Raw genomic sequence first — 121,047 nt, forward strand, 5'->3', positions numbered from 1 at the left:
CAGGCTCCCGGCATGGAGCCTGCTTCTCCCTCCTCCTGTGTCTCTGCCTCTCTCTCTCTCTCTCTCTATGTCTATCATAAATAAATAAATCTTTAAAAAAAAATACACTAAGCTGGAAGATCTATTACTGTGGAAAGCGTGTGAAAGGGTAGAAAGGGCAGCCTAAGACAGGATATAAAAATTGGGCCGTGTCCCTATAACATAGGGGGGCAGTTCACAACTCTGGTCATGATGTTCAAAACTGTAAATCAAAGAGGTACATTATTATATATTATATATCCATTTGTTGATACTGCTTTTCTGATTAGAAGATACAGAGTCACTTTAGGTAACTTCCATTTAATTTAACATTTATTTTCATTTTATATCCAGATGTCACATTTTCTACATTAAAATATAATCATGCTGACTCCCCCCACCCCCTACACCCTCAGAGAAAAAAGTGAAGAACTTTACACAACTGGAAAGATGGAATGCACAAAGAAGTTGCTATTGCACCAAGTAACAAGGAACACAAAGAGACCAAACAGTAGACATAGCCGAAGTGCATAGAAGACAGCTCAGGGCTCACAGCAAGGAGCGAGAATTAAAAGGCTAAAGCTTTTAAATGCTATCACTTGTGCCACAAAGATTACCCTGAAAAGGTAGAGATGGGTCAGAAAACAGGACCAAATAGGGGATCTTCCAAAGACTGCTAACAGAGTTTAAAATATCCATTCACAGAAGAGCTTTCTCCTCCCCACCTTGCCCTCAGCATCTGGTAAACACTTTAGAAACTTAAACCACTCTTAACATGTCAGAATGTAGAATGCATATGGGTTTTTCTTTCTTCTTTTATTGTACCCCAACTCTTTCGAAGCAAGTTCTATTAGTTATTTTAATTATGATTCCTCTGCAGGGAAACACAGTACGGATCATTAAGACAAGGCATCTCACTACTATCAGATCAATGCCAGCTGTGCAAAAGCTGCAGGATTCTGTGTTACTCAGAAGGAGGGAGAACAGTAAGACACAGGAGTCCCAACTCATAAGGACTAAAGAGAAAAAGGAAACTCCTTTTCTCATCTAGTCATTAAATAGGAAAGAGCAGGTGGACAGTAAAAACCATCTGCTTAGAGCAGCAGCACAGACCTATGGGCACAGCAACAATCCAAAACTCAAATGCTCAGGGAAGAGGTCTTGGCTCTACAGAGAGGAGGCTTCTTTCAGACCTGATCCTAGCTCTAACTTGGAGATCAAAGCATTATAACTTCAGACAATGATAACTCTTGAGGGGGCTGAGAGGTAAGGTCGAGGAGACCATATAATGAAGACATTATTAGGCAACTAACTACAACACTATGTACAAACACACACATCCATAGGAAAATTGTACCTCCATCCCTGCAGCTACTTTTAAAAAAGCACTGATGATCCAGGTTTTCTGAACAGGGGATATTTTAAAGTCTGTTAGAAGTTTAAAACATTGCAACACTGGCACAATATGTTACCTATTCTTTGTTTTTAATTACAGGGTAACAAGGTAAACTCCAACACAAAGATGGGGGGATGGGGAGTGCAAAAGGAATAAAGAAAACAGAACCAGTATTTCACAAGTGTATCGAGCCAGCGATGAAGTAGCAGCTAATGCTTTGCAGAGTCTCGAGGGTAAAATTCACTCAGCGTGCTCTGAGGGATCCTCTTCAGCATTTCTTTGGGGAAGATTCGGAGTAGTTGCCAGCCAATGTCCAAAGTCTCATAGACAGTGCGGTTTTCATAAGGACCTTAGAAAAAAATTGAAATTGAATGAATAAAGGCAAACTACTTGCAACTTATCAGTGTTATTATTTATTCCACTGTATGACTACTATAGGCATAAAAAGCAGTTAGGTCTCCTAACACTGGATGCAACCAAATGCGTAGGCGAGGGTTCAAAGAGTTAAGTACCATTAGAAATCAGAGTAAAGGGCGAGGCCTGCAAGCTAGAGGCAGCAGGCCATCTAGTGTGTATGGGACAACTCTGTGGACACCTGGGTAGGATTCTAAATACCTGGAGTAATGAAAACTAGACCCAGCGTTTTGTCTATGGATTGAAAAAGGCAGTTTTCCAGGAACAGAGGATGACTGCCACCTGAACACTTTGAATAGGTCAGCTGTTTTCAAAGTTGTTACTAGCTACTCTTAATAGCAGAGTCATCATTATTCTGCAAATAAATTTAATTTCTTAACCAAGGAATCAGTGCCTGAAATTCTGGGTTTTTTCTCTACCAGAAGAATTTCAATTTTTATCTTTTTAAGGTATTATAGTTTTCCATTAAAAAATTATACATATTTTGTGGGGTTTGGTGTTAATAAAACATGCATCAAATAAATATAAGAGTGTAGTGTGATGCATTATTCCAAAGTTAACACAACTACTGGTACTAGTTGAGTACCAGTAAGGTCAGAACTAGTGGGAAGGGAGAGACCAGTCAAAATAGCTTGAAAACTATACATGTGCTATGTAATGAAAATCATTACAGTCTTTTCACTAGAGGGACTAGCAATAGAATTAATAATAAATTCAATCAGGAAAAACGATGAAAAGGCTGGCACTAACAACAGGATGATGGGACAAGGGTTTGGAGTAGGTCTTAAGACTCAAAGTGTGGTCAGAGATCAGCAGCTTTCCGCATCACATGAGAAACTTGTCTAGAAACAGGATCTCTGGCCCTATCCAGATCTACTGAATCAGAATCTGCAACTTAACAAGCTCCCCAGTTGATTCAAAAGCATATTAAAATTTGAGAAACACTGGACTAAGGTTCAGTAATGGAAGTGAAACCAGAACAGGATATTTTAAATAAGAAAAGCAGAAATCAGTAAATATTTGGTCACTGGGAATTAAAGGAATAAAGTTATGAATAGGGATCCCTGGGTGGCGCAGCAGTTTGGCGCCTGCCTTTGGCCCAGGGCGCGATCCTGGAGACCCGGGATCGAATCCCACGTCAGGCTCCCGGCATGGAGCCTGCTTCTCCCTCTGCCTATGTCTCTGCCTCTCTCTCTCTCTCTCTCTCTGTGACTATCACAAATAAATAAAAATTAAAAAAAAAAAAAAGTTATGAATAATGCCCAATTATTGAGCTTGGGCTAGGTAGGATAATGTTCATGCAGGAGGTAGACAAAATGAAAAGGGAATCACTAGCCAGGTGGCCAGCTTAAAAAACAAAAACAAAAAACTTTGGGTTCTGACCACTCTGAGCCTGAAGAGATGGCAGCATGAACAAAGGTATCCTAGTTGGCCATGTGGGATTAGAACTTCAGAAAGAGGGTATCACACACAGCAATTCAGTCACCAGCATAGAGAAAAACTCAATGCTGGAGAGGAGGAGGAGAAAGCACAGAAAGAACAGGGAGTTAGGCCTTTGAGAACACAAACAATGAAGGAGCAGGAAGATACAAAATCAGAAAAGGAGATGAAAATAAGCTGATCTGAAAAGCCCCAAATTCCCAAAGCAAGAGGAGGTCATTGCAGAGAGGTAAGGAGGAAAGAAAACCAGCAACGGAGGTGGAAGAGAAGGCAGCCAAGTATAAGGAAGGGAAAAATTCAGTTGGAAGCTAAACAGACTATGAAGTTGGAGGCAGAGAGGAGGGCGCCAGAGAGCTAAGTGCAAAAAGACATGAGTTGAAGAACGCTCTTCTCTAATCAGAAAGAAAATCATGTAGAAACCAATGCAAATGTGGGAAAGAAGTCTTCAAAACTATACATGATCTTGTTTGTGTTTGTAAGAAAATAGTCATCTTACCCTGAGCAATGAAGTTCCGCTCAAACTTCTGCAAAAATTCCAAGTAAAGAAGATCATCTGAGGTAAGGGCTTCTTCTCCAACTACGGCTTTCATGGCTTGTACATCCTTACCAATAGCATAACAAGCATACTAAAGAGAAAAAAATATTTATATGAATGCAGATAAGATTTTATAAATGTTAGCAATAATCCGGGCTATATATTAAGAGTATCTGTAGCTATCTTCTTCACAAGAGACCACAAACGGAATTTCACATTTACAAACACAATTCACATAAAGTTCATATGAAAGTATCAGAAAGATTTTATTATTAAGTAGTCTCATTGAGAAAGGAATCTTCAGGCATGTAGTCCATGGGCATTACTAACACTCTCTAAAAAATATACTTCCTCAATATGTCAATCAGCTTCCATTTTATAGAGCACTTGAAAGTCAGAACTCATACCACAGAGAAATCTACTTGAAGGTCAAGAAAAATATCCATGGTACGAGTAAAGTTTACCATTTCAAAAGTATCCTTTTTTATTTATGCTTGGTGTACACTCTCATACAATCAGAGAAACCAAGGATTTCATAGAATATATAAAGCTGTATGTATCCCTTAGTGTTCTAGTCACTGCTTCATTTCTAAAGTACAAAATTAGAGAAGATTTTCAGGACTATTCTAATTATTATGGTTAAAATGGCCTTATGGCTTGTTTTTGTTTGTTTTTTTTATTTTTTATTTTACAAATTACTTGTACAGCATTAGATGTGGGTTTCAAGCATATTTTAATCTTGCTTATCAGCATCTATCCTTATTAAAAAAAGGACTGCTTGCTTGATTCTAATGAATGATTATATATTCTACATGTAACCTATACTAAAATTCTACTTGGATGGGGAATAAGTACAGTGATATGGGAGAAAGATAAGAGATATAAGACAGCAGAAAGAATGGACTACTGAAAGGTATTCTTTTCTTTAAGCACCATCCTTAAAAGGATATACCTACCAGCTGGTTAGATACATCGGCATGATCCTTTCTGGTCATACCTTCTCCAATAGCAGATTTCATTAACCGTGATAACGAGGGCAGCACATTAATAGGTGGGTAAATCTTGCATAGAACATACGGGAAAAAATACATTTAAGAACAAACTCAAGAATTACCAGTAGTAAAGAAACATTTTGAAACTCATTATTATCCCTTAAATTATAAAAAAACTGATGTTTCCTAGAGGGGTTCTAATATCTTTTGCTAGTAAGAAAATGAAGTGAGACTTTATGGCATAGTATTTCTTTAAGAATCAAACTCAAAAAATGAAGTCTACAAAAAGCAATATAAGATGATATTTTTTTCAGTAGATTTTCACTAGATTTTTAACATTTGCCTATAGCATCAAATCTAAACAGCCTTCTGAGCTCTAACTCATATGATGACATACCAAATAAAAAGATTAGCAGTAATTCCACCTAAAAGCTAATAGAAGTCGGCATCTGTTACAGAACCATCAATCTTTTTTTGATTATTCAGTCATTAAAAAAAAAGAAATCTTGTCATTTAACGACACGGATAGGCCTTGAGGGGATTATGCTAAATGATATCAGTCAGACAGAAAAAGATAAATAGTATTATGATCTCACTTATATGTGGAACCTAAAAAAACCCGTGACCTTATGGATAGAGAGAGCAGACAAGTAGCTGCCTGAGACAAGGGCTGGGCAAAATGGGTGAAGGGGGTCAAAATGTACAAATTTCCAATTACAAAATGAAATGTCATAAAGATGTAATCCAGAGCATAGGGACTATAAGTATGCATAATACTGTATTATGTATCTGAGAGTGCTAGGTAAAGTTCTTTTTTTTTTTTTTAAGACTTTATTTATTTATTCATAGACACAGAAAGAGAGAGAGAGAGAGGCAGAGACACAGGCAGAGGGAGAAGCAAGCTCCACGCAGGGAGCCCGACGTGGAACTCGATCCTGGGTCTGCAGGATCACACCCCAGGCTGCAGGCGGCGCCAAACCGCTGCGCCACCGGGGCTGCCCTAAAGTTCTCATTGTAAGGAAAATGCACTTTGTAATTATGTGTACTGATGGATGTTAACTGGACTTACAGTGATCATTTTGCAATATATATCAATATCAAGTCATTACTTTGTACAGCTAAAGCTAATATAATGTTAATTATATATCAGTAAAAAAAATAAAAATGTATTTTTTTATATTAATAAGGTTGGTAGATATTACTATGGAAGAGAAGACCCATAAAAATTCTTTGAGACCACTAACTCCATTTTAAGGCACAGTACAGAAAAGTGGAAACTTAATTCTTAATACTGCTACTCTTAATCACAAAAGGATTTTGGTATATAGAGATGGCAATTACATGAGAAATGAGTTATTATTTTCTAAAAAAATCATTCCTAGGAGTGAAGTCAAAGTCACTAATCCCTAAGGATGACTGGAGAGCCAATGTTTAAGCTTCATAGTACTGCTGAAATGTCACACACCTGTCTGTTGTGTAGTTGCCTGTCCACGTAGATCTGCCCCTCGGTAATATATCCAGTCAGGTCAGGGATGGGGTGAGTGATATCTACCAGAGAAGACATCTGACATTAGTCACAGTGTCCACAGCATACAAACAAATCCACAGGAAGTGAGTGTGCATTACCTACAGCATTGCATAAAATGGTGCTCTTTAAAATAATTTTCTGTGATAAAAGAAAAGTGCTGTATCTGTGCTAATATGTTAAGCCACCAGACAAATGTGGCTACTGAGCACTTGAAATGTGGTTAACGTAAGCAAAAAACTTTATTTCAAATTTCCTCTAATTTTAGTGAACTTTAGAATTTAAACAGCCAAATGTAGCTAGCGGTTATCATATTGGATGGTATTACTTACAGAGTTGCAGCACAAGTTAGATACGTATTAGCACATAAGGTAATTCAGCTTTCAGAAAAAGTACCATTTCTCCTAGTTATTTCTCCCCAAAATATAAATAGAACTCAATTTTAAACACAAAGTTCCCTAGCAGAGGATTGCCAATTTAATATATATTGAAAAAACATTCTTAGTTCATAAGCTATTTCAGATGGATACACACCATTTCAATATGGAAAATATAGGAATGTTAGATGAACAAAATTCCACTATGCGGTCAGCACTAAAAAAGTTCTATAAAGCAAGATGTTCCTAAGTTGGTTAAATTACATAAAGTAATTTCTTAGGTACTTTCTTGGAACAAATAATGTTCATGTCAGAGACAGTGTAGTGTGAATTACCAAATCAGACTGCCTGGGTTCTAAAGCTATCACTTCTTAACCTCAATAGATTACTTTAACCTCCATGTGCCTCAGAGTACAGCATTTACCTGAAAGTTGCTACGAGGATCAAATGAGGTTAATACTTGCAATGTAAACAGTGTTCAATTATAATGAGTTATTATTGTTTCTGAAAATGCCTTGTAAAAGTGCTTTCTAAACGTTGAGATAAGGACAAAAAAGGAGAATAGAAGAGGAATACTGACTGGTTTCATCTCCAAGCATACACTCAAATAGGCACTGCACCGTGTGCTTTCACATACAAAATAAAACAGAGTCATTTTCAATCAGCCTCTGGTGATCACTCTGTCCCTAAAGTCTTGGTGGCATTTACTATTTGTGCTCTTCATCTGATACTTAAGCTACCTTAATTTATTGGTGCATGTACATAAAAATATCCAACTAGATTAACTTATGTTAAATAAGAGACTGAATTAAAAAAAAAAATTTCCTCATATCTAGATCAGTGTCCCACAAATAGCAGACATTCAACAGTAACCTAATAAATGAAAACTGAAAATTCTAATTACAAAGAAAATTGTTTTTCTTCTTCCATAAAAGGAAGATTATTATTATTTTTTAAGATTTTATTTATTTATTCATGAGACACACAAAGAAAGAGAGGCAGAGACATAGGCAGAGGGAGAAGCAGGCCCCATGCAGGAAGCGCCATGTGGGACTCAATCCCGGGACTCCAGGATCGTGCCCTGAGCCGAAGGCAGACGCTTACCCACTGAACCACCCAGGCATCCATAAAAGGAAGATTATTATGGGCAGTTTACAAATGAAAATTTTCATTTAGAAACAAATCACTAGTTAAGAAATTCTCAAAGGATAAGCCCTCCAAAGAATTTCAACTCCAAAACAAATGAACATAGGGGGAAAATGCAAACGAAGAAACAGACTCTTAACTACAGAGAAGAAACTGAGGGTTACTGGAGGGGTGGTGGGTAGGGGGATGGGTAAAATAGGTGATGGGGATTAAGAAGGGCACTAGGGATGAGCACCAGGTATTGTATGTTAGTGATGAATCACTAAATTCTATACCTGAAACTAATATCGCACTGGATGTTAATTAACCAGCTGGAATTTAAGTAAACACTTGGAAAGAAATTTAAAAATTTCAACTCAAAAACATAGATATTCTTAGAATCAAGTCTTTACAATGATTAGGTCTGCTCTAATCCAAAGACCAAAAACTTACCATCATTTGGCATGGTGAGAATAGGGATTTGAGTAATGGAACCATTTCTACCTTCTACTCGACCAGCGCGTTCATATATTGTAGATAAATCTGTATACATGTAACCTGGGAAACCTCGTCGACCAGGAACCTCTTCCCTGGCTGCTGAAACCTGACAGTAACACAAGAAGGAGAAAGTCACATACTAGAATATGAAAAGAAAAGCTTAGAACACGTTTGCCTGAACATGCTCAATCACAAAGTTGGAAGCATCATCTTTTAATTTTAAATACTGTCTCTAGAAGAAAATTTAAAAATTTACCAATACAAGTTCAGATTATTCTGCAACAAAAACGTTGACAACTGGGGACCAAAAGTTTTTTGCTACAGTCATATCACCATAATGAAAATCTTCAATAACTTGCTAGAAAAAAATCTGCTTGCAATTTTATAAATCAAAGGAAGTTATTTTAGAACCAGAAGAACATTCTTAGTTCAAAGATCTATTTCATGCCATGGATCTTGCCATATTAATGTAAGCTAATAATAAAAAGGTCAAAAGGGAAGGAAATATATACCAGGAATCGTTTGATGCAGTTTACATATTTAATTTAATCCTCACAATCCTTCCAAAATGAGGAAGGAAATGTTGTTAACCCCAATTTACAGTTGGAACCAAGGGTCAGTTAAATAATTTCCCAAAATTACAGAGCCAGGAAGTCCATTCATTGCACAACATAATAGTTATGAACAGTCTTTCTCCTGGAGACATGAACATTACATTACAGCCAAACCCTAAAAGCATTAAGCCCAACTTTTAGGTGCTACTCAAAGTGTGGTCTGCAGGCCAGCTTTTATTAATGTGCAATGAGATAACACAGAAAGTAGGGTAAGCATTTGAAAAACTCTAATGGCAATCTAAGAATAATTTTGTCTGTTGAAATTAGTTAAAAAAAAAAAAATCCAGGCTTATAAGTTGTATATCTTCTTTAAAACATGCCCTTTTCTACTAACTCATTTTAATCGTACTTTAGAAAATTACTGGTCTGTGATGGATGGAAAAAAAGTCCTTTACAGGAAAAGGACTGCAACAGAGTAAGATATGGTGATAGATCTCAGGGACTTTTAAGAAGCTACATATTTATGTAGCAGGTCTCTTCAAAGTCTTTTTTCCCCTTTTCACATGTTTAAAAGAGTAACTTAACCAAAATTTCAATAACTTGTATTATAATGAACACTCCAAACTTCTGGGTGTAACTGCTAGAATCTTAACACCTAAATAAACACCAAGTTTTCTAAAGGAAAAAAGTTCTAAACAGGGTGCTGTTAGAGTATGCTCTTCATTTATTCAAATACTAACATTATTAAAAATGAAATTCTGAAGAGGGTTAAAAATTGACAATCTGGACAAAGAACATCCTGGGAGAGTAACTGAACAAATAGCTTGCATCATTCATTCCCTTTTAGAATAAATTCTTAAATGCATAGAGATGTGACAGTATGACTAGGCTAATGATTTATTTATTTATTTTTTTTATAGGCTAATGATTTAAATCTCATAATCATTTCAACTAAGTTGACAGTTTTCCTTCTCAATTAATTAAGGTATTCTACTAATATATGAGTGAATTTAAAAAAAACATGATTAAAGAAAAATGAAAACTAAAGAGACACGATAACTAAAGAGACACGATAACTCTGAAAAGTAATCCATTTTGAGAAAAAAGTTACCTCTCGAAGTGCTTCTGCATAAGAACTCATATCTGTTAGGATAACCAATACATGTTTCTCACATTGATAGGCCAGAAATTCAGCTGTAGTTAGAGCCAAGCGAGGAGTGATAATTCGCTCAATACTGAAATGGAACATTAAGTCCTTTGTTATTCCAATAAAAAGGCCAAAGACAAAATAACATGATTCTGGAAATTACAGTCTCCCTTCAAAGTTTATCTTATTTTATTTTACTTTATTTTATTTATTTATAAGATTTTATTTATTTATTCATTAGAGACACAGAGAGAGAGAGAGAGAGAGAGAGAGAGGCAGAGACACAAGCAGAGGGAGAAGCAGACTCCATGCAGGGAGCCCAATGTGGGACTCAATCCCGGGTCTCCAGGATCACACCCTGGGCTGAAGGCGGCGCTAAACCGCTGAGTCACCTGGGCTGCCCTCTCTTCAAAGTTTTAAATAAATTCTGGGAAACTTAAATATGTTTAAGTTTTAAGTAAATAAATTTATTTTAATAAATAAGAAAGCAATTATTACTTTAGAAGTAAGCAATCATATATTATATATTTTCATAAGAATTACTTAATGCTACAAAGTTAGAATATTTTAGAAATGGGTCCATAATTATTCAAATTATATCCCTCTCAGGATCCCTGGGTGGCTCAGCGGTTTAGCGCCTGCCCTTTGGCCCAGGGAGTGATCCTGGAGACCCGGGATCTAGTCTCACATTGGGCTCCCTGCATGGAGCCTGCTTCTCCCTCTGCCTGTGTCTCTGCCTCTCTCTCTCTCTCTCTCTCTGCATGTCTCTCATGAATAAATAAAATCTTTTTAAAAAAAAAATTATATCCCTCTCAAAACTGAGAGAGAAACAGGGAGGGGGGGAAAAACAAGAGTGGCTAGTTCTCAGCCAAGAACTAGAGAGAAGGAAAAGAATCATTAATCATTTATTGAATATGGTCTGGGTACTAGATAACTTACAAGTATTCTCTCATTTAAGAAGTACAATAACTATATGAGACAAGTATTATTCGTCATACTTTCTGAAAGAGAAAACTGAACTTCAGAGCCTACATGATTCATCAAAAGCCAAGTAACCAGCAAGAAATAGAGCTGTATTTAATTAAACACAGCTCTCCCACTCCTAGCCCCATGTTGCTTTCACTGTAACATTTTACTTTCCTTGCCTTAAGTACCATTTTTTATCTGAAGCCTGAGTGAACAGAAAGAAATAGCTCTATTTACTTACGTTGGGTCATTAGCCAAGTTCAAAAAGAGGCAGACATTGTCCATTGAGCCATTTTCTTCAAAGTCAGATTTGAAGAACCGGGCAGTTTCCATGTTTACCTAAATAGCAATGAGTTCATCAGTGCTGGGAGAAGAAAAATTCTCAGTATTTCTGAGGAAGGCTCATCTATGGATCTACACTATTCCTTCTTTTGAAATTTCAAGTACCTCCAAAATTTCAAAATTTCAAAAACAAAAGCCAACAGAGTAAACAGCCTGCTTTGGGCATAAAGAAAATTATTCTTAAATTTTATAGTCAATGTTAAATTTTAATCCTGAGTTTACCCAAAATGCCAAGTTGTAACTCCTCTGCCTAGAGATAAATCCAAGTATGTGTGTTTTGTTTTCTACACTGTTCTAATAAAATAAACAATCTTATTTGTTACACTAAAACAAAAAAATACTTACACCCATAGCAGCAAATACAATTGCAAAATTTTCCTCACTGTAGTCCACCACATCTTTGGATTTCTTTACCAAACCAGCCTGGCGACAGATCTGAGCTGCAATCTGATGAGAAAGTACAAAAGAACTGAGTTGAGCTCTAAAATAACATTTCTACATCAAAATAACTTTTATCCCAAACTTTTTGGAATTGCAATTACATATATGAAATAATGTTCTAAAGGACTTTACCCAAAAAAAGCTATTTTGTATTTTTGTAAAGATTTGTAAGAGTAAGCAAGAATATAGATATCAGGCATGGATAAAGATTCAATTTAATTTGATTATATAAACAGTAACATTGAGTATTATTGAAATGGGTATTAGGTACAAGTGAGTATTGCTGAAAACCTCTTATTTGGCTTCTTACTAATAAATGAAGCATTTAGAAATTCTCCCTTGTTAAATTTCACACCAAACAGAGCCTACCTAGCTCTCACCTCATTGTGTGGTAAGCCAGCAGCAGAGAAGATTGGAATTTTCTGCCCCCGAGCAATACTGTTCATGCCATCTATGGCTGAAATGCCAGTCTGAATCATCTCCTCTGGGTAGATTCGACACTGAGGATTGATTGGCTGGCCTAATGCATTTCCAAAAGAGAAAATTAAGACATTAAGATTTTCTTTCTTCTCTTAGAAAATCAGTTATTTTTTAAAATCTGAAACTGTTTAAGAAATTTTCCAATAGTCTTTTGTAGACTCACAAAACACATGGTAGCAGAATAAATTCCTAAAATTAAATAAAAGTATGCAAATAAGAGAAAAATCCTAATTTAGAAGCCATTTACATTTGAAAACTATCTACATTTCAGATACACAATACTTTATAATATCTTAAAATATTTTATATAAAATTTTAAGATGATTTCTAGAAAACAAATTTATTAAACATTAGAGCAATTAATATGGACCATATTGGTCATCTATTTAAAATATCACAAAAATCACTATTTGACAAAGATATAAAACAGAAGCTATTTTCTTCAAAAAACAGAAACCCATTTATCATCCTACCCATGATGTCAAGGAAGTCTTCAGCCAGTACAACAGGACCTCTATCGATGGGTTTTCCTGATCCATTGAAGACCCGACCTGTGAAACAGTAACAAGACAGGACAGAATGGACTATGACTCAAATAGGTGTAATTTTTAAGAAACATCCCATGGAATTATGTTTAAAAGAAAACAGATCTCTGCTCAGAATGCATAATAACATCCATTTACCAAGCATATCCTCAGACACTGGTGTTCGAAGAATATCCCCAGTAAACTCACAGGACGTTTTCTTGGCATCTATACCTGATGTTCCCTCAAATACCTATTGAGAAAGACAAGTAATCAGAAGAGCAAAAGGAATTTAGACTGTAAGTACTTAAATATTATTTGTCTGTTCAACAGCCCATATAAAAATACATAAGGGGATACTATTTTCAATATAATGAACAAAGAGATGTCCATGGTGATGAACCAAATTGCCAACCTATCTATAGACCAAGGATCATGACTCTAGTCCACCTCCATCAAGCTAAGAATGTTTTCACATTTTTAAAGGGTTTAAAAAAACAAAAAAGGAAAAGGAAGAAGAATATGCATCAGAGACCTTAAGTGGCCTCACAAAGCCTAAAATATTTATTATCTAGCCTTTTACAAAAATCTTGCTGACCCTTGCTCTAGATCACTTTTTAGGGGAATACGTATTTGAGAAAACTGGCATTTCCTATAATTCGTAACATTAAAAACTAGGTATTATAAGAGACAACTTAAAGAAACAGACTCAGATCTTGTTTTGTTTTCATCCCATAACCTATAAATTCTGCCTTTCATCTCTCTCCTTCCATGTAATTATCTGCTTTGTTTTATCCATTTAAAAAAAAAAAAAGGTTATTCGCCAGTGGCAGTGGAGCTGTTGGGCTAGAATGGATACAGGTAGCCAACATTAGGCAAGACAACGAGAAAAAATATTTTCTCCCCACAGCCAGTAATCAGTCTCTAAAGACAGACTTACGTTACAATCTCTAAAAAAGGCAAGAGGTGTTCCTTATATTTTTGTTCAACTGGCCAGGTTTTGAAAGTGATACTTACCTGAACCACTGCTTTGGAACCACTAACTTCTAGAACTTGCCCACTTCTCTTTGTGCCATCTGGTAATGTCAAGTGGACAATCTCAGCATATCTGGGAAACTATACAGGAAAATATAAAAGATCAATAACCAATATTTTAAAACTCCCCATATTACTCTATATGCTCCCCCACCCCCCCCTAAACCACACAGATATATACTAAGAGTCTATAACATCCTCAGGTAACATCTTTAAAATACTTAAACACTGGCACATAAAATGGTAAACACAGCATAAGGTCCAGAGAAAGCTCCATAAAAATAGAGCAATTAAATTTTTCTCCCATGTATATGTTTTAAACTCTGAGACTAGGGATCCCTAGGTGGCGCAGCGGTTTGGCGCCTGCCTTCGGCCTAGGGCGCGATCCTGGAGACCCAGGATCGAATCCCACATCGGGCTCCCGGTGCATGGAGCCTGCTTCTCCCTCTGCCTGTGTCTCTGCCTCTCTCTCTCTCTCCCTCTGTGACTATCATAAATAAATAAAAATTAAAAAAAATAAAAATAAAAAAATAAACTCTGAGACTAAAGAAAAGGCATAAAACTTAACAATAACCATGTTCCCACTACTCAGAACTGATGTTTGCTTCTGGGCCGTTTGTATACTCACCTGTATACTTTGTGGGGAGGCAATAAAATTGCAATTAAAAATACAATAATTGCTATCATAAGATAAATGCTCACCCCTCAAATTCTCCTAGCCAAATATATATTCCTCTTCCACTTTTAGTATTTTAAAATACTAAAAGGTTTTCAAAAATAGATTTTAGTGTTCTATTTACATAAATGGCAACATACTAAATATATCATCCTGCAACTTTTCATTTTCTTCACTTGGCATTTTATAGATTCTGTTATGTATGGTAATATTTACCTCATTTTTTTCAACATAATCTGTTGAAAAGTGCATCACTACTTTGAGTGATATGAAGGTAAATACCTGTCAATTAAAATATGGTGCACCACTGTGAAACTTTTGATTGTGGAGATGCTAAGGTGAATAAATGGGTATCTTAGAATTAATGTTAAAACAAAACAAATGTAGTTGAAATCAAATGACACATTTTATTTAATTGTTCTCTACCAATGGAGTTCAAGGTTGTTCCAAATTTACACTATACAAATGTGCTACGAGAGCATTCTAACATGTGGCTCCTCATGCCATATGTTTTCCCTAAGGTATCTGGTTACCAAGTGGTGGGCTACATAAAGGCTATGCCCGTTCTTTAAATTTTCAAATTACTCCGCAAAGGAACTGTATTTACAGTTTCCTGAGCAGTATACGAAAATCATCTTTTCCTTACATTGATGCCAATCTTGTATTATTAAACTTTAATTTCTGCCACTTTGATAAAATAAAAAAAAATAGCATCTATTCAACTTGCACTTTCCTATTTTTCCTAATACTGAACAGCTTTTCATGCTCACTGACAATTCAAACTTCATTACCTACGACTGGCTGGTATCTCTTATTCACTTTTCAAGTGGATCTGCTTTTTCTTTAATGTGTAGGAGTTTTATAGATTCTGGATATTAATCCTTTTTGTAAAACATGTGCTTCCACCGTTTCTTGTCTTTTAATTTTGTTTATGGTATCTCATCATACAAAAGTTTCAAAACCTTTTATGTAATAAAATGACTTGTCTTCCTTTATGATTTGTGCCTTTTGTGCCTTGTTTAGGAAAACCTTCTAATCTAAATTCATACAAATGGTCTTCAGTTTTGTCTTCTAATAGGTTCTTCAGGTTTAGGCTTTTAATCCAATCGGCTTTGTTTGTGGTATGCAATTTTATTTTTCTCATTTTCATTCTTTCTCACATAGAAAGCCAATCACCCCAATACTATTTGCTAAGCAGCACAACATGTCCCCCCATTGACTTGTAATGCTGCTTTTACCATTTACCAAGTCAAATATCCAGAGTGACAAGACCCGGTTTCAGGGTGCTTAATTTTGCTCCAGTGATACAACTGCTTATACCTGCACCACATCTTTAATCTTAATTACTTTATCCCTGATTCTGTTGCCTAGTGGAATCAATATATTTACCACTCAGTCTTTTCATTCATGAAGGAATCTCCAATTATTTTAAGTCTTCCTTTATGCCTTTCAACAAAGTTTTATGGTTTTCTATAAATAATGAGCTACGGTATACACAACACTCCTGATTTCTGTAGACTGACTGTGTCCAGCAACTCTGTGTTATACCATTGTTTCTAATAGTTTGCCCACTGAATGCCTTGGGTTTTCATTAATTTTAAGACCAAGATATGATGACAGCTGGCCCTTTTCCCTCCTAACACCTTTATTTGGTTCCAAATACAAAGATGGACAGTGGTGGTGACAACCAGACATCCTCATCTTATTGCTGATTTAAAGGAGAACGTTAACCAGAGTCTCTCCTTAAGTATGTTGTTTGCTATAGGTTATGGCTGGATATCTTGTAAGAGGTTAAGTATATTCTACTCCATATTTCCAAAAGATCTTTTTTTTTTTAAAGAAATGAGTAACTTTATCAGACACTATTTTTATCAAGAAGACTACAAGCTCTTAATGAACTGAGTATTAAGCTAAGTTACTGATATATTTCCTAACATCAAATCATTTTTGTATTACTAATTCTATTTGTCATAATTCCAGTGATTTTTTTTTACATAGTTATTTTTGCTTAACTCCAATATATGGCTGTACTTTTATTAAGAATTTTGGAATCTGTGTCTCTAAGTGAGGATAATTGTCCTTCTTTTCTAGTACACCCTTTGCTTTGGAAAGCAAAGATACGCCAACTTTATAACATGAATTCAGTAGCAGACTCGGTCTTCTACTCTGACATAATTTGTGAAAGATTATCTACTCCTTGATCTTTTAAGTCAAAAACAAAGCCACTCTAAATCTGGTGTTATAAAGCCATTCCTACAACTATCTGTAATTTATTCGTGAGTTTTCCTCAGCTGGAGCTGTACTCCAAGCAAAAATTCATTGAAACTTTTTAAGCACTCTTAAAATTATTTCCTCAAAATGTTTTCTAAAGTCCTTCTCACTACTCTCACAGCATCCCACACTTAGACTTCATAGCACTTGCTTATTAGACGTGTTTATCTGCATTATATTTGCTTCTCCACTACATGATGTTCCACTGGGGGAGAGTCCATTGTTCACCATTATCTTCTATTCTAAGTGTTTAACATAATTGAAACATGAATATCTGGGGGGCACGTGTGAGGCTCAGTTTGACTTCAGCTAAGATCCAGATCTCAGGATCCAGGAATTTAGCCTGTGTCAGACTAAGCAGGGAGTCTGCTTGTCCTTCTCTCTCTGCCCATCCCCCTGCTCGTGCTCTTTCTCTTCTCTCTCAAATAAATAAAATCTTTAAGATTTCTGCCCGGTGCTGTGAAGAAGCAGGGCTGTACTTCCTCACATCCAGGAAAGTGCCAGAGCTGAGGTCTCCGAAATATGGTTTAGACGTCATTTGAAGTCAACCTTTAATCAGTAACACTGACTGGGTACCTGCCATTCAGGCGTCTGATGCCCAGTGATGGGCGGTCGTCCCAGTGAGGTTTTTGTTCTGTTTTGTTTTGTTTTTTTAGTAGAATCTTTTTTATTCAGAAAAAAAAAAAAAATCCAAAAAACAAAAAACACACACACAGGAGGGGTTTGGGTAGGGGGAGGTGTCTGTCCATCCAGCCCCAGCCCCCAGCCCATGTGGTTTTGGCAGCAATAAGGGGTGTGGGGTAATGGCCCAAAAATAAAAATGGTGTACGTGTGTGTCTGGGGAGGAGAGGGGTGCAAAAGTAGTGGGGAGTGGTAGGGGGCGGGGACGGACAAGGTCAGTACTGGGAACGCCGCAGGTGGGAAGCCATTTCGTAACATTTCTTGTTGATCATACCACCGTGGACACCTTCTTTGCCCATCAGCAGGACTAGCATCTTGGCAGTCATGGTGACAGTGATGTTGAAAGTGGGGAATATTTTTGTTTTCAATAACATACTAACAAAAAAGTTTCATGTTTTTAAAATATGAACCAAAAATGTTATCTAATAAAGATTATAGGAAAAAAAGGAGAAGGATTAAAAAAACAAAGAAAGCTTCCTATTTTTCCCTCAAAATTAAAAGTGTAGGATCTTCTCTTTCACAAAACATTAATGAACACCTGCCTAAATCTTGCACAAATTGCACTATATTAAGACTGAATCAAATTGTAGACTAGTTGGAGACTGTGGTCAGGAGGTACATTTGTTCTGTTTAATCCTGAGGTTAATTTGCATAGGTACCTCGTGGGGGTTTTTTGTTTTGTTTTGTTTTAAAGATTTTATTTATTCACGAGAGGCACAGAGAGGAAGGCAGAAACATAGGCAGAGGGAAAGGTGGGTTCCCTATGGGGAGCCTGATGGGGGACTCGATCCTGGGACCCCAGGATCACAACCTGAGTCAAAGGCAGATGCTCAACCACTGAGCCACACAGGTGCCCCTGTATAGGTACCTTGTGATACACAGAAATATAATCTTAAGTGATAAAACTGAAGAGACAATGCACTTTGCCCTTTCTTTTTAGAAATGTTTTTCAATTTATTTTCTGCTTCCAGAGGAGTCACATCTCAAACATACTTCCATCATTACTTTTCTCAACAAACTAATAATTGTGTGCCTTTCCCCCTAACGCACCCCAACACTAATCAGTATAGAATTACCGTTCTAGAGAGCATACTATATAAACTATTTTTTCCTGAAGATATTTTGATCATAGAGCTCAGGTAGGAGGCTTTTCCTAGGGTATTCAATTATGGTCTGTAATCTATGATAACAGCAATAGTGTTTATAATTCTTATGTATAGGTGAGGCTAAAAAGCCAACATATAACTAAAGATCCTTACAACAAACTAAGTAAAAACTGTTCTTTGCGTTAGGTTTTTAGTTACTGTTGAGATAATTTCTTCTTGTTTATTTGTTATTTAAATACCAGTGTCACGCCCTCAAAGATAAAAGTAACTGTTCATTCAAAGACCTTAAAATTTAGTAAAAAGGACAAATACTATTAACAAATAATTAAAACTCATGGCAGTCTGTGACAAGAGCCATAAGATGCCACATAGCTATATAATAACCTAAAAGTTATAAAACACACTCACAGATTATTATTGTTTTTCCTCAATAAATCTATGAAGTACAACTGACATCCCCCTCAAATTTTTTTAAATTTGCATATCCACTACTGGAATACAGTCTTCTGACTTTTAAAACTCATCTCCTATTTAGCACTGACATTCAGACTCAAGAGTGGGTTAAAAATCATTAACATAAAATTTAAAGGACTTAGTGCCATGTTTTGTTTTTTGTTTTTGTTTTTTTTTTTTATTTTTATTTATTTATGATAGTCACACACAGAGAGAGAGAGGCAGAGACACAGGCAGAGGGAGAAGCAGGCTCCATGCACCGGGAGCCCGACGTGGGATTCGATCCCGGATCTCCAGGATCATGCCCTGGGCCAAAGGCAGACGCCAAACCGCTGCGCCACCCAGGGATCCCAGTGCCATGTTTTTAACTAGATAAATGGTGAAATGATAATCATCGTGGTATTACCTTAACATGATCTAAGATCACTAGTGGACCATTGACTCCTGATACTGTCTTGTATGCTGGAAAGAAACAGAAGAATCAGCTTTAGTCAAACAGGACAACAACCTCCAATTATCTCTGCAGTATTACCAAAAAGCTCCTCTCTCTACCGCACCTATTATAAAACAGAGAAAACAGATACAAAATTTTTTTATTGAATTTATAAAGCATGCCTGTACCTGTACACCTTTTCACCGTCTACCCTCATCCAACCAAAGCATTATGCATTCTTACCATACGTCAGTCAGTCTTAAGGACCCAGGATACAAAAAAAAGGAGGCACAGAGGGGCAGAGTTATTTTAAGAGTTCCCAGTTTTATACGGAGAAGGGGGATAGAGTTAAGGTCTGCTTAACAGTGGTATAGAGGGTTTGTGGAGCAGAGCAAAATCCTAGCAGTAGTTCTTACCTAGAAGAGAAAAGGAGATGCTTTAGAGGTGACACTTAGCAAAGTAGCTAAGGGAAAGGAAAGCCTCAAAAACCTAAAGCGTAAGTGACAGAACTCACAAAGGAAATCTGAGAAAATGTCATCTGTGAGATAAAAAGTCTTCATTAAATGAGGTCATAAAAACCACAGGGAACAGAGCTTTAGGAGAGGGGAGTGACAACAGAATGAAACACCAGAGGTCAAACAAGATCCTTTAAAAAAAAAAAAAAAAGTGTTACCGTCAGTTCAGAGGCTTCTATTTTCGTTGCAAATTACTCTCTAGCAATAACTTATCTATTAGTCTATAAGGAACTACCCAAATCCTTCATTTTAGAAAGGAGGTAGCTATCCTGCAATTCTACACCTACAAACGTCAAATATAATGGTGATCAGGTATAAAACAGAACAGTCAGGAGACAATCTAACAACATCAGAATTAACCACACTTCATAATCAGAACCGCTAAAAAAAGTAAATGTCTAAAGAAAACTTACTAGAAGGCTTTGAATAGGTGATGAAAATCTGTCAACTAATTGAGAATTTTTCACTTGTTTGATTTCTTATGAGGTCTTGGGATAGAGATTTCTGGCACAAATGTAGACTCCCGAGAATGAGGAAACCATTTACTATAGCCCACTCAGGGAGCTTACGAACTTAAAAACAATTTCTCCATCCAGGAAGCAAGTGCCCTGGTACGAATGCGGGGAGTAAGAAAGCAGTATAGGGGCACGCACTTGTTATTCACACTCATAGGACATTTAAACTTAATACCAAATATTTGCTTGAATATCTGTAATTGTAAATATCTCAACAGAGGCTCCCAAATTATTTTTTAACCTAGATAATAAAAGGCAAGTCACAAATTTAAAAAGTACTCGAATGTATGGTACTGTAAAAGAATTAGTCATTTGTTCCCTTTAAATTATAGAAAAATCTAAGCTATTACATTTACTTTTATGAAAATCCTTCCCATTGCATGAAAATAATCTAATACTCTTGAAAATAATTCCCACCGCTAAAAAAATTTATTTGTTGTTCTCATTTTTAGTGTGTTCAAGCATTCAGTTTTTAAATGACTTTCTAAAATTGCTATATAGAAATGCAAAGGGAGCTACATTTGAAACATACTTTCTTAGAACCTAGTTTTTAAAAATACAGAAACAAGATCTCAAAACCTTCACTTAAACAGTCAGGGATAAGAGTAGGGTGTGGGCTGGTGGGGTTGGGGAGAGGATCTACCTTTGAGATTTAGAGGCAATTGTCTTGAATAAAATCTAACCAACAAAATCCTTCAGGTTCTGAGAATTCTCTCTACTTTTTCCACCATGATTTGCACCTCCTTTGAGCTTTAACCTCTACAACAAAGATGCTTCAGAATCTCATGTTTAAATTCAAGCTCATTTAAATTATGAAGTTTTGCCAGTCACAAGCAAAAGCATGACCAAGAGAAAGAAACTAGTCATTGTCTTTGCTGGAAACACTGAATCAACCTGACTCCTATTACAGAAGATTCTACTTCAATCAAAAGCAGTTTGATTTGCAACAATGTATACAGCCCTTAAAAAGCCTATAAATAATCATCCAAATTAACTGATTAATACCTACACCACTAATATATATTTAATAAGTATTTGTCAGGAATTCTCACTTAATCTCCATAACAGATCTATGAGTTAACTAATATTCCAAGTTTTAGAAGAGAAAAATGACTCCCAGAAATCAAGTAACTTGCCCAAGGACCTAAACTTACATAGTCTGGCTCCAAAGTCACTTGTTCTTTTAACTCTGTACTACAGCTCAAATTCCAAAACTGAACTGGTTGTTTTTTGTAGCCTGGTACACTCTTGTAATTATTTGCAAGAGTTACGTAGCTATACCACTCAAGATTAATTTCATGAGTCTGCAACTTTAGCTATGAAAAAAAAAAAAACTAATGCACTGGACAGTATTTCTCTTGTGTCTACATTTTGTCACTACTGCTAAACAATGTTTCTTTAATGGTAATATAGTCGCTGGAAGTTTTTAAGCAGAAAAGGGAGAACCTAATGGAGATGCTTACTTCAGCAGCTTCCCCTCACTGCAAAGCATGGAAAATGCAAGGAGACTACTTCAGATACAAATCAGAGCTTAAGCAACACACTTGATTTAAATTAAACTGACAAAACACAAACTGAGCCAATGTTATAATTCAAACTAAATAAAAAATAATCACCAAACTTTACATCTGAAGAGTGCTTTACACTTAACACAGAATATCTTCAGACAGATTACCTCATTTCAGCTTCACAAACTGCTGAGAGGTAGGCAAGGCTGATACACCACTCTACACTAAGGCTCTGAGAAATCTGTTACTAAATAGGAGAACCAGACTTAAAACTGGTTGTTTGTTTGGCTTCTCCCCCCCGCCCCCCTCCAATTCTAAGGTTGCTAATCTATGACCTTATAATATTTCTGAACTTAGTTTACAATATAATTAAAAATATAGATGACACAGTTCCTAACATTTGTATTACAAACAGGTACTAGATGACAGTTTATATAGCAACTATAGCTCTTTTTCATGATAATAAAACTATTTAAAAAAATACGAGAAAATGATATCAAACATTACTTTTTAACTCTCGACAATATTGATAAGGACTTTCTCACCATTACCATTAACAGCCCAAAGCAGAGAGAACAGTTTCAAGTAAGGCAGCCAAAGACATTAAGCTGCTCTTCTAAAAAGTCAAAACCCATTCACATATTATACAAACATTTCTATTTACCAAAATAATGACCATTCTTCATTATGAAAATTTCCAAATGAGTACGAAGTTAGGTCTGCAAGGAATATTCAGAACTTCTGACAACAATGATACGTATTTACTTTACATGTGAACACATTTTACAACCAAAAAGTTACATCTTTTTGGTTACATCTTGATTCTGATCAAGAAGGCAATAAATATTTATGGACTAATATTTCAAAACCAAAATCTACAAAGGTTTTAAGAAGCACATGTTTTATCAGATGACATCCTCTTCCTCCTGCAGGATATGAGATTGTTCAACACTAGAAACCCCACTTAATGATTGTGAAATTTTCAAAGAGAAAATGAGGCAGTCATTGCACAAGAAGAGATCCAGTGCTCTAGCCTCCACCTTATTAGCAAAACAAAAACCCCAAGCAATCATCTTCTATTGCACAAGAACAGCACAGACCCACACCCTGACAGGTGGGCAATGAGGGAGAGGTTCTAGAAAAAGTAGGCCTTATGATTTACTTGACTTTTTACTAAGGCTATCTCTGCTTCATGAAATAAAAAACCTAAGGTTAGTTCTGATCTAAGGTCTCAAGATTATCTAATTCAAACTGTTCAGTGTCTAAAAGTTCTATATATTACTGAATTTTGCTCAAAGTTTAAACCACAATTAAGTTTTCTTTCCTTGTAAATTTAGAAATTCAACTAAAGTGCTCAAGATTATTTTAAGCCTGTGGATCTCATTTTCCATTTCTTGTTAACAGACTATAATCATGAAGTTGTTTTAAAACAGGATCCAATTTGTACAGCGGTACTGCCAATATTATTAGTCCCATTCCTTCATTCAAAAGTTCACATTAAATAACTACAATAACGTACCACCTAAGATGGTATAATCAATCTTTAGAAAAATTGAGGTTAAACAATATTTACTCAGAAACAATGAAAACTGTGGAACTAGAATCAAGAATGTGACAAATTAGAATGATATTCAAATGTAGTTAGCTGTTAGTCTAAGTATGGTATCATTTATGCTTTTTAGAATAACCAGGATACAGAAAGGCAACTCAACCAAGTGTCCCAACTCCCTATTCTGATTCCATCCCACATTAAGAATAGACTAAATTATTAGAACAAGGGGTTTAAAGGCAAGTGATAAAACAATTAATTACAAGACACCTTCTATGCGTCAAGCGCTGTACTAGGCACTGAGGATACAAAAAGGATTCCTGACTTTCAGTATGAAACATTGTATTGCAACAACTCTGTCAGGAGCAATCTCATCTGGAATTCTTTAGCCACCGGCTAAACACGCAAAGAATGCTGAAAAACCAAACTCACTTCTCTTAAGGGTTAACAATCATAGAGTACTACTTATAAACAATTGTATTATTTCAGCTGATACTCTCTGAATTGACACAGAATGAATAATTATACATAAAGTGGCTACTGCACCCTTATCATCATCTCCTAGAAGCACCACTAACGTCTATCTATTCAACCCAAAGAAAGGCAAAGCATGCAAATGCAATTCATAAAAGCAAATACGAATTGTTAGTTATAAATTTATTGTCAAAATCTATGTAAGAATGCAACATCTGTTCATTTTCCTGAAACATTCACTTCAGCTTATATAAGCCTCCAGGAGGCATTCTCTTAGATAATTCTCAGTGTAAAAATCACATCTCAGCAAACCATGGAATCAACTGTGTTTCCCTTCTTCCTCAGCTGCAGTGCTGTCATATGACCCAGTGACAGATCAGGATGGGATTAGTCAGACAGGAGAGCGCGCCGGGACTGAAACCCTTCATCTGAAATTCTTTTTAACCAGTTTGCCACCCACAAACCGGCATTCTGGCAACTAACCAGAGCAAACATAGTCTCACCACCTGGGGAAACACCAGCTTTCCCAAGTTTTGAAAAGAGTCTATTTCCAGGGCTCATCCCCAATTCCTTAAGGAAGCTGCAAAGAGAACCGTATGGTTTAGTAATAAAAATCCATTTCTTTCAGAACGGCTGGGGAGCCCACTAAAAAGGCTTATTTATTAAGGTAGGGTTTTTTTGGATTTATTTATTAAGGTAATTTTTTTTGGATTTATTTATTAAGGTAGGTTTTTTTTTTTTCTTTAAATAATCACAACATTTAAACATGCATATGATAAGTCTTGCATATAATAATACCGGCAAAGCTGCTTGGCTTTCCCAAGACAGCCTTGCATTTAACTGTGATAGGTTGAACTCCTCTGTAAATGAAGAGTCGACGGTAAAAAAAATAAAATAAAATAAATAAAAAAAGGTGAGAATTAAATGGAATTTTAGGGGCCCCTGCTGGCTCAGTCCATCGAGCATGTGACCCTTGATCTCAGGGTCGTGGGCTGAAGCCCCGGGTTGGGCTCAACGCCCAGCGTGGAGTCTAGATTAAAAAAAAAAAAAAAAAAAAAACCGATTTTTAGTTTCTGCTCTGTCAATAATTAAGTGTTTAAAGTCTGGCAAGTCCCCGTCCCTCCCAGAACCTTAAGCTTCCCAGTTGTAAAATGAGAGGGTTAGACTAGATAACCTGCGGGGTACTTTTCAGCTGTAGCTTCTCTCTATCAAGGTGTGCTCGGGCGCAGCGGCCCCTCCACGGAACATCTCCCTCGGGCTGCGGGCCTGGCCTCCATCCCCGTCAGCGATCAGACATCGCACGACGCCGGCTCCCCCCGCAGGGGCTCCTGCCCATCCCTGGAGGCCCACACCGGGGGAGGGAGACGGGAAGGGGCGCTCCCTCGACCCCACAGACCCAAATGAGGTCAGGGGAAGACCGAGACTGAAGGGGCCAGCCGCGGCCTTCCCTCGGGGACGAGGAGCCGGGGCCCAACTCTAGGCTCCAGCGCAGGGAAGTTGGGGAGGGCGGGGCACGGGCCGGGAGCCCACCAACCCCGGGAAAAAGTTCTCGCCGCGGCTCCTGCCCTCGACCCTCCTAGGTTTACGAAAACACTAGGTACACTCAGATCTCCTCCTAGAGACAGACTAAGGGGGCGGGGTGGGCGGGGGGGGGGGAGAAGCAGACCCCCTCCCCCGCTAAGCAAGTGAATGGGGAGCAAGAGGCTGAGCCAAGTAAGGAGCAAGGCAGGATTCGTCTCGTTCTCTGATACTCACTGAGGCGAGGCTGGGAAAGGTAGTTCCGGCTAACCGCCAGCGCTTGCTCCCGAGATCCCGCAACCGGCCCACTGGTGGGCACGGGCAGCTCGGGTGCGGCCCCGTTCACGATCCCCCGCATCGCCCGCAGCGCCATCTTGTCTCCTCCGTCCCGACTGGCCCCGCAGCCGCGCCGCGCAGGCGCAGATATAGCCGGGGTGGCCTAGGCTCCCGGCTCCGCCCATGCGCGCTGCGGAGCCTCGGCCTTGCCCCGCCCATTGCCCCGCCCATTGCCCCGCCCCCTCGCGGCTCCCCTCCTGCAGCCTCGTGACTCCGGCTCCGGGTGGGCGGGGCTGAGTCCGCGCACTGGCGAGGGGAGCTGACCAGCGTGCTGCGAGGGAGGGCGCGGGGCCAGGGCGGCGGGGAGAAGCGTTGAGAGGGTCCCGGGAAGGCAAGACTTAAGAGAGGAAGAGAAGGAAAAAAGGGAGGCGCATGAAGGCACGGAGGGGGAAGAAAGGCGAGCGCAGAGAAGAAAAGGTCAACTGGTGTCCATTTCCATGACCTTGAATAACGAAACCTCGAAATCTGAAAAAGCACTTTGTAAAAGAGAAAGATGCTCTAGGGGCACCTGGGTGGCTCAGTGGTTGAGCATCTATCTGCCTTTGGCGCAGGGGGTGATCCCTGGGTCCTGGAATCAGAGTCCCGCATGGGGCTCCCTGCATGGAGCCTGCTTTTCCCTCTACCTGTGTCTCTGCCTCTCTCTTTCTCTCTCTCTCTCTCTCTGTGTCTCTCATCAATCAATAAAGAAAATATTTTAAAAGAGAGAGAGAGAAAAACAATGAGTAAATTTGTTCTAGTGATTAACATAGGGCACTTTGTGCCATCATTTCCTGCACTTTACTGATCCAATGAATTCATTTATGCATCTATCCAAAAAACAGGGTGAAATATGTAGGGTACTGTTAGCAGTGTGAAACAAAGTGTGACATATGTCGATACTATTTAAGAGATAGAACTCATATAAGAATGACTAGGTGGTTGTGGAGGTTGACAGGCCAGGCTTAGGTAGGGTCTGAGTGATTGAATTGATTGTGGTGCTTTTTTTAGGTGGGGAATAGAGAAGGAAGTGAAGAACTTTGCAGGTGGTGGTGGAGGAAAAGTGAAAAGCTAATTGGGGATCTGTTAAGTTTCCAGTGGAATATTCTGAATGAGATTTCTATTTGATTATATAGGTAAATGCCTCAGGAGAAGATACCTAGGCTGAATGAGATCAAAATTCGTGACTTATCACCATGTAGGTAATATAGAAATAAAATAAATAAGTCAGAGAATGGGTGTACTGTGGGGAAGTGCTAAAGACCACTTATATGGGATCACTAAGATTAGGGGATGAACAAGTGTAGAGTATCCTGCAATCAAATTTGGGATGATATTAGAGTTGGAGAAAACCTAGAACACATGTCCTAGAAGCAAAAGGAAGAGAAAAGCTTTAGGACAGATTATTGTATAATGCCAAAAACCAAAGAGAAGGCAAGTCATAAAAGTATTACAAATATTCATTGTATTTGGCCATTAGAAAACCACTGTGATGTGATGGGACCATGGATGCTTAAGAGAGTAATAAACTTTTTCACATATGCGAAAATTTTAGGATTTGAACCATATGTCATGATGGTATATTACAAATTAAGTGAATATTACTTGGTTATTTAAAGTCTATTTTAAGTGAATCTCATTTTCATGCCCTTTGGTATAAATGCCCACAGCTCTTTTTGAACCATACCACTGAAGCAAGTGTTCCTTAATTTTGAGTGATATTGAGCATCATTTAGTATGTCTTAATAACTAAAGAAAAGAAAGAGAAAACAGTATGAGACATAATGTTGCTTTAATTTCTGAGAATGACAACAATTAGGTTGGCAAAAACATAAGGAAACAAGAATTTTCATATTTATTGCTAAAAGTATAATTGGTATGATATCTAGAAAAGCAATTTGGTGGTGTCAGACTCACCTATTTATCTGTATCAGTATATATGATGAATATTTTCAATTATATATGATAAACATCACATAGTATTATATATGTGATCTATATTGATATACATATACATGGATATATACACACATATTCATTGAAATATTTTAAAATTACAAAAATCTAGAAATAATCTAGATGTCCATTCCTATCGAGTCAAAGGTACTCCTTAACCTTTGAAGAATTCAGCATAGACTTAAGTGTTGAAATTAAAAAAAATATATATATATATATCAAATTAAATTAGTAAGTTTTTTAAAAAGCAACTGCAAAGTAGATAAATTTGTAGACGTTTTAGGTAGTATATAAATATGTAGTATTATAAGTATATACATGTTTATATAAGCACAAATGTAGAAAAGTACATATATCTACATATAAGTATGTATGTATATATGTACATATATAAGTATATATGTAGATATATGTGAGAGAATTCTACCTCTTAATTTTTTTTATTTTATAAAATATTTTCTTTCTTTATTTAAGAGAGAGAGCATGAGAAGGGAGGAGAGGGAGAAGCAGGCTCCCCAGGAGCAGGAAGACTGATGCAGGGCCCTGAGATTATAACCTGAGCCAAAGGCAGGAGCTTAGCTGACTGAGCCATGCAGGGGCCCCTCTACTTTTTTTTTTCAGGATTTTATTTCTTTATTTGATAAATAGAAAGCACAAATGGAGGGGGTGAGGGGGAGCAAAGGGTGAGGGAGAAGCAGACTCCCTGCTGAATGGAAAGCTTAACATGGGGTTCAATCCTAGGACCCTGAGATCATGACCTGGCCTAAAGTATTTACCTCAACATTTATTTAAAATTTTTTTAATTTAAATTCAATTTCATTAACATTAACATTATATTACATAACATTAACATTCATTAATATATAATATATATATTAGTTTCAGAGGTAGAATTCATTAATTCATCAGTTGCATATAACACCCAGTGATCATTACTTCAAGTGCCCTCCTTAATACTCATCAACTATTTACTCCATTCCCCCACCCATCTACCCTCCAGAAACCCTCAGTTTGTTCCCTATAGCTAAGAGTCTCTTATGGTTTGTCTCCCTCTCTGTTTCCTTTTATTTTATTTTTCTTTCCCTTCCCCTATGTTCATCTGTTTTGTTTCTTAAATTGCACATATGAGTGAAATCATATGTACTTGTCTTTCTCTGACTGGCTTACTTTGCTTAGCATAATACCCTCTAGCTCCACCCACATTGTTGCAAATGGTAAGAGTTCATTCTTTTTGATGGCTGAGTAATATTCCATTCGATATATATATATATATATATATATATATATATACCCTTTCTTTATCCATTCTTCTGCGGTGAACATCTGGGTTCTTTCCATGTTTTGACTATTGTGGGTATTGCTGCTAGAAACATTGGGGTACATGTGCCCCTTCAAATCACTGTTTGTATGCCTTGGATAAATGCCTCATAGTGCAATTGCTAAGTCACAGGATAGTTCTATCTTTAACTTTTTGAGGAAACTCCACACTGTTTTCCAGAGTTTGCATTCCCACTAACAGTATAAGAGAGTTCCCCTTTCCCTGCATCCTTGCCAACATCTGTTGTTTCCTGAGTTGTTAATTTTAGCCATTCTGACCAGTGTAAGGTGATATCTCATTATGGTTTTGATTTGTATTTTCCTGAAGCTGAGTGATGTTGTGTGTTTTTTCATGTGTCTGTTGGCTATCTGGAGGTCTCCTTTGGTGAAATGTGTGTTTGTGTATTCTGCCCATTTCTTGACTGAATTTTTTGCTTGTTTTTTGGGTGTTGAGTTTGATAAGTTCTTTATAGATCTTAGATATTAGTCCTTTATCTGACAAAACATTTGTAAATATCTTCTCCCATTCTGTAGGTTGTCTTTTAGTTTTGTTGACTGTTTCCTTTGCTATGCAAAAGCTTTTTATCTTGATGCAGTCTCCATAATTCATTTTTGCTTTTGTTTCTCTTATCTCCAAAGACTTGTCTAGCAAGAAGTGCTGTGGCCAAGGTCACAGAGGTTGTTGCCTTGTTCTCCTCTAGGATTTTGATGGATTCCTGTCTCATATTTAAGTCTTCCATTCATTTCAAGTTAATCTTTGTATATGGTGTATGACAGTGGTCCAGTTTCATTCTTCTGCATGTAGCTGTCCAATTTCCTCAACATCATTTGTTGAAGAGACTTTTTTCTTTTTTTCCCATTGGATATTCTTTCCTACTTTGTCAAAGATTAGTTGGCCATAGAGTTAAGGGTCCACTTCTGGGCTCTCTATTCTGTTCCATTGATCTCTGTGTCTGTTTTTGTGCCAGTGCAATATTGTCTTGATGATTACAGCTTTGTAATATAGCTTAAGGTCTGGAATTATGATGCCCCCGGCTTTGATTTTCTTTTTTAACATACCTTTGTCTATTTGGGTTCTTTTTTGGTTCCATACAAATTTTAGGATTGTTTGTTTTAGTTCTGTAAAAAATATAACCTCAAAATCTATTTAACAAATATTCGGACAATTGACTTATATTTACATTTAACAAATATTTGAACAAATATGTCCTGGGTACTGTTCTAAGCCCTAGACATATACCAGTAAATAAACAAAGTCTCTGTCCTCATGGCACTTATAAGAGTGGGAAAGTCGGGACGCCTGGGTGGCTCAGCGGTTGAGCTTCTGCCTTTGGCTCAGGACGTGATCCCAGATCCTGGGATCGAGTCCCACATTGGGCTCTCTCTCTCTCTGTGTGTCTCTCATGAATAAATAAATAAAATCTTTAAAAAAATAAAAGAGTGGGAAAATTAGAAAACAAGCAACAGATTAATAAAGTGCCTAGTGACAAGTATGATGAAAAATAACAAAACAAGGTGAAGGATAGAAGATTTTAAGTGGTATAGTCAAGGTCTCAGCCATCTGAGACCCAAATTAAAAGAGAAAGGATGTCATGGAAGCCCAGAAGATGTGTGAACCACGTAGAGACAACAGTAAGTAGAAAGTCCTGAGGTAGAATTAAAGTGCAGCCAGAAAGAATTTAGCTAAACAGAGAGTAGTAGGAGAGAAGGCTGGGCCAGGTCAGATAAAGCCTTGGAAGATATGGATGGGGGTTTGAATTTTATTAGGGTTAGCAGAAAGTTGTTTTAAGGAATAACGTTATCCAATTAGACTTTAAAACATCTTGTTCTACTGGGTGAAGAACTGAGACAAAAGACGAGAAAGAAACTGAGAGATCAGTTAGGGTGCTATTGAAATGGTCTGGGTGATCAGGAATGATTCAAACTAGACTGATGGCTCTCCTGCAGCACTTCCACAGCACTCTGGCTTTATCTCTGTCACAGAACTCAGACCTCTAATGACAGCACTGATAAGTGTCCATTTATATTTTTCTCCTCTGCTATACCTTTCTGTAATCTCAGATACAGAGCAAGGGGATTGGCAATGGGGTTGAGAAGAGTACACTTAGGGGAAACATTATGAAAGGAAAAATAATAGAGATAAGTTTAAGATTGCTGTAAAACAGGTGTCATTATCTAGGAATAGAATCCTTATACAAAATAAACATTATGCCTATGAGTATTTTTCATGGAAATGACTCATAAATTTTTATCAGATTCTCAAAGGAACCTGAAACTCTTAAAAAAAATAATTAAGCATCACTGAGTAATTGGATAAACGAGATATCCATTTATAGATTCACAGGTGTTAAATTTCTATATGATTGTGTCAGGTAGTTGGTATTACTTGGCACCATCTCCAACTTCTTGGACAGTTATAATTATTTTTATTTTAAAATTCCTTAAGGTTTTATGATATAATTGACAGATAACTCAAAAATATTAGTCAATTGAAATTGAACATGAGAGTTCCTCAGTTAATTAGAGTATTAAGGGATCCCTGGGTGGCGCAGCGGTTTAGCGCCTGCCTTTGGCCCAGGGCGTGATCCTGGAGACCCGGGATGGAATCCCACATCGGGCTCCCGGTGCATGGAGCCTGCTTCTCCCTCTACCTGTGTCTCTGCCTCTCTCTCTCTCTCTGTGACTATCATAAATAAATAAAAATAAAAAAAAATTAAAAAAAAATTAGAGTATTAATATTTAGACACTTTTCCTCATGTTTTAAAAAACATTTTCTTCATATAAAAAAACAAAAGCCAAAATAAATATTTTACATATAGAAAAATAAAGATAGGAAAATCCAGAAAAATTTTAGTTTCCCTAAAAATGAAGAAATTCAAACTGAAACAACCATGAGGTTTCACTGCATCTGTTAAAGTTATCAGAACTAACCAAATGATTTTTTAAAATGTTGACAGGATTAGGGACTAAGAGGTAACCAACACTTTTCTCCTAGCTTTGTAAATTAGCCATTCCTTCTATAGAGCAACCTGGTGTGGGTTAGGGATCACAAAATTGGTCATGGTGTTTGATCCAATAATTTGTTTCAGTAATCTCAAGAATGTGATTATTAAACAAAGTTAATACAACCATGTTTATAGCTTGTTACAGTAATACTATTATTCATCATAGCAAAAATGAAATAATAACCCAAATGTCTAACAATAGTGAACTGGACAAAGAATTTGTATTTATATCTGTGTATGGCTATTAACAATTTTATTTTTTTAATTGAGATATAGTTGGCACACAACTATACATTAGTTACATTAGTTTCAGGTGTATAACATAGAGATTATGCTATTTTCACCAAAAGTGTAGCACCATCTGTCACCTTACAATACTATTGCAATACAATTGACTATGTTCCCTATGCTGTACCTTTCATCCTCATGACTTATTCTTCCCATAACTGGAAGACTGTACCTCTCACTCCCTTTCATCCATTTTGATCATACCTGTACCCCCTTCTCCTTTGGCAACCTCTGGATCTGTTTCTGCTTTGTGTGTTGCTTTGTGTGTTACTAAGTTAGACTGAAAAAAAAAACCCATATTATTTCACTTATATGTGGAATATTATTTTAGATTCCACATATAAGTGAAATAATATGGGTTTTTTTTTCAGTCTAACTTAGTTCACTTAGCATATTACCCCTTAGGTCCATCCATAATTTCACAAATGGCAGGATCTCATTCTTTTTTATGATCGAATAATATTCTGTCTCTCTCACACACACACACATACATATCATGTCTTCTTAATTCATTTACTGATGGACACTTAGCCTGCTTCCATATCTTGGCTGTTTACATAAGGCTGCAATAAACATAGGGGTGCATATAACTTTTTGAATTAATGGTTTTATTTTGGGGGGTAAACACCCAGTAATGGAATTGCAAGATCATACACTATTTCTATTTTTAATTTTTTGAGGAACTTCCATACTGTTTTCCACAAGGCTTCAACAATTGCATTCCCACCAACAGTGCACATGGAGTTTTTCTCCATATCCTCACCAACACTTGTTATTTCTTGTCTTGTTGATACTAGCTATTCGGACTGGCGTGAGGTGATACTTCATTGTGGTTTGATTTGCATTTCTCTGGTAATTAGTGATGTTAAGTATCTTTTCATGTGTCTGTTGACCATCTGGATATATTCTTTGAAAAAATATCTAGGAGATTATTTGAAAAAATACTTGGGGGGATCGGTGTTGAATTTTATAAGCTTTTGTATATTTTGGATATTAACTTGAATACATCATTTGCAATATTTTTGCAAATATTTTGCAAATATTTTCTCCCAATTTAGTAGGTTGTCTTTTTTGTTGTTGTTGTTGCTGGCTTCCTTTTCTGTACAAAAGCTTTTTTTTTTTTTTTTTTTTTTTTGGTGTAGTCACAATAGTTTATTTTTGCTTTTGTTTCCCATTCCTCAAGAGACAAATCCATGAATATGTTGCTATGGCTAATGTCAGAGATGACTGCCTATGTTTTCTTCCAGGAGTTTAATGATTTCAAATCTCACCTTTAGGTCTTTAATCTATTTTGAGTCGATTTTTCTATATGGTGTATGAAAGTAACCCAGTTTCATTCTTTTGCATGTAGCTGTCCAGTTTTCCCAACACTATTTATTGAAGAGACTGTCTTTACCCCCACTGAATATTCCTTCTTCTGTTGTTGTAGATTAATTGACCTTATAAGTGTGGTCTTATTTCTGGGCTCTCTATTCTGTTCTATTGATCTATGTCTGTTTTTGTGCCAACACCATGCTGTTTTGATTTTATAGCTTTGTAAGATATCTCAAAATCTGGGATAGTAATACTGCCATCTTTATCTTTTCTCAGGATTGCTTTGGCTATTTGGGTCTTTGTGGTTCCCTATAAATTTTAATATTATTTGTTCTAGTTCTCTGAAAAGTGCTATTGGTATTTTAATAGAGATTGCATTGAATCTGTAGATTGCTTTGAGTAGTATGGAAAGTTTAACAATATTAATTCTTCCAATCTGTGAGCATGGGATATCATTTCATTTATTTGTGTTATTTTCAATTTCTTTCATCAATGTCTTACAGTTTTTAGAGTATAGGTCTTTGACCCTGTGATTAAGTTTATTCCTGGCTGCAGTTGTAAGTAGAATTGTTTTCTTAATTTCTTTTTCTGCTACTTCATTATTAGTGTATAGAAATGCAACATATTTCTGTACATTAATTCTGTGTGCTTTAGTTTTAGTAAGTTCATTTATTACTTCTAATAGATTTTTGGTAGAAGGATTCTATATTTAATGGATACTGGTATACATATATAGCTAGTGGATTTTAAGTATATTGAACTATTTGTACAAAATAATAGTGAATAAAAAGAGCTAGACACAAATATAGACCAATTGCAATAGCATAAAACACTTTTGTACCCCGATAAAAATCAGGAGACATTGTGTAGTGAAATAAATAATTGATAATTGCAGTTTTTTAGGGGGTATCTTTTTTTCCCCTTTTAAGTGGACATTAACTATCCAAACTCACATTTACTCACACAGGGAGTGTAACCTCAGGAATGGTTTAGAGGCTCTGGAGCCAGACAGATTTAATTTAAGTCCTGATTTTATTAGTTCTATGATCGTGGACAAAAATTTGTTTATTTATTCTTTCCAAGTCTCATTTGTAAACTGAGAAACATGAGACTACCTTCCTCATAAACTTGTAAGCCTTAAGAGATAGTAATGCCTTAAAAGAGATTGATTTGACAAACAACAAAAGCTAAATATATATCAGCTGGCATTATTATTATATACTTTGATTGATCAAACATTTACATATTAATTGCTATGTGTCAGGTTCTTTTCTAAGAGTTTTTATAAATGGCATGTCTCCCTAACCAGTTTGTATTAAGCAGACATTGTATGTTGTAATTTTCGAGTGTCTTATATCTATAGTACCTAGCAAGGCAAATTGCACATAGCATTTCATAAATGTCTATTAGATGAACCAAAAGTGTCACTCCTTTTCTAAGGATGAGCAGCTTTTCACCAATCTCATACTTCCACGTGGAAGGATTTTTTTTTCTCCCCTAAGGTATATTCATCCTGTATGCTGGTTATTGTTCCTTTATTATTTGTTGAAATCGTGCCCTTACTTTATCCCCAAGGAATGCAAGACCAGCCGGCCCCAGCATTAGGGAATGTGGTCAAAACATGAGATTCAGAGTCACCAGCTACAGTCTCAGTATGGACTATCTTCTAATGCACAGTGTGACTCAATCCCTTCTGTCTCTGAGCATCCATATGTCAGTTGGGAAGATTTTATGTGATAGTTCTCTACGATTTAAAAGAAGGTTTCTAGAAATCAATATCTCAAAAAAGAAATGCAAAAGCTTATTCTTTTATCACAAATGATTTTGGGGGAAGAAAATCAGAGAAGGGAAGTGAAAGAAAAGCTCATGCCAGTGATCTAATTTTCCCCATATGCAGTGTTTCTCTCTTGACTTGCTGGAAATTTTTGATCAAGGAAAGCATTATGAAGACAAACCAAAAAAAAAAAAAAAGACAAACCACAGCAGTTTAAATAAACAGAGCTGTACATTTCCCTGTAACATGGCAAAAACCAGTATAAAATCATCAATATAAAATTTTTGGCAGCAGCTGGGAAAGGAAGCTAATTAATTCCTGCATGTATGTATGGGTGTGTATGTGTGTGTGTGTGTGTGTGCATTTTCTCTTTGTTGTTGATGTGTTGGTTATTTTGTGTTTCTGACTATCAGACAGAAAAGTGAGCTTTATAGGCTGAAAATTGTATTGACCTCCTGAAAATAGATCTCTAATTTTATTCTATATTGTTTTCATTGTCACTAGGGTCGTTGATGTGTTTGGAAAGAGAGAGAACAATAGAGGGCCCCCTATAATCAGTACAATGGCTACTGAACAAATGGTACAAATGTTTAAACATGTAAATCCAAGAAAAAGAAATGAAATTCTTTTACCAGGTAGTGGCTGTATCATGCCTCGTAGTGTGAAGTGGGAAAAAGTTTGAAACTCCCGATGCCCTTTGTCAAAGCCTTTCTTTTAAAAAAAAAAAAAAAAAAAAAAGCCTTTCTTTTTCTGCCCTTTGTCAAAGCCTTTCTCATCCTAAATGTTCCAAACAAAAAGAAATCAGTTGGATAAATGCTGATGTGTCTATGTGTGGGAGTACTATTCAAACATTAAGACAAAGAGAAATATTTTAACCATAGGAAATTTTTCACAATACAGTATTAAGTTGAAATTCTATATGAAATGGCATACACAGTATAATCTCTATTATCTACACATACCCTCAGAGGAAATATTGGAAAGGAATATGAACACGTATTATCAGTGGTAGTCTCTGAGTTATGGGAGGTTTTGTATTCCGTCAATATTTTTTTTTGCATGAGCCTTCATTACATTTTTAATCAGCAATAAAATTAAGAATGTTAAGATGCTTCTGGTTAAAATGGTAGAGTTTTTATTTTAACAGGCAGAGGGAGGTAAAATAAGTATACAATCAGGCAAGTGGAAAGTTCTGTATTACAGAGACCTGGAAGTAATCTGGGTTAAAGTAGTGACATGACACAGAATCAGCATTTGATGAGAACTCACTGTTTTACCTCTAAGATTAGTTCATGATTATTTGGCTTAGAATAGACCTTAGGAATCAACTAGACTTTACTCTCCATGTTTTAGGTGAAGAAACTGAAGTTCAGGGAAGTACAGTGATTTTCCCAAATTCCAGAAGCAAGATAGTAGCAGGGCTAAGAAGACATTCTAACCTTCCTAAACTTTAGAATCTTTTTTTTGTCCATAGCTTCCATAGCTGCTCAGTTCTAGCTCTGTCACCTATGTATACATTTCTTTAAGTCTGGGAAATTACCTCTGATGAAGGGTAATTGTAGATGGTCTATTCTATCCCTATTTAGGGGTCCTTTGAAAGACTAAATTATTCCTCAGAGAGGCAGGGATTATAATTCTCTAAAATAAGAATCCAAGGCCCAGGCCCTGAATTAATGTCTGCCTGAAGCTCCTACTTTGACTGCAAAGATGACTTGGGGACAAGCTAGACTTAGAACATCTGGGATTCTCAGGAAAAATTCTAAGGATTTATTCTGATCTGGACCATCCCTATTTTCCCACTGGTTGTCATGGCAACATACCTGTACTATCTCAATGTCTGAATATGACCATCCTAAATGGGAAGGCCTTATGTCCTGATTTACTTACAATGTACTCATTAAAGAGGTGCAGTTAAAGCCTGAATAAAATTTTCTATCAACAAATGCATATTGAGTGAGTACCAATAATGAACTCAACATGGTGCTAGGCACTGGAAAGCCTTGGGAGAATTAGAGGACATATTTCTGTTCCTAAGTGGTAAGCAGACTGGACTCCATTGAATCGAGCCTTGTGCTTTCAGGCAGACAGTTTCTTTGGACCAGTGTCGCATTAAAGTAAAGATGACGTATCTAAAATCTTATTTCTAAGAAGCTTAAGTTTAAATGGTGGAGACAAGATTAACACATTTGATTTGACAAAAGAATGTGCAAAACAGCATAAAATGACACACTGATTGTCTAACTGGTAAGGGAAAAGTCACCTAAGATTTACTTAGGTTACATTGGTCTTCATGGAAAGGCAGATCTTTCCAGTTAGAATTTGGAGAGCATTTGGATTAGAGGAACATTAATTCAGTGTCTGATGACAGTCTTGAGCAAGGCATGTAAATTATCATGGTAAACAAGAACTGCAGTGAAGCAGTTCATGGTGGATGGTCCATTAAGAAGAGGAATTTATTTTAGGGAACTTAATTGTTTGTAAATTCTACTCCAAAATAGAGTTCAGTTGGAGCAGGGTCAATGTTTTACTGTTTTTCTGATAAATAAGTTCACAGACTCTAGTGTTATATGACTACTATGTGCTAGGCAGTCTCACAGGTACTCCTTGTTAATCTACTCATTGAATCTCCACATCAATTCTATAAGTTTGTAAACTGAGGCACAAAGAAATCAAGTAGTTTATCCAAGGTTTCATACCTGGTGAATAGCAGAAGTAGGCCCCAAACTCTGCTAATTCAGGTGCTTCTTTTCTGTTTCCTGGTATTTATAGAAAGATATTTATAGAAAACATGGCCCTTGTTTTTAAGAGACAATACCATCCATGAATATTTCTACAGACTCTGATTCAGTGCAGTCGTGCATGAGATGGTAGATTTTCCATCCCTGCTCTAGAATTATGGCTAGTAAGGAGCTATTGCTGAGGCTAAGATCCCAAGAGCCAGTGATAGATGTCAAAACTCTCAACTCTGCTTGTGGAATTCTGCTCATACAGTCAAAGTGAGTGAGATTGGGAGCTGAATTCCATATGGAAGGTGGAATTTGCTTATTTCCATTCTTAAGCAGTGAGGTTCTGAAAAGTGCAAGTCTCCTTCAAGGCATCTAATACTTTGCCAGTCTTAAGTGATACTCAAAAAGGCAAGAAAGTTCATCATCATCGTCATCATCATAAGAACAATAACAACAAATAGTTATCAGTTACTTCTACTGAGCAAGATGCCAGGTGCCACATGGAATGCAAAGATGAAGAAGATAAAACCTTGCCCTTAAGTAGTATACAGTCTAGAAGCAGATAACTGCAATCAAAGAAAAATGCCATAAGTGTTATAAAATATCATATCTCTGCTTTTGGCTTTTGGCCAGTCTTGTTCTTAACCAACTCCTGCATAACTCCAAGGTGGGCACTAAAGAAAGGAGATGAAAACACTGACTGGTAAAGGTAGCTGGGGCTGCATTTCCTAAGCATGGTGGGCATGAATCTAGGCAGAGAGGATGCACCCTGATAATCAAGGGGGAAAACAGCCGGCTGAGACTTGATAGAAGGGAGGATTTTTGAAAATGACATACTAAAAGGCAATAAGAAACTAGAAAAGGAGAGACTTTACCAGGTTAATTAAGGTAAAAGTATGTAAAAAGTACAAGATAGGCAGGCCTGTGGGTATGAGGCTTAGGTCTATACTGAGGAAACAAAGGAAATAACCGAGATATCGAGATATCGGTGAAAAGCCACAGCTAGAAAAGCCCCTTAAGGGCAAATTCTACAAAGGCACTCTAGTATTGTCAAGGGACAGCTAGCTGCAGGCTCCCCTGGTAGGCCTGGCTAAAGGCAAGGCAATTTGAAGGGACCTGGCTCTAGGGATAAGGAAGCTAGTTTCACAGGGGGCAGATTTTATATCTTCTTTGGTTTTAAACATTTCTGAGTTTGCTATCTACATAGGCAGGGCTATGTCCTCAAGAGCACTGGGGATCAAGAGACGTCGGTTGGGAATGGGGCAGTGCTGAATTTTCCTAATCTCAAGTCTACTTATTCGTTGATTATCCAGTTTGCCACCAGGGTCCCTACAATACAATTATTCAATGAAGTTCCAGCTTATTTTGAGTTTGGTTTTAAACCACCTCATTTTCCTTCATCTGAAATGAGCTCTTTTACTAGGCACAGCAATTTACTAGGCGCAGCAATTCCCTGCCTTTTGGGACACAAATCCGCCCTATAGGGTCTACAATGTCATGTAAGTCATAGCCATAAAGTAACATCTTCCTGGCCTTCTTTTCAGAAGCCTGTGACAGGGAACCAAACCCCTCTAGTCTGAGGCTGGAACACTGACATACACTTGATATAAGAGGAAGTCTGAACTGATTGTTCAATATTCAACAGTGAGGAAAACAGGAAACAATGAGAAACAAAAGCACCCTCTAGGTTTGAGCTACAGGACCATCTGCTCTGGCAGGCCATGTCAGTCATAAGCAAAGGTAGGTATAATTAGGTTATACATGTTATTTGATCTGGAGAAAAAACTGTCTGATGATGCTGTGTGCCAGCCACTTTAACTGGAGTGATAACAGAACCACTATCAAAGAGCCTTAAACTTCCATTTCAGTCCCAAATTGCTCTCAACAGGCTGCTCTGGCTAGAAATCATTAGTCCATATCAGGGACTCAGAGTTCTCTAGTCCAAAAACATATAGACTGAGCTATTATTTTTTTACTGGCAATTTTTTATCTTTACATTTTCCACATAACTTAGATAATAAATAAAGAATCTCCCATAATTTGCCATTTAGCATAACCACTAATAGAAGTGTATTTATCCTATTTGAGTGGAGTTTTTATAGGTATATTTTTATAGTATACATAAAGTTTTGAACCTTTTTTAGTTGTGGTCAAATATACATAAAGTTTATTATCTTAAAATTTTTTAGGCATACAGTTCAGTGGTATTAAGTATATTTACATTGTTGTGCAACCACCTCCAGTTTTTCATCTTGCAAAATTGCAACTCTATTAGTTTAGTCTATGAATTAAATAAGAATTCCTCATTTCCTCTTCTCCCCCAGACCCTGGAAACCACCATTCTACTTTCTGTTTCTATGAATGTCACTACTCTAGATACCTTCTATGAGTGGAATTATACAGTATTTGTCTTTTTGTGACTGGCTTATTTTACTTAGCATAATGACCTCAAGATTCATCCTCAAGATGAGCATGTGTCAGAATTGCCTTCCTTCCTTTTTTTTTTTTTTTTTTAAGATTCATTTATTTATTTGAGAGAGAAAGAGCATGGGGGGCGGGGTAGAGGAAGAGGGAGGGGAAAATCTCAAGTAGATTCAGAGCTGAGGGTGGAGTCTGACTCTGGGGATAAGTCTCCCAACCTACAGGAAATCTTCACCAGAGATGAAACCAAGACAGGGTTGCTCAACCAGCTAGGCCACTAAGTGCCCCAGAATTGCCTTCCTTTTTAAGGAAGCACTGTATCGATATATCCCACTTTTAATAGCCCATTATATGGATATACTACTTTTTGTTTACCTATTTATACATCAATGAATATTTGGGGCTACCTCTACCTTTTGACAATTGTGCATAATTCTGCCATGAATATATATAAAGTGTTATGTCCTACCTTTCACTTTCCATTATAATATCTATGTATATGCATAAATTTTTCTAGGTAGTCTTCATAATAATCTTTTCTTCTCTGTTTTAACAGCAACTAAAGTTCTTCAAGCCCACATACTTATGCGATTTTTTATAGTTGGATATTTGATGTTTGATATTTTTAATTTTTCCCTAAATGCTAAGATAAGAATTTTGTACCTATAATATTCCCTGCATATTTTAGCTTATTTTCTTAGAATAGATTCCTAAGAAGTGAAATTGCTGGGTCAAAAGTTATGAACATTTTATGACTTAAAAGACAAAAGATAGAAACCCAAATTGGTTGATAAAAGAATTGTATCTGTTTGTATAGCTACTATTAGCATGAATAGTACATTAATTTGCATTTCATTGTATATACATCAGCTTTATTTTTTTTACATTAAGAAATTTAAAAAGAGGATGAAAAATTGATAAATGAATTCAGTAAGGTTGCACGATACAAAATCAATGTACAGGGGACCTGGGTGGCTCAGTGGCTGAGCATCTGCCTTCAGCTCAGGTTGTGATCCCAGGATCCTGGGATTGGTTCTGTATCAGGCTCCCCGGAGGGAGCCTACTTATCCCTCTGCCTGTGTCTCTGCCTCTCTCTGTGGGCCTCTCATGAATAAATAAATAAAATCTTTAAAAAAAACAATTAAAAAAAACAAAATCAATGTACAGAAATTCATTGCATTTCTACATGCTAATAATGAAGCAGCAGAAGGAGAAATTAAGAAAATAGTTCCATTTACCTACATTGCACCAAAAATAATAATATGTCTAGGAATAATCTCAACCAAAGAAGTGAAAGACCTGTATTTTGAAAACTGTAAAACACTGATGGAAGAAATTGAAGACAGCACAAAGAAACAGAAATCCCCAGTTGAGGATTGGAAAAACAAATATTCTTAAAATGTCTATACTACACTAAGCAATCTGCACATTTAATGCAATCCCTATCAAAATACCAACAGCATTTTTCACAGAGCTAGAACAAATAATCCTAAAATTTGTATGAAAAAAGACCCCAAATAGCCAAAGTAAACTTGAAACAGAAAAAAAAAAAAAAAACTGGAAGTATCACAATTCCAGACTTCAAGTTATATTACAAACCTGTAGTAATCAAAAGAGTGTGGTACTGGCACAAAAGTAGATGCATAGATCTATAGGACAAAAGAGTGTCTATAAATAAGTCCACAATTATATGGTCAATTAATCTCTGACAAAGGAGGCAAGAACTATGCTATGGGAAAAAGACAGTCTCTTCAACAAATGGTGGTGGGAAAACTGGAGAGCTATGTGCAAAAGAATGAAACTGGACCATTTTCTTATACCATACACAAAAATACACTCAAAATGGGTTAAGTGGGGGATCACTTGGCTCAGCGGTTTGGGGCCTGCCTTCCGCCCAGGGTGTGATCCTGGAGTTCTGGGATGGAGTCCCACATCGGGCTCCCTGCATGGAGCCTGCTTCTCCTCTGTCTGTGTCTCTGCCTCTCTCTCTCTCTGTGTCTCTCATGAATAAATAAATTTTAAAAAATGGGTTAAGGACCTAAATGTGAGACCTGAAATCATAAAAATCCTAGAAGAGAGCCCAGACAGTAAATTTTCAGACATTGTTCATAGTAACATCCTTCTAGATATATCTCTTGAGGCAAGGGAAACAAAAGCAAAATACACTATTAGGATTACATCAAAATAAAAAAGCTTCTGCCAAGTAAAATAAAACAATCAACAAGACTAAAAGTTAACAGCCTGAATGAGAGAAGATATTTGCAAATGGCATATCTAATAAAGGGTTAGTATTCAAAATATAGAAAGAACTTATAAAAAAAACAAATAATTCAATTAAAAAATGGACAGAAGACATGAACAGACATTTTTTTCCAAAAAAGACAGCCAGATGGCCAACAGACACATGAAAAGATGCTCAACATCACTGACTATCAGGGGAATGCAAATCAAAACCACAAAGATATCACCTCATACCTGTCAGCATGGGTAAAAAAACCCTCAAGAAAGTGTTGGTGTAGAGAAAAATGAACCTTCATGCACTGTTGATGGGAATACAAAGTGTTGCACCCACTGTGGAAAACAGTATGGAGTTTCCTAAAAAAGTAAAAATAGACCTACTCTGCTATTCAGTAATTGCACTGCTGGGTATTTTCCCAAAGAATATGAAAACACTAATTCAAAAACACTAATTCACCAACAAGGAGAACCACAAGTGGGCTTGTGACACAACGGGCAAAGCCAAGAGGAGCAACCCAGCGTCTTTGGGTGGGGGCGCATTGCAGGCATCAGAAGGGGGTGAGAAGTGGCTGCTGCAGAAGTCCAAGGTGGAGCAGAGTGGCCCAGCCTCTTTTGGTCTTTATGACAAGAGGAGACATGGACACTGGAATCCTATATATATGGACCCCTATATATAGGGATATATATATATATCCCTATGTTTATTGCAGCATTATTTACAATAGCCAAACCATGGAAGTGGTTTAGCCCAAGTGTTCATCGACAGATGAATAGACAAAGAAAAGATGGTATATATATATATATATATATATATATATATATATATATATATGCAATGAAATTGAATATTATTCAGCCATAATAAATGAAATCTTGCCATCTGCAACAACATGAATGGATCTAGAGAGTAAAATGCTAAGAGAAATAAGCCAGCCAGGGAAAGACAAATGCCATATGATTTTACTCATATGTGGAATTTAAGAAGTAAAACAAATGCACAAAGGGAGGAAAAAAGAGACAAACAAAAAAAAATAGACTCTTAACTATAGAGAACAAACTGATGGCTACCAAAGGGTAGGTGAGTAAGGGAATGGTTGAAATAGGTGAAGGGGATTAAGAGTACACTTATCTCGATCAACACTAAGTACTATATGGAACTGTTGAATCACTATATTGTACACTTGAAACTAATGTAACACTATATGTTATCTACACTGGAATTAATATTTAAAAAATTAAACAAGAGGAAGATAAAAGCTCATTCCTATTTAATAGACAACACTCTGAATATTAACAGTGATGAGCATTTGTGAGAACAGCCCAGACTTGGCTAGCCTGTGAGTACTAATATAAATACAAATATATACATGTATTAGAAACATACCTTACATAATAGATGCTCAAAAATGATAACTATTATTATTATTATTGCTGTTGTTTCTATTAGTGCACAAAGTATGATGATTTTTAACCTGTACCTGCTTTCTCAGGCCCTCAGCTTTCATAAGCCATGGCTTTCCAGTTACGTGGGGCATCCCCAGTTTTTTGGGAAAAAAACTCAGAACAGTTTTTTCTTCACTGTGGAGGTGCTCCAACCAAGCCCTCTGCTGCTGGTGTTCACTATTAGTCATAGCTTTGCTTTGCTGGTAGCTTTCCTAAGCCCTCAGTGTACCAGAATTGCACTTAGGGTAGACATCATGGTTGCAGAAGTGTCCCCTGGGTTTCATGTAGGACACTACCTTATGCCTGGAGTCTTGTAAATGTCTAATAAAGACATTGAATAAATATGTCTCCTCCATTTTTTGGCCCCAACCCTCTCTCTTCATAAAGACTCAGGCCACGGCATGTGTGAGGGGGTAGTATGCTATGCTCCCTATAGTAGGCAGAACAATGCCCCCAGAGATGTCTACATTCAAATCCTGGAACCTGTGAATGTGTTGCCTTATGTGGTAAAGAGCCTTTGTTGGATGTGACTAAGTTCAGGATATTTAGATGGAGATGATTTTGGATTATCTGGATGGGCTCAATGCAATTACTTGAGTTCTTGTAAGTGAAGGAAATAGACCGGAAGCTAAGAATGAGGGAGCTAGAGAATATGTGTTAAATGAGTTAGCGCCTTGCTGCTGACTCGAAGGTGGAAGGGAGCTGCAAGCCAAGAAATACAGGTCTCTTCTAGAAGCTAAAAAAAAAAAAAAGGCAAGGAAACAGATTCTCTCCTAGAGCCTCTAGAAGAATTGCAGTTCTGCCAACACCTTGATTTTTTGCCAATACAACCTATTTTGGATTCTGACCTCCAGATCTCTAAGATAATAAATTTGTATTATTTTAAGCCATTAAATTTGTTACACAGAAATAAGAAACTCATATGCTCCCTTAATTTCCTTGCCTCTTCCCCTTATTTCTCTTTCCAGGTTTCTTTTAAAACTCCTTTTTTGGCCAAAAGTAAAAGTCTCCAAGTTGTTCAAAACAATTAGGAGGGGCCATAAGTTGGAAACCTCTACTGCTGCTCTTGATCTTTGGTGAATTGTTTATGTCCTTTGCCCCACTAATGATTCTTAATCTCAGAAAAATAAAGAACTGTAGTGGTACTCCAAGAACCTAACGATGAGCCACACTCTCTCCTGTAGCCATTAATTCAGTCGTTCATACAAGAAGTATTTACTGGAGGCTACTATGTTCCAGGCAATCAGCTAGCATTGAGATGCAAAGATGCAGCACAATCTATGCCTTACAGAGGACATAGAGATTGGATTTTTATGATTTGAGAACAACATGCATAGATTTATTTTTGATTTTGTTTTTTCTTGCTTTTGGTCTGGTGGATGTTTTAAGATTTGTTTCTTCTGGGAAAGCAACTGGAGTACATTGGAGTCCCTTCGACTAAATAGCAAGGGACAGGAACTGTACTCTGGCTTCATTCTCTCTTCCAATTTATATTCAGACCTATGCAAGAGTTAATGAATTCAATGATAGATAAGCACAGATGAAAAACAGCCCAGCCCAGTCCATCTTTGGTTGAATAATTTCCCCCTCTCTTTATCCTCTCCAGTCCTGCTTTCCTGCCTCTGACGCAGGGAACTAAGGCTCTGAAAGAAACCTGTTGGAAGTTCCAATTAAATCATTGTGGACAAAGGGCACACATGACATCCTCAGATAACAGGTGGCAATAAATCCATCAGCACAACCACTCAGAGAACAGAGTCCCTGCTATACCGCTAACAGCTGCCAATATCTGAGTACCTCACACAAGATGGGCTCTAAGGTAAGATGTTTCTTTCCCTGGACACATTTAATCCTTCCTTATAATTTGTGTCTCTTAACAGAGAATTTTGACTCTACGGTAAAGTTTGGTTGGCAAATTCTTGGTTTGGTTTTGTTTCATTTGGTTGTGGTTTTTGATCTGTCTTTATCGTACTTACCCATTTTACATCTTCTAGTTGTCTATTGCCTTTTTTTTTCATCTCTTATTTTCTTCCTTATGTATCCTAGGTAAATTTGCATTTAGAAACACCTTATTTATATAGAGAATTAAAAGATCTTAAATCACTGCATGCATTTTTCTGGTTAAAAGTTAAAACTCTGGGATTTTGGTTCGGTGGGGACCACTTGGTCACTTACAACTGTAGTGTGGATGATGTTTCTCTCCTAGCTCTGGTCTTAGAATAGAACAGAGTAACTCAGGGCTTAGGACACTCCCAACAAGGCTCACTATTGAACTCCAGTGATAATCATTTAAAATTATTTACTACGTGTATTAAAATAGTTAATTAAAGAATATTTAGAAATTACAGAAAAGCAAAAAGAAAATAATTTAAGTCAGTGATTATAATAGCTGATACTTGAGTGTATATTTTTTTAGCCTTTTAAAGTATACACATAATTTTTTTATGTGATTGAGGTCAAGCTGCAAAAACAGTTTAATACCCTTTTTTACCTTAATATTTTATTTGGTATTTCTAAGACATTGAAATTATTTTTAAAAATTGATTTTAAGAGCTGTTTATATTCCACCACTAAAATGTTTGCTTTTTTTCACTAATATAAATAATTCAGCAATTCATAATTTTAAACATAAATCTTTGGCCATATTTCTGAACTTTTCCTTAAGATATGTTCTTAGAAGTAGAGTTATTGAATCAAAGGTTACATAAATTTTAGAACCTAGGCATTTCATGACAGTAATATATTTTAAAATATATATGATTAGTATTGTTGATACCACAACAGAAGCCAAAACAGAAATAGTCTTCCCTGAAACTATTACCTGAAGGTTTTTTTTTAAAAGACCTTATGTATTTATTCATGAGAGACACAAGAAAGGCAGAGACACAGACAGGAGAAGCAGGCTCCTCACGGGGAGCCTGATGTGCAGGGGCTTGACCCCTGGACCCGGGATCATGCCCTGAGCCGAAGGCAAACACTCAACCGCTGAGCCACCCAGGCATCCCCATTACCTGAAGTTTAACAGAATACTGTGACTTAATGACATGAAATCCTAAGTAGAGAACTAATTACGATAGTATTTCATTTACACACAGTAACACACCTTCCTGAGCAGGGATTTATGGTTCAGACAACAGAGAAGTGTTTTAAGTACCACGGAACAAGAGAAGGTGGTGGAACATAATCCTGCAAGTTAAAAAGCTTGGAGTCTCATTCCAGTCTGATACTAATTGTATGAAACAGCTCTTCTAGCTTCTGAGTCTCAGATTTCTCATCTGTGAACTGACAGTGTTGGTCTAGCCCAAAGTTTCTCTGTGGGCAGCACAAGTAACACTTGTGGCACATGACATGTTTGGGGGTGATACAGACCATATAGGCTATAATTTTGGGTTGGTGCATGCACACAAACCATAATTTGTTTGGTATGGCACATTTATTTTTTAAAACAACAGTATTTTGGTTTTTAAAAAGAATGGATTTAGAGGAAAGGTTGAACAAGTAATAATAATACAAGTAGGCCTCAGATATCTACAAAAACCATTGAAATGATAGGCATTTGAGACACAGAGCTAGGTGAACAGGGCTAGAATCTGCTTAGAATTCCAGATACAAAAAGCTGGTAAGCAGTGCTTTCTTAGAAGGCAATCTGAGAACCAGGTGGAATTATTGAGATGTATAAGAAGTGAGCAGAGACACAGGCATAGAAATGGTTCAACACCATCCTAGTATTTGCAACTACTTGTACCTTTCACTTTAATAGTGAGTTTCTTTTGTCCCAGCAGGATTTCTCCTTTCTTCTATAAAGGCTGCAGAAGACCTATAGCTGTAACAGGACCTTTCATAAGAAACTGGAGAAGACGCCCCCACCCCAGCTGTCACCATGCTCAGGAGGTTTTTGGACACTCCTCAGCACTTGCTAAAGGAGGGGAGAAAGTCACGGAAGCTGGTACTGGTGGTGGTGTTTGTTGCTCTGCTCCTGGACAACATGCTGCTAACTGTAGTGGGTATGTTTGAGTGTCTTTGTATCAATTCATAATTAATAAATTATAATTAATTTGGGTTAATTTGCTCTGGGCCCCAGCAGGCAACAAACACTTTGCTAAAACTCAGCAGTAAGTGGACTTGAGAATTTCTGTTTTTATGCTTAGAAAACTCAAAATAGAAAATGAGGTTCAGAAATGTTATGTGACTTGCCTTAGGTGCCAAGTTGGGGTTCAAGTCCTGTCCAACTGACCCCAGGGCTGGAGCTTCTTGCACTATACTTTCTTGCTTCTACCATTTTCATGCTGTCATCTCTGTATTAGAGCTGAAACAGTAAGACAGAGCCTACCTTCTTTGCCCTCGGCTGTGGAAGTAAACATCTGATGACTTGAAATTTCCCCTATTCTGTATGTGTGTCTAAGAAAAATTATGAAAACTCTGTGAGTATTGATTTGTGATTACAACTAAATGTTAGCAAGTAGCTGATTGGCCAATACAGAATTTTGGAGAATGAGGATCAATTGTATACAGGTTGGAATTTGGGCAATCTTTTGTGTTTTTTTTTTTATTTAAATTCAACTTACTAATATATTGGCACAGTCTTTTAATAGACTTCAAATCATGTCACTTAGACACTTTCCTTGAGCATGAATATAAAGCTCAAAGTAATCCCCCTGAACCAATTAGTGTTAAAAAGTATCCTTAGTTCTTATCACTTGTTCTTCTTGATTTTCAGTGCCCATCGTACCCAACTTCCTATATGCCACAGAGTTCAAAGAAATCAATGCTCCTCTGTACCTTGGCCCCACCACAATTTCTCAGCATGTCCTTACTTCTGCCTTTTCCACCATCTTCTCCTTCTTTGATAACAACACCATGACTGTTGAAGAAAGTGCACCCAGTGGCACAACATGGACAGATGACAATTCTGGCACCATCCCCCCTCCAGTCACTGCAGCCATCCCAGTACAACAAAACAACTGCTTCCAAGGCACAAAGTTCTTGGAGGAAGAGAACGTACGGGTTGGTGTTCTGTTTGCTTCAAAGGCTCTGATGCAACTTCTGGTCAACCCGTTTGTGGGACCTCTCACCAACAGGTATTTCAATGGGTGCAATGTTCTATATGATACTGGCTCAGGAATAAGAGAATGATGGGCTAAGGTATCATAAAAGTAGTTATAAGGGAAAACTCATTGTCTCCAGGGAAATCAGCTGTTTGGAAAGCTGGTTGCCCAAAAGATAACATGATATTGATGAAATGCCATGGGCTTCAAATTTTCTTAGTAGTATAATGACTATTGAGGATCCCCCACCCCACCAAAAAAAAAAAAAAAAACAAACAAACAAACCAGTGATCAGAAGTACACTGCTGATGTTATTTCAGTACTCTGGAACATGGCTTGAAGGCAGGACTACTGCAATCTAGAGCAATGGCTTATTAGCAGTGTTTGAGATTATCCTGATGTTTCAAAGGGATATGCACTCTGACTAGGCCATCCTTTCTGGAAATGAGGATTTTGACCCTGGTCTATGGGTAAATATGCATGTTTGTTTATTTACTTATACACATTAATGTTGTCATATCCCATCTGCACACTTGCATTCAGAAATATGTTTTTATCATGTACTCAAATAACTGCATTTCTGCTCAGAATTACATGAAAAAAATATAGTCTCAGTATATGCATGCCTATTGGGAGTGTATCCTTTTTCTTTTTAATTCTCTTTTAGGATTGGATATCATATCCCCATGTTTGCTGGCTTTGTTATCCTCTTTCTCTCCACAGTTAGTAAGTAATTTGCTTCCTCTTTTATTTCTCTCACTGATTACCTTTGATTTTATCACATGCACTACAGTGAAGAGAGTAGGGTCAAATTAGCTAATTAGACATTTGACTAAATGGCCTATGACACTGATTTAAATGGTTTGCAGTTTGGGATATGGGCATTAGAACACTAATGGCAAATCAGTCTAGTTGGAATTTGTATATTCTGCTGTAGAAGAACAGCTACTTTACTTCCTTCAGCTGGGGAAAATTGTAAAAGCTGTCTTAATAGATATGACTCTGTGTGTGTGTGTGTGTGTGTGTGTGTGTGTGTGTCAGTAGTCCCTTGAATGAGGTTAGTACAAACATCCCATCTTTGGGAAGAAGTTTTATTATTTTGATACACAGAGGTAAAGAGCCACCAACAAAGAATCTAAATTGGACAATAGCAACTGGATAATACCAAAAAGTCTACTGCCTTCAAGTAAGGACATTAAAGGTTATAGCTTAGATAGAGAAATAAATTTGCTTAAAAAAAAAAAAAAACAAGAAAGAGAAAGACAGTCTATCCAGTATCAGATAAATGTCCTAATAAAACGCAGATGTAATAACAACAGTAAGTAAACATATTGTTTGGAAATTGACACTGAGAATTAAAATAAGAGGGAATGATGTGTGGGGGTTAGAGGTTAATTGAAGGAGAAGGCCGCATCTGGAGCCATTAGTGGCTCCCTGATGCCTCTGCTGACTCTGCTCCCAATAACATACCTCCTGCTTTTCTTATCTTTTCATTACTTTTCTGCTTTTTCTATTCCTCCTCCTCAAGTTTTCTTTGCTTTCAGTGTACAGCTTTGACTCTTATCAACCAATGCTTAACAGGAATCCATTGCATTCAGGGCTGGAAAGAGCAGAAGCTCGATGTGTAAAGTTCTGAGAACTGCAGCTTACTTGTGAAAATTCTAGGTAAATCAAAGAAAATGAGGCAATTCAAGTTAGAAATGCTCACTGAAATTCTAAAATCTCAGCGCATGCCAAACAGTAAATTAAAAACTAATAGGATTCTCCATTTCATCAAAGAGACTCGAATTCTCTCTAAAAAACTTTATGAGGCACGCATACATCTTGATGGCAAAAGTCACTGGGGAAAGATAAAGAATGAAATGACTTGGTTCCAGCCTAGGAGTTTATGATACTTGCCAGGGGAGATATAACAAACACCCTGCAAAATAAGTTAATGCTAGAGTATCCCAAACTCTTTAGCTTGAAGTCCTTGCTTAAGTCTATGCAATTACATTATTTCTGCACCATAACCAGTGTCACTATACTGAGTTGGCCTAATTCTAACAGATGTATGGTCTTTAGGGAATCTTATGTGGCATGTCTTTAAGATTTTTAAAATACTAAAAAGGGGCAGCTCAGGTGGCTCAGCGGTTTAGCGCCACCTTCAGCCCAGGGCGTGATCCTAGAGACCCGGGATTGAGTCCCACATCGGGCTCCCTGCTTGGAGCCTGCTTCTCCCTCTGACTGTGTCTCTGCCTCTCTCTCTCTCTCTCTCTCTCTCTCTCTCTCTCTTTCTCTCTCTCTGTCTCTAATGAAAAAATAAATTAAATATTTAAAAAAAGAAAAAGAAGTTGATGTCCATTACTACCCTTAAGGGTCCCCAGCTGAGAGCCATAAGTAATGTAATTAAGAGCAAAATGATAACCAACGTTAGGGGGTAAAGTGAAAAAGAAATTGTTTTGGTTTTCCTAAATAGGGTGACCAGCCATCCTACTCTGGAATTCAGGGACCTCCCAGAATGCAAAGTCCTTGGCAAACTGAGACAGTTGGTCACACTATTCTCAAAGGACATAGAAATAGGGGCACCTAGGTGGCTCAGTCAGTTAAGCAACTATATTTGCCTCAGGCCATGTTCCCAGGGTCCTGAGATCAAGTCCTGGGTTGGGGTCCCTGCTCAGGCAGGAATCTGCTTGTCCCTCTGCCTGCTGCTCCCTCTGCTTGTGTTCTCTCCCTCTCTCTGTCAAATAAATAAGTAAAATATTTAAAAGACATTTAAAAAAAAAAAGGACATAGGAATAGCTAACCTTGAACAGACTGGAAATCAGAAGTCCTAGGAGAAAGCACTGGAAGCTCAGCAGAGAGAGACCAAGCATGTGCATGTTTGGGAGACAGTGTGATCATGTCAGGAAGTAATGGGAGAAGATTATAAGACATCAAACAACCAAATACATCTGTAATGAAAGGGCAAAGGGATTCAAATTCTGCTGATTCAGATACTTTGGGAGGAATTCTTCTTTCTTTCAAGGGCATTGTCCTGAAATGGAGATGAGACATGTCTGGATTTACCAAGCTTACCACCAATGCCCTATAATTTAGTTTTTGATAACATATTCCTGTTTGGTACTTAGTCTTGTGTATGCTAGTCTTAGAGTAGATGGAACCTCTTAAAGAGCATGAACTGAATATTCTCTTTATTTCACATCTTCTAGTATAGTTCCATGTTTGATATTACTTGCTACATACTCACTGATCTGATTTAGCTAAAATATTTTCCAGTATAAGATAAGAGGAAATATCTGATTGGATCTCAAGATACTGTTTTCTACCCAATGCCTATGGTCCTTCAATTACATATAGTTTTTGTTCCCTCACTGTAGATGACCCAATGAAGCCCAACAATGGCAAAGGTCAAATCGGAGTGTTGAATATGAAGAATTGAGAAGTAGGGTCTAAGGGCATTGTACTTTTCAGACAGCCATGATTCCAGTGGACAGGATGTTGTGAGCTTTGGGCAGGAAATGTGAAAATCCAGACTTCCATCCACTGGAAGTGATGAATTGGTTTATGCTTCTGTGGTTTCTCTGTCTTCACGTCAATTAAAATGCAATCCTGATTAAGGTGTGAGAGATTAGAAAGACAACTCCAAAAACAGGAAGCAGTGATCATGCTTTATTAAAACATATGTATGGTGGCTCATATCTACAATATCATGGGCATATTTTCTGGTGGAAAGGGAATAAAGACAGTTTGCTAACTGGAGCATTCTTACTATTCTCTATACACAGTGTTTGCTTTTTCTGGTACCTATACCCTACTGTTTGTGGCCCGAACCCTTCAAGGCATTGGATCCTCATTTTCATCTGTTGCAGGTAATGCTGACATCTTGCGTGCACACACACACACACACACACACACACACACACGTGCACACACACACATCTCTTACCATATCTTACTACCCTCTAAGATTTGTATGAATAAATAGGAAAGTATTCTGGTAGGCAGAAATTATGATTCAAAAACAAGATAATTATAGAGTTGTCATCAGTGTTCTAAATCCCTAAGCCTGACATAACTTCCTCTGATAATATTTAGATATAGCCAGCTAAGGTCAAACCAAGCCCAAGGTAAAACCAAAAAGTAAGCCCAGCTTTTATTTAATGCCCTTCTATGACCTTTTCTCTTCCTCCTCCTTAACATTTTATAAGAAGAATAATGCTAATACTACCAGTAACACTATTACATTTTGCAAAGTATCATCAAAAACAATATTTAATGTAATCCTATAAAAGTAGCTATTCTATGCCATTTTACACATGAGTAAATGACATGAGAGCCCAGCCCATACTGTCTTCTACATGTCTTCTGTACTTTCTTCTTCATTGGGCACCTCCATTGAATGGAATAGTGTTCTGTGTTTATAGAATTTCCTTTGACTTACTCCATATCCATTCATTTGGGGAAATGTGCTAGGAAATACAATGAAATGCTATAACAATGGACAGTGGTATTTTGTATTACCCTTGCCAAGGACCTTTGCAGTTCCGACAATATTGCGAACAGGAGTGAGCAATATGGGTGTTGTGGGGGCAGCCCGGGTGGCTCAGTGGTTTAGTACCACCTTTGGCCCAGGGCGTGATCCTGGAGACCCGGGATTGAGTCTCACATCGGGCTCCTTGCATGGAGCCTGCTTCTCCCTCTGCCTGTGTCTCTGCCTCTCTCTGTCTGTGTCTCTCATAAATAAATAAATAAATAAATCTTTTTAAAAAATGGGTGTTGGGGGGTCCAGTATTTGTAAAATACTATGGGTTAAGTTTTACAAAATCCTTCAAACTGCAACTGTATCTAAGATGATCCCTGAAGACATAATAGGGATGGTGGACTAAGGACTAGCAGATCAAGGATTCAGTGAGAGAGGCAGACAGAAGTCTCCTATATGCTAACTCCATACTCTCCTTTCAGGTCTTGGGATGCTGGCAAGTGTCTACACTGATGACTATGAGAGAGGGCGTGCCATGGGAATCGCCTTGGGGGGCCTGGCTTTGGGAGTCCTGGGTAAGTGGCACCTGGCTGCAAATCTAGGTTCAGACACTGCATATTCTTCGAAGATGGCTCCAGGAGGCAAGTGTCCCTAAGGTTCATGGAAGGTAGTATTTTCTTTCCTTTTCTGTCCAATCATGTTTTGAGTCCTTCTGAAATTTTTTTCCAGGAAAGAAAAAATCTCTTTCCCCTTAAGAAGCAAATAGCCCATGAGGTCCTGGGAACGGAAGAAACCTAGTCTATTCCAGTGAGCAGATAGCCCCATATTAGCAGCCACTGTCTCACCTCTACTTCCACACATGGTCAGTGCTTTCAAAATAAGAGCAGTGCTTTGTCAGGTTTTATGCTAAATACATTGCTGATATAATCTTTTTTAATCCTCACATCACTGTGAAGGAGGAATGATTGTCTCTATTACAGAGATGATGACTAAAAAGGTTAAATAGCCATCTAAGGTTACATAGCCAAAAAATGTCAGAGCCAGGATATAGACTCAGATTTTCTGGACTCAAACCCCAAGCTCTAAACCATAACACTTTCTTTGAAGTTCATCCCTCATATATACTGATTGACTATACCAACAAGTAGCATTTTGTGAAGCACTTATTATATGCCAAGGACAATGTTAGCACACAGGGGATATAGATAAAAAGCCTCACACATGGTTCCTACCCTCTAGGGGCTCCACAAGCTAGTGGAGGAGAAAACACCAAAGGTCTCTTTCCCGGTCCATACCCACCACCCCCTCACCACCACCACCACAACCATGGGAGAAGAAGGAACAAAATTCCTGCTCTTTGTTAATATCCATTTTCCCAAACACCCAAGCTAAAACTTTGGTATGTCCTCATCTCCTTTATCACTTCTCACTTCCAGATTGTAAACCCAGTATATTCTCTACAGCCACTTCCTCAAGGTTGGCTCCTCATCACATCTCAGTTGGAACCAGCCTACTGCCTGATCTCTTGTGCCTTCTCTCCTTCCCTCAAGGTGCCACCAGAAGAAGCTTTCTCTGCCCAGAGCTGGTGGTATTTCTCTCTTGCTAAAAGACATGTTTCTCCATTGCCCACACAAGGCCAAGTAGATGCTTTATCTAGATATACAGGGCCCTTGACTATTTGGCTTCAACATTCCCCACCTCTACTCTCCCTCTCCCAAATACTTATATTCAGTGACTGAACACCGAATCCTGATTTTCTCCTATTTGTTATCCAACCACAGTCTATCTTATAAATTTTTAAATTTAAATTCAATTTAATTAACATATACTGTATTATTAGTTTCAGAGTTTCAGAATTCATTGATTCATCAGTTGCATTCAACACCCAGTGATCATTACTTCAAGTGCCCTTCCTAATGCCCCTCACCCAGTTACCCCATCCCCCCCAACCTCCCCTCCAGCAACCCTCAGTTTGTTCCCTATAGCTAAGAGGCTCTTATGGTTTGCCTCCCCCTCTGTTTTCCTCTTATTTTATTTTTCTTTCCCTTCCACTATGTCCATCTGTTTTGTTTCTTAAATTCCACATATGAGTGAAATCATATGTATTTGTCCTTCTCTGGCTGACTTATTTTGCTTAGCATAATATCCTCTAGTTCCATCCATGTCATTGCAAATGACAAGGTGTATATATATACATATATATATGTATATATATATTTATATATATATCCTTTGTCCATTCATCTGTCATTGGGCATCTGGGCTCTTTCCATAGCTTGGCTGTTGTGGACATTGCTGCTGTAAACATTGGGGTACATGTGCCCCTCAGAATCACTATGCTTGTATCCTTTGGATAAACACCTAGTAGTGCAATTGCTGGGTTGTAGGGTAGCTGTATTTTTTACTTTTTGAGGAGCCTCCATATTGCAACCACACTCTCTTTTATGATTCCTCAATGCTCTTCACTTATACTTCTTCTCTACCTGTCGTATCCACTTGACAAAGTCCTTGTGGCCATCTGAACTCATTGCACTGTAATCTGCACAGTACTTTGCAGGTTGAACCTTTATTGTTGAACTCTACTTTTTACCGTGGTCTAATTATTTGCATTCTACCACATGCATTTTCTCTACTAGAAAGTGAGCTCCGGGGAACCAGGTCTTCTTCATTTCTGAATCCTCAGAACCTCATGTGGAAGTTCATTAGGTAAATGGGGACACGTCACACAAATTAGGAATTTGTGCTTACTCCTGAAATCTGTACCTGTTTTGCTTTTCCAGTGGGAGCTCCTTTTGGAAGTGTGATGTATGTGTTTGTTGGGAGGTCTTCACCGTTCCTCATATTGGCTTTCCTAGCACTACTGGATGGAGGTAAGTCACCATAAGAGGTCACCTGGGTGGCTTAGTGGTTGAGCGTCTGCCTTTGGCTTGGGGCATGATCCCAGCGTCCCAGGATCGAGTCCCACGTTGGGCTTCCTGCGTGGAGCCTGCTTCTCCCTCTGCCTATGTCTCTGCCTCTCTCTCTTTGTGTCTCTCATGAATAAATAAATAAAATTTTTTAAAAAATAGGTCACCAGACAAACGATAGCTGAAGTCAGGTTGGGAATGCACTATGCTGAGTGTCCTGACATGCTCAAAAGATCCAGGACTGCCTTATTCTGGGAAAGAAGGAAGAAACTCAGGGAGTTAGACCTGTGCATGATAAGGTGATATCAATGTGCCTGTTATTGGAGCCTTCAACTAATCAGTAGACAAACTAAGCTGTCTCATTCTCTCCCATTTCCTTTCTTAGCACTCCAGCTGTGTATCCTACAGCCTTCCAAAGTCTCTCCTGAGGTAAGTAGACACTAAGCTCCATTGTCAAAGAATGTATAGAATGGCTATGTACTAAGACTTCTTGATTATCCCTGTCAAAGCATAAGAAGAAAAGTGAAGAGAATGGAGTCAAGGAAAGTAAAAACATACTTGGAATTCCAGATAGTGTCATATTTAGGGTAGCATCAGGGATGATGGGGGAGTCTGGCTTGATGTTGGACAAAGATGGAGGAAGGGCCTTTTGAAGAATCAAGGAAACATTACAAAATTTATATATATATAAACTCAGAACCAGGAGACAATGACAGTGGGACCTGTATGTTCATAGTCATAATACCTCAGAGCTAGAGAAGACCTTAGAGGATGTTTAGATAATCTCTCCCCCAAGAATATGTTTATAGACTATCATTCTATCATGGTTAAATGTCAGAGTTGGTATTTGTCTGACTCTAAGCCAAAGATGGCTCTGGGAAATCCATATCAAACCACAAAGAATGAAAGATAAGGAAATACAGAAAATAAGGGAAAGTTTGATCTAAAAACCTTGTTTTTACAGCCAAGTCAGACAGAAGTCTGGGTAACCTGGGAACCCATTATTTGCAGTTAGGATCTGGAAAGGGAGCAGCCTTGGAGGACTGAGCCCTTAACCTGTGGGGTCTGTGCTAACTCTAAATAGTCAGTGTCAGAATTGAATTACATTATAGGACACTCGGTGCCCACAGAGAACTGAAGAATTTCTTGGTGGAAAACCCCCCACATTTAGTACTAAAGTGTTGTGAGAGGAGAAATGATTTCCCTTTAATATCTTTCTGAATAGCTTTGACTTTGATGGTAGTGTTCTACGTATTCAAAAAATTCAATTATTATTTTTCTGGCTCTATGAAACACCACTGTGTCCATACCATATTTTATTCAATCCTCTATGTTTGAACATTTAGGTAGTTTCCATTTTTTTGCAGTTACAAATAGTGCTGTAATTAATAACCTTATGTATATGCATTTTTTATAACATTGGAGGTAATCTATAGAATAAATTCCTAGAAGTGGAATTGTTGGGCCAAAGGGCTAATTGGACTTCTTTATTTGTATTTTGTAATTTAGATCTATCTCTTTATTTTGAATTATATATTTAATTTGAATATTTCTGAATATTTAATCCACCCCTGTGAGTATGCAGAGAGGGTAATCATATCAAAACTATTAAATCTATTGCCAGATAGAATGTAGTTAGCACCACAGATTAGAGTACAGTCCTCAGGAAGTTTGAAAGAGGGAAAAGTTTCAGCTACTGAGTCAGGGAATACAGTGGAAAAGAAGGAGCCATTTAAGGCTGACTTTGAAGAATGGGTAGGAGTTGGACCTGTAGAGAGAAAGAAGGTAGTTTAGGCAAAATTAACCATGAACATAGTTTAGGCAAAAATAACCTGCTGGAATGCATGGGAAGAAGGCAAAGTGATTGAGTTTAACTGGAATAAAGATTTTCTGAGGGGAGAGGGAAATTAGAACTGAACATTTAGGCTTGCCTTCTAATCGAGATGTTCTGCTAGACTTGCCAATATAGCTCAAAATGGTCAGAATAAAGCCTTCAGAATGCTTGAGGAGACTTCTGAGTTAATACCTCTGTGCTCACCTTTGGGATTCAGCTCTCTACCTGTGGTTCTCCAAGGGCAAAGTTTAGTGCCAGCAAGATCTAGTGGCGAGACCCAAGACTGGAATCCAGATAGCCATTGTCCATTGCTGGCCTTGCTGACAATCTACTCTCATCTGGTTGATGATCATTTGAAAGCAGGAAGCATGTCTGGAATATGTTGTCCTGTTCTTTATTACTACCATGGTGTTTGCCTTGCACACAGGAGGTGCACTGCCCGGTGACTCTGTGACATTGGGCAAGTCACTTTATCTCCTTTGATTTGGGTGTATGGTCTCTTCAGTAAAGGAGTTGATATAGTCTCTAAGGTCCTGTCTGCATATTCTCACATTCTTTGACAATAGGAGAGATGTAAACTGTACAAATGGAAGTTTTTTTGTTGTCCATGTTCTCAGAGTGCCAGGGGGACTCCTCTCCTTACACTTCTCAAAGATCCTTATATCTTGGTGGCTGCAGGTAAGCTGGGAGAGTCTGGGCTTCTGGGCAGGTAAGCTGGGAGAGTCTGGGCTTCTGGGCAGGTAAGCTGGGAGAGTCTGGGCTTCTGGGTAGCCCTGATGGCTCACAGACCTGTCTCTCTAGGCTCCCTTTGCTTTGCTAACATGGGAGTGGCCATACTGGAGCCCACACTGCCCATCTGGATGATGCAGACCATGTGCTCACCCGAATGGCAGTTAGGTAAGTGACCGTGTTCCCCAACTTGGGCGTGGACGGAGGTGTGTACCATGAGCCCTTTCTCAAGTAATTGAGAAGCTCTGTGGGACCTGGGTCTTTGGAGTCACAGAGGCACATTGGGCTTCCTTTGTAGAATTATCTTCTCTGTCCACACCTGTAAATCAAACCTGAGTGGGCAGGTAATACCTCCAAGAAGCAGCCCAAGAAAGGCAGGGTGGAAGGGGTTGAGAGCAGCTATGGAATGGCAACATACCTCACTATGTGGTAGAATGATCAATAAATTTTTAGTCAAAATACCTAGGTTTTCATTTCAGCTCCATTGGCCATGCAAATTTGTGCAGCCATATCAATTTTCTTTTTTTTCAAGGATTTTTAAAATTTGAATTCAATTAGCCAACATATAGTACATCATTAATTTCAGATATAGTTCAATTTTCTAAGGATCAATTTTCTTATCTCTGAAAGGAACATCAGAATACTATCTAGTTCAAAAGGTCATTTGAGGAAATAAATGGCGTGATATGTGGAAATGCTTTGCACCTGTAGAATAGTAATATGTACCACCATTACCATCCATGCCTTTCTCTCTTCAACCACTCTTTTCCTAGATTGCCCTTTTGCTATCTTTTTTTTTTTTTTAACCTCTAACAAGGTGCTTATGGAGTATGTTATTCTGAGAGAAAGTCCTCCAGTCTCCCCTGCTTTATGGAGAGATGTCCTTGTGACTCATTTGAGTTTAGAGAGAAGGCTCTGGCCCTTCCCAGGAAGCCTGAGGAAAGAGGACAGAGAAGGCTATGAGCCATTCAGTCACTATTGAGAGAAGAGGCTTATGCGGCCAGAGGGGAAGTTGATAAGGACCTGATATGGCTCAGCATGCAATGAAAAGCATTAAATCTAATTTTTTTTTTAGGGGACAATTCTAAGCAAGTCTCCAAGCTGTACTCCTAGCCTCAAATTGAATTTTTCTGGGCTGCAACTGCGTCTGACCATGACAATTAATTGAGTTAGCTGGTGCTTGGTGCAGAAAAGAATCCTCTGCCCCAAGGCTCTGACAGCTCAGGCTTTTGGTACAGGTGGACAAACACAGCTCAGAACAACTCCTCCCCAGCCCTTCTTCAGGAGAGGATATTAAAAGCAAACTAGCCTTCAGTAACTGGTGAATTGTTGACTTTGGCTTTAATTATAGTTGTTATGACAATTTCTAGTGGGCAGCACTGTTCCTTCTAGGTACAGAAAAGCATAGAGAAGCTAGTGAAACCCAAAGAAACTCACTGGGCTGTTTCTACACAGTCCCTTATGCAGGTGAGGTTACAGTAGAAAGCCCTCAGGAGAGAAAGTCAGAACGCTGAAAAGGCTTTGTCTCCCACCATCCTTTACAACTTTCCTCAATGCTATCTGCATCTCTAAGTCTAGCTTCAAGAAGCTCTCACAGCACCTGGAGAGCTTGTTAAAACTCAGAGTGCTGGGCCTCACCCAGAATTTCAATAGAATCAAATTTACATTTTTTTAAGCTTCCCAGTGATGCTGATATGGTATCTGTGACCCCACTGAAAAATACGACTAAATGCAGACAACCTGTCACAGGTGTTTGAAGGAGAGGAGACAGTACTTTTGAGAGTGATTTGTAATCCGTGACTGTACTTTCTAAGTGACCCATTTTGTGCCCAATCCTGATCACATGATTGTGACTGTGGATGAGTTATTTAACCTCTTCAAACTCCACTGAAGAAATAGAGATGCTTTCAGGGTTGTTTTCAGGATTAAATAGAGCTATGTATTCTTTTTTCTTTTCTTTTCTTTTTTTTTTTTTTTTTTTTTGGCTTGAGCATTTTTTTATTCTGCATTTTGGGGCCTTGTTGCCCCTGAGCTATGTATCCTCAGGAGCACCAGAGTGTATTAGTCCATTAAGCATCTGACTCTTAATTTTGCCTCAGGCCATGATGTCAAGGTCTTGAGATCAGGCCCCCCATCAGGTTCCATGCTCATTGTGGAGTCTGTCACTCTCCCTCTGCTCCCCCCCCCACACACACACACTCTTTCTCTCAAATAAATAAATAAAATCTTTAAAAATACATAATGGGATTAGCACAGTGCATGGAATACAGGATATACTCCATAAATAAAAATTGTTACTATTTTCATCATTGTTTTTATTGAAATTATTTTATTTACTTTTAAGATTCTATTTATTTATTCATGAGAGACACACAGAGAGAGGCAGAGACATAGGAAGAGGGAGGAGAAGCAGGCTTCTTGCAGAGTGCCTGATGTGGGACTTGATCCTGGGATCCCGGGATCATGCCCTGAGTCAAACAAAGGCAGACGCTCAACCACTGAGCCACCCAGACGTCCCTTTATTGAAATTATTTTGACAGTCACAACTATGTGTAATTTCTTGCTCCTTGGGAGATATGCTGTGAAAAATATATGTTTGTTTGTAGACATATAATTTGAAATACCTATTTTCCACAAAATGCTACTGAAATGCAAGCTCTATCTCGGTCTTAAAGAACAAACAACAAGAGTTGAGGAAAATCTCATTTAGGAAATTTCCCATCATTTAAAACGATAGTAAAGAGATGTATCTAAGAAGCTAGTGCATTTCCTGGAGATGCCTATCTCCAGATCTCAGGTAAACAGTGGAGTAGTTATAGTTCTAAATTTTTAAAAGCAATTAAATGGGTACGGTTTGAAACAGATTGCAGCCCTGTACAAATAGACAAATACACTAAGATACGCTTAACTTCCACCCCATGGAAGAGAATATTAAAATCAAACAAGCTATCAACGAGTAACTGGTGAATTGTTGACTTTAGGTTTAATTATAATCATCACGGCAGTTTCTATTAGGCAGCACTGTTTCCTATAGGTACAGAAAGGCCTAGAGAGGCTGGTGAGATGAAGAAACTCACACTGCTGATTCTGTAAAGTACCTTACGTCAGTCAGAGACATCTGTGTGGTCACACTGCTGGTGTGGGTAGTGGAGACATGAAGTTGGAAGGAGAAGGCCTGGGTTCAAGTCCTGATCCTGTTACTCACTGGTTATGATGATAATAGTTAAGGCTGATGCTCAGAGGGCACTTATTCTGTGCCAGACACTGTGCAAAATGATTGGCATGCATTACCTCATTTAAGGCTCACAACGAGCCTATCTGGTAGGAATTATTATTATCCCCTTTTCTCAGAAATTTCTTAAACTGACCCAATTTCATATCTCCCCCCCTTAAAATCCTGGGCCTTGTGGAACCTCTTGTCATTGACAAGTGTCCCCATGTCCTCAGCCTCTTCTCTAAACACTCCCTTCATCTTCTTAGTCCTGAGAGTCGAATGTTTCCTGAAAACACTGTTTCCCAGCCATCTTGATGGAAATCTATGTTCTTCTAGACTTTGCTCCCTTTTGCTGCTTCTGAATCATTCCTTCTTCTTCTTCTTCTTCTTCTTCTTCTTCTTCTTCTTCTTCTTCTTCTTCTTCTTCAGGTTTTATTTATTTAAGTGAGAGAGAGTAAGCACAAGCAGGGGGAGGAGCAGAGGGAGAGGGAGAAGCAGATTCCCCTCTTAGTGGGGAGCCCAACTCCAGGCTTGATCTCAGGACCCTGGGATCATGACATGAGCTGAAGACAGAACCACCCAGGCAGACCAGAATCATCTCTTCTTAATTCTTCTTCAAAGACCCCAACTCCCTTGAAGATCATACCATTACATTGTACCCCTCCCCACCTCTCTTCATTGCAATCACTTATTGACTCATAGTTACTCCTTCTCATTCATTAAAGTTACCTGGATCATATTCTTTTCTCCTTTACTCCTGTCACCACTTTTGGTGGCTTCAATATCCAGGTGGATAACCCTACCAACATTTTGGTCTAGCCCTTAATCTACTTTCTTGCAATAATCTTTTACAATGATCTTTTTCTCCTCTCCACTTTAACCAATCAAACCTTTATAAAATTTTGACCTTGACATTAACTGTATTATCTCTTAAATTTCAACTCCAAGCAGTCCACTTATCAACTCACATATTCCCTGCTCAGATATCCTAATATCCCCATATCAACAAATTTGGGCCGCTCTGAGGTCACCAATCCATTGGCCTCAATTCTTTTTCTATTTCCAACCCCTCTCATGTCCTCTCTTCTTTATGTACTCAATTTGGATTCCATCATGATGTCACTCCTTTGAAAACATTGTTAATTCCTTTGCCCTACTCTCCCGCTGGGGTTGTCAGCTGGCAGAGCATTATTTCTGAATAAGCCAATCTGATCTCCCACTCCTTGCCTATGCATGAGTGGTGGATCGGGGCTGTGGGAAAACACACAATTGGGCTATCAGTTACACGTTATATTTATAGCTACAAATCTAAAGTAGGTCTTCACATTGCCCAACAATCTTCCTCTAAGTCTCCAATTATGTTCTCCTTCCTATTTTCTGAAATGACAATTTTATACTTGCCCACTCAAACCTCCTCCATACCCTCATCCCTTTATCTTCATCATTCTCAACTCCTAGTCATTGAGAAATCAGAAGCAATGAGATGGGAATGCACATGTACCGTCAATAAGTATACTCATTTTCCTGTGCTTGTACCTATATTCATTGCCTTCTTTTTATGGTTGAAGCATCTCAACTTCTTCAGAGGCCAAACTTCTTCCTCTCTTTCTCCTCCTCCCCTCTTCTTCCTCTCCCTCCTCCTCTTCCCCCTCCTTCTCCTTCCTCCTCCCTTCTTCTTCTTTTCTTCTTCTTCTTCTTCTTCTTCTTCTTCTTCTTCTTCTTCTTCTTCTTCTTCTTCTTCATTCAATCCCCTCTCAACTATTTCATTGGCTACTTCTTAACACCTTTGTTATCTTGTTTTCCTTTGCTAACTTTTAAAGGTAGGAATTCCTGAAGGCTCACAACTTGGATCTCTATTCTTCTCTCTCTGATGTTTCAGAGGTGATCCCAGCTCTTCTTATGGCTTTAAGAACCATATATAAACCAACAGTCAATCATTTGTATCTGTGCTTAGGATCTGTCCTTGGAAGTCTAGACTTGTACACTCACTGCCTGACATCTCCAATTGTATATCTAATATGCATTTCATGTTTTCCCCAAGCTCTTCCTCCATCTTCAGTCACCCAGTTAAGAAAAAAATGAGTAATACTTGTTTTCTCTCTTTGTCTCATTCCCAATATGCCCATACCCAATTCAACAGAAAATCCCACTGACTCTACCACCATAATAATACCTTTTACTTTATTTACTTCTTTCCATCATGACTTCTAAGATGAAACATTTCTTCCTGGCTTCTGCAAATAGTCTTCTGGCTTCTACTCTTGTCCTGTGAACCCTTCATCTAACCACAACCAGAAGACTTTAAAAATATATAAATTAAAATATGACATTCCTCTACAAAGTTTTCCATGGCACTTGGAATAAATTACAAATTCTAAATTCCAGGCCTACGCTTTCCATTACTTTTCACTTTGTTCATTGTGCTTCAGCTACACAGACTTTCTTTCTATTCCTATAACAGACAAATAGTTTGTTCTTTAAGGTCTTTGTATTTGCATTAGATGTTTTTGTTTGTTTCTGCTTGGAATGCTTTGTTTTGGTTATTTAGATCTCAGTTGAAATGCCATCTCAAAAAAGCCTTACCTGGCCCCTGAATGGAAGTTAGTTCTATTCCTGGTCATACTTGCATAATACAACATTAAATTCTTTTTCACAGAACTCATCATTTGTCAAAATTATCTTTTTCCTTCATTTGTTTACTGATTTATTGTCTGGCTCCCTCCCTTGGAATATAAACTCCCTGAAAGCTAAGATTTTGTCTAGTTTATTTACCCCAGCACACCTGGTACATAGTAAAAGCTCATTAAAAATACTGAATGAATGAATGAATGAATGAATGAATGAATGAGACTCAGAAAAAGTAAGTTACCCAAAGTCAGAGCTAAAAAGTAGCCACGCCACAGTTTGAATCCAGAACTGTGTGTCTTCAAAGCCTTTGCTTTAGAAAAAGCAATGTGACCAGTGCTTCAATTTATAAAATACTTTTATGAACGCTATTCAATTTCCTCCTCAATGTAAATTGGTATGATAGAATTATAGCTTTGTTGTTTGTCAGATATGGATATTAAAACTCAGAAAGATTTAGTAACTTATTCAAGATCATTACCAGGGCAATAGAAAGAAGGGTGAATAGCAAGGCAGGAATTTCACTCCCCCCCCCAAGGAAATATGTATTTCTTTCTGTAAGGCTGGTGATATTCTTATGCTGATAATCATAATGATTTTATACATGAGAATGGCTCATTAGGGTCATTCTTTAGGAAGTCTAAGTAGAGAGCTGGGAGTACATCATATTGAAGCTAAACAAAGCCCTGCCTCTGAGGAAAATGGAAGTGTAGAGCCCTATGCCAACTGTTCTGGGTTTGCACAAGGACCTCCAACACCTAAAACAAAGTGGTTTGGAATCCTTGAAGGTGACAAAGGGACTTCACTATCTTTTTTTTTTTTTTAAGATTTTATTTATTTATTTGATAGAGAAAGCACAAGCAGAGGGAGTGGCAGGCAGAAGGAGAGGGAGAAGCAGATTCCCCACGGAGCAAGGAGCTTGATGCAGGGCTCAATCCTAGGACCCTGGGATCATGACCTGAGCCCAAGGCAGATGCTTAATGAACTGAGCCACCCAGGTGCCCTGACTTCACTGTATTGTAGTAAATAAGGTGTTTTATAGTAAACTTGGCCTGTCCTCATCTTAGGACTGTGTCTTTCTACAGGTCTAGCTTTCTTGCCCGCCAGTGTGTCCTACCTCATAGGCACCAACATCTTTGGTGTATTGGCCAACAAGATGGGTCGGTATGTAGCCTGAGAATCTGTGGATAGTAATAGGAATGTAAGATGGGAGAGGCTTTTGAAATTGTTCTGCATCTAGCATAATGAACAACTTCTCTGAGGTTGAAACTTTAGGACACATGGATAAAAGCTGACTGCAAGGGAGGATAGGAGTGGGTAGGTGTTAAGGATGATATGGACAAAGGATAGCCCTGAGCTGGTTGTGAATATATGAGGGATAACCTTTACTTTTCAATATTTGTTATCTAGTTGAAGAGCTAAAATAACCCCACAGAGAATAGCTATGAAAAAGCTCAGTACTTTGGGGGCAGTGTCGTGAAACTGTGCTCCCTGGAGCCCTAGAGAGTTCTAAAGAGGTACATCAGAGGCCACCAAGTGCAAAGGGTTGAGGGCTAAAAGGTATGAGTCTGGATTCTGTTCTACTGCAGTGAGAACAGCCTCAATTTTATCTTTGAAGCTCAGCATACAGATTTTTAAAATCAGTTTAAAAACCTTGTAATAGGAAATAAGAAAAGGAAAAAGTTTGGTATTTTTTGTGGGTTTGAGATGCACTTCGTAGACCAGATAAAATACGAATAGGTGAGAGATAGTCTGAATTGGGAAACAGCATGAATTAAGTTTGAGGGTTACTTCCAAGGGGCAAGTATCTTCTGAGCAAGCTGATTCCTTTGCTAGAGGAATAAAGAATATGTCCCACTGTACTTCCTCTGCTTCTACTATGGAAAGTGATATAGAGACAGGCAAGGAGGAGAGCAAGGGAAGGGCTCACCTGGTTACAAACAGATCATGCAAAGATGTCTTCATCTTCTCACATCCTAAGGGGTTCCTGGAATTAGGGGTGGTAGGACTGGCTAGTGTGGTAGAGATGGGGTGGCAGGTGAAAGGGATGTCTCCCTTTAGCACTATTTGCTGATGGCTCTTTTCTTCCAGGTGGCTGTGCTCCCTGATTGGGATGATGGTAGTAGGCACCAGCTTGCTTTGTGTAAGTATAACAAGGTCTAGGTGAGGGAGAGAGAAAGAGAGGGAGCGGGGGAGAGAGACTCAAACATTTAAAGACCATTTTCCTTGAAAATGAACTGAAGGCTAACCTGGCAATGAATGACTGTTGGAAAAACCTTCTGCATAGGTAAGAATTTAGCTCTGGGAGAGATGCCACTAGGCATCCCATTAAAAAAGGTGGGGAAGGAGGAAAGGGCAATGGAGCAGCTATAGACAGAGGTATGAGGCCCTATATATGGGCACATGAAACAATTCATGTTGGTATATATTTATGAAGCTATCAAATTTGTTTATGACATAATTTACTTATCCCACCCTGACAGGACCCCATAAGCCACCAGGGGAACCATCATCTGAGAGGTAGTCTCCAATGCCAGAATGTTTCATAGAAAAAGAAAAAAAGAAGTCCTTTCCTATATTCAATAACCCCCTTCCAGCTCTCTCAGCCTTCATTTCTCCTCCCCGTAATGGGGACCATAAGCACCTTACCTCCTAGGCTTAAAGGTGATAAGACTAGAGCTGTAAAGCACGGAGTACAGTGTTCAAGAAAGGCTGGAGGTCTTGATCAGGAGCATGAGTTCCACATTGACTCCCAGCTTTACCACTTGCTGCCTGTGTGATTTTGAGCTAGATCTATCAGCTCTTTTTGTTTAGTATTTTCATCTGTGTAGAGAGGGTTCTGATAGCCTCTCATAGGGTTGTCCATAAAAACTGCAGCAATGTCTGGCACACAGTAAGCCCACTGTAAATCCTAACCCAAACTATTACTAAAATATAATTACCTTTTGAGGAATAATCCCTAAAATTATTAACCACTAACCTCTAGCCTCTGAGGAGTAAATGTGTTCGGGTAGCAGGTTTAGGTAACAGGTCCTCAGGGAGGCATGTAAGGAATCCACAAAAGAGGAAAGGAAGTCTTTCAGTGGAGGATTGGGAAGGTAAAAGAATGAGTTTCACAAGCTGATGCAGCACCCTAAGACATGCCACTTGCCCCTCTAGACTATAGGTAAATGGTTGTTGGTGTCTTTTGTCTTTTTGTTCCAGTAGCTACCAAATTAGGATTTAACTAAAACCTTTGAACATTGCTAGTAGAAAAGAGAGGAAACTCCATTCAGGGAAGAGTAAGGACAGAGTTTGTCTGGGAGGCGGGTTAAGGAAGGGGAAGAAGAATTCATGCAATAGAAGAGGACCATTAATATATATAATGGAGTCAAACCTGAGATTTATACTTCATCTTGCCACTTACTAGCTTTTTAACTTTGGATGGGGCATTTAACCCAAATGGCACCAATCTAGCTTTCATATCTTTAAAATAGAAGTAAAGGGTTTTTTAGCCTTTTTTTTTTTTACATTTTTTAAAATTTAAATTCAATTTGCCAACATATAGTATGATATCCAGTGCTCAAGGATTCTTCTTCATGAGGATATGTGAGAATCCAGATAGATAAAACATGTGGTATATAGCACATGGTTGATAATTGTATATCATGTGAAAACCCTTTGTTTTTGTGGTGACTCAGTTGGACTCCTAATGAACTCTTCCTCCTTTCCTGCTGCAGGTTCCTCTGGCTCACAATATATTTGGTCTCATTGGCCCCAATGCAGGGCTTGGCTTTTCCATAGGTAAGAGTACTTTTAAAGGAGACAAGAAGGGATGCCTTGGTGGCTCAGCGGTTGAGCGCCTGCCTTTGGCTCAAGGTGTGATCCTGGATTCCCAGGTTCAAGTCCCACATCAGGCTTCTTGCGTGCAGCCTGCTTCTCTGTCTGCCTGTGTCTCTGCCTTTCTCTCTTTCTCTCATGAATAAATAAATAAAATCTTAAAAAAAAAAAAAAAAGGCGACAACAAGCCCCTGAATTTTGGCTTTGGGTCAGATCATAAGAGGTATATGGAAAGGCAGAAGGAGGAAGAGGGTGGCTGACAAAGGTGTGGGCTCCTAACTCTTACCAGGAATAGGTGTTAGTGCTGAATGGGAGGATAGCAGGCAAAGAGAATAGACTAAAGGGAGGAGGGGAAGGAAGGGTGCCACAAAAAGGGAAGGGACTGGTGGTAGAGCTGACAGTGTTCTGTTTCCTTTGGCCACAGGCATGGTTGATTCTTCTGTGATGCCCATCATGGGACACTTGGTGGATCTGCGTCACACCTCAGTATATGGGAGTGTCTATGCCATAGCTGATGTGGCTTTTTGTATGGGCTTTGCTATAGGTATGTTGGCAGGGGAGAGAGCACCCAGGACCTGGTGTCCCATTTTCTCTTATCTACTGTTTACCAGCTGAAAGTAAACCCAGGAGGCTGATTCTCCCAAGGTTCCAAAGATATTTGACTTTGGGACATCCTTTGTGTCACCCATTGCCCCTTTCATGGTGTTTTCTGTGTGATCATGGGTAAATAAATATTGTGAATTTGGTTTTTTTCCTCACAGGCCCATCAACTGGGGGTGCCATTGTGCATGCCATTGGCTTCCCCTGGCTTATGGTCATCATTGGAGTCATCAACATCATCTATGCTCCTCTCTGCTACTACCTGAGAAGCCCCCCAGCTAAGAAGGAAAATCTTGTAAGGGGCTCTGATCATTGTTAAAAGAATAATAATCTATCTGTTTGTTTTTTCATCTCTTTCTCACTGCTTTTCATTGTATGCTATTTCCTCCCTCTTTGGATGTCTTTTTCCTTTACCATATTCTCTGATCCAATTTTCACCTTTATTTTTCATTTGTGCTCTTCCTTATTTTACCTTTTCTACATAATGACTTCACTTCTTATACTGGGTGGTTAAGAAGGGCCCTAAATAAGGGGAAAAAATGAGAAACTTATAAAGAGTTGGGGGCAGGGGCCATATTTTAGTTACCAGCAAAATGTGAGTTAACAAATTATCTCCCCAAGGTAGGCAAAGCTCTACTGGGCTCATTCATTCATTCATTCATTCATTCTTTTCCATTATCCTTACCAGGTCATCATTTAAGTATAAAATCCCAGGGAAGAGAACCATAACATGTGATTTTACTTAATAAGATACTTTCCTTTTATTGTAGCATGAGCACCCTAAATGGTTTGGGTAGCTTAGCAATGGACATAGGGGCTGGTACCACAGGGATGGTACCAGTTTCTGACGGCTCCCTGCTATAGCTTGCACTGCCACTGTTAGGATTCAGTTAAGGATATACCAGATATCTGTCTTGACTAGGATTGCTACACCTAGGTGCCTTGGGAGGCCTGTGCCTGTACATGAAGCAGAAAAAGAATCCTATGCTTGTTTCTTGAATCTTTCCTGAGCAACACTAGACTTGGATGAGCTAGCAAGGAAAGGGAACAGGGATACGCAGTATCCTGTAAAAGATACGCAGTAATTTGTCTTCCTGCATCTTGCTTCAGGCAATTCTGAGTGAGGACAGCGTCATGGAGACTCGGATGTACACAACGCAGAAGCCCAAAAGGAAATTTCCACTGAGGGAGGACAGCGAAGAGGAGCCTGGCAGTGAGGAGTAGTAGGAGAAGGTGGTCTCTGAGCCTTGTCACATGTGGATCCATGAGCCTTGAACTTCAGTGACCAAAATGACCACCACTTTCCCTGATCACTAAATCACTATGGGCTGCTCAATGGGTTTCACTTCTCTTTCCCCTGAGTATCTCCTTTCCTCCCTTCCCATAAATACCATTCCTTGATTCTCTCCTTACCTATGTATAGCTCTTCCTCTAAGCTTTGCTGCCTCCGGTGCCCATCTTTTATAGGAGATAGTGATACTTTTCCTAGGCTGTTGTAAGGCTGATTAAACTTGAGCTAGTGGGTTCTTCAAGGAGTGACTCATTCCATGGAAACAGCAGTGAGTACAATGTGACCCTGAAACCAGTGGGGTGACCGACAAACCTCATTTCATCTGTTGTTTGATTTTCTTTGGCACACTCCCAACAGACCATAAAGCTTTTGTTTTCTGTTCCTCCGTGTGGTCCTTCCTGAGTTTTCTCAGCTGAGTTGAGAAAGTATCCTCAATATTATCTTGCTGCCAGATTGCCAATTTGGGAAATTGTTTGCCTGGTTTTTAGAAGCTGAGTAGTTTTTCTGTGACTGAACCTATAGCTGTTAAAGTGATTTTGCCCTCTGCAAATGGAGGGCTGGGTTTATACCTTTCCTAAACTCCTGTGACTCTTAGAAATAAATGGAGAAGGACAGAAAAAAAAATTATTAACTCCAAGAATGTATTGAAGGAAGTTTAAAGCAACCACTCTGAAATCCATCCCCATAGTGGATTCCCTAAAACAGGGATTATGATGAGGAATTGTTCTCACTTGTTAGTGAATAAATTATACCTGATTCAGACACGGTCGATTAAATGCTCTCTCATAGCAAAAGAGAATATGCGGGCAAATATATAGGTACTCTGAATATTTTGATGTTTTATTACCTTTTAGGGACATTTATTAAATGTGGGGTTTCAAAGAGATGGGAGACATGGCACCCACTTTTAACCACTCATCTACTTGAGCAATCAGGATATACATGGCATAAATATGATCAATACTGCAAGTTAGCATACACTGTATGTTCAAGAACGAAGAGGCAGGGATGCTCATGGTCCGGATGGAGAATAATGGTGGAGATGGAGGCAGAGGTAAGAATGGAAAGACCCACAAATGCAGGCTGTGGGGATATCTGGATATCATATTGAGATGTTCAAACTTTACCCTGGAATTCTATCTGGCTTTGATCATTGCACTACTTTGCAGAATTTTGGTGGGCTCAGTGCAAGTATCAAATCACCAGAACACTTTCAAGCTGAACCTCAATGAATCCTTATCACTCAGACAATGGATATCTCATTTATGGATATGTTTTTAGAGGGTTAACGTTAACAAGGCTTACTTGATTTTCAAAACCAGATGTGTTTAGGTTGTCATTTAGCCAAGATGATATTTTTCTCAGAATTTGAAGAACCCGCGGGTAAAATTAGAAAATCCTTCGTCAAAATATGTAAGCTGTAACTACAAATGTAGACTGAGTGAATGGCCACTGGATCCCATACAAGAGTGGGAGTGAGGTAAGGTAGGATGCCAAGGAGTCAGGGGTACTGATAATGGTACACTGCTTACTCTTACAGGGGGAGGATTTATAATAAAGAATGGCTTGTTGCAAAAATTGTTAACACATTTTAAAAAATAGGAAGAATTTTTAAAAGAGTAACTCATCCCTGACTTGCCAGTTAACACTGTTTAAGCAGTATAAAACATATATTTGGAGGAAAACAATGGGTATAATGTATAATTATAATTTATTATAGAAAAGTTAACACTACATACTACAAAGTAAGTCAAGAATATTTTTTAAATTTTAGTTCACAAATAGGTCATAAACATAGTCTAGGTATGGAAAAGTATTAAAAGGAGAATCCCATAAAAATAGAAAATGAGATTAGTTTTTATTGATGATTTTATAAATGATATGAAGAGAAGAATGTGTTAAAAAACTTCCCACATTTACAGGTGACACTAAGTTCTTCGAAAAGTGAAAATATCAATCCAGCGAAAATGAGCCACAATAAATTGTTTGGGGGTTTTTTTGTTGTTGTTTTTGTTTTTTGTTTTTTTGTTTTTTATGTAGCATAAAATGTCAGATGACCTCCCCTGTGGAAAAGATAAAGAAATGCATTTTCCCCTTTGGAAAGAGAAGAGTTGAGGAGGCCATAAACATATTTATAAGTGATAGGCTCTGGGGACACCTGGGTGGCTCAGTGATTAGGCATCTGCCTTTGGCTCAGGGCATAATCCCAGGGTCGTGGGATCGAGTCCCGAATAAGGCTCCCTGCAGGGAGCCTGCTTCTCCCTCTGCCTGTGTCTCTGCCTTTCTCTGCGTCTTTCATGAATACATAAATTTTTTAAAATCTTTTTTTAAAAAGATGATAGGGGGATCCCTGGGTGGCGCAGCGGTTTAGCGCCTGCCTTTGGCCCAGGGCGCAATCCTGGAGACCCGGGATCAAATCCCACGTCGGGTTCCCAGTGCATGGAGCCTGCTTTTCCCTCTGCCTATGTCTCTGCCTCTCTCTCTCTCTCTCTCTCTCTCTGTGACTATCATAAATAAAAATAAATAAATAAATAAATAAATAAATAAATAAATAAATAATAGGCTCTAAATTATCAATTATGATTCAGCAGAGAAGACAGTAGGACTGATAAGACATTGTGTTCAATAGGCCAGAGAGAGAAATACTGGGCATTCTCAGAGGGAATATTAGAAACAAACCAGAAGATATTCTGTTTCCAAAGTACAAAACTGGGTGAAATCCACAGCACCACAAATTAAGGCAGTGACTGGATGTGGAGAAAATGCAGAGGAGGCACAGGAGCTGATGAATCAGTGGCAAGGAGAGTGATGTAGAGAGAGACAGGGAAATTCTTATAGGGAGAGACCCAAATCTGAGGGGATGTGATTAAAATAGCTAAAATATATAAGTAATTCCCAGTCTTGGTGATCAGGTCTTAGAACACTCCCACAAAGGGCCACTCCAAAAGCACTGGAGAGCTAAGATGAGAGTTAATATTAAGGGATATTATACCTCACTGTCTTGTCTTACTTACAGAATTCATTACTCCCGGATATAGCCCAAATCGAATTGACTCTATTCCTGGAGGCAGATCTGTAATGCAGGAATAAGTCTGTCCTCTGAGGCTGACACGAAGAAAGGGCAATGCAGTCCCTCCACCTAGCATTCCGGGATGTCCCTGGATAGGATGTGGCCAAGTCCCTCTGTGGTCTGTAACAAACCTGTTAGTTCTCCCCACACAGGTTGAGCTTCATGGGCAGCACACTGGAGCCCCTGTTACACGGCTCATCCCTACAGTCTTGTCTGTAGGAGAAAAACTGTTTCTCGAACAAGGGAGGATTGGAATGAGGTAGCTTTGGAACACAGCACTCTCCATACTTATTGTCTTGAGGGTCTTTGGAGAGGAATGATCGTCGGTCATAAGTGATAGGAGGATAAAGCCAGCAGTAGACCTAATCCTAATATTTTAGGCCTAATTCTGATGTTTTCATCTAGCTGTATGACCTGGTACAGATCATTTCATATCTCTGGGACTTTGCATCACCATCTGCAGATCTTTCTGTGTTTCCTTTCCACCACTGGCTCATTTGGGGGCATCCCTTCAGTGAGGGCCAGGGGTAGGGCCTTGGGAGGAGCCTGAGTCAAACCTGAGAGGTCAGTCCAATGTTCCACATCACTCCAGAAATACAAATGTTGCTTTAGGTTTGAATTTCTGCTTTCAGGAAATTACTGGAAATAAGATGTGTTGCTTCTTCCTCCTCCTTCTCCTCCCCCTTTTTTGTCTTTGTTCTTTTTCTGGAAGAGCACAGTATTAGCAGAGGCAGGAGGAGTGATCAAAGACTATTTGCATTTATCCTCCAAAGTGAGTCATCATGCAGTCGCCTGAAATCACAAGGGAGAAGAGTGAAGTTGGATCGAATCTTTCTTGTTTTGGTTATTCAGACTCCTTGCCCAGTTCAGTAACTGGCAACTATTTCCTAAAGGAAGGGTTGCAGTGTCCTGAGTGTGCTGTGGGTCAGCAGACAAGGTGGATGACGCAACAGGTGGCTTAGCAAATCTTCACAAGAAACAAAGGAAAGTGAAGTATGACAATGTTCAGGTGGCGTGGTGCTCAACCTCAATCTACCATGGAATCATCATAGAATGTCGGGTCTGGGGAGGGGAAAGCAGGCTTACAAAGTGAAGCACAGGTAAAAATCCACGACATAAAAGCAATGTCACAATAGAAACTTCTGTATTTGTAAGGTTGGAATACTAGTAATGCCTTCATAACAGAGTTGTAATGAAGATTAAATAAGATAATAAGTAAGAACACATTTTATAAACCATAAAGTTCTATTCAAGTGCTACTTTCTATTATCAGTTATTCCAACTTTCTTATCTCAAGGAGTAAACAAAGGTCCGATAAGGGAAAATGAGCTGCCTAAGATCACACAACTAGAATGAAGCATATTCTATATTCAAATCCCTTACAGATATATGATTAGCAAATATTTTCTCCCATTTTGTGGGTTGTCTTTTCATGCTCTTGATAGTATCCTTTGAAGCACAAATAGTTGTAATTTTGATGAAGTCTATGTATCAATGTTTTCTTTGTTCCTTGTACTTTGGCATCAAAGCTAACAAATCACTGCCTATGTTATGGTCGTGAAGACTTATATCTGTATTTTCTTCTAACTGTTTTTAGGTTTAGCTCTTACATTTAGATATCCATTTTGCATTTGTTTTTGTATATGGTGTGACTTCATTCTTCTACATATGAATATCCAGTTGTCCCAGCATCATCTGTTGAAAATACTATTTTTTCTACCATTGAATTTTCTCAAAACCCTTTTTGAAAGTCAATTGACTGCATGTGTCAGAATTTATTTCTGAGAATTTATTTCTATTTCATTAATCTATTTTTACTCATTAAGCCAGTATCTCCCTGTTTTGATTAAAGTAACTTGATTAATGTAATCTTTATATCAGCATCTCTCTGTGTTGCTTAATGTATCCTGTCTTAATATATCAGATACTTAAAATGGAAAACTAAATAAACAATTCCACAAGTGTATAATAAAAAAAATACAAAATCTTTTGCTTCCTGCTTCCTCACTCCTGAATCCACTATACTCTATACTCTGGTTTCAAATTTTAGGTAATTTATTTTAGTTAGTTAGTTTTTGTCTTCTTGTCTTTTTGCTCCATGCAGGGACCCCGATGTGGGACTTGATCCCAGGTCTCCAGGATCATGCCCTGGGCTGAAGGCAGGCACCAAACAGCTGAGTCACCCAGGGATCCCCTCTTTCATTCTATTATTAATCAGATTATATATTTGCTGCTCCTATGTTAGGGGTATAAATATTTAAAATTGTTAGATCTTCTCGTTGAACAGACCCATTTATTATGATATAGTGTCCTTCGTCGTGTCTTATTACAGTCCTTGCTCTAAAGTCTAGTTTGTCTGGGATAAGGATTTCTACTCCAGCTTTCTTTTGAGGTCCATTAGCATGGTAAATAATTCTCCACCCTCTCACTTTCAATCTGGAGGGTCTTTGGGTCTAAAATATGTTCCTTGTAGACAGTATATTGATATGTCTTGTTTTTTATCCATTCGGAATACCCTATGTCCTTTGATTGGAGCATTTATTCCATTTACATTCAGAGTAATTATGGAAAGATATGAATTTAGTGCCATTGTATTACCTGCAAATCACTGTTTCTGTAGATGGCCTCTGTTCCTTTCTGGGCTTTGGTACTTTTGGGCTCTTTCTTTGCTCAAAAGATCCCCTTTAATATTTCTTGAAGGGCTGGCTTGATGTTCACAAATTCCTTTAGTTTTTGTTTGATCTGGAAACTCTAGCTCTCCTTCTATTCTGAATGACAGTATTCTTAGCTTCATATTTTTTCCCATTTAGCACACATCATGCCAGTCCCTTCTGGCCTGCCAGGTCTCTGTGGGTAGGTCTGCTGCCAGCCTTATGTTTCTACTTTTGTAGATTAAATACCTCTTGTCCTGAGCTGCTTTCAGGATTTTCTCTTTATCTCTGAAATTTGCGAACTTCACTATTATATGACCTACTTTTATTGATTTTGAGGAGGATTCTCTGTGCCTCCTGGACTTGAATGACTATTTCCTTCCCCAGATTAAGAAAGTTATCAGGTATAATTTATTCAAATAAACCTTCGGTCTGTCTGTCTGTCTGTCTGTCTGTCTCTCTCCATCTTCTAGGACCCCTATTATCAGGATTTTATTTTGCTTTATGGAATCGCTATTTTCTCAAAGTCTTCCTTTGTGATCCAGTAGTTGTCTTTCTCTTCTTTTCACCTTCTTTATTTTCCATCATTTTGTCTCATGTATCACTGACTCTCTTTTACCTTGTTTATCCTCGCTGTTAGAGCTTCTATTTTAGACCACATCTCATTAATAGCATTTTAATTTCAGCCTGATTATATTTTAGTTCTTTTGCTTCTACAGTAAGGGATTCTCTAGTGTCTTATATGTTTTTTGCAAGCCCAGCTAGTATCTTTATAATTGTAGTTTTAAATCCTAGTTCAGACATATTGATTAAATCCCTGGCATTGAGTACTATCTACTGCTCTTTCTTTTTGGGTGAATTTCTCTGTCTTGTCATTGTGTCCAGAAAAGAAAGGTAGAAAGAAAAAAAAAAAACAGAAAAGCAACAGTAATAACAATAAAAACTTCAAGAACTGTTTCAGGTGTATGCCACGTATACTCTCTGCTGTTGGGTTTAGGCTGCTCTTTCCCAATGGTCCTTCTTCTACAAAGTTTCTTCTTGCTTATACTGGGGAATAGAAAACATTTTTTTCTTAAGTGACCAGTCAGCAATTTTACACAATATACCTTTGTGTACAAATTGCAATATTTATTTGTTTCTCTCTAGTTGAGTTCTCCAGAACTCAGAAACTCTCAGCAAATATTCTTATATTTTTATGGCAATATATTTATTTGCGTAAGTTCAATTAGAATCTGTTCTCTTTCTAACAAGATACAACTGGAAACACTGGTTACATTACCTGGCTTTGACCATAATGTCATATTTGAGAAAGACCTACATAGACTCAGATATGATCAGACAATTTTAAGGAACAAATGTTGGCTTTATGGAGCCAATAAAGACCCTTTGGAAATATTATCCTGGTACTTTGCTTATAGAGTTCCCAACATCTTTATCAGATAAGTAAAGAATGTCACTTCTTGCTAGGTGTAGGAACCTCAGGATATTTTGGGGACCTTGAGAAGAGAATAATTCGCTAAATCTATAGGTATTACAGGCAAAGTCTGATGGCAAGTGTTTGGCTTGCTTCTGGCGTGAGGAGGCTGTTATGAGTTTCATCTAGAGCTTTCTTATGAAAAGTTCCAGCAAACAAATTTTTTATTCTTCTTTCTGAGGTTTAATTTAATTCCAGTTATTTAACGTAGTATAATATTACTTTCAGGTGTAGAATTCATCACTTATGTACAACACCCAGTGCTCATCACAAGTGCACTCCTTAATATTCATCACCTATTTAACCTATCTCTTTGCCCATCTCCCCTTCAGTAATCCTCAGTTTGTTTTCTGTAGTTGAGAGTCTGTTACTTGGTTTAACAGACCAAATTCCAAATATAAGTGAAATAATACGGTATTTGTCTTTCTCTGACTGGCTTATTTCTCTTAACATTATACTCTCTAGATCAATCCATGTTGTTGCAAATGGCAAGATTCCTTTTATCATGGCTGAATAATATTCCTGTGTGTGTGTATACCACTTCTTTTTTATCCATTCATCAGTCAATGGACACATGGGCTGTTTCTATAGTTTGGCTGTTGTTGATAATGCTGCTATAAATATTGGAGTGCATATATCCCTTTGAATTCATGTCTCTTGTATCCTTTGGGTAAATACCTAGTAGTGCAATTGCTGGGTCATAGGGTAACTCTATTTTTAACTTTTTTGAGGAACCTCTATACAGTCCTCCAGAGTGGCTGCACTAGTGGCATCCCTACCAACAGTGTAAGAGGGTCCCCCTTTCTCCACATTCTGACCAACATCTGTTGGTTCCTGAGTTGTTAATTTTAGCCATTCTAATCAGTGTGAGGTAGTATCTCATTGTGGTTTTGGTTTGTATTTCCCTCTTGATGAGTACATGCTGAGCACTTTTCATGTGTCTGTTAGCCATCTGGTTGTCTTCTTTGGAAAAATATCTATTCATGTCTTCTGCCTATTTTAAATGGATTATTTGTTTTGGGGGGCATTGCATTTGATAAGCTCTTTATAGATTTTGGATATAAAACCCGTATCAGATACGTCATTTATAAATATCTTCCCCAATTCCCAAGGTTGCCTTTTATTTTGTTGGTTGTTCCCTTCATTGTGTAGAAGCCTTTTATCTTGATGAAGCCCCAAGGTTTACTTTTGCTTTTGTTTCCCTCAGCAAACAAGTTTTAAAGAGTGTATATTGTCAACCACTATTCTTGCTGCACTTATGTAAATAAACAAGTTTTTCTGAGACTAGACTTATTTTGCAAACACATTAGTGTCAATTTGGCTATCTTTGGTAAAAATGAAAGTGATTATAAAAAGAAAATATATTTCAACAATAATCTTTTTAGGTGTTAGATTTTAATACTATTCATTATAAACTTGACTAGATCCTGATTTCTTCTAGTGTCCTCCAGTAGTACCTAACTAACATTTTGATATGAACTTTCTGACTTGAAATCATTTGGGAACTAAAATTGCCCATTATTTTTCTGAGGCCCTGCAAACTAAATATCAATAACTTTTTTTTTTATGATAGTCACAGAGAGAGAGAGAGAGAGGCAGAGACACAAGCAGAGGGAGAAGCAGGCTCCATGCACTGGGAGCCCAATGTGGGATTCTATCCCAGGTCTCCAGGATCACGCCCTGGGCCAAAGGCAGGTGCCAAACCGCTGCACCACCCAGGGATCCCAATATCAATAACTTTTAAAAAATATTTTATTTATTTACTTGAAAGAGAACAAAGAGGAGGGAAAGAGGGAGAGGGAGAAACAGACTCCCCATTGAGCAGGGAGCCCAATACAGAGCTGGATCCCAGGACCCTGAGATCATGACCAGAGCTGAAGGCAGACTCTTAACTGACTGAGCCACCCAGGCTCCCTAAATATCAATAACTTGAGGTAAAGAAATCACCATAATAACAAATTCATAGACAATCTTTGTGCTTGTTGCTCTACGGGCTACTCACAAGATCCCCAGAAATATTTGAACTACAAAGCAGGAACATCTGTCAGAGTTCCTCAACCTGCCCTCACTCTATGTGAAGATGCTTAAAGTCTGACATCTAGAAATCTTCTCAACTGGCTACCCTTAGAACTCAGGCACTGGCTTAACATTTAATCCAATTAATAATTATTGGTGTTCTTTTATTTCCATAGAAATGTCTTTCATTTAATATCTGTTTACTTGAACCATAAGCTTACCTTTGAGAATACACCTGCACCACTGTTTCCTGAAATGAGTTTAATTAAACATATCTATTGTTAGGACAAAAAGACTGAATCAATGAGTGAAACAACCTACCAGCCCAACTTTTAATATGTGATACCCCCATGGAAGTTTCAGATCGGGAGACTGATGGGGTTCAGGACAGCTTCCCTCTCCCCTAGCCACGAATGTGCCACTTTGGCATATGGATTATTTTGGGCTGAAGTCACTTGAGACCCTCTGGGCTCAAAAGAAACTTCTGTCCTTCCCTTAACCACACAGAATAATCTAAATTGGGAGTCTTTCCCAGAATAAATATTATTCATGGAGATAAATTTTATCTGAGTGGTCCATCTGTATATTAGGGCAAACATCTAATTATCAAACATCTGCACTTCTTTTCTTCCTGTCAAGTGTACTCTTTTCCTCTGAAATCCCAGACCCCATCCATTTCTCTTTAGTTCAGAATGAATATAATCTTATTTTGTCTGATTGTCTTTGGTATTTGCATGTGCATTTGGAGTCCCCAAACATATGCATGTTAAATTTGATTTTTTTTCCTGTTAATCTGTCTTATGTAAACTTGATTCTTAGTGCAGCTAGAAGGACCTTTGAGAAGACAGGTATTCCTCCTTCCCGACAACTTATAGAGTCTCAATTGCCTTCAGCTCAAAATAATCTTTCTGTAAAGTGGCCCATCTTGGGCCCTTGACCCCTACAGAACTATAAGATAATATATTTATATTGTTTTAAGTCACTACATTTGTGATAATTTGTTACAGTAGCAGTGTAAAATTGATATACATACAATAGTTGATGAAGACAGAGAATGTTGAATAAATGGGTAAGAGGATGAAATTAGGAAAGATTCATTTTATAGAGATCCACCAGGAGGAGCCCTCATCACACTATGGAAACCTAGCTCCTCTCCTTGAAAACTTTCAGCTTTTTCAATTTCAGGGAGTTTTCTTCGGGCATAGAAAACTGTCACTCCACAAAAAGGCCCAAGGAAAAGTTGTGAAGAGTTTGTTTTAATCATTTTTCTATCTTCTTTCAATTCAGAATGCACAGGCATCCAGAGGCCGGGTATAACCATTCCCATTTTTAGGACTGGCGTCATCTCTCTACTGATTCTTACCTGGCCTGGGGTTCCTAAGCAGCCTCTAGTACTAAACTGCCAGCTGGCTTCCTATGATATAAAAGTCATTTCATTTAAATATAGCCTTTTCATTTAAATATAGCTGGTAAAATATAAATAAATAAATAAATAAATAAATAAATAAATAAATAAAGCTGGTAATCTGGTAAACTAAGGTATGCTACCCTGTTCATTGCTTCTGCTTCCCCTTCTAGCTACCTCCATCTCTCTTTTTCCCTCCTTCCTGAAAGCCCTTATAAGAAGAATTTAAATTCATAGTTTATTCACTCATGTATTTTAATGATCATGATTATCATTTATTTGGTTCCTATGATGTATCAGTTACTGTATTAGAAAAAACAAAGTTAAACAAAACCTGGCTCTTACCTGTCCAACAACTCATTAAAGAAGGCTTGGGGGCTGGGATGAAAGTGCTGTGGATGTACAAAGGGCACCTCAGTTCCATCATTCTTGGGGGAAGGAATTTGGGGAGAGAAGGGGGACTTGGCCAGAAGAGGTGATATTTGGATTGGACCTTGAGGGATGGATAAGAGTGTGCTCGTCACAAAGGGGAGGTAAGCAGCACAAATGGAAAGGCATAGCTTTTCAGGAGTGACAAGTCCTTCTGAGAGTCTGGAGAGCTATGTAAATGGTGGAAGTGGTTGCAGGCCATCCAGCAAACGACTCTGTAACAAGGCTAATCCATGGAATTCGGACATTATCTTATAGCGAATCAGGGTTGTATAAGGTTTTTATTCATGTACAGATATGACCATGTTTATACAGTCGAAGAATCTCTTTGACAGCCATGTAGAGGTTCCACTAACGTGGGGATATGTTATGAGCAGAAAGATCCATTGGGAGTCTCTTTATTATCAGAAAAAACAAGGACTCAAAAGGGGCAGTAGTAGAAATAACACAGGAGACAGAATAAGTAAAAGAAAGTAGAATTTATAGGACTTTTTGTGGGTGAATGCGGAGATTTAGGAATAAAAGGAAGTGTCAAAAAACGTGGTCTCCTCCTTGCCTGAATGGGCAGCCCTGGCTTTTGTATGTCCCAGAGGACAGTATCGCATGAAGGGTTTGATTTCTGGGAAAGATTTGAGAGAGAGGTGGAGTCAGACAGTCTTGGGTTGGCATCCCTGTCTACAGTCACGTGAAACAAGCAAGGTCACCTCTGTGCCTCGGTTTTCTCCTGTGGGAAAATGAGATTAACATCTGTTTTTCAGGGGCTGTGGTGAGGCTTAGCAACATTGCACCTGAAACGTGGCAAGCAAATTCTAAGCTTCTTAGATGTGGCAAGCAAATTCTAAGCTTCTTATTTTCATACTTATTCTTAATAAGGGGTTCCTGACAATAATATTTCTTCCTTCTCAAGTGTTGCCTGCAATCATGATGGTGTTTGCTCATTTCTATTTATATGCACCTGTAGATCTTCTCTACGCACATCAATGTCTGGGCTCTTCTCAGCCAGGAAATGGAGCCTCTAGTTACTGCAGGGTACTGGATATTTAGTATAGAGTGAGGCAGGTTGAGCACTCAAAAACCTAGCTAATGAGCTGTCTTATTCAGTAGGCTTAGGGTGGGAGTTGGATGAACTAGCCACAAGAAAAACAGCATGTTTGCTATTAGAAAAATACTGGTCCTGCCATCTTTCTTAGAAAGCCCTCCCTGGTGAGTCAGTACATTGGCCCGTATTGAACTCCCACAGGAGCTGAGCAGCAGATTCTCCTGGCACAGGCCCTGCTGCAGACAATTTCTCTGCCTATACACAGTTCCTGGTGCCTAGTAGTATTTAGCTAACCCAAACTTCTATTTTCAAATTGAAAAACCTGTCTACTGGTTTCAGGAATCTTGTTTTTCCTCTTCCTGTAAGGATGTCTCCAAAACGTTTCCTATTAGAGACTTAAACTTAATTCACCCAAGGAATTATGGATAGAGGAAAGGGAATAGTTTATTTGAACCTAAAGGGTGTTGGCAGTGAAAGGGGATGACAGGGAAAAGAGAGTGGCAGCTGGCAGGGCTCACAGGTGCCCTGGGAGTCATCTCTGAGTCCCTCACAGCACCTGCCCAGTGCTTTGGATATAGAAGTTACTTAAAACATGGGGATGAAAAAAAAAAAAAAAACATGTGGATGAAGAAGTGAATATGTGAGGGTATGAATGAATAAATTTGACTCATTTACTCAAGAGGCAAAGACCAACATGGAATAGCAACGGAAATGGGCTGAGAAAGAGATATACTGATGGAACATAGTACTGGGAATAGAGCAAGGTGAATAAACAGGCTAGCATGTATGCTTCAGTGTGTGTCTAAAGCCGATCAGCCTTGGAATTTGGGGTGCTCAACTTCATAGAGTGCTTGTGTCACTCACACTTCATATACACTGATGTGATGTAGGAAAAGTAGGAGTTAGAATATTGAGAAAATCTTTCCTAAAGAGACTTCTCAGGGCTTGTTCTTGGCTTGAGAGGCCATGTAGGGTTTATTCTAGAAAAACCACCTATCATACTTGCTCCCTTGGGACATGTAAATGCAGTCTGTCAGATGTGGGATTGAGAATGAGAGCATTCTGGTGACTTTCTCTGGGAATCTGTAGAATTGGCTGATGCAAAGGTTGAATAGAGCAAGTATAGTGTTAACCCAAATTAAAGGCTATTGTAACTCTTTCATGGCATTGTGGTTTGTTTCTCTTGAGGAATTTCCAGGCTTAGCCCAGTGAGTTGGGCTGCATGCTTTGGCTGTATCAGCAGTGGCCACCAGGAAGCTATGTCACATGGCCAAAAAGAGTTTGTGATAGGTGTCCACAGCAGGCAACAGCAAACTGTAACAGAGTTTAAAAGATGCTTCAATGCTTCTTGGACCTAGAAGCAACAGGTTAGTCACAGTGCTTGACTTGGGGGAATTTATCCTCAGTTTTGTTCCCCTGTGTCCCTAATTGAATTTTTTTAGATGTAGGCTATAAAACCTTGTACGCTGCCACAAATAAAAAGGCCCACATTTCCTTCCTTTCTTCCCTGGAGTCTAGGAATATTTCACCTTTAGGGTGGTAGAGAGGTCTCTGAGACCATTTTACCTAGACAGTTACTCAGCTGTTAATTTATTCTCTTGGTTTAAACACTTATTTCCACTATTCTGAGTTGCTTTAATTCATAGCAACTTAATCTAAGCATGCAAAAACATGCCATTAAACATATGGAGAGATGTTTTCAAATTTCCTGGGGAATTACCAGTAGGCCCAAAGACTTTCAAATCAGGGACAGTTGCACCTTGGGCTGCACTAGGAAAGATCAGGAGCTCCCTTCTTCCCCCACAATCTGGGGAAACAGTGGCCTATCCCATTGAGAGATATTACCCGGAAGAAAGAGATCAGTGGAAAGCATCAGGAATAAGCACAAATATGAGAATCACTAGAAGTACTGAGCCCAGGCATAGTTCTTTAGCAAAGAGAGTAAAGAATGTGGGCAGCCTACATTGTGGAGAATCCCTCCCTGATCTAATAGGGAAAAATGGGAAGAGGCTCATTGGAAAGAGACACTAACAGAGTAGAGTAGGAGGCCGTTGGGAGGCTTGTCTGTGTCGTACATTTACACTCCAGTCTATAATGAGACTACTTTCTAATATCCTCAGAACTTCAGGAACCAAGTTCCCCTCAGTTGCAATAAGAGGATTTATACTAAGTTGTATTTTACAACAAATAATATCTGAATGGGATTTCAGGTCAGAGGATTAGTATTTTTTATTTAATCAAACCAAAATTCATTGAATAGTTACACATGCAGAGTGCTGTGTTAAGCACAGCAAAGAATATCGAGATGAAAAAGGTGTGAACTAACTTCTCTAAGAGCCCTCAACTGGTAAGTGAGCAAGATCCACATGCCAATAACCTGGAAAAGAGCAGACACAGCCCAAGCAGCATGCTGTAGAAGTATGATGATGGAGAGAGATTCCAATGAATGCGATCTGCTAAAGCTTACTAGAGGAAATAGCATCTAAGAGCCCTGTTTTGCCAGAGTCAGGGCAGGGATTCAGGTAAGGCAAGTAAGACACTTTGACTAGGGTGCGAAATGTAAAAGAGTGCTACTAAAAAACTCAGTTATTAGACGAATGAATAAAGAAAATGTATATATGTATACACATGTATACATATATATAGAGAGAGAAAGAGAAATATTATGCATCCATAAAAAATGATGAGATTATGCCATTTGAGACAACATGGATGACCTAGAAGGCATTCAATCAAGTGAAATAAGTCAGCCTGAGAAAGATAAATGCCATATGATTCCACTCACTAGTGGGATCTAAAAACAAAAATGAAAACAAATGAATAAACAAACAAAAAGCAGAATCAGACCTATAAACAGAGAACAAACTCATGGTTGCTAGAGGGGAGGGAGGTGGGTAGTTGGGCCAAATGGGTGAAGGTGAGAAGGAGATATAGGTCTCCATTATGAAGTGAGTAAATCATGTGAATAAAAGGCACAGCGCAAGGAATACAATCCATGATAATATAACAACATTGTATGGTGAAGATGGTAGCTACACTTGTGGTGAACATAGCATAATGTATAAACTTGTCAAATCACTAAGGTGCACACCTGAAATTAATGTAGTATTGTGTGTCAACTGTACTCCAAGAAAAACAAGTGGAAAATAAGGGGGAAAAAACTCTTCAGTTATCGAGATAAATAGAATTTTAATGAAATATTTTTTTAAAAATTGAACACAAAAAAAGCCCATGATGACTAGAACATCAAAATTTCAATAAAGAAAGGATGTCTGTCTGTTTTATAATGGTGCATTCTTGTATAATGGGAACCGTTGGTTTCAATCAGCTCCCAGGTTCCTAGTTCCTAGTTCCTTACCATATAAATGGTGGGGATTGACAATGACCTGCAAATAGAGTGGGCAACATAGAGCTTTATAGATAGTCAAGTTTTTTTATTGTAGAATTTTTATTGACTTCTGCATTTGCTTCCAAAAATGAGAGCATACTTTGAAAAGAGTCTCTGAGAGCGTGTATTCTTCCTTTTGCCTTGACTCCAACATAGTTGGCACAACACTGGCCAGGTCAGTAAAGAGGGAAAGGGCATGTGAAAGAAGAATACCTTGAGCAAAGGTAGGAAGCACTAGAGTGTGTTCAGATCCACTGGGTTATGGATAACATGTATGAGATATAATGAGAGAAGCCTGAATGGGTTAGAGAAGAGATGTTGTGGAGGGCTTTCAAAAGTGTTCTGAATTTGTTTAGAATTAATGTTGTAGACTCTTAAAGGTCATCAAATGCTTCTGAATAAGTATGCTGAGCACAGTCACTTGGGGCCAGTAAGTGCAGGGAGAGCGGTGGTCAGAGAGTCAGGAAACAGAATCCCCAGAAAGCAGCCACTGCAGTAAAGGAGAAATTGGAGAGCACTCTAAATCATGCCTAGGTCCTTGGGGTTAATAGACTGAGCTGTTAATCATATGCTTTCTATGGATAACATCTGACAAACTGACATTTACTTAAGGACAGAAAATGCATTGTGGACTTTTTCCCCATGAGCGAACAGCAGCCCCACTGAATTAGGTCACTTGTCCAATGCTCACACACTTATTTTCATCAGCTGCTGACATCTCTGGGCCACCTGGTCTTCCTGAATTTCTAAGTGGAAGTGCAATGAGTTCCCAGAAGTCAGTCCTTTCCTTCCTGCTATTCTTGGAGTTTTTTCAGGACGTGTTTCAAAGAGTCAGAACCCCACCTCAGTTGTAGGAGAGGAGTGGGAAACAAACCTTTGGCCATTTTGGGGGGGGGGGCTTTTTTTCCTCTCCCACATAGTACTAGGCATGCTAAGAAAAAAATAAAGCTTTTGCAAAATGTGGACTGAGAAAGAAAGAAAACGTATTTTGTAAAATGCTTATATTATTAAACCTCACCAATTCTGATTCAGCTTCCTGAAAAGTCACAGTGGTTCAGGATGGAGGATAAACTGACATTAACCTTTGTGATTATAAAGGGCTTTTGTGCAGATGTCATATTAACAAGATGGAAGGTCAGTTTCAAACTGTTGGAAGGGTGAAAAAATAAATCTTGTTAAGAGTAAGGACTACACATGATTATCCAGTTACTGAGGGAATCAGGAAATAATTTCTATTTATACATTAAAGACTCAAAAACAGTTTTTTTGAGCAATATTTTTAGGAAACATTATTCTACTTAAGGTATGATCTTGAGGATATAAAGCTTGAGGATATAAATAACTCTTGGGTTATTTTTTAAAAACATACTTCCATAAATATAGATAGATCTTTTTTCATTTGGCCTGAAAGGCTAAATTGAATTCAAATGCTACCAATTAATATTTTGAATATCAAGGATGTTTGGGTGGCTCAGCGGTTTAGCTTCTGCCTTTGGCTAAGGGCATGATCCTGGATCATGGGATCGGGCTCCCTGCATGGAGCCTGCTTCTCCCTCTGCCTTGTGTCTCTGCCCCCCTCCCCCCGCCGTGTATCATGAATAAATAAAAATAAAATCTTAAAAAATATTTTTAATATCAAGCCCTATGGGGGGCGATGTTAAGATATTGAAGACCTTTTCCCACAAGTCTGCTTATCCCATTGGGAAAGTAAGAAATAAAACAAAAGAACAAAATTTCCTTGTGAAGATTAAGGGCAAGCATGGTTAGGTGATGACCCTCTCTCTGGATTACTGATGGACACCACCTTGTCTTGTCCTCATATGTACTTTCCTTAGTCCCTGCCTACAGGGAGAAAAGGGAGGCAGGGGGCAGGGGAAGAGAGAGAATAGAGAGAACTCATGTCTTATGATCTTATAAGAGCACTAATCTCATCAGGGCATCTGCCCTCATGACCTCTTTTAACCCTAATTATTTCCCCAAGGCTCCTCTCTAAATATCATCACATTGAGGAATAAGGCTACAACGAATGACTTTTAGAGGAATACAAACATTCAGTCCATGCCATTATTGAAGATTACAGTTGTGGGAGATTGGTTGACTGAAGTGAAAAATACAGAAAATTTCTGAAATAGTTCAAAGGATGGAGAGATCAGTTCATGTGAAGGAAGGCACTATGGAAGCTGTAAAGTTTGAACTGTAGTCTCAAGAAGAAGCTGATTTTGGGGGATCCCTGGGTGGCTCAGCAGTTTGGCACCTGCCTTCGGCCCAGGACAGGATTCTGGAGTCCCAGGATCGAGTCCCAGGATCGAGTCCCGCATCAGGCTCCCTGCATGGAGCCTGCTTCTCCCTCTGCTTGTCTCTCTGCCTCTCTCTCTCTTTCTCTGTGTCTCTCATGAATAAATAAATAAAATCTTTAAAAAAAAAAAGAGGCTATTTTATGCTATGCAAAATAAGTCAGTCCGAGAAAGATAAATACCGTATGATTTCACTCGTGTGGAATTTAAGAAACAAAACAGATGAACATAAGGGAAGGGGAAGAGAGGGAAGCAAGCCATAAGAGACTCCCAATATTAGAGAACAAATTTGAAGGTTGATGGAGGGAGGTGGGTGGGGGCTGGGATAGACCGGTGATGGGGATTAAGGAGGGCACTTGGGAGGAGCACTGGGCATTGTATGAAAGCGATTAATCACTAAATTCTACTCCTGAAACTAATAGAGTTTATAACTCTATATAACTAACTGAAATTTAAATAAAAACTAGAAAACGAAAAAGAAAAAAGAAGCTTATTTTCAGCTGAGCAAAAATGCTCAGAAATGTATCTTAGGAAAGCACACAGATGCTTTGAGCAAAACACCAGTGACAATGGGAAGAAGGAGGCAATGGGATAGGAAATAAATTTCACGTTGAGCAAAATGGGAACCAAAGGAGCAATGAGCTGACCCTGGGTTATAAGAAACCTCTAAAGCCAGGTTGAGGAAAGTTGGCTTTTATCTTACTGATGATAGGAAAGGAGCTCCATGAGAAGGATGGTCCAGGAAGATGATGTTGGCAGGGCTATGCAAGACCGAGAGGGGGCAGTAGGAGACAGGCCTACTGGGAAGGAGGCTGCAGCAGTGCCTCCTCCTGGGAGAGGCAGAGCCTGAACCAGAGCTTCAGGTCTTGCATTGCAGTTGCCGTATTATAGCTGTTAATCTCTGACTTTGTTTTCTCTCGGAATTGAGAAAATGGCACAATCTAGTGTAGGGTGCAGAAGTCCAAGGGACTCTTCAAAATCATTATCTTGTTTGGATCAAGGAAATGAGAGAACAGCATGAGGAGAGCCAAGAAGCATATGGCAGTCCAGAGAAACAGATCATAAGCACGTATCTCAAGGTGCCAGAGACAAACAATTTTGAGGAGATACACTGCATCTGAGAGGTCACTATGGGATTAATGTGCTCACTGGCAGGAATATGATTTCTCTGTCTAGTAGGAAGTATGAAGACACTGACAGAAGACAACCTCTATATTGTCTCTCCTACATACAGGAGAAGGGAAGTAGAGAAAGCAGAGGGAATTGGCTTGATTTTGTAAGATTCACCTTTCCACTAAAAAACAAAACAACAACAAAAAACTCACATTCTCTTTCTATCCAAATGGATATCACTGGATAGTTCTCTCAAAATCATTTCATAATTCACAGTGCTGAGCCAAATGTTTCTAAAATATATGACCATTTTTCCCCCGAGAGCTGTGGTAAAGACATTTCATTATGCTTGGCAAAGAAAGCTAGAGACACATCCTTTTAGGTGAAAGAGGCCTTGATCAAATTCTCCACACAATTCTGTAATCTTAAATCAAGAAAAAAAAAAATCCAAACCAATGGCAAGCAGTATCTGCCTTGATTTTTCCCACAAGTCTGCTGCTACAGGGCGCTAGATGTGGTAAAGATGTAGTCATTTCTGACACTAAAGCCAGTGGTTTCTGGAGTATGGTCCATGGTCGAATCACCCTTGCTCTGCAGAGCCCCAGGACAGGAAGTTGGCTGAGAAACTGCGTGGCCTGAAACTGGATCTATCGAAGCAATAACACTGTATTATATCTTATCATATGTCAAATTGTGTTCAGATCAAGACAGAGCTTTCTGTTTCTGGCAGTCTCTGTTGAAGGTATTGAGCCGCACAGCACATTCAGTTCTGAGGAGAGGAACAACAGAGCTTCTGGCAACCTTCTATCTTTCTGTGGGTCTGGGACAAACAAAACCACAGACAGGGTCTCCTTTGGTCTTGGGAGAGATGGAAATTAGTATAGGTTTTGCAGATGAAAGTCCCTGATGGCAAATAATAATAATATCATCTTAAATTTTTGTGACACTTTACAACATATAGAAATCCCCTCCCTTGATCCAGATTGAACACAGCAGGCATTATTTGCTCCACTATGTAAATGGAGACACAGACATTCTGCGAGGTTCAGTGTCATGCTCAGGTCACTTAACGAACAGATGGCAGATTCAGAATGCAAATCAGGTCTCCTTTACTTCAGGCCACAGTACTTTCTGAACACTGAAAGGATGATTCCTTATCTTATTTTTTTTTAAGATTTATTTGTTTATTCATGAGAGACATACAGAGAGGCAGAGACACAGGCAGAGGGAGAAGCAGGCCCCCTGCAGGGAGCCCGAAGTGGGATTTGATCCTGGAACTCCGGGATCACACCCTGAGCTGAAGGGACACGCTCAACCGCTGAGCCACCCAGGCATCCCTGATTCTTTAAAATGTGAACCTATTTCCTTCTCTGAGTAAATGATCTATAAAAACAGTGATTACAATAGCTGTTTATATTACATATTTGACCTGATTTTTAACCAGCTGATAATGATTATTTATGATTAAAGCCAAGAAACACCTAATTTTCTGTTCCTTCCAATCCTGGCAGGAGAAGAAGGAAAAGAGAGAAGCTCTGAGCTAAATTTGCTGTTAGTTTCTAGCAAAAATTATCCTTTAACTCCTACCTCTCAACCACAAACATTCTAAAAACATACCTGGAACCGTTTCTGGATCATTTATATCAATGAAAGCTGATTCATATCCCAATCCCTCAATCCCCCCAGGATCCAAGAGTTTGGAGGAAGAAGGTGTGAGTGGGCTGGATATGTACCCAGTGCAATCACTGGGTCATAGGATAGCTCTATTTTTAACTTTTTTAGAAACCTCCATGCTGTTTTTCAGAGTGGCTGCACCAGTTTGCATTGCCACCAACATACACAACTTCCTTATCTAGTCACCATCAATGGACACTTGGGCTGTTTCTATAATTTGGCTGTTGTTGACAATGCTTCTATAAACATTGGAGTGCATGCATCCCTTTGAATTAGTATTTTTGTTTTCTTTCAGTAAATACCTAGTAGTGCAACTGCTAGATTATATAGTATCTCTATTTTTACCTTTTTGAGGAACCCCCATACTGTTCTCCAGAGTGGTTATACAAGTTTGCTTCAAAAAAAAAAAAAAAAAAAAAAACAAGTTTGCATTCTCACCAACAATCTGCTTTGTTTTTGTCTTATATCATCTCCCCACCAATTTCTGATATGCCTCCCAGAATAAACATAATCTGAATCCAAACACAGCTTTGTGTATTAGAGGAGCCCAGCCAAGAGAAGGAAAGTGACTTGGTCAGCAATGTGACCTGAGAAAGACCTGAACTGTAAAATCAGGCATTTATATCAGGGACATCTAAATACTCACTTTAGCCTGTATGATCTTATAAGTACCTCGGTTTTCTCATCCCTAAGTGGATTTAAGCAATAACAACTTTGTTTTGCATCAAGATTGAGACAGATAGTGGATGCAAAAGCCATTTGAAGGGGAAAAAGAAACTATTTGCATTTGATATGAGGGATGCTCACTATTACTCTAATAGAAAGAGATTGATAAAGTGATTATTGTTCCAATAGGAGGGTCCTAATGCATTTGGTTTTGGAGACTATCCTTCCACCTCACATTTTATCACTAAACTTTCTTTCCATGATCCTTTTTGATTCTTTTCTGTAGAAGTCAGCTGTTCCAAAGCCTCTACACTCACCACATTTTTTTCCTGTTAGGACTCCTCTAAAAGTCTCTGCATGAGATTAAAAAAAAAGTTAGAAGCTAGAGAAAATCACTTTCTGAAAATGCACACACTTGATGTGTGATTCTGGGATATGGGCAGTGCTGCTGGAGGCACTGCTGAGTCACTGCTCAACTGCACATTGAACTGGGCAATGTCTCCTTCCTGCCCTGGAACCCAGTGCAGCCAGGAACTGCAGAAGAGAAGCAGCGGCGGCAGGAGCACCCAGTGGGATACAGAATTAGGGAAGCAGGATTTTCAGGTAGTGATGGTGCCACACCACCTTTTGCAAAAAGTGGCTTCTCAGACACAGACCTCCATAAGGAAAGAGCCTCAAGAGAACATGAGTCCTATTGGCACAACATGAAACAGTTCCCAGTGGCCAAGTCTGAGGTGATTAGAGAGTCAATGGAATAAAATAAGTATCTATGCCTCTTATATTACATTAAATGTAACATTTCAAGTTTACATACAGCTTATATAGCTATTTTGGTGATGAGTGGAATAGTGCATTAAAAATTTATTTATTTTTTTTTGTCCACACTGATATAAATATAGAAAGAATCATTAAATAAATGAGGGAGGAGATCCCTGGGTGGCTCAGCAGTTCAGTCCCTGACTTTGGCCCAGGGGGTAATCCTGTCATGGGATGGAGTCCCACATTGGGCTCCCTGCATGGAGCCTGCTTCTTCCTCTGCCTCTGTCTCTGCCTCTCTCTCTCTCTGCATCTCTCATGAATAAATAAATAAAATCTTTAAAAATAAATAAACAGGGCAGCCCAAGTGGCTCAGCAGTTTAGAGCCACCTTCGGCCCAGGGTGTGATCCTGGAGACCCGGGATGGAGTCCCATGTCAGGCTCCCTGCATGGAGCCTGCTTCTCCCTCAGCCGGTGTCTGTGCCTCTCTCTCTCTCTCTCTCTCTCTCCTTTTCTCTCTCTCTCGCTCATGAATAAATAAATAAAATCTTTTTAAAAATAAATAAGGGAGAAGAGAAAACTCTTTCTTAGTGTAGGATTCCAACTAATAAATGTAGAAGGATTGATACAGTAAAACATCACCATTTGGCAAACACAGCAGTGATTATTACTGTTACAGTCAAGAATCATCAAAATAGACTAAACTTAATTGACAAAGCCATGATGAAAATACAGTGTTTATCTGCTCAAAATATCTTCCCTCATGATACTTACTAATCATAATAGGAGAAAAAAAGTTACTTTAGAGAAACATAGACAGCATGAGAATAAGCAGTCAAAATCAACATCACTGGTAAAGGGGCAAATAAAATCATCTGTGTCCTGATAGGCACTGAAAAGGATACATATCACTTTTGTGATAATCTTGCCCGAAATGCCTAAGTTGAACTTAAATCATGAGGATTCATCAAACAACCCCAAATTGAACAACACTATATACAATCAGTGCTCTGCCAAAGTATCGGGGTTGGGGATAGTCAAAGAAAGACTGGGGAACTATATCAGATTCGTTACTAAGGAGAAGTGACAATAAGAAATACAATATGTGATTCTGGGGATCCCTGGGTGGCTCAGCCGTTTAGCGCCTGTCTTTGGCCCAGGGCGCGATCCTGGGGTCCCAGGATCGAGTCCCACGTTGGGCTCCCGGCATGGAGCCTGCTTCTCCCTCTGCCTATCTCTGCCTCTCTCTGTGTGTGTGTGTCTATCATGAATAAATAAATAAAATCTTTAAAAAAAATGTGATTCTGGATTGGATACTGGAGAAGAAAAAGTTACATTAGTGACTTATTAATAGACTAGACAATAGTGTTATTTATGCAATGCTAATTTATTCACTGTGATCATTGGCCTATGTGTTAGCATTTGAGGAATATGGGTGAAAGTATACTAGAATTCTTTGTACTATTTTTGCAACCTCTATATAAGTCTGAAATTATTTCAGAATGAGAAGTTTGAAAAAGTAAAAAAGAAAAGAAAAACACAAGTACTTGTGAAACTTTCCAGGGTACCAAAAATAGGGGGGGGGAGGATTGTAGCTAGGAGGTCTTTGGTAGGGTGTGGGAGAGTGAAGATGTCCTACAGGTAGAAGTGTCTATGCCTTTTATATTATATTAAAACATTTAAATTTAAACATTTAAGTTTAAACATTAAAACATTTAAATTTACATATAGTTTATATGGCTATTTTGGCAGTGAGTGGAATAGTGCATAAAAATGCATAGAATAGTCAATGGCCCATGATAATTGCTTAATAAATGCTAATCATTCCTAATGTCATCTTCATTGCCGCCATCGTTGTTACAAGGTGGTAAAACCTAGAGGTGTTCTGATCACACACATATCTCACTTGGAAATTTTCACATCTGCATATACCTTCTTTCCCGGTTAGATCTCTCTCTTAGTTTGATTCTTACCCAACTCCATCATAATTTGTTAGGAAATTGAAAACATGATTGATTGATTGACTGATTGATAAATTTGTCTTTAGCTACTTTGCAAGATACAGAATTAGAGAATGAATTCAAGTTTACTCTACTAAACCTTGATGGAGGTGCTGATCAGCAGAGAAATAGCTGGATCAGTCGTGAAAAGAGGAGAGAATTTTTCTACAAAATGAGGGAACCTCAAAGAACATCAATTCTACTCAAAGTGCTTCTTTAGAGAGAATGAACATTCCCATTCAAAGTGGGGGCATCATTGCACAACCTTTAGTTCTGCATCTCAGTGTTCACTGTCTGTGGTAGACCTAACATGGTGACTGTAATTTAATTTTGAGAGTGAAAGGGTACTAAAAATAATTAGCAGAAATTAATGCTCTAGTGCAAACATGATATACCTAAACTTATCTATAAAGTGATGATAGTTCTCCTGCTAGTGTACAAGTCCTAAGTCACCATGTAAGGACAGGCTACATACCCCTTCAGATGGCAGGCTACTTCTTCCACAAAGCCTTGCTAGTATCTAAGCAGGACAGGCAAAATGACTGTGACCCCCCTCTTCCTACATACACACTTACTTCCTTCTCTGTGCAGTCTTGGCCCTCTGCTGGGGAAGGATCTTAAATTTACATTCAGATTATATAATGCTATTTTCATGGCCCCAATCCTACCCAGCCCTTGCCTACCCTCGGTCACTGCCTCTGTTTCAGGCTGGAGGAGTAGCTGGTCCAGTACTTGAGATACTTTCTGCCCAACAGTGATAGGAGGGGTGCTAGAAAAACCTTGCGGCCTCTCAAATAGTCCTCTATATACTCTCAGATGTTTATCTTTGAAATTCCTCAAAGCTTCTGTTCAAGAAACAGGGAGATAGGGAGCAGGGGAAGATTTTAAAAAGGGGAAGATTTAAAAAAAAAAAAAACAATAAAACTCGGAAGGTCTGAATTTTATTCCTAGCTTGCAGCTTTGATGTTTATCACTCGTTCTTTTGAAAGTCATTTAACTTTCCCAGTGACAGGTTTCGCAGGGAAACTTGCTTTGGATGTCCCAGGAGGTTCTTTGATAGCTTAATGACCTAACATATGTAAAGTTGCCATGTTTATGTGAGGTGATATTGTTCTCATGAGAGCTGGTGATCAAAAGCACTTGTTCCTGCAAGAAGGGACATACTGAGATTACAAATGATAGAAAACAATCAAATGACAAATACCCACCATTTGCTTCAACGTGGATGGAACTGGAGGGTATTATGCTGAGTGAAGTAAGTCAGTCGGAGAAGGACAAACATTATATGTTCTCATTCATTTGGGGAATATAAATAATAGTGAAAGGGAAAAGAAGGGAAGGGGGAAGAAATGTGTGGGAAATATCAGAAAGGGAGACAGAACGTAAAGACTGCTAACTCTGGGAAACGAACTAGGGGTGGTAGAAGGGGAGGAGGGCGGGGGGTGGGAGTGAATGGGTGACGGGCACTGGGTGTTATTCTGTATGTTAGTAAATTGAACACCAATAAAAAAAAAAAAAAAAAGAAAACAATCAAGTCCATGATTGGAGAATTGGATGCTGGCTATTGAACTTAGAGATGTATTTGAAACATAAGTTTAGAAATAAATAGGATTTTGAATTATTTTAGAACATTAAACTATTAATATTTATATATTTCATACATGTCAGTTATAAAAAGCGCAATATGGTCTATCCTTTTCTCCTGCACTCCATGAAACTGAAATAACAGACAAAGAAAAGAAGATAAAAGCAAATTTCCCTTGGCTTCTGTCTCCTGATTCTATTGCTAATGTTATGGAATGCCAGGTAATTTTCTGGTCTTACTCTTAATAAGATGTTCTGAAGGGAATTAACCAACCAGGAGAGAGACTCCACAGTCATTGGAATAGAGAAAGTTTAAAATAAAGAGTGATTAACTATAACAGGACATTGAATTTATGGGGAATTGTTTGGTAAGGAGGAAAGAGAGGCCTGAAGAATATAGAATTGCAGATATAAAGAGCAGTCACTCTCCCTAAGGCTAAGATTGAGGTCTCTTGGAGGGCATAGCCATAACTCACTGGATGGCCATGATGTTGCTCAGGTAACATGCTGGTTGAACTTGCTGGAAACCTGCCCTCTGGATTACGAGGGACACTGCTTACAAGACAATGCCATGTCTCAAAACTCATTGCAAAACTTCCCAAGAAGTGGCCAAAGAGTGGTACCAGTCATTGGACCCAGTAGGAGTTGGGTGCTAAAGAGGTCATTCACTGCAGGAGTTGGATGTTGGGCAGATCATGCTTTGCCAGAACTTCAAGAAAGAAGCACTCTGGAACCAAGAAGAGAAAAACCCCCTCTCCAACATTTCAGTGTCTCTCCAACATTTTCTACTAACAAAAACTAACATTATGTCAACTGGCAAAGGAGATATATTTATGGGATCCAGCTCCATTTACACAAAGCAGTAAATGAATTTTCACAAAGCAGTGAAGTGTGAATTTTGATCTAAGAGGCAATGAATTGAAAACTGATATAGGCTGTGACATCTTATAAAAACATCAGGCTGCTATAGACGTAATACTGCGACTCACTGGATGTAGGACTTCAGGCAGGTTCAACTCTGATCCTCAAATTCCACGACCATATGCTTATCCCTCAAGGACATTGTTAAGGTCAAATCAGACAGAGGGTGGGAGTTGTGTATCATTAGTAAGAGGAGTAGCAAAGTCAATACAACCTAGTGCTTAACGTGATAGATTCTAGTGACAGATTTCCTATATCCCTGTTCTCTACTCATTAGCTAAGTGGCCATTGGCAATCCACTTACCCTCTGGGCCTTATTTTCTTATGTGCAATGACGACACCTATCTCATCATTTCATTGTTGTGAGAAGTGAGATAATCCACTCAGTGTTTGCTCATATTAAAGGCAAAATAAACTTAGTTGTTGTAAGTCAATTATAATATTCAATTGTTCCATATAGCATAATTATATATATTTATTTACTTTTCCCTTACTATGTACTCACTCACTTTTATTTATCAGTGCCTACTATTTGCGTGTATTATGCTGTTATTTTAGGGGCCCAGGAACTAAGCCCACTTTGAACAGTGGGAAGTATAACATTTTCAGGGATGTGGTTCCTTAGCAGGAAATGCTGTTCGTTTTTCTCAAGATCGGAAAAGCCACCCACAATTACTTGAATTTCTAAAATTAGCCTAGTGTAGTTTCTGTAATTCGGAGCATTTAAATTCTAAACAAGCTTTTCTTTTGAAAGAAAGTTTTACACCAAGAATTGTTCAAAACGTTTTCTGGATTGAGATTTTTCTTTGTCTGAATTAACGTAGCTAAGTATGAAGTATGCAAATCACTAAATAACAATTCCTTTGCAGCGGTGGGGCCTACTAGGACTGTCTAGGCCTCACGGCTTTTGAATAGTAGATGCTGGAAGGAGAGATGACAATGGGAATTACATTAAGGCATGGTCAGAGCCCACTGTGTCTGCACCGGCCTCTTAAATTGTTTTCCTAATTGGAATCTCTTTGCCTTTTAATCCTTCCAGTTAAGGGATTTTCAATCTTGGCACTACTGACCTTTTGCATTAGATCATTCTTTGTTGTGGTAGGCTGTTTAGTGTGTTATAGGGTGCTTAACAGCATCCTTGGCCAATACTTCTAGATGCCAGTAGTACTTTCCATGCCACTCTGACATACAAAAGTCTCCAGGAGTTGTCAAATGTCCCCTGGATGCAAAATCACCTCTTGTTGAGAACCACTGACAGCTCTTAAGAATCTTCTTGAAGCAAGCTTATTAAATAACCTGAATCGAGGGGGGAGGAGCAAGATGGCGGAAGAGTAGGGTCTCCAAATCACCTGTCTCCACCAAATTACCTAGAAAACCTTCCAATCATCCTGAAAATCTATGAATTCGGCCTGAGAATTAAAGAGAGACCAGCTGGAATGCTACAGTGAGAAGAGTTCCCGCTTCTATCAAGGTAGGAAGACGGGGAAAAAGAAGTAAAGAAACAAAGGCCTCCAAGGGGGAGGGGCCCAGGAGGAACCGGGCTGAGGCCGGGGCGAGTGTCCCCAGGACACTCGGGAGCGCGAATCCACCAGCGCAGGCTCCGGAGCACAGGGCGCCGGGACACAGCCCAGGATCCCGCCTCCCCCGGGACAGGCAGAGGCCGGGAGGGCCCAGGACAGCGAGGACGCTCCTGCCCCAGCTGAGCAGATCAGCGGCCCCGCCCCGGAGCCTCCAGGCCCTGCAGACGGAGAGCTCTGGAGTTCCTGCGGGGGCTGAATCCAGGTTTCCAGAGCTGCCCCGCCACTGGGGCTGTTCCTCCTGCGGCCTCACGGGGTAAACAACCCCCACTGAGCCCTGCACCAGGCAGGGGCACAGCAGCTCCCCCAACTGCTAACACCTGAAAACCAGCACAACAGGCCCCTCCCCCAGAACACCAGCTAGACGGACAAGTTCCAGGGGAAGCCAAGGGACTTAAAAGTACACAGAATCAGAAGATACTGCCCCGTGGTTCTTTTTTTTTTTTTTTTTTTTTTTTTAGCTTTTTGATTTGTTTCCTTCCTCCACCCCCCTTTTTTTCTCCTCTTTTTCTTTCTCTTTTTCTTCTTTTTTTTCTTTTTTTTTTTCGTTTTTTTTTCTTCCCTTTTTTTTCTCTTTCTCTTTTCTTTCCTTCTTTCTCTCCTCTCTTTTTCTCTTTTTCCCAATACAACTTGCTTTTGGCCACTCTGCACTGAGCAAAATGACTAGAAGGAAAACCTCACCTCAAAAGAAAGAATCAGAAACAGTCCTCTCTTCCACAGAGTTACAAAATCTGGATTACAATTCAATGTCAGAAAGCCAATTCAGAAGCACTATTATACAGCTTCTGGTGGCTCTAGAAAAAAGTATAAAGGACTCAAGAGACTTCATGACTGCAGAATTTAGAGCTAATCAGGCAGAAATTAAAAATCAATGGAATGAGATGCAATCCAAACTAGAAGTCCTAACGACGAGGGTTAACGAGGTGGAAGAACGAGTGAGTGACATAGAAGACAAGTTGATAGCAAAGAGGGAAACTGAGGAAAAAAGAGACAAACAATTAAAAGACCATGAGGATAGATTAAGGGAAATAAACGACAGCCTGAGAAAGAAAAACCTACGTTTAATTGGTGTTCCCGAGGGCGCCGAAAGGGACAGAGGGCCAGAATATGTATTTGAACAAATTCTAGCTGAAAACTTTCCTAATCTGGGAAGGGAAACAGGCATTCAGATCCAGGAAATAGAGAGATCCTCCCCTAAAATCAATAAAAACCGTTCAACACCTCGACATTTAATAGTGAAGCTTGCAAATTCCAAAGATAAAGAGATGATCCTTAAAGCAGCAAGAGACAAGAAATCCCTGACTTTTATGGGGAGGAGTATTAGGGTAACAGCAGACCTCTCCACAGAGACCTGGCAGGCCAGAAAGGGCTGGCAGGATATATTCAGGGTCCTAAATGAGAAGAACATGCAACCAAGAATACTTTATCCAGCAAGGCTCTCATTCAAAATGGAAGGAGAGATAAAGAGCTTCCAAGACAGGCAGCAACTAAAAGAATATGTGACCTCCAAACCAGCTCTGCAAGAAATTTTAAGGGGGACTCTTAAAATTCCCCTTTAAGAAGAAGTTCAGTGGAACAGTCCACAAAAACAAGGACTGAATAGATAACATGATGACACTAAACTCATATCTCTCAATAGTAACTCTGAATGTGAACGGGCTTAATGACCCCATCAAAAGGCGCAGGGTTTCAGACTGGATAAAAAAGCAGGACCCATCTATTTGCTGTCTACAAGAGACTCATTTTAGACAGAAGGACACCTACAGCCTGAAAATAAAAGGTTGGAGAACCATTTACCATTCGAATGGTCCTCAAAAGAAAGCAGGGGTAGCCATCCTTATATCAGATAAACTAAAATTTACCCCAAAGACTGTAGTGAGAGATGAAGAGGGACACTATCTCATACTTAAAGGATCTATTCAACAAGAGGACTTAACAATCCTCAATATATATGCCCCGAATGTGAGAGCTGCCAAATATATAAATCAATTATTAACCAAAGTGAAGAAATACTTAGATAATAATACACTTATACTTGGTGACTTCAATCTAGCTCTTTCTATACTCGATAGGTCTTCTAAGCACAACATCTCCAAAGAAACGAGAGCTTTAAATGATACACTGGACCAGATGGATTTCACAGATATCTACAGAACTTTACATCCAAACTCAACTGAATACACATTCTTCTCCAGCGCACATGGAACTTTCTCCAGAATAGACCACATATTGGGACACAAATCGGGTCTGAACCGATACCAAAAGATTGGGATTGTCCCCTGCATATTCTCAGACCATAATGCCTTGAAATTAGAACTAAATCACAACAAGAAGTTTGGAAGGACCTCAAACACGTGGAGGTTAAGGACCATCCTGCTAAAAGATAAAAGGGTCAACCAGGAAATTAAGGAAGAATTAAAAAGATTCATGGAAACTAATGAGAATGAAGATACAACCGTTCAAAATCTTTGGGATGCAGCAAAAGCAGTCCTAAGGGGGAAATACATCGCAATACAAGCATCCATTCAAAAACTGGAAAGAACTCAAATACAAAAGCTAACCTTACACATAAAGGAGCTAGAGAAAAAACAGCAAATAGATCCTACACCCAAGAGAAGAAGGGAGTTAATAAAGATTCGAGCAGAACTCAATGAAATCGAGACCAGAAGAACTGTGGAACAGATCAACAAAACCAGGAGTTGGTTCTTTGAAAGAATTAACAAGATAGATAAACCATTAGCCAGCCTTATTAAAAAGAAGAGAGAGAAGACCCAAATTAATAAAATCATGAATGAGAAAGGAGAGATCACTACCAACACCAAGGAAATACAAACGATTTTAAAAACATATTATGAACAGCTATACGCCAATAAATTAGGCAATCTAGAAGAAATGGACGCATTCCTGGAAAGCCACAAACTACCAAAACTGGAACAGGAAGAAATAGAAAACCTGAACAGGCCAATAACCAGGGAGGAAATTGAAGCAGTCATCAAAAACCTCCCAAGACACAAGAGTCCAGGGCCAGATGGCTTCCCAGGGGAATTCTATCAAACGTTTAAAGAAGAAATCATACCTATTCTCCTAAAGCTGTTTGGAAAGATAGAAAGAGATGGAGTACTTCCAAATTCGTTCTATGAAGCCAGCATCACCTTAATTCCAAAACCAGACAAAGACCCCACCAAAAAGGAGAATTACAGACCAATATCCCTGATGAACATGGATGCAAAAATTCTCAACAAGATACTGGCCAATAGGATCCAACAGTACATTAAAAAAATTATTCACCATGACCAAGTAGGATTTATCCCTGGGACACAAGGCTGGTTCAACACCCGTAAAACAATCAATGTGATTCATCATATCAGCAAGAGAAAAACCAAGAACCATATGATCCTCTCATTGGATGCAGAGAAAGCATTTGACAAAATACAGCATCCATTCCTGATCAAAACTCTTCAGAGTGTAGGGATAGAGGGAACATTCCTCGACATCTTAAAAGCCATCTATGAAAAGCCCACAGCAAATATCATTCTCAATGGGGAAGCACTGGGAGCCTTTCCCCTAAGATCAGGAACAAGACAGGGATGTCCACTCTCACCACTGCTGTTCAACATAGTACTGGAAGTCCTAGCCTCAGCAATCAGACAACAAAAAGACATTAAAGGCATTCAAATTGGCAAAGAAGAAGTCAAACTCTCCCTCTTCGCCGATGACATGATACTCTACATAGAAAACCCAAAAGTCTCCACCCCAAGATTGCTAGAACTCCTACAGCAATTCGGTAGCGTGGCAGGATACAAAATCAATGCCCGGAAGTCAGTGGCATTTCTATACACTAACAATGAGACTGAAGAAAGAGAAATTAAGGAGTCAATCCCATTTACAATTGCACCCAAAAGCATAAGATACCTAGGAATAAACCTAACCAAAGATGTAAAGGATCTATACCCTCAAAACTATAGAACACTTCTGAAAGAAATTGAGGAAGACACAGAGAGATGGAAAAATATTCCATGCTCATGGATTGGCAGAATTAATATTGTGAAAATGTCAATGTTACCCAGGGCAATATACACATTTAATGCAATCCCTATCAAAATACCATGGACTTTCTTCAGAGAGTTAGAACAAATTATTTTAAGATTTGTGTGGAATCAGAAAAGACCCCGAATAGCCAGGGGAATTTTAAAAAAGAAAACCATATCTGGGGGCATCACAATGCCAGATTTCAGGTTGTACTACAAAGCTGTGGTCATCAAGACAGTGTGGTACTGGCACAAAAACAGACACATAGATCAGTGGAACAGAATAGAGAATCCAGAAGTGGACCCTGAACTTTATGGGCAACTAATATTCGATAAAGGAGGAAAGACTATCCATTGGAAGAAAGACAGTCTCTTCAATAAATGGTGCTGGGAAAATTGGACATCCACATGCAGAAGAATGAAACTAGACCACTCTCTTTCACCATACACAAAGATAAACTCAAAATGGATAAAAGATCTAAATGTGAGACAAGATTCCATCAAAATCCTAGAGAAGAACACAGGCAACACCCTTTTTGAACTCGGCCATAGTAACTTCTTGCAAGATACATCCACGAAGGCAAAAGAAACAAAAGCAAAAATGAACTATTGGGACTTAATCAAGATAAGAAGCTTTTGCACAGCAAAGGATACAGTCAACAAAACTGAAAGACAACCTACAGAATGGGAGAAGATATTTGCAAATGACCTATCAGATAAAGGGCTAGTTTCCAAGATCTATAAAGAACTTATTAAACTCAACACCAAAGAAACAAACAATCCAATCATGAAATGGGCAAAAGACATGAACAGAAATCTCACAGAGGAAGACATAGACATGGCCAACATGCACATGAGAAAATTCTCTGCATCACTTGCCATCAGGGAAATACAAATCAAAACCACAATGAGATACCACCTCACACCAGTGAGAATGGGGCAAATTAACAAGGCAGGAAACAACAAATGTTGGAGAGGATGTGGAGAAAAGGGAACCCTCATACACTGTTGGTGGGAATGTGAACTGGTGCAGCCACTCTGGAAAACTGTGTGGAGGTTCCTCAAAGAGTTAAAAATAGACCTGCCCTACGACCCAGCAATTGCACTGTTGGGGATTTACCCCAAAGATACAGATGCAGTGAAACGCCGGGACACCTGCACCCCGATGTTTATAGCAGCAATGGCCACGATAGCCAAACTGTGGAAGGAGCCTCGGTGTCCAACGAAAGATGAATGGATAAAGAAGATGTGGTTTATGTATACAATGGAATATTACTCAGCTATTAGAAATGACAAATACCCACCATTTGTTTCAACGTGGATGGAACTGGAGGGTATTATGCTGAGTGAAGTAAGCCAGTCGGAGAAGGACAAACATTATATGTTCTCATTCATTTGGGGAATATAAATAATAGTGAAAGGGAAGGGAGAAGAAATGTGTGGGAAATATCAGAAAGGGAGACAGAACGTAAAGACTGCTAACTCTGGGAAACGAACTAGGGGTGTTGGAAGGGGAGGAGGGCGGGGGGTGGGAGTGAATGGGTGACGGGCACTTGTGGTTATTCTGTATGTTAGTAAATTGAACACCAATAAAAAAAAAAAAACTGGAAAAATAAATAAATAAATAAATAACCTGAATCAAGTCCACATTCTTTAACTTGGCACTCAAGATTCTTCAACAACTTGACTCCTATACACCCCCAGTCTTATTTACTCTCCCTTTGACTCCAAACAATAGATCTGCTCAGGTTCCCAAAATGTTTCTTTTACAGCTTTTCAATCTTACTGCCCTTTCTTCGCATTTCCATTTCTCTCTGCTCCCAATACCCAAGGAAGATTTGAGTAAGTGGAAAGATATAACTTGTTTTGTATTTTAAAAAACCCTCAATATTGTAAAGAGGTCAGGTCTCCTCAAAATCATTTATAATTAGCATGATCCCAGTAAAAATACCAAGATAAATGTTTTTTAGAAACTAGACCAACTTCTCTTAAATTTTAATATAGAAAATAAACTAGTGAGAATACCTAGAAAAAATCTGCATAGAAGAGTATCAAAGTAAAAATCCTACCAGTTATTGAAATATATTATAAAATTATGGTAATTGAAACAATTATGGTGGGATGTATAATTACAGTTCAATCAATATAATAAAATAGATGTTTTAGAAATATGACTTAATGTATGTGTGAATTTAATATGTAATTTTAAAAAGTATTGCAATTAATTGGAGGAATGATGGTTTATTCAATAAATGGTTTGGAGACAACAAGCTACCCATCTGGAGAAAAATAAATTCCTACCTTACCTTTTTTTTTTTTCTTTAAGAATTTATTTATTTATTTATTTATTTATTTATCTCTTTATCTCTTTATCTATTTATTTATTTATTGAGCCACATGAGTTGGGAGAGGGGCAGAAAGAAAGGAAGAGAGAGGATCCCAAGCAGAGCCCACACTGAGTACAGAGCCAGGACCCTAAGGTTATGACTTGAGTCAAAATCGAGAGTTGGAGGCTTAACTGACTGAGCCCCAATCCCTCCTTTCTTTCTTTCTGTTTTTCTGTTTGTCTTTCTTTCTCTCTCTCACTCTCTCTCTCCCCTCCCTCTCCCTCTCTCTTTCTCTTTCTTTTTTTCTTCCTTCCTTTTTTAGAACTTTACTTAGTTAACATACAGTGCAATATTGGTTTTTGGAGTAGAATTCAGTAATTCATCACTTACATCCAATACTGAATGCGCATCATAAAATGTGCTCTCCTTAATCCCCATCATCCATCTATCCAAGCCTGCACCCACATCCCTCCATCAACCCTCAGTTTGTTCTCTATCATCAAGAATCTTTTATTGTTTATTTCTCTCTCTCCCTTCTCCCCTTCCCATATGTTCATCTCTTTTCTTAAGTTTCATATATGAGTGAGATCATTTAGTATTTGTTTCTCTCTGACTGATTTCACTTAGCATAATGCACTCTAGTTCCATCCACGTTGTTGCAAATGGCAAGACTTCATTCTTTTTGATGGCTCAGTAATATTCCATAATATTATATGTATACATACCATATTTTCTTGATCCATTTATCAGTCAGTGGATATTTGGGCTCTTTCCATAGTTTAGTTATTGTTGATAATGGCACTATAAACATCACAGTGCATGTATCCCCTTGATTCTGTATTTGTGTATCCTTTGAGTAAATACTAAGTAGTGCAATTGAGGGATCATAGGGTAGTTCTATTTTAAACTTTTTGAGGAACTTCTAGACTGGTCTCCAGAATGGCTGCACCAGTTTATATGGTCACGAACAATGGAAGAGGACTCCCCTTTCTCCACATCCCTGCCAATACCTGTTATTTCTTGTGTTGTCAATTTTAGCCATTCTAACAGGTATGAGGTGGTATCTCATCATGGTTTTGATTTGTATTTCTCTGAAGATGAGTGATAGTGAGCATCTTCTCATGTGTCTGTTAGCCATCTGTATGTCTTCTTTGGAAAAGTGTCTATTTCATGTCTTCTGTTGATTTCTTAACTGAATTATTTGTTTTTTGGGTGTTGCATTTGATAAGTTATTTTGGATACTAAACCTTATCTCATCTGTCATTTGCAAATGTCTTCTCCCATATCTTCTCCATAGTAGCCTTTTAGTTTTGTTGTTTCCTTCTTTGTGCAGAAGCTTTTTATCTGGACGAACTTCCAATAGTTCATTTCTGCTTTTGTTTCCCTTGCCTCTGGTGATGTATATAGAAAGATGTTACTGCAGCCAAAGTCAAAGAAGTTTCTGCCTGTGTTCTCCTCTAGGATTTTGATAGTTTCCTGTCTCACATTTAGGTCTTTCATTCATTTTTAATTTATTTTTGTGTATGGTGTAAGAAAGTGGTCTAGTTTTACTCATCTGCATCCTGCTATCCAGTTTTTCCAGCACCATTCATTAAAAAGGCAGTATTTTTTCCATTGGATATTCTTTCCTGCTTTGTTGAAGATTAGTTGACCATATAGTTGTGGGTCCTACTTACTTCTCACACTACATTATTTCCCTGGTAGTTCATAAATGTAAACATTAGAAAAATAAGCTACAGTCTAAGAAAAAATGGGATTATTTTGTTAGGAATTTCTAAGTAAGAAGCAAAACTCAGGACTATGAGAAAAAAATACTGATAGTTTTATTTCATAAAAATTTGTGCTTCACAAAAACACTGTACCAAAGTTGAAAGACAAAAATATTTAGCAACAATATTTGTAAGACCTGTGGTTAAAACAAAGGGTTAATTTCTTAAAGTTTAAAGAATTTATAAATAAGAATAAAATCAAGTTAAAAATGAACAATAGGCATGAATAAGAACTGCAGAAAACAAGGAAGCAAAAACAGAATATTCTCAAAATTAGCCTTATTATAAGAAATATAAAGGAAAATAATGAGGCCTCATTTTTATCTATTAAAATGTCAAAGAGCAAAAGATTGTTCATAAACAGAATCTTTATATGGGTGTAGGGAAACAGTCACTCTTACATAGCTACAACTTAAAGGAAAAATAATTTGTCAGTATCTTTCAAAGTTCTAAATGCATATACTCAACCATTCCATTTAGAAGAATTATCCTACAGATAATCCCTATGATATATGCAAAGGTATATGTACAAAGATATTCAATGAAGGTCTATTTAGTGACTGGTTAATAGCAAAAAGGCAAAAGACCTTCAAACATTCATCAATATGAGGAATCGTAAAGTAAATGATGCTGAACTATATGAAACACTTTAAAGATGTGAAATACAATGTTTCTATGCGCTGAAATGGATGGTTTTACAAGATATGTTAGTAAAATTCTTAAGAAAAAAGGAAGGTGTGAAGGTTTGTTCATTGTATGTGTGTGTATTATGGATTTGTGTGTGCATGTGTGTGTATGTATAGAATATTTTTGGAAAATGAGATGCAGAATTCGCTAAGTTGACTTCTGAGGAATAAATGGTTGGGAATCTAATTGGTGGGAGGATTTACTTTTTTTTTTAATTTAAATTCAATTAGCCAACATATACTACATCATTAGTTTCAGATGAAGGAGGATTTACTTTTAATTGCTTATTCTTGGGTAGTATTGATTTTTTAAAAATACACATGATTTGTCATTAAAAATAAAAAGAGGAATAAAACCTTCACAAAACATTTAGCAATTGTCCTTACCTACAGTGTTATCTCTCTTATCTGTATTCATAGCACATTCACTTATATCTCATTCTTATCAGTATCCTCTTTTGAGTTCACACATAATTGTTCACTTATCTCTGTTCTCCCCAATTAAATTGTTGAATGTGGGGATCCCTGGGTGGCTCAGCAGTTTAGGGCCTGCCTTTGGCCCAGGGCATGATCCTGGAGACCCGGGATCGAGTCCCACATCGGGCTCCCTGCATGGAGCCTGCTTCTCCCTCTGCCTGTGTCTCTGCCTCTCTCACTCTCTCTGTGTCTCTTGTGAATAAATAAATAAAATCTTATTGAATGTTTTGAACTCTTTTGCATTTCCTGTGATATTACCATAGATTCTTAAAATAGTAAGTCCTCAAATGACATAACTGAAGAATTACAACCACTCCTTAATAATGATGGTATGTTAAACTCTGGAATAATCAAATACTTCACAATGGTAGGCACTTAGAGACTAGGAGCTGGAAAGATTATCGAGGGAAGATAGGACTTCACACATGAATACCACCTAGTCACTTTGTATATAAGAAAGTGAGGCCCAGAAAAATGAAAAAAATCACCCAAATTACCCAACCAGTTAGTAGCAGAGTTGCAACTGGAACCTAGGTCTTAAGTAACAAAAGTGACAACAATAACCATAACAAAACAATCTCTACTCTGAGTAGATAAAGGACAAATGTAAAATAATTTTTTAAATAATTTTTGTACAGTTATAAGACACTATCAGAAAAGCAAGCATCTTATATTTCTGTAATCTTCTCCAGTTGGCAAATTACATTTCCTATTATCTCATTGTTTTCCAAACCTATCTAATGATAAGAATTACTAAGTTCTCAGGAAAATATAAGAATCTGGGTAAACTGTTACTTAAAAAAAAAAAGCAGCTCAAGTAGTTCTTATGACTAGGCAAGCTTACAAAATACTGCTTATTTCATCCTCAAAACAAGCCTGTAAGGTAAGCAAAATATATATTCTTAAACACCATTTTACAGGTGAGGATGACTGAGTTTAGGTGACTTTTCCTTAATCATAGAGTAACATCTCTGAGCTCCAACATTCCTTTTACTATTAATTTTACCTGTTTCTCTTTTGTAGTCTAACTTATGGTAATTAATCACTTTCAACAAGTAGAAAGGAAAATATTTTGTGAATGCTAGAATGTCTACATCCTCATTAAAGTTGCCACTCATAACTGTGTACTATCGGATGAAACTGTCCCTTATGTCACAAGGAATGAGTTATTGGGGACGGATATGAATCAGAACCTAAATGCTTACATGAATCCCACCCAACTCTTTCCATTTTAGAATTAAAAGCAGAAGGGGAAATTTTGCAATTCAATGAGCTAATCTTGACCTGCCACTAAATAACCATAGTAATCTTTTTGTTGTTCTCATTTGGAAGACATTTTCTAAGATTTTGTGGGAGAAGGAGTAATTGTATGAATCATGCTGCTACTTGACTTAAAAAGAAAATGAGAAATAATTTAAGGAGAAACAGGGAAGTATGCCTTGAACCTACATATGTCCACCAGAAATTGGGACATAGGTTACAAGCTAAACGTGCTCAGGATTACCTACATTGCAGGAAAGTCCCCTCTGAGCATTCTCCAAGAAAACTCTCACGGCCTTTCCTCTTCAACTTCAAAGCGTAGTCAAATTTTGAATAGTTAACATTAGGGAATTAGTCATTTCTGAGGACCAATTTTAATTTTAATTTTTTTTTTAATTTTTATTTATTTATGATAGTCACAGAGAGAGAGAGAGAGAGGCAGAGACACAGGCAGAGGGAGAAGCAGGCTCCATGCACCGGGAGCCCGACGTGGGATTCGATACCGGGTCTCCAGGATCGTGCCCCGGGCCAAAGGCAGGGGCCAAACCGCTGCGCCACCCAGGGATCCCCCAATTTTAATTTTAATTTTTTTTTATTTTTTTATTTTTTTATTTATGATAGTCACACAGAGAGAGAGAGAGAGAGGCAGAGACACAGGCAGAGGGAGAAGCAGGCTCCATGCACCGGGAGCCCGACGTGGGATTCGATCCCGGGTCTCCAGGATCGCGCCCTGGGCCAAAGGCAGGCGCCAAACCGCTGCGCCACCCAGGGATCCCCCCCCAATTTTAATTTTAATGAGAGAAGGCCTATGCCTTTAAGCACCAAAATATGAATACATTCTAGCTGTTTTGGATAGAAATCAATTTAAAATATATGTTTGCAGACTTTTGTACAGATGACACTGAGCAGATTCTTACTTTTTCATGTGATTAAAGGTCATCACTATAAATACCAGTCCTAGTAAATTGCTATAAAGACAGCGATTAGAATCCGACCCTAAGAAGTACATTTGAAATCATAGCTATAGTCTTTTCATCCCTAAACTAAAATTGAATGGTATTAAGTTGATGACCTAGTTTTTAAGTTGCTAATTTTTTAGGAGATTTTAGTATCTAATAAACTGTTAGTAATACTTTCACATGACTTTTTTTTTGTAGTGATATTGGAAGCTTCTAAAAGACAGACTGTGCACTGACTCCTGACCTACACAAATTGTGAGATAATACATGTATGTTTTCTTAAACTGTCAAGTTTGTGATAATTTTTTATGCAACAGTAGAAAAATAATACATTCTTATTATGTGTCTCTCCTTAATAAAAATTGCCATAAGGACAGAAATCTTTTCTAGTCATTTTCATGGATATGCCCCAAACTTTCAGAGCAGGTGCATAGTAGGTATAATAATATAACAAGTATAATAAATATTTATTGAATGGATGATGAAAGGAATAAGGATATTAGAATGGTACAAAATCCTTAACAATGCTTTAACAACTTAGTAAGAAAAGAATACTCAGAAGCCAGTAAGGTGCAAATGTCCAGACTACTTTACTTTTACCTTCGTTCCTCTAAAGCATAAATACTATAGACATAACCATAATTACATCCATGATAATCTCCCTGCATTATGGAGTAAATGCAGATTTCCAAGATGGGCTAAGTTTATAAAATATAACTCCATATAGAAACACATGAAAATGATAACATTGATTGAGTTATAGAGTGTTATCCACACATAGCACGTTTGTAGGCAGGTAATCTTGTAATTTGCTATAATGCCAGTTTAGGACTTTGAAAAAAATCAACATGATTAAAATTTTCTCAATTTATGTCCTAAAAGTATAAGTCTATTACATGAATGGATGCATTTTGAATTCCTTTCTTTTTTTTTTTTTTTTTTGGTTTTTTTTTTTTTTTGGTGTTTTTTTTTTTTTGTTTGTTTTGTTTTTTTTTAATTCCTTTCTATTTAGTTTTGTGTTTAGTTATTTCTACATTGTGGATGACCTGCTTTTAAATACTTAAGCTGCCAACTTATTTCTGTAAGAATCCCTATGGGGGCACCTGAGTGGCTCAGTGGTTGAGCGTCTGCCTTTGGCTCAGGTCGTGATCCCAGGGTCCAGGGATCAAGTCCTGCATCAGGCTCCCTATAGGACTGCTTCTCCCTCTGCCTATGTCTCTGCCACTCTCTATCTCTGTCTCTCATTAATAAATAAATTAAATCTTTTAAAAAATCCCTAAAGAGTTAAACTCTTTGGTTTTTATTTTAAACATTTGAAAAGCTAAAATACACATTCCAGAGAATAAATACAACATATATCTTACTTGGAGACAAAATATATAATTTACCAAAGAGTCCAAACTGTCTGTATGTGAGTTCGTGAGACTATGTGTGTGTGTAGGTGAATGTTTGTGAATATTTATGCATTGCATTTTTGTATGTAAACTGTCAACCCAGAGCACTGCATTTGTGGTTAATTTCCATTCGCGTGAATTTTCCAAATAGGAGTCTCCTCTGAAGTGATGCCATTATAAATTGATTTAGAGCTAGAGCATCCCTAGGCATGACTTAGGGTCTCAGAGTCATTTCTAGAAAATGTGGTTGGGAAAAACACATTATAACTCAGCTCAAATGAAATTTAGAGAAGATTTAGAAAGAAAAATTATCACTAAAAGATTCATTCACTTACTCATTCAACTCATACTAAACTCCTTCAGTGTACTATGCACTAATACTGGGCACATGGATTAAATCAAGGACTAAAACCTAGAATACCTAGAAAGATCACTGTTTCATGAGGGCTTTTATTCAAGGTGGAAGGTAGAGGGAACTTCAAGGGGAGTTAACTCTTTGTGAGGTGATGTTAAGTGTCTTGAAGAAAAACTAAACTGGGTGAGAGTGACAGAGGAGAGAGATGCTGTTTTAGAAAGGATGGCCAGGCAACGAGGAGGGCACTTCATGGGAGGAGCACTGGGTGTTATACTATATGTTGGCAAATTGAATTTAAATTTTAAAAATATAAAAAAGACAAATAAAAATAAATTAGAATATAGAAAGGATGGCCAGGGAAACCTCTTTGATAGAAGGTATTTGCAGAGAGACCTGAATAAAGGGAGGGATGATTCAAGCAGCTATCTGTGGGAAGAACCTCTGAGCAGAGGGAAAAGCAGGTGCAGGCCCTCCAAAGTGGAAGGTTGCTCAGAATGGCCAATGAGTACACTAATGCAGTTTCATCCCTGTTCCCCCAAATCAGACTCACTAAGAATGCAACTGCAGGGCAGCCCAGGTGGCTCAGGGGTTTGGCGCCGCCTTCAGCCCAGAGCGTGATCCTGGGGACCTGGGATCGGAGTCCCGCGTCGGGCTCCCTGCATGGAGCCTGCTTCTCCAGAGCTCTGCCTTTGTCTCTGCCTCTCTGTGTCTCTCATGAATAAATGAATAAAATCTTAAAAAAAAAAAAAAAAAAAAAGAATGCAACTGCAATTGTATTTGCTGTAAGTTACCAGCCATAGTGATTGCTTATGAGTAGAGTGGGAAGAAATGAGGTTAACAAGGTAGTTAAGGCAAGGTCACGGGAAAGTCAGTGGGCTTTGCATTTTATTCACAATGAGGTGGGAAGCCATTGAAACTTAAGTGAAAGAGTGGTATTGTCTGACTAATGTTTTTAAAGTTTGAATGTTTTTAATGTTTATTCGTTTTTTGTCTTTGATTTTTAATTTTTTTTAATTTTTTTTCTTTTTTTCTTTTTTTTTTTATTGGTGTTCAATTTACCAACATACAGAATAACCCCCAGTGCCCGTCACCCAATCACTCCCACCCCCCCCTCCTCCCCTTCTACCACCCCTAGTTCGTTTCCCAGAGTTAGCAGTCTTTACGTTATGTTTATTCTTGAGCTATGTAAAGAATAAACTGAAGGAGGAAAGTGGGAAAAGGGGACTATTTATAAAGGTATTCCAATAATTCCATGGGATTTGATGGTGGCTTATACTGAAATGTAGCAGTGGAATTAGAATTATTTGCCTTCTGAATCTACTCAAGGATAGAGCAACAATATTTGCTGGTTGGATAGATGTAAGGTATGAGAGGAATAAATCAAGCATGATTCCAAGGTTTTTAGCTTGAGTAGCTGGAAGAATGAAATTGCTGTTTTTTGAAATAAGGAAGACTATATGGAAAAAAGATAATTGGGAGATTAAGAATTCAGTCATGCCCATATTTTAAATGCCTATTAGACATCCAAATGCATAGGCCAAGAGATATATGGTTGGAAGTCACTAATCTATAGATGGTATTTGAGGCTATAGGATAGAATAAGACCACCTAGGAAATGAATGTTAAGAGAAGCTATCTGAAACTGAGCCCAGAGCTACTCCAAATTATAAAAGTCAGAAAGATAAGAAAGAACCAGAAAAGGAAGCAGAGACAGACTACCTACTGAGATGGGAGAGTAGCCTACAATACAAGCAGAAAGAAAATGTAAAAAGAGAAACAGTGATCAATTCTGAAGATTACAGTTGAATACATAGTACTGAGAGTGCTTGAACTTTGAATTTGGCTCATGAAGGCAGTTGGTGAGTTTGATAAGAGTAGTTTTCTTGGACTGGAGGAGAGTTGCACTAGATATAAAAGATGATGGCAGAAAAAGATGGAATGGGGAAGGTTGTAGGGATAGTAAATATGGAATGGGGAAGGTTGTAGGGATAGTTGTAGCTATTTCAACAGACTTTTGTTAAAAGGAAAGTAGAGAAATGGAGTGGTAGCTACAGAGGTAGGTGAAAGTGAGGTAAAGAAATTGTAGTTGATAATATTATCCAGCCATAGGAAAAAATGATAATATTAAGAAATAGAAGGAACAACTACACAAGTACTATCATTGGACAGGGAAGAAGGGACAAACTCCAGTGTGTGGATAGAATCTAGATGGAGCATCTGGTGAGAATATGGGCAGTTCACTCATTGTCACAGTTGGAAACACAGCATAAATGCGCAGGTGCATTAATAGAGTTTATAGTGGAAAACTGGCCTTGTTGAGTGAACAAACTTTAGTTTTTTCAATGGCTTGCAATTCTAGCTACATATTGGAGTTTCATGAGAACATTAAAAAATACTGATAAGAAATGCAAATTAAAACCATAAAAGATAGTACTACACACCTATGAGAATGGCTAAGATGGAGCATACTGACAAACGGAACAACACAAAAGCAACAAGACAAGCTTATAAATACAGAACAGATTGGTAGTTGCCAGAGGTGAGGGATTGGGGATTAGTGAAGTGGATCAAAGGTAAAAATTTCCAGATATGAAATAAACAAGTCATGGGGATACAATGTGTAACATAATGGCTACAGCTAATAATACTATATTGCATATTTGAAAATTGCTAAGAGAGTCAACCTTAAAAGTTGTCATCATAAGAAAAAATTATAACTATGTATGATGACGGGTGTTAGCTAGACGTATTGTGGTGTGATTTTGCAATATTCACAAATACAGAATTATTACATTGCACACCTGAAACTAATATAATTATATGTCAACTATACCTCAATAAAAAGTACACATCACAAGAAAAACAAACGTACTGACAATACCAACTTCTGGCGAGGAGATAGAGCAGCTGGTGAGATTGTACAGCCACTTTGGAAAATATTTTGGCAGTTTCTTACCATATGTTTCAGCAACCCCACTCCCAGGTATTGACCCAAGAAAAATAATTTTTTTTCACACTAAAACCTACACATGAGTGCTTATAGCAGTTCCATTGCTGATGATCAAAGACCAGAAATAATTCAAATGTCTTTCAACAGACAAATGGATATGTAAACTGGTGTATTCATACAATGGAACACCTATTCAGTAATAAAAAGGAGCAGGCTGTTGATACACAACCACTTGGATTCATCTCAAGGGCATTATGTTGAGTGAAAAAAAGGCAGTCTGTATGATTCCATTTATATCACACTGCCCAAAAGGCAAAATTATAGTCATGGGGACAAGGTAGGTGACAGCAGGAGGAGAGTGTGACTACAGAGGGGTTCCTGAGTTATTTGATGTGATGGAATAGTTTTGTGTACGCATGTTAAAAATCATATAGTTGTATGCCAACTTAAAATGTCAATTTCTCTATATATTAATTACAAAAAAATAAACAACAAAACAGCCCTTTTACCAGTAGTTGGGCTGTGGGGAAGCCAGCAATGAGTAGATTCAATTTTTTGGTGAAGGTGGTAGTGGAAACATCCCCATCTCCAGGGTAGCTCCCAGGGAGGAGAGTTGAGCTTTATTCTTAGTGGTCCAGCTGATCCACCTGGTGCTCTGACTCTCTTGAAGATCCTGTACACTAACTAATACCTAATATTCTTTGATAAACCACTTCCTATTTGAACTTTTAAAAAGTGCCCGTACTGTACCCCATCCACCCAAATTCTGACTTAATTAGTGGGAGAGAGAAGATGGATTTTTAAACTTAAATTTTTTTCTACACATTCAGGCAATTCAAATGTGCAGCCAGGGAAAAACCACTGAGTTAGAGCAAGAAAATGAAGGTAAAGTTCAGGAAGATTCTAAGATTAGATGGCATTTTCCTGATGAGGGGCAATAGGCCACAGAGGGCATTGGGCCAGACTGTGGAATGTGAGGGTTGTCTGGGCAAGAGGCAGTGAGGAGTGATCCAGTGGCATTTGTTTTGCAGGCTAACAGGGACCAGTTATCAGGAGATTAGCCCTGATGGGGTTTTTTTTGCAGATGTAGTAGTAAAGTTGTAGGTGTTGGAGAGGTGGCAGGGGTCTTGACAGAAGTAGACAGAAGTCTATGAATCTTCCCCTGAGCTACTCTAATGGGTGTGTGGTTGGCAGAGGAGGCACAGGGAGTTTGACGGATGTTCTCTGTCAAATCAACCAACAGAGGATATGAGGAAAGTAGGAATATCTTGCCCTTTACCTCTAATAGTGGTGGGAGAGGGAACATTGTAATGAAAACTAATATGATTAAACTTACATGATGTATACAGTAACACATGGATAATACTTAAAACAGTAGCTAGCACATAGTAAGAGCTTAATAAAAGTTAAAGGGAACATAAAAAGATAACTTTGAAAACATTCTTTCCACTGGGGGTTATTCTGTATGTTAGTAAATTGAACACCAATAAAAAATAAATTAAAAAAAAGAAAATATTCTTTCTTGTGTATCAGTGTAAGAAATTGTCTTCAAAGTTTACATGCAATAGACAAAACCAATTTTTTACTCATTAGATCTATTTTCCTGTTTCTCTTGGGACCCTGGGAAGAGTTCATGATTTGGCACACTCTCAGAATAGCTCTGTTTATACCAAAAAGTTGCCTACAAATGCATTCCAAAAGACCCATGATCCAGAAAACATTTGTAGTACTCTACATGGTTGAAAACACAGGCGGAACACTCCCAAAACTGTTCCACTGACCCCTTTCAGGCTTTCCAGAGTTTGGAGTTTACAGGTTCAGAGCCTGTCTCTCTCTCTCTCTCTCTCTCTCTCTGCCTCTCTCTTTTTCCTTTATTCCTCTTCCTTTATTTCCTTTATCCCAACAGAATTCTGTGAAAAGATCACGCCAAGGGAATAAGGACCAAGAAAATAATGTATCCCTATAAACATCTCAAACAGTAAAGTTTGAACACTATAAGTCAAATTTTAAGTCTGCCTTGTAGATAATCTAAGATGTTTACTGAGAAATTAGTCCTTACTGTGTGCTAGGTACTGAGGTTTGCTCCCTCACTTGTAATGCTATTATTTTTATGACAATCTTGTGAGATAAATCAGGTGAATAATGAATATTTTATAGATGACAGAGGTAAGGTTCAGAAAGTGACTTGATGAGGGCCACAGAGTTGGTGGCCAAGCTAGGATTTCAACTCACCTTATCCACCAAAAGACCTTTCCTTTCCCCTAAATCTGTGATCTGCAGTCTTACTCTGGTACACAGTAGTCAGTAAGTCACTGTGAGCAATCAATGTCCCCAAGTATTCTCCTAAATGTTTGCTTCCTCTTGGAAGTGTCACCTGGTAGAGATGGTCTTCAGTTAGATCTACTTTCAGCTCTTTGCTGCTGCCTCACCCATTTCCCAGGGTTCAAGTGTCCCAAGGGTTTGGGAGCCCAGAGTGGTGGCTCAGTACACCCACATCCTCACTCCTTAAACAGATGTGTCCCTAGGCGCCAGAGTTCTGAACCCTGCTGTATTTGCATTTCTCATTTTTCTCTGTCAATCTTAGAAGCAGGAAGTGGGGAAATCGCTGACCTTCGACATACAAAGTCTAAAATGCCTATTAATAAGATGATCATGCCATTTTGTATCATCATCACAACTGGAAATGTAGTAATGGAGCATGTGGCCCAGTTTCTCTGTTGGAGTCCAGTTTTCTGTGTCTTTCCTGTGGGCTCCCCCATCCGAGTGGTAAAAGGCTGTCTTTTCCTGAGATGTTTAGAAATCAGATATGGAATTTTAAAACTGAAAGAGATCATCTTATATAATTCACTCAGGAGACCCAATGGAAGTCACCCAAATAGGGAAGTTTGGGTTAAAAATAGAACTAGGTTTCTTGTCTCTTTATTCAGTGCTTTTAAATAACAGTATGAAGGGCTTATTTTTTTTTTTTTTTAAGAAATGTTAAATTTCTATGTAGAAAGCAAAGTAAGATTTTCTAAATGATGGGTTCAAATACTTATCTCTTTTGTGAAGTTCCCAAAGCTAGGCCAAACTTTGAATTCATAATAATTTATTGTACTGGCACAAATAAAAAGGTTTCCAGAAAGATAATCTCTTTTATTTTCTCCCTAATTTCTATTAAGCTCTTAATATGTGCCGGGCACTGAGTACTTAAAATATGTTATCACATTTAATCATGTAAATTTTTATCAAGTCAGTTTTGACCACATGTTAAACATGTGGTTAATAACATGTTAAACATGTTATTGGAAAATAATAGTGTTGGCTGGAGCTTATGAACCAATGCTGAACCAAGCATTTTACACATTATCTAATTTAACCCAAACTTCTCTGAGCTCTAGACTCAAATCACCATCTCTTACCTCAGTATCTCCTCTTGAGGGTTTCAATAGCATCTCAAGTTTAACAAGTCCTAAAGCAAGCACATACTCACATCCCCTTCCCTGCCCCACCATTTAAGACCAGCATTTGCTCCTCACTTCAGTGAATAGCATATTGTATACTTCCTAGACCTAGGAGTTACCCTTGCCTCCCTCTCCTTGGCCTCCCATTTCTAACCCATTATCAATTTCTGTGGATTTTACCTCCTAAGCTTCTCTCAAATCTATTCATATTTGTCCATGTCTATCAGGCTACCCTATTCCAAAATACCATAATTTCTCACTTAGATTTTATCAAAAAATTCTTAATTTGCGTACCCTTAGCTGCCCTCACCCTTCTTAAATCTGCTTTACAAATTGCATACAGTGTAATCTTTTTAATAAGACAAATCTACACATGTTCTGTTTCTTAAAACATGTTAAGAGCTTCCCATTGCTCTTAGGATAAATATAAACACCTTAGTATGGTTAACAGGGTAATGCATCTGGCTGCTGCCTCTCTCTCCTTATTTCTTCCACATTTTTCTCCCACTTCAACTATATTGTTCTTCTTTTAGTCTTGTTGAATATAATGTTCCCTCCAGCCACAGGACTTTGCACATAGTTCCATTTGCCTGAATTGCTTCTTTTCCTTATCTAGTTAAATCCCTCATCCTTCATATCTTGGCCTTCTCTAACTCTTCAGATTAATTAAAATCCCTCCCATTCTATCTTCCAGCACCATGGACCTCTCATTTATAAGATTTATCATAAGTGTATTTCTTATTTATTTGTGTAATTTGTATCTTTCTTCTTTACTAGACAAGAAGCTCCACTAAGGCAGGTGTATCAACATTTGCTGAAAATGGAATATCTAGTGCCAAGTATAGATTTTACCCTATAGATGACATTCATTTTTTAGGCATTATCTGATACATAATGAAATCAATAAATAGATTTTCCCAGCATGATAGAAATTTTATTGTGTCATTACTGCTATTTCAGCTCATCCTATACTATCTGCAGAGTCTTTTACATATAATGGAATCACAAACTCAAATACTCATAGGATTAGGCAAGTACTAATGGGTAGTCATCATCTAAAAGGAGCAGCGATGAGAAACATAGGCTCTGAGATTTCTCAAGAGAAACTGTATGTGCAGTTTTTTTAAATGTTTCTTATAGATGGAAAATGTACTGAGACAATTGGACAGAAAGATGAGGAGTGGGAAAGTTTGTTAAATGCTACTAGGTAGATGTAGTGATTGAATTGTGCGCCCAAAAAATTTACATCCACCTAGAACCTCAGAGTGTGACTTTATTTAGAAATAGGGTATATTTTTCAGTTATAATTAGTTAAGGATTGAGATAAGATCATATTGAATAAAGTAGACCTTAAATCCAATCATTGGTGTCCTCATGAGAAGAGAAGAGACAAAGAAACTCAGCGAAAGAGTCTATGTGAAGACTGAGGCAGAGATTAGACAGATGCCTCCACCAGCCAAAGAAAGCCAAGAATTGCCAGTAATTACTAGAAGCTGGAGATAAGCATGGAATAGATTCTCTTTCAGAGTCCCTGGTAGGAACCAACCCCACTAACATCTTGATTTTAGACTCATGAACTGTAGCAAATAAATTTCTGTTGTTTTTTACAGCATGAAGCTTCCTCGGAAAGTTAAAAATAGAACTACACTATAACCCAACAATTGTACTATGAGGTATCTACCCAAAGGGTGCAAAAATACTATTCAAAGAGGGGGTACATTGACCTTGATGTTTATAGCAGCATTTTCAACAATAGCCAAATTATGGAAAGAGCACAAATGTCCATTGACTGATGAATGGATAAAGAAGGTGTGGTACACACACACATACATACACACGATGGAATATTACTCAGCCATCAAAAAGAGTGGAATCTTGCCATTTGCAAGGATGAAGTTGGAGCTAACGTGTATTTTGCTAAGCGAAATAAGTCATCAGAGAAAGACAAATACCATGTAAATTCATTCATATGTGGTATTTAAGAAACAAAACATATAAATATATGGGGAAAAATACAAGCAAACCAGGAAACAGACTCTTAGCTATAGAGAACAATCTGAGAGTTGCTGAAGGGGAGGTGGGCAGTGGGATGGGTCAAATGGGTTATGGGTTAAGCAGGATACTGGCTGTGATGAATACCAGGTGCTGTATATAAATGATGAATCACTAGATCCTACATCAGAAACTGTTATGCTGTATGTTAACTAACTGGAATTTAAATAAATCTTGAAGAAAAAAAAAGAGTAGTGTTATTTCTATGAATGAAGGTGTTTACCAGAAGGTGCTTCCTTTAAAATATTCTGTGATGGCACATGTATGAAAAAAAAATTTCCAAGAATGCTCATTGTATTTTTTTTTTTTTAGAGAGTTCAGTGTAATTTTATCCAATGTGTTAACCACACTGTGGTTCACAGGTCACAATATATACAATCATATTAATAAAAGCCTTCTAAAAGTGATAGAAAAAAGAAACTATGTTGTTTTAAGTCACTCAGTTTATGGCAGCCACAGGAAA

The 121,047-nt window shown here is 38.3% G+C and overlaps 2 protein-coding genes across 5 annotated transcripts; one reads left to right on the plus strand and one right to left on the minus strand.

Annotated features, from left to right (window-relative positions):
• Positions 1-329: 329 nt before the first annotated feature.
• On the minus strand, positions 330-25,933 carry ATP6V1B2 (ATPase H+ transporting V1 subunit B2). Its single transcript, XM_025463205.3, has 14 exons — positions 25,746-25,933; positions 19,403-19,458; positions 13,792-13,890; positions 12,934-13,027; positions 12,724-12,801; positions 12,151-12,290; positions 11,675-11,776; positions 11,229-11,326; positions 9,986-10,109; positions 8,276-8,426; positions 6,261-6,343; positions 4,760-4,864; positions 3,765-3,894; positions 330-1,763 (listed from the first exon to the last, which is right to left on the minus strand). The coding sequence occupies exons 1-14, from the start codon at positions 25,879-25,881 to the stop codon at positions 1,624-1,626; spliced, it is 1,536 nt and encodes a 511-aa protein (XP_025318990.1). The 5' UTR covers positions 25,882-25,933; the 3' UTR covers positions 330-1,623.
• A 180-nt stretch (positions 25,934-26,113) lies between these two features.
• On the plus strand, positions 26,114-71,209 carry SLC18A1 (solute carrier family 18 member A1). Of its 4 annotated transcripts, XM_025463203.3 has the most exons (19): positions 26,114-26,261; positions 26,957-27,018; positions 39,745-39,940; positions 45,909-46,121; positions 48,085-48,306; positions 49,020-49,380; positions 50,015-50,073; positions 53,115-53,198; positions 54,292-54,384; positions 56,590-56,679; positions 57,101-57,144; positions 59,167-59,227; positions 59,351-59,446; positions 66,203-66,281; positions 67,209-67,260; positions 68,837-68,900; positions 69,361-69,480; positions 69,698-69,831; positions 70,647-71,209. In XM_025463203.3, the coding sequence occupies exons 5-19, from the start codon at positions 48,183-48,185 to the stop codon at positions 70,758-70,760; spliced, it is 1,575 nt and encodes a 524-aa protein (XP_025318988.1). In that variant the 5' UTR covers positions 26,114-26,261; positions 26,957-27,018; positions 39,745-39,940; positions 45,909-46,121; positions 48,085-48,182; the 3' UTR covers positions 70,761-71,209. The 4 variants fall into 4 exon arrangements, with proteins under 4 accessions (XP_025318988.1, XP_025318989.1, XP_025318987.1 ...); XM_025463204.3 differs by lacking the exon at positions 39,745-39,940; XM_025463202.3 differs by lacking the exons at positions 26,114-26,261; positions 26,957-27,018 and adding an exon at positions 37,271-37,427.
• Positions 71,210-121,047: the final 49,838 nt, after the last annotated feature.

The sequence above is a fragment of the Canis lupus genome, chromosome 25 (assembly GCF_003254725.2).
Source record: "Canis lupus dingo isolate Sandy chromosome 25, ASM325472v2, whole genome shotgun sequence".
Taxonomy (NCBI): domain Eukaryota; kingdom Metazoa; phylum Chordata; class Mammalia; order Carnivora; family Canidae; genus Canis; species Canis lupus.

Coding starts and splice junctions, on each gene's coding strand:
- ATP6V1B2 (XM_025463205.3), bottom strand. CDS start 25,881: ATGGCGCTGCGGGCGATGCGGGGGATCGTGAACGGGGCCGCACCCGAG. Junction 12,291..12,723: donor AGACTTCCTTGACATCATGG/GTAGGATGATAA, acceptor GAAATGCATTAG/GCCAGCCAATCAATCCTCAG. Junction 4,865..6,260: donor GGCAACTACACAACAGACAG/GTGTGTGACATT, acceptor GTTCTATGCAAG/ATTTACCCACCTATTAATGT.
- SLC18A1 (XM_025463203.3), top strand. CDS start 48,183: ATGCTCAGGAGGTTTTTGGACACTCCTCAGCACTTGCTAAAGGAGGGG. Junction 48,307..49,019: donor CATGCTGCTAACTGTAGTGG/GTATGTTTGAGT, acceptor CTTGATTTTCAG/TGCCCATCGTACCCAACTTC. Junction 56,680..57,100: donor CCTAGCACTACTGGATGGAG/GTAAGTCACCAT, acceptor TTCCTTTCTTAG/CACTCCAGCTGTGTATCCTA.